Source organism: Strongylocentrotus purpuratus, unplaced genomic scaffold (assembly GCF_000002235.5).
Source record: "Strongylocentrotus purpuratus isolate Spur 01 unplaced genomic scaffold, Spur_5.0 spur5_scaffold_4, whole genome shotgun sequence".
NCBI classification, from domain to species: Eukaryota; Metazoa; Echinodermata; class Echinoidea; order Camarodonta; family Strongylocentrotidae; genus Strongylocentrotus; species Strongylocentrotus purpuratus.
In genome coordinates this window covers 24512189-24656367 of record NW_022145610.1, presented here as the reverse complement: position 1 = coordinate 24656367, position 144179 = coordinate 24512189, and the positions used below count along the sequence as shown (strand labels likewise).

The 144179-nt window shown below is 38.6% G+C and overlaps 8 protein-coding genes and 2 pseudogenes across 9 annotated transcripts; 1 reads left to right on the top strand and 9 right to left on the bottom strand.

The window, feature by feature from the left end:
* Window positions 1-8311: 8311 nt before the first annotated feature.
* Window positions 8312-44837, bottom strand: kap115 (kinesin II-accessory 115 kDa polypeptide). Of its 2 annotated transcripts, none has more exons than XM_030997004.1 (19): window positions 44398-44837; window positions 33040-33171; window positions 31978-32129; window positions 31216-31280; window positions 30092-30233; window positions 28650-28874; window positions 28037-28126; window positions 26961-27139; window positions 26361-26414; window positions 25638-25746; window positions 25071-25171; window positions 23173-23394; window positions 22347-22512; window positions 21726-21851; window positions 20706-20804; window positions 18771-18856; window positions 11169-11364; window positions 9528-9645; window positions 8312-8975 (listed from the first exon to the last, which is right to left on the bottom strand). In XM_030997004.1, the coding sequence occupies exons 1-19, from the start codon at window positions 44499-44501 to the stop codon at window positions 8783-8785; spliced, it is 2559 nt and encodes an 852-aa protein (XP_030852864.1). In that variant the 5' UTR covers window positions 44502-44837; the 3' UTR covers window positions 8312-8782.
* Window positions 44838-51892: 7055 nt separating this feature from the next.
* LOC115929321 (heat shock 70 kDa protein IV-like) lies at window positions 51893-56482 on the bottom strand. Its single transcript, XM_030998058.1, has 2 exons — window positions 56041-56482; window positions 51893-54805 (listed from the first exon to the last, which is right to left on the bottom strand). The coding sequence occupies exons 1-2, from the start codon at window positions 56226-56228 to the stop codon at window positions 53122-53124; spliced, it is 1872 nt and encodes a 623-aa protein (XP_030853918.1). The 5' UTR covers window positions 56229-56482; the 3' UTR covers window positions 51893-53121.
* Window positions 56483-57519: 1037 nt separating this feature from the next.
* Window positions 57520-61585, bottom strand: LOC100894045 (heat shock 70 kDa protein IV-like). Its single transcript, XM_030997255.1, has 2 exons — window positions 61052-61585; window positions 57520-57635 (listed from the first exon to the last, which is right to left on the bottom strand). Exons 1-2 carry the CDS (start codon window positions 61530-61532, stop codon window positions 57520-57522), a joined length of 597 nt encoding a protein of 198 aa, XP_030853115.1. The 5' UTR covers window positions 61533-61585.
* A 5060-nt stretch (window positions 61586-66645) lies between these two features.
* LOC100893955 lies at window positions 66646-67041 on the top strand. Its single transcript, XM_003730481.1, has one exon. It carries the CDS (start codon window positions 66646-66648, stop codon window positions 67039-67041), a length of 396 nt encoding a protein of 131 aa, XP_003730529.1.
* A 4981-nt stretch (window positions 67042-72022) lies between these two features.
* LOC590300 (heat shock 70 kDa protein IV-like) lies at window positions 72023-87691 on the bottom strand. The gene is made up of 2 exons (XM_030997253.1): window positions 87500-87691; window positions 72023-73592 (listed from the first exon to the last, which is right to left on the bottom strand). The coding sequence occupies exons 1-2, from the start codon at window positions 87685-87687 to the stop codon at window positions 72023-72025; spliced, it is 1758 nt and encodes a 585-aa protein (XP_030853113.1). The 5' UTR covers window positions 87688-87691.
* Window positions 87692-92339: 4648 nt separating this feature from the next.
* LOC115929242 (heat shock 70 kDa protein IV-like) lies at window positions 92340-94100 on the bottom strand. Its single transcript, XM_030997857.1, has one exon. It carries the CDS (start codon window positions 94028-94030, stop codon window positions 92426-92428), a length of 1605 nt encoding a protein of 534 aa, XP_030853717.1. The 5' UTR covers window positions 94031-94100; the 3' UTR covers window positions 92340-92425.
* A 13995-nt stretch (window positions 94101-108095) lies between these two features.
* LOC115929090 lies at window positions 108096-109658 on the bottom strand (annotated as a pseudogene).
* Window positions 109659-114592: 4934 nt separating this feature from the next.
* Window positions 114593-121365, bottom strand: LOC592025 (heat shock 70 kDa protein IV-like). The gene is made up of 2 exons (XM_030997486.1): window positions 120734-121365; window positions 114593-116832 (listed from the first exon to the last, which is right to left on the bottom strand). The coding sequence occupies exons 1-2, from the start codon at window positions 120919-120921 to the stop codon at window positions 115149-115151; spliced, it is 1872 nt and encodes a 623-aa protein (XP_030853346.1). The 5' UTR covers window positions 120922-121365; the 3' UTR covers window positions 114593-115148.
* A 1672-nt stretch (window positions 121366-123037) lies between these two features.
* LOC115929150 lies at window positions 123038-124496 on the bottom strand (annotated as a pseudogene).
* A 6256-nt stretch (window positions 124497-130752) lies between these two features.
* LOC115929149 (heat shock 70 kDa protein IV-like) lies at window positions 130753-143865 on the bottom strand. The gene is made up of 2 exons (XM_030997487.1): window positions 143403-143865; window positions 130753-132465 (listed from the first exon to the last, which is right to left on the bottom strand). Exons 1-2 carry the CDS (start codon window positions 143588-143590, stop codon window positions 130785-130787), a joined length of 1869 nt encoding a protein of 622 aa, XP_030853347.1. The 5' UTR covers window positions 143591-143865; the 3' UTR covers window positions 130753-130784.
* Between the last annotated feature and the right edge of the window lie 314 nt (window positions 143866-144179).

Below are 144179 nucleotides of genomic sequence, written 5' to 3'. Positions count from 1 at the left end.
ATACCAGTAACGTTTTCTTCTAGATTAAATGTGTATTTTCACATAGATGATGTGTTGTAATATACGATACCCCCCCCCCACACACACACACACACACACCCACACACACCCACAACAAAAAGGAAGTAGTGATCGCAGTGGGGCAAAGTGTCATCACCAAATGGACAAACTATACGTAACAGTAAACACATAATTATCATTCATTGATCGCAGATATATTATGTATGGAGTAAGTGTAGTGAGAAAGATTTTTGAAATATCAGTCGGATGTCGCGTGAAAATTTGAAGAGTAGTTGTGCTTAATAAGTTTAATTAAAATTAGTTCATTTCTTTTATTGATGAGAAACAAATCTTGAATTATCTGACGAAGCGAAACACATTCAATGTATTGTCAAAAGTCTGGTAGGATTCTGTAGGCGTATCGTGTTTTACGTTCGGGTGTTCCTTTTTTTATGGGGGAGGGGGGGGGGGTAAAGTTAGTGATGGTAATTTGGGCCCCCTCATTACCTTTTCCGACGGGCCTTGCCAATAGCTTGAAAGCGATAAATAAAAGAGAGATTGAAGTCAAATATAATATATTTTGTTTATAATGAAGAACAGTTTTAACACAACCTCTCTCTCTCTCTCTCTCTCTCTCTCTCTCTCTCTCTCTCTCTCTCATCACGACACGTCGATGCTTAGAGTGCTTATAAAATGAATCTCACCTAGCATCCGATAAACTATCAATAGGTAGATAGTCGTTAAGATACAGGTGAACTTATTTCTGATTAAAGCAAATTTTCTAACTTAGAGTTGACTAAGATAAGCTTCTCTAAACGTCTCATGACTGAAAGACAAGTGTGATATCATACAAATCTTTGTTCGAACGACTTTGATCATAATTTTCCATCTTCTCTTTCATCATTTTACGAGCGAAGAGAGAGGATGAGAGAAAGGAAATGATACAATCCCATCAGATCATCTTTAGATTTTAAGATTGTTTGGGAGAGGGGGGCAAGGTTATGTCGTCGATTGTCTATACTAACTAGGCTATCGTCTTCATCGTCATGAAAAGTGTTGGGTATGTGACGAAAGAGTTTTGAAGATTTATCAATTCGCTTCAGGTTGACCCGAAGTAATCCCTTGAAAATGACGAGTCATATTTTTACTCAATTGTGTTCATTCTCGTCTATTATGTTCTCTTGATGTCATGATATGACCATCATATTCCTAAATTCAGTACTGCTATCTACATATCACAAATCGTGTTATTATTGTTATAACATTAATCATTTTAATGATAGTGATAGGAATAATAGATAATAACAAATACAGAAGAATAATGATACTTTGTAATAATCACAGTAAAGAATCACCAAAACCACCAAGAACAATTACAACATCACTCCCACTGACAACACAACATCAATAAAATAATAATAACATTACGATGATAAATACATGGATAGTTATGACAGCAATTAGAAAGAACCCGATGCTTTTATAACAATCATATAAACAAAATGCACAAATCGAATATTGTATATTTCTTTCCAATGAGTTTGAATTTCAGTCTCCACAATTTCTCCAGCTTCCTCGCGTATTGAAAGTCTGTCTATACAGGTATTATTTTGGCCTCCCCATCTGTCTACCCTTAACCAATTCTCTCTCGATTTATTCTAACCAATTATATTTCTCTTCCACCCCTCCTTTTCCCTTTGGAATTGCCTTCTGGTTTCTGTTCATAACCCTTTGCCCCCTTACATCCTCACCGCTTCCTCTGTTACAGCAAACTTGTTTCGAATAACTTTGCTTAACATAGGCGAGACCGTATTGGGAGTTACATCAGAGAGCTTCCATCTATTTTTAAACACACCTGAACGTTTTGCTTTCCGTGGTGTATCCGGTCCTACAATCGAATTTCAACAAATATGATTTATGTCAAGGAGCTGCCAGACTGGAGCCTACGCAGCTACAGTTAGGCTTTAACCATTTTTTACTCAAAATGAAACGCAATTGTATGCTACCATGGTTGTTATAGGGACCACATCTCAATGGATTAGCTCTATTTTGGTTGAGGTGTTAAGGCAACTTGAAAAAGTTGAGATGCGCCGAATTGCGGCTTCTTTCAACTTTATTAATAATGCTGGTGTGTTCATTTTGATCTTCTGGTTTCATGCATCCTTGCAGTGAAAGGGAACATAAGACCTCACCGAAGAAGTGTGTTAGAGAGAGTGAGAGAGAGAGAGAGAGAGAGAGAGAGAGAGAGAGAGAGAGAGAGAGAGTGAGATAACTATGTTCTACAATGGACCATAACTGTGTTTATAATGTATGGAAATTACAACGATCCATTATCATAACGTCTTATATGCAGTGTTATAATAATAATTTGTTTTTTTATGAAAAAAAGGTGGAATACACAGGTCGTTTTAATATTATTCCAATGTGAGTGCCGGCCATCCCATCCCAAATAAATTGAAGCCCCGAGATATAACCTACCCTATGTTCACCCCTTTAAAATAACCACCTTAGCCAAGTTCCTTTAACTAGTCCACTGTGTATTCTCAGATAAGGGGAAGACCCAACCACTGATCCTAATCTCGGGATATTGTATTTTCCGCCCGAAAACTTTTCTCCCTAGAGCCCAAACCACGTTACTTCATTTCTTTATCCAATATACTCCTATGTCCCTAATCCAAAGTGAAAGCTATAGCCGTCAAGAGTGTATGCGGAGGGTTATTAATCATTCCTTATCATATTTGGTATTTTAGTCTTACGTCATTACGGGGAGACGCTTCTTCCCCTGATATCGTCGATTTTTGAAACATTTCCGAATCGGTTTGAACGGAGGAAGAGACAGACTCTCAGGGGAGATAATGTCCGATGAGAATGAAAGGGAGGGGAGAGAGGAAGAGAGACTGGAGCAGTGAAAAGAGAAATAGAGATTGAGTTGGGTGGGAGGAGAAAAAGAATGAGAGAGAGAGAGAGAGAGAGAGAGAGAGAGAGAGAGATGTAATAAGAAGACGTGTACAATGCTTCCATTAATCATTTCTCAAGTATTTTCTTTCAGATCTTGTATTTCTCTTCTATGACTATTAAAAACATATCCAAATTGGTTTTGGAGGAGGAAAATAATGTCGGGAGATATATTATCAGATGAGGAAGAGGGAGATGGCAGTGAAAAGAGAGAAAGAGGTGGGAGGGGATGAGTGAGAGAAAGAGAGAGAGAGAGAGAGAGAGAGAGAGAGAGAGAGAGAGAGATGTAAAACGAAGATGTGTACAATGCTTCCTTTTAATTATCGCTCATTTTTATTTTCTCTCAGAGCTGGTATTTCTAGTCTATGACTATGCAGAGAGACTAGAAACGTATCCAAATTGATTTTGACGCCAGAATCTCGGGAGAGATGATATCGTCGAATTAGTAAGAGGGAGATGGCAGTGGAAATAGAGAAAGGGGTGGGAGGGGGAAGAGAGCGATAGAGAGCAAAAAGAAACAGAGAGGGAGAGAGAGAGAGACAGAGAGAGAGGGGGAAAGAGAGAAAGAGAGAGAGAGAGAGAGAGGGAGAGAGAGAGAGAGAGAGGGAGAGAGAGAGAGAGAGAGAGAGAGAGATATAAAACGAAGACGTGTACTATATGCCTCCCATTAATCATTTCTCATTTTTATTTTCTCTCAGAGCTGGTATTTCTAGTCTATCACTATGAACATAGAGAATAGAAACATACCTAAATTGATTTTGACGGAGGAAAGGGAAAAGATATTGTCAGACGGGGAAAAGGGAGATTGCAGTGAAAAGAGAGAGAGAAAGTGGTGAGAGGGGAAGATGTGGGAGGGGGGGGGGGGGGGGGGAGAGGAAAAGATGAAAGAAAGAAAGGAAGATATAAATAAAGAAAGGAGATAAGCCTATACTCTCCTCCTTCCACAAACTAATAACAGAGAAACTAACTAAAAAATAGAAAAACACGTCGAAGAACTATTACACTAATACGATATCTCTTTGAATGTGTAGCTTGTGAGCAACTTCAATAGAAAATGTGATTGAATCCAATAAACACAACGTATCAAGATACTGTATTGGCTAGTCAATGATGCTTGGATACCAACAACGGGCTAGGACTGTCATTTTTTGTGAAGAAACAAAAGAGGAATAAGAAGAAGAAGAAAAAACCCAAAGGAAAACAGTTGAAAGCGAAACGGAAGTCCCGGTGGGTGGGGTCACTCCCCTGCAAAGAGTGACACGTATGACCGTTACCACCAATGCATATAACCCCCTTTTGCGGTCAATTTCAAGGACATTTTGTGAAATTTAACCCCCTTTTTTACGTCAAAACAAGGACAAAATCGTACTTTGGAATACCCCTATTTATAAGATTGTAAGGACACTTTCGCAAATTTACCCCTATTTTACCATATTTCAAGGACAAGACTCGGCTCCGAGAATTTTTCTTCCCCGTTTTCTCTTTTCCCTTCCCGGTTTTCTCTTTTCCCTTTTCCTGACCCCTATTTATCAATTTCGGGGACACATGTGCCCCCCTATTTTCTTAATTTCGAGGAATGTTTTGTCCGCGGACATTGCTTGAAATTGACCCCTTTTTCCGCGATTTTGGTAACGGTCATGCGGTCCGGAAGTCACATTGAGTGACCCCACCGGGACGGAAGTGCGTAAACTAATAAGACACACAAAATGGTTATTCCTGGGGGTGATTCGACGCGATGAAATGTCAAAATGTTAAGATCCACGTCACAATTTCGATTTCCTTCTGTTTTCCTTCAGATTCAACCCGTCTTGTTTTCTGTGTCAACCTGCCGGGGGATGAGTGTGTTTAGCAGCTAACGAATGAAACATAATTTCGCGTCTGGCTGCTCAATCGACAACGTCAGTTTATATTTCCTAGAGTGGGTTTCATGTGGGTTTTTCCAATTCTTTTTAAATAATGTGTTTTTTCGAACTCGTGAGTGTGAAAAGTTCAGAATGCAACTATCCTTTCGGAAGATTTAAAACTTCTTCGTCGTCATCACGGTTGTCCTCGTCATCATCATAAATATTTCCATTGTCGTTATAAATCATGTCACTGATATTAATCATGGACTTTTGTCATTAATATAATCATCACCATCATGATTCAGATGAATACCATCATCAGCATCATCGCCCTCATCATCATCAATTGTTCTATTGTCAATATTTACTACATGTATTATTGATAAAGATTATGCATTGTGATCATGCAGTATTATAATCAACATCATCATTATATTCATCACCATCATTATCATTAGTATATCATCACCATCATCATGATCATCATCATCATCATGATCATCATCACCATCATCATCATCATCATCATCATCATCATCATCATCATCATCATCATCATCATCATCATCATCATCATCATCACCATTGTAATCATCAGTGTTTCATATGATACTATCAAGGTTATTGACATTTTTAACATCCCCTACCTCAAAACAACATTATTACTTCATTATCATCAAGCACAATACTCTAACTTTCAAGCTTCCAATGACTTCCAGAGCGATCACTGCTTCTCCAACTTACTGATATCATCTTCTATACTATCCATCTCCACAACACAGTAAACATGATGCATACTTCAAAAACTTGGATATATAGGCATGTTAACTTCATATTCTTTACATTTATTGCAACACACAACATTCCACTTGATATAAATATACAAATACACACAAATATGTACATACGTAGTCTCATAAATAGAATATAAAGTACTATAAGTACATAAAATTCATTATGCTTTGAAATCAGCTGAAATCTAAAGTAATTTATACCCATTCTTTGTAGTACTGGGTGCAGCTCTTTTCCTTAAAGCCTATCTGCACTAGTTTGGCCAGGAGGGATTAGACCTCCCTGCATGGTCACTGACAGGTGGTTATCTCATCAAATCAGCTCTCAATAACATAAGAAAAAGGGGGTCGTGGGGGATCAATGGTCACCGATTAGGCATTGTTTGCTATATAGTGGGCGCAAGTAGCTATAAGTAGTGCAGTGGGGCTTTAAGGTATTTTGAAATCCATGCACTTTAATTAAAAAGTTTAAATATGAGTACCATCAAGGTATGAGTAGATGCATACTGGTAATATTTTCTCGAAAACAAATTTTGCATGTTTTTTGTCTTCTTATTCCTGATTTTTCTTGTCAAATTTGCCTCTGCATTAAAACACTTAATGCCACATTACTTGGAATGATCAAAAAGAAATTTACTTGATCTTGCACATGCACGCTACACAGAAACAGGTACATGTCACAACATAAAGATATTGCATGAAAGTTTGGTCCAAACTTTTCACTTATTTTTCGTCACATTTTGAATATGGGGGCATGTGAGGAGTAATTCTTATAAGGGGCCATGGCTACCATGATATTCTTCCCCACTGACAAAGAAATAATGAGCAAGCTCACAATATTCATCATATTTACCAGGACCCAACCTTCTCTTTAAAGAGACACTTTGGGAGCTCACATGACGTGTCACAGAGTTGCCAATTTGTGTTTAATTGATCATAACCACAAAAGTTCATAACTTTCTTATTTTTAAATAATTAAGTTTAATCAGAATTTGCTCAAACTTTTACTCACCTGCTCCTTCACATTTTCTACTTCTATCAAAACCAACTTAATATCAGGGTGACTCCCCCCTTTAAGTCTTTAAGCCCGCAGTAAATACCCACTTCCTATACAGGTGTACCGAGCTTTACTGAACACTCTGACAGGATCTGTCAAGGGGGGTACTCGTTATGTGACGAATTGTCAGAGAGTGCACTACCTAGGAATGCAAGCTCTCACACTATTAATAAGCCCCATTCACACTTGGAACGGTTACCCCCCTCCCCACACCTCCCAAGAAGGAAAAAGCTGTGGCACAAATGACACGACACAAGCATAGTGCAATTCATATTTCTGTGCCTTACAATACACATGTATTGTACATGTACATGTAGCATGGCCATTTTTTCATTTACATGTCAAATACCGGTAATGTTATTTTATTGCGGCCCTTATTTCTAGGTGGTTTACTTAGACACGTGTGAATGAAGCTTTGAAGGTGAGTAGTTAAGTCGGTGTTTAAAAGATCCATGCAGGTGTTAATAGGTTCTGCACCTTTCACTCAAAGGTAGAGAACTCACTCACATTGCCAATTTGAAGATTTTGCATAAGGTCGCACAACACGGATTAAATTATTTTTCTTCGTCACTTTTTGGCAGTAAATCAAGTAATTACATTGCTTGGGATTGGGAAATTAAAGTCCCAAATTTCACCATTGGTATATTTATTAAATTCATTGAATCCAAAGTATATTGAATCCCAAATCAATAATTAATTATATTAATCATAACAATGACACTGGATTCTGATATGGCACTCATATCAGTGACACTCTAGGCACTCCACCAACATTAGGGAATTTTAGATTTGCGTGGACTGATACGTGTGACGTCCATTCAAGGCAGTACATTAAAAGGACGTCGATCGTAGCAATCCACGTTGTCGTTGTGCAAATCTAAAAGTCCCTATTATCCTATGTTCGACCAACATGTAGCCACCACTACAGTACTCAAAGCATCCCAGGAATTACACCTGGCAGATCCTTTTCCCATCACTACACCTGAACAAAGGTAGCTTTATTATTATAAATGAACCAATATTCACACTCTAACTCTCTTTTGAGTAGCCAATCAGAGCTGGTTATTCTTTCCAGCCCTTTGTTTCTTTAGTTTCCATTTATATTGTCCATTTTCAGCTTTCTGTTCATTCTTGTGGTTTACTAATTACTCTGATGAGTGGAAGATGAAAAAGCTTCAGAATGTCTTTATTCACTCCTATTCTTAATTCTCTTATTGGTAGTCAAATGACCGGAACAGAATACCCTGTCCACAGATATGACAGGTATTACTAATAGACTGTGAGGTGGGCTGATCAGTCCCTTTAAGTAATAAGTGCATTACCTGTCAAGCTCACAACTATATGAATCACCACAATCCACGGATAGGGACATAACCACATGTAAATTGCGGGGGAGAATACATTCAATGATAACATAATTGCCTCCCAAACCATTGCCTCTATGAACTCCAGAGATGCCAGTTAGGATTGATCAGAGGGCCTGAAAATCACCTAGAATGAGCTCAGTATTTTGTACACAAAAAAGCCTAAACTATGGTCTGAAAATAACTTGCCAGGGCCTGAATTCTGGCATCCCTGGAATTCTCAATAGACTTTAATCACTGAAGATTAATCTCATTAATATTATAGATTAACGTGGTCTGAAGAAATTACTGTAATTACTGTTTTTATGAGTAAACTGTCCAAATCCTATGATCACAGATTTAGATCACCACAGCAGAGAAGTTCACATCGTCAACAGAAACTTAGCGGCCATGTTGGTACACCCACAGGCAGCCATATTGGTACAACCATTTGCAAACACTTTGGGAGCAGGTGGTCTGTTCTAATTGCTAGGATCACAGGTGTTAATCACTACAACTTGAACGAATACGGTAATATTTGTAGGAGATGTCCAGCCATGTTGGTACACCCAAATGGTAGCCATATTGGTAAATCCATAAGTAGCAGGTAGTTCTGTCCAATTTCAAATATCACAGTAGCTGTTGATCACTGCATCAGATATATTCATATAACTTCTGGACACTGTGCAGCCATGTTGGTACACCCACTAGCAGCCATATTGGTACACCCTTCAGTACCAAGTATCCTGTCCATTTGCTATGTGTCAATGATTAGATAAGAGTCGATATTGATCAGTACGGGTAACCTGGGCCTTGCTGTGCCTGTGAGCCATACTGGTACGTCGGAGTGACAGGACGGCCATACTGGTCTACTGATTCAGCATAGACCTCGATGGGGTTGCCGTATTCATCTAAAGGTTGCCCATCTTCGGTGAGATATGCGACCCTTGACCCGGGCCTGAGGGATTCATACTCTGATTGATACCTGGATGGAAAGAGAAAAATATGTGATATTGAAACATTTTGCTAGATGTAACAAATTTCATTAGCCAGTACTTTTTAACATGGAACAGATTTCTTTACACTTCATGCAGTTGTTAGGCATAAACAGTGCAAAGTAGTAGGTGGGTTTGACATGACAAATGCATTCAATTTTTAAGGTAGACAAAAGTAGGCAAAAAAAAAAACAACACTTAAACACTGTAAACCATATTTATGATGCTAAAGATTTTTTAATACATGTATCTGATCTTTCAAAATGTTAAAATAGATATATACACAATCCAATCCAAAAAGAGAAGATTTTTCAATGACGTTCACTAGTACACACATTTAACCCATTAAATACCACTTGACTCTGGTTTAACGAACAATTTCTATTGAGTGCTGTCTGAGTAATATCTGGCTTAATAGTCAATCTGTTAAGAGTAAACACAAAAGCGAAAAATAATACTTTTTTGATGTGCAATTAACCTAGACACAGATTTGATTCTTTTGTTAAAAATGAAAATAATACAAAATTTCCAAGAAACCTCACCTGTTGCCATACATAGCAGAAGCTGGTCTTCCCAGGTACTCCCCATTCTGTACATTGCCGTATTCATCCACGTACTCAGGTGTCACCTGGCCATCGTACATCTCTCCATCCTCATACCCTGCAGGAGGTAAAATCAATATGATTTGAAAAGGAAATCATGCATCGAAGGATGAGCGGGAAAACAGGTAAACCAAATTTAAATGTCATTTAAATACAGAGAAACATGTATTTCAAGATCACTCAATAGAGACAAGAAAAAAATGGTCTTTTTATAGGCAGGTGGTCTTTCTATACAGGTTGTCACTAAAGCAGGTTTGACTGTACAACAAATAAATATGCCATTAAAACTCACAGTTAATAATCTGTGAGCATTAATTCTGAAATATGCTTTCTTATGAAGCATCATTTCAAACTTTGAAACCCCACATGCAAAAGGTTGGGTGATCCCACTTGGAAAGGAGATTATGAGATGATTGAGATCAGATAATGTCTTTAAATAGTTACGATTAATTCAATTATATATTGCAACTTGGTGCCAACCTCAACCTGTACTATAAAAGAGATATGATTTCGAAAGTTTTAGATCGATTAGATGATTAGGGGTCAATATGAATCAATTGCAGCTTGTTATGAGACATTGCTATCACATGATTCTGATTCCTGGGTGATTTTACAGACTGTAATGTGGTTTCTAGGTCAAATAGCTGTAAGGTAACATTTCTGGAAATCAATTGCAAAAGAACTCGTCTGGTTTTTCAGAGAAAAGATCAGGTCTATCTAGGGTTTCGAATTCAAAGAAGATCTAAAAAGGCAGTTTCTCTCATTAATAACCATCAGGTAGCATCTAAAGCCATTGCAACATCTGATTCCTGGATGATCTCAAAGACCACTGTTTTAAAATGAGGTAATGTCTAGAAATATGTTGCAACACTTACCTAGGATTTCTGATATCTGAAAGACCTTAATGTTTGCATTTCTTGGTTAAAAGACCCTGAGACAGCATTGAAAATCCATAGTAAGAACTTACCCGTTTGTTCATAGAATAGATCTGGTAAATCTATCTAGGATGTCCAATTCCTGAAAGACCTCAAAGTTTGCATTTCTTGGTAAAATGAACCTGAGAGAGCGTCGAAAATCCATTGCAACAACTTACCTGTTTGCCCAAAGAATAGATCAGGGGGGTGTTTCACAAAGATCCTAAGTTGAACTTATCTTTAAGTTGGACTTAAAATTGATGGGAAGCCATTAGCATCCTTGAAAACATTTTGTAATTTTTTTTTTAGAAGGCATAAAATGTTGATTCAAATCATTTATATTTTCTATTATCATGGGAGATTTCATGTTCTTGATGTGGAATTGATGAAAAGTCTAAAATAATCCAATTTTTGCTTTTGAATATATTTCATTTTAAGGCTCCAATGGCTGTCCATACTTTTTAAGTCCAACTTAGTGTTAAGTTCTACTTAGGATCTTTGTGAAACACTCCCCTGGTCTATCTAGGATGTCTGATTCATAGACGATCTCAAAGACAGTTTCTCTGTTTAATAACCATAAGGTAGCATCTAAATCCATTGCAACATATGATTCCTGGATGATCTCAAAGACCACTGTTTTATAATGAGAAAAAAATGCAGCACTTACCTGTTTGTCCATAGAATAGGTCTGGTCTATCAAGGATGTCTGACTCCTGGATGTAGGGACTGTAACTCTCATCTCCGTACATGAGTCCTCCTTCACCATCGTCTATCTGCTGTGACTCCACCATCTCCAGCCATTGGGAGTTGTGCCATCGGAACTTCTCCAGCTTGATCTTCCTGGCCCACTCTTCATCAAATTCCTGCACATAGAACACAAGTCATGCATTAAAATTTAATAGTACTCAAGATATAGGTATGGAAATTGAGGGAGGAAACAGAATAATTTGGATATTTATCTAGAGGTAGGTCCCTCCGAGAGGACCTAAAGCTGTCGGTATTCTGGTTGCTTACTAACAAGCATTTATAGCTTTCTTAGCAGTCAGGTAAAATAACCACCACCACCACTACGTAGAAGACAGAGATAAGCAAGGGGGGGTCTATACAAAAAAAGAGTAAAAGAATAGAGAAAAGAAGGGTGAGAATAAAATTAAAACATGAAAAAGAAACAGTTTAAATGGTCATATGTACTAAAAAGGGAAGATATAAAGCAAAAAGGAGAGGGAGAGAGAGAGAGAGAGAGGGCGGGGGAGAGGGAGAGAGAAAAAAAATAATTGAAAGAAAAACAGAGAAGGGTGATAGGGGAAGTGGATAGTAAAATGAAGGGGAAACCCCTATGACATCATTTCCCCCCCCCCCCCTTGTCACCTTTTCAACTTCTTTAACGTCACACTCCATGTTTGATAACTATGACACAACATGCCATGAAACTGAAACTTCACCAGGAGCAATAAATCAACATCATAGCAAAACCTTTCATCTCCTGATGCCTTGGGAGAGGAAAGGCCTACCTAACACTCCCTCTTAAAGTGAGAAGGCAGTTCTATTTCCTCAATGAAATATGTTGACTTATGAGCTGCAAAGCGCTTCCTCCTGTTCTACAGGATGTATGTAACTCATTAAATAGTCACTTATCTTGCAAGTTAACAATCTAGGTTCTACTTCGCTGATTTCATCTTGCATTCTTATCAGATGAATTGGCTACACTTATGAATATCAACATTTTTTTTTTTTTTTAAACTTAAACAAAAAAATATAAATAATTTAGCCAATGTCTGATATGGTTTAATAAAGTCTTTGATGTAAAGATTTTGCCGATTCAGTAATTTGATACAAGCTTTTCAGTACATTCTTCTTTAAAGAGATCCGGTAACTTTGTCTCCGATTCTGGATTTAGCTCATGCTGCAATGATAATTATAAACCTTTAGGTCAGTCAGGAACCTCATGACTTTTACAAGCCGATCGCCTGTCTAATTATCAAGATATTTATGATTGAAATTACCTATTTTGAAAACCGTTTGCCAAACTGTTTTCATAACACTTCAGTCTATTGCGGAAAACGAGTATGGTAAAACTGTTCACTCAAAGATTTTTACTTTTTTGAGGCACTTCTTGATCATTTTGAAGCAAGATTTTGTTTAGGTCTTCAATATTACACCATATCACAGACACTGATAACACGTAGGGCCATGCATCTCAGATTTAACATTGTTAAACGATGCCTTTAATGAAAGTGAAATGGCTTTATTGAGAAAACCTATATCTCACTTTAAAATTATTGAAAACAATTCACCCTATAATATCAAGCATCATTTAAAAGTCAAATATCTAGGTTATAAACCATTAAACAAAACCAGCCAGTTTGCAGGAATTTTTGTTTTGTTTTGTTTCGAGGGGGGGGGGAGGGTGTCAATGACAGACCAGATAATCTTGCATGCTAGCCAATAATCTTCAAAAAGTAAACGTTAATATCCTCAAATTTTCAAAGAGAAAATTAAATTTGTACCTCGTAACTGGCTGGCCTCATATGGTGAACTGAACTGTGCCGGAAGTGTTAACTTCCATAACAATTTTTAAAGATATTAAATTTACTTTGTACCGAGGTCAATTTATTACGGAGCAATTTCTCAGAGACATCGAATACTGAGCTTTAAACGTGCCGTCTTGGCTACGTCCGTTTCATTTCTGAGTCTGATCCAACTAAGGAAACAGCTTTATTGTGGAAAGGAACCACGGGGGAATAAAACTTCGTTAAATTGGAGGACATTCTCCTTACCAGGGTGGCATGGTCTATATTAAGAGTTGGGAGCTCACATTAAATTTCCTACTTGCCATTATCCATTAACATGCATACATACAGCCATTATTTAAATGGAGTCACAGACAGGGCAATTTTATGAATATCTGTGATTCAGCTCTTCATTTCTTGTGCTTTCTTGTCATTCTCTTTCACCATGATCTTTACAGAATTGTAACTTATCAACTTTATGTGTGTTTTGAGAATTAAAAAGAAAAAGATATACCGGTAGAGATTTAAAAAAAAATTATTACAAATTAAACTGAGGTTTCATCTTTATACATTAAAAAATATATACATATTGTTTGTTTTCTTTGACATTCATTTTTTTTGTTTAAACTGTAATAATAATTAATAAACAATAAAATGATATGTTTAAATTTAATGCTTCATACATCTTTGAGGGCTCTAAGCGCTATACAGATATACTGTCCTAATCATCAGATTCAGTTATGCCTGCACGCAAGGTATGCACATTCTCCACTTCCTGGGGAGCGTTTAAGCCAGGCACTGACTGTATAGGTCGAACTTAACATCAAAGCCTAACAAAATGTGAAGAGTTGAATATCCTACAAGCATAAAAGAAGAAGGCTGAAAAGTTCCGTTCGTTTGGTTTCATTTAACCCCCATTTCCTACCATGACAAGCAACATTTTTCTCTTCTCTCATTTTGTTTTCAATCCTACAAGAAAAAAATTAAGCTCACCAAGTACTAGTACTTAAGTGGGTCTACCTGATCTAATGCAAACCACATGACATTTTAGATGTAGGTATATGTACAGTTATCATTTAGATCTTTCAGGGGGGGAAGAGAAACATGTGACGAGCAGACCTCGCACTGCAACTACTCTTCCACTTCCACTCTTTAAAGTGTATTTTTAGATCGAGTGTTGACTAGTCTGAGATATTAGACTCTGTTTCAAATTTAAAGGTTCTCAAGGATCATTTCTTAGCTGAAAATTATCAAATATAATTAGTTTGAGCATTCTTTTGCGCTTTAAAAATACAAGTCTGTGAAGAGAGGATGCGAATCTGGTTGTGGACAGAGATGTGTGCAAATTTGCAAATGTTTACAACTTTTATCTTGAGATTACATCTGGATAGTAAACAAGTTTTTTGTTAAAGGGAAATCCCCTAAAAGTACCCAGTTCTGAAACTAAAATAGAAACTATTACAAAAATGTCAGATTTCAGACTTGATATGAGATCAGTTGATGTCTGTTTTTTCTTTCTTTCTTTCTTTCTTTCAAATACTGCATTAAATTGTATGTACATAACAAATGGATAAGGGGTGGGGCAAATTATCCCCTGCTGTTACATATATTATTATCTTAATTTTTTTTTGTTGTTGTTGTTCTTTTGTTGCTGTTTTTGCTTTTAAAACTACCCTTCCTGGGGGGTGTTTTACAAAGATCCTAAGTAGAACTTAACACTAAGTTGGACTTAAAACTTATGGACAGCCATTGGAGCCTTAAAATGAAATATATTCAAAAGCAACAATTCAAGTATTTTAGACTTTTTTATAAATTCCACATCAAGAACATGAAATCTCCTTGATGATAAAAAATATGAATGGTTTGAATCAACATTTTATGCCTTTCAAAATAACTTTAACAAAATATTTTCAAAGATGCTAACGGCTTTCCATAATTTTTAAGTCCAACTTAGAGATAAGTTCAACTTAGAATCTTTGTGAAACACCTCCCAGGAGTATTACCAATTAAGATAAAAAGTCCACCTTCTCAACAATCATGTACACCCCTCCCTACCCAGTAGCTTTATGTATAAACATGTAGGTATATTACATGTAGGTATCATAAAGGCACAGCATTTAGTTTAATTACCCAGGTAATTTTAACGGGGTAATTAATTATCTTAGGGTAATCATATCAGGTTGCTATTCCTATTGTTGAAAAGGGAAAACATTCAAGGTACAGGTAGTAAATGAGAAGAAAGTTGTGTATTTTAGACAGGTATATTTAACAGTTTTAGAGAAGTATAGTTTATGCAGAAACTAGTACATTTACAGGTCACTGATTTTTGTTATGAAATAATATCATTAGCATACAAATAGGTCAATACAGTATATCTGATTCAATGGTACAGATGTTGATTACTGCTATATCATTTAAAAAGTAAAAAAGCGTCTACACTGTACATTAATAGCCTAGAGGCATATAGTCAGAGAAAAGTCATGAGGAATACATTTGTGCTGAACACGTGTAATGCATATATATTAGGTACCAAAGGGCCAACTAGGCATGGGAAAACACTGCCAACGCCTCTAATAATATGACATAGCTGTAATTTGCAATTGGGAACCACATGCACACCATGTGGCTGGTCAGACTATCATCATCTCCATACATTTTCTTTTTAAACATCCTCTAACAAAAAAAAAAAAAAAAAAATGCAACCTAAAGAATTCAAGCATATTTCAAGATCTTGTTCACAAGAGTGCAGAGAATCTAGTATCACAACCCATACTCATATTTCACAGCAAGTATTGGAGGCAACGATGAATGTTTTTGTGTGTTGTGAATTAAACAGCTGTGTATACAGCGCATGAGACATAACCAGCAGTGAATGAGGCAAGATCATTAAAAGTGATCGATGAGCCATGAGCTTGTGATTTTGACAGACAATGTTAACATGAAAGTTGCATTTAAAGCTCATTTACACTTTCGGTAAATATAAAAAATAAAAAAATATAGAAATTCAAATTTCTCTCCTTCAAGCTGCTGTTATGATTTTCTTCCCTTTATCTAAAAAAATTATTAAGCTGATAAAATTTGATAAATGATTTACATCCATTAATCATGTCATAAAATACTCTGTAATTTCCTTCACCTTTGCACAATATTTCTACACAGTGAATTTCAAGTAAAGGGTATTTCCATTCAAGGTGGCCCATACAAAATGTTCATTTTATTTATGATACAACCAAAAAGAAAGATTTATTAAATATTAATGAGTGAAGAGTAAGCAATAACATAGGATCTTTATCAGTAAATGTGATGGTCAAATCCTTGGTATTCAACACTAAACATCTAATTTCTCAAAAATGCAAGCAATTTAGAACAAACTATTTGGAGCCTGTGGCCCTGAGTTCTATCCTATTACCAGTAGTATATCCCCAAATCAGAAGATTACAGAAATCTATATTTTGACAGCTTTTAAAAGTTTACGGAAATCAATATTATGACATCTTCCACTTCCTCTGACTCTGTACATCATCTTTAAGCTTATACTCATAACATTATTTTGCACATGTTGCGGTTAGTATGGATAGTACATTGACACACCATACATGTACTTTGGCAGAGTAATGTAACCAAACATTCTACGGATGCCAACAGATTCATTTTGAAAGTGGACGGGTGGTATGTCAGCCACGCAGTAATGTTACTACAGTGGGGAGTCTGAAGCTGAGCAAAACAAATTAGTCTTCATTACACGTTGTCAAGATGGGGGGGGGGGGAGGGGGGGGGATACTTATTTCTTGCAAAACCGGGTGTGGTAAAACAGGGAAATCACCGATACAAATTAGGGATTCAAAATCAGTCATTTATCACATGATTGTATCTTTTGAAAGATATCAGTGACTATTTCTTAAAGCGTATCTGCCACAGTTTACAGGAGGGATTAGACTGCCCTGCAAGGTCACTGGACAGGTGGTTATCTCATCAACTCAGCTCTCAGTTAACATAAGAAAAAGAGGATCATGGGGGACCAATGGTCACCGATTAGTCATGGTTTGTTATATAGAGGGCGCAAGTAGCTACAAGTAGTGCAGTGTGCCTTTAATACGTTGACTTAAAATGCTGACATAATCATAATCTTTAAAATAAAAAAAGAAACTTGGGCAAAGAGTATAGCAACATATTTGTATCTCATTGCAATGAAAATTTCAACTCTAATTCTAACATTCGGCTACTTCTTAAAGTTTGAAACATATACATTGTAGTTACAGGCACCGTTGAAGAATTCTAACTACTCTGCTCATCTCTGAAGAAATCAAGAATACAATAACAATTTTAAAATCAATATTGTCTCTACATCGCCAGGTACCCAAATAGCCAAACTAGCAAGCCCTCAAAATAATGCCAAGACTTGTGCTATTCAGATCATCACACTGCATGACCTTTGACCTTCAAATTTCCAACCCCCAGAAAGCCCCAGAAAGTCAATAGTTTTCATGACTAACACACAGACATGTTGAAGCCAAATGTTTTAAGAGTGTTCTGGAGATATAACGGTCACAAATAATTCACATACTCCCATAAACACCGATCGACACACAAAACCTGGAGATAACAAAACTGTTTTTCATTTATACATGTAGAAGCTCTTTTAAGGACCTTTTCTCACAATAATTGTTCTGCAGATCAAATTTTTGTTGGTATCTTATCAGGGCTCTCTTTAAATTTCTTGCAGCTCCTTATGAGCTTTCCAGAGCCAAGTGACTCAATGTTCCCATGAAAATTTTTCTTCATTAATAACATCCTGCATTACCTTCAAGTTTCATAGATGCTTGAGCTGTTGAATTCAAGAACTTGTTTCTAGGTTGTGCGAACCTACTGGCACACGTTCAAGGTCATTTAGCACGACTTCATACAACGAGAACTCAAGAAGTCATATCAGGGACAAGTAACCCAAATGTTTTTTTATGGCACATAGAATACTGTGGCTGGTGACTAGCAGTGACAACCCCAAAGCCCTAATGCTAAAAACCCATATATTTTCAAAACATTAATGGTCTAAGCAGAATAATGTCTCCAGCATCACAGTGGCACAGGCAGAAAAAAAAAATGGAGGTCAATAAAGTTTGTAATTACTTACTGAAGTAATACCAAGAGTGTTATCACAACCTTCAAGATCTTAGCATTCTTATTAAAAATTACATCTATTAGGTAAGCTAGGACCTAGAACAAGAACTTATTTTTGAAAATAATTGTTTTGTTTCTGTTGTAGTTGTTGTTGCTTGTAAGAATTTTTTTTGTTGGGGTCTTAACGAGACTTCTGCAAGAAATCTAGGTTCTTCCACCAACCAAAGCCTGACATTAGACGATAGCCTGAAAACTGGCAACCCTAACCCCTGGTAGCTGGTGCATACCCCCAATTAGTGGTGCAAGCAGAACAGATGTTAAAAATTAAGTTCAATACACTGAGGACTCACTGATATGATATCCAGGGTGTTATCGCAGACCTTCCTGATCTCAGAGTTCTTATCGTGCATGAGATCTATCACAGGTAAGCTAGGACCTAGATGGAGACCTTTTTTTCCCTTCTAATTTTATTGTTATTGTTGTAGTTTTTGCTTGTGAGAATAAAATTTCTGTCTTTTCCAGATTTCTGCTAGAAATCTAGGTTTTGCCACTAACCAAAGCCTAAAAACTAGCAACCCTAAAACCCAATTAGTGGTGCAAGCAGAAGAAATTTTAAAACTAAGGTCAATAAACTGAGGACTCACCGATATGATATCCAGGGTGTTATCGCAGACCTTCCTGATCTCTGAATTCTTATCGTGCATCAGATCTATCAGGTATGCTGGGGCCTCTGAGAAGATGGAAGCAAGATACAAGTCAAGGAAACTGAAATATGATCTTGATAGGGTTCGAGGAGACAGTGACTCAAGCCCAGGTCACACATGGCGCTGTTAACCGGTGATCCAATAAAGTGAAACCTGTATATAAAGACCGCTCAAGGGAAACATGAAAAGTGGTCTGTATGTACATGTTCCTTTAGTACAGGTATCAAGGAAAAAACATATTCAAGGAAACTGAAATATGATCTTTATAGGGATTGAGGAGACAGTCAAGCCAAGCCCACGTCACACAGTGAACCAGTGATCCAATAAAGTGAAACCTGTATATAAAGACCGCTCACAGGAAACATGAAAAGGACTTTCTAGGCAGAGGACCTTTCAGTACACGTTCCGTTAGTACAGGTTTTAATAGAGAAACCATATTGAAGGGGAATTAAAAAATTTGGTCTTTATAGACAGGTAGTCTATATTTACAAGTTCCTTTCATAGGTTTCAACGAGAAACCATGTTCAAGGGAAATTAAAAATATGTGGTCTTTATAGACAGGTGGTCTTTCTATACAGGTGGTTGCTTAACCAGGTTTGACTGTATATGCTCCAGCATCATTTGCTCAGGGCTTTTTTTAGTTAAAGATAGACTTTAATAGGGTTTGGGTTGTGATTGGGCTTAGGTTTAGAATTAGGGTATGTATGGTCCAGGGTTGACTTTAGGAGCGATGTAAGTGTGAGTAACCGACTGAGGAGCAACTGCTGCCAGTATATGTGTTCTACAACCAAACTGCAAACAGAAAAATATAGTGGCAGAATAAATCCATGTAGGTGAAATTAAATCAATGGTTGGTTGGTTGGAATTTTTTCCATATGAAAAAAATATATATATATACAAGTAGATAATTATATATATGAACAAGTATACAAATAAATAATTAAAAAGACAGCTGGATTGCCAAACATATCATGGCTCTGTTCTTCTTTTTGGAGGTCCAAAAAAGTATGGGTACAAATATTTAAAAGAGTACATGCGTGCGACAAATGCTCCTAGGTGTAGTCACTTCATTTTGGTGTATGCAGAAGGGTGAAGTCTACTATACTCTCAACATTTTATATTAATAATAACAATAACAGTGGGTTTTTGTATAGCGCTCATGTCTGTCAAACTTGACACTCCTGGTGCTCCAAAACTATTATCCCGGCTTTAGCCATTAAGGCGCTCTAGCATTTCAAGGCATTTATTCCTACCAGGTACCCATTTTAATTGCCTAGGTGGAGTGTGACAAATGTAGAGGAATGTCTTGCCAAAGGACATTAGTTCCCCAGCGGGACTTAAACCGCAAACCATGGGGTTCACAGTCCAACGACTTATCCACTAGACCACGACACCTCTATATTGCCGTATAAATTATTTTGAGGCAGTTTTCCCAGGTATTTTGTGAAAGGTGCTTGATAGGGGACTGGGGAGACAGTAAGATCAAAAGCTTGATAGCAAGGTTCCTGAGCCTGAGGTTACATCAGATACCAGGACTTTAAACTGTTTGTCAAATTATAGATCCTAACGCTGATTGGGGTTTTGACATGGCTAGATTTAGGAGCAAGGTTCCTGAACCGGCATTCCCAGGCCTTGATTCAGTTATGTGGATTAAATCAAAAGGTTGACTACTGAGTATGCTCATTTCTTACAGAGACAGCAAGTTCCCCTTAGGTATAGGGTTTTACCTCAAATTAACTAAGTTCACTTATTTCTTGATTACAAACTTAAAAAACTAGACGTGCACTCCAAAATTAACCTGGCTCTAGCTAGGCTATTGATTTATTATCTGACTTTGTTCGTTATTTATTCCTTGGAGAAGTTAGAAAAGGATACGTGTTAGTTTGATGATGACTTCCCTCGTTGCTTCATGGAACACCATCTGATAGAAGACATAGACGATCTGACAAACGATCTCATCATCCTCTTGCTTTGCTGCAGGTGAAAAGAGTAGAACACAATAAAAACATAATAAAACAACAAAGTGATCGTATTTGTGTCAATCCCTGCATTTTACTTCCAACAAATGCATACCTGCCAATACTTGAAAATAAGAATTAAGAATTTTTAGCAGGGATCGCACTGCCTTACCATGGTCATGTATGCAGCGGCAGTGTAACTGACAAGGTATATGCTGTAAATCTGTACAAAAAAATGAATACAAATTTGCTGCTTGATTGTGCAGCCATTCAACGCACGCAATACGCGAACTCTCAAATCGCGGCACATGATAAAACAAGCCTAAGGTAAATTTGGCTTTTAAAAAAATTGATCTTTCAGATTTTGAAAAAAAAGAATATTCAAATTTTTAGGGCCTAAAAATCCAGAAAATCTGAAAATTCTAAATTATTCAGAAGGGTTAGCAGGTATGCAAATGTGGTTCATAAGTTTTCAACCTCCTTGCACTATAGATTCTTAGGTTATACAAATCAATTCTGTTAATTACTACTACCCATATCCATGAGAAATGTTGACAAAGGGGAAAGTTATGTTCACTTTTGAATAAGGAATTGCTAATTAAAAACCCTCAAAGAAATGACAAATTGCCTGACCTATGAGCTTCGACTTGACATCTTAAGTCAAAGAAAAGAGAAGGCCAAATAAAACTCCATGTGAGCATAATGCATGTAGCCAATAACAATTAAATATGCGCTTAGCAACATTACTCTGTATTTTATATCATGAAAATGTACAAGTACTTATTATTACAAAGGATTAAAGCTGAACAAAAAGGGAAATCTTGCTGTGCAACTGGTCCTACTCATGAAAGCATCTTTTTGAGATTTAAAATATGCAATTGTCAGATACCAGAGGATTAGTGGAGAAATTGGATTATCGAATGGCTGACATGCTTACCATTAAGTAGCTCTATGAGAGATTGAATAATGCCAGACTTGGCCAGCATTGCTGCACAAGAGTCATCTGTTGCCACGGTACCCACCAACATCACCACTTCTAGTACTAGATCATCTTCAGCAGCTCCTAGTTAGCAGAGACAAGAGAAAGAGAGAGAGAGAGAGAGAGAGAGAGAGAAGAGAAAATGCTTGCTATGAAGAATAACATCATTGTGGTCCTGTAACCTTAATTGAACAACCAGTAGATTTGGCAGGATCATAATTCATCAAACAGTTAGGTTTCATGTGCATTAAACAAATAAAAATGCAGCCTATGCAGAAAAAAAGAGTTCAAAAGAAAAAGGAAAAAAATCTGAATTTTTCTGGCAAACATTTCATGAAGTATCTGGAAATTCATCTTGACGTAGCCAAACTTTGATACTTCTGCACTACAAGATGAAGTCCTTTTTAACGTCTGTCTGTGAATACGAGATTCCATGAAAATGTGATTAACCATAATAAAAATAATAAGAAAATTAATAAAATTTAATAAAAAGACAATGTTTATTCAGTTTCAATCTTTAAAAGATTTAATCTTTAAAAAATAATTTTAAAAATAAACACAATCATAAATGAATAATACCTGGTTCTAATTTCTCTTTGATCCATGGTACAAGACCAAATTCATTGATGATCATCTCATAGTCTAGGTCTGGGATGGTTAGATTAGCCATGATACCCAAAGCTTCAACCACCAGCTCCTCATCATTAGATTCCTTGATGATACGAGCAACGTCAGAGATGTATTCCTAGAATCACGGTTGGAAAACAGAACGATAAACTCTTTATAGAAAACCTCATTTTATCACATTACAAAATTCTTCAAAAAATTAATGATTGATGATACGTGAGATGTGTATAAATGGTAACACTGAGGAAGTATATTACATTAAAATGAATAAAGATTTGTTTATAAAACAAAGAGCTTGGCTTTAACCAAATCTGCAATATAGCACAAAGGTGGTTCCCTCGTTGGTTAATGTACAGCTTGCATTCCTTCAAGCAGTCCTTACATTCCAGTTGCATCAGGATTTTCCTGTATGAAAATGTCAAATTATCTAAGATTGCTATAGCAGGTTGTTCCAAGAAATTAATATGCCTTGTATCCACAGTTATTTTCAACACTCAAATTTAGATGTCAAATATTATATGGTAATAGTCTGTTTGAGGGCATGCAGTTGAACTATTTATTGGACTTATATTGATGGTAAAAGATGATTTTTTTTTTTCTTTTGGCAATTTAAATGATTTAAATATCAGTTGTATACTGGAGTTGGGAGAGATGAATAGAAGAGCAACGAGCAAGAAAGAGATGAAAATTGAAAGAGACAAATGGAGAGAGGAAGAGAGAGAGAGAGAGAGAGGGAGAGAGATAGACAGACAGAGAAAGAAAGAGAGATATTACTTACAATAAACTGTGCTTTTGATGGCCCATCATGCTGTGATATATTCCTGATCATCTTGAGCAGCAAGGGGTCCCTAAACTTGAGGGCTCTCCTCATGAGTAACCTAAGCCCATTGCCCTCACAGATGAGCTGCGCGTTATGTTTGTTACATGCCAGGTTGATGCCAAGGGCTACGAGCTCGATCTCAAGTCTTTCGGTGGGTGATTCAAGCATCATCTTCATAATCTGTGGAATGAGGGGAGACAGAGAAAGAACAAAGATTATATTCTGGGCTCCATCTTATAAAGAGTTGCGATTGAACCAAATCAATCTCAAGTCCTCCCATCAATCGCAAGTTTGCAGCCTCAAATCTCTTATGTACACGAGTGCGATTGATATCAATCGCAAATAAGTTGTGATTAATATAAACTCTGTATATCAGACAGGACCCTGGTCAAATAAGTGTCCTGGGGGGTGTTTCACAAAGATCCTAAGTTGAACTTATCTCTAAGTTGGACTTAAAAATTATGGAAAGCCATTAGCATCTTTGAAAATATTTTGTAAAAGTTATTTTGAAAGGCATAAAATGTTGATTCAAATCATTCATATTTTCTATCATCAAGGAGATTTCATGTTCTGGATGTGGAATTCATAAAAAGTCTAAAATACTTGAATTTCTGCTTTTGAATATATTTCATTTTAAGACTCCAATGGCTGTCCATAATTTTTAAGTCCAACTTAGAGTTAAGTTCTACTTAGGATCTTTGTGAAACACCCCCCTGGAGTCTCAAAACTCAGTACTTACATGTAGAGTGTACAAATCACCTATAAAAAAAAATTGTTAGTGTAAAGCTAGAATTTATGCATTCCATGGGCTATTAAAAGGATATCAAGGAGTATGATGAAAGTAAAGGATAAAATGAAGCTTTGCACACGGCACCAGAGTCAGACTTGGGTTTTGTGTAGGCCCTATTTTATCCGAGCGTGTACGGGTGCGTTGAGTAGTCTACTCACAAGTTGCTTGTATTTTCAGTGAAAGTGTATCTTAACTTGCAAGATCTCTTAAAGGTAAAGACCAGTATTGGAAACGCCCCAATTTCAAAAAATGAAATGCAAGCTCTTATTACCAATCATGTGAAAGAATATGTTTTGAATAATACATGATGATAAAAATGTTGACGGGAAACCGCCTACTAATTGACATATTTGGTAAATTAGTGTATCTCTCGCCTGTTGAGAGATACAAATGCACGTGTCGCGCACGTGTGTGTAGTCCCATATACATCTTTCTGTGTACAGTGATTCTAACTTTATGAAGACTTGGCCGAATTTCTTATCATTTTGATGATTCCAGAACCTTGCAGTACACACCAATACTTATGTGCTAGATGATCAACCTTTTCTGGTCGATTTCACAATGTTTCTTTCACAATGCAATCACATGACCATAACTGGTCTTTAGCTTTAACAGAAGTAACCTTAGAAGCTCATATTTTGGATATAATATGTCAACATGGAAATATCAACATAAAGAACAAAATATTTTCTTTGTGATTGGTGCACTTCAACCATTTCATAAATGAGAGTAAGCTGACAACTAGATATATTTATTTGTTTGCACATATTCTAATTTGTGTTCATATTTGAAACTTGAAGCTACACAAAGTGCAGTACAGAATATCAAATTAAGCAGAAGCACAAACATTTCTAAAAAAACAAACTTACTACCTGCCAGCAAAATAAAAAAATTAAAAATTGAATAATCAAATCATGTACAAGTAATCTCATTTCATTACCGAGCGGATTAGTGAAACTATATGAGCATCTATACACGGTTCCTGTAAAATGGAGTCTATTGGAGAACGCAAAATGATCCCACTAGAGAGAATGTGATCGAGAAGGAGAATGACTGATTATCCTACCATGGGTATACAGTCTGTATATGTGAACATTGACTTGGCCTTGTCATCTTGGCTTACATGGTACAGCACACATAGAACCACTAATCTATGATTGTCATTGGCTAGGAGAAAACAAAAAAAGATATATATATATATATATATATGAATTAATGTAGTTAAAAGGAATTCTGTGGTAACAAAATCAATAATCCAATACATGAATATCAAACAAGACTGTGAAGAAGAAGTGGACAAATTAATACACATTGTAATGTATTCCAATTTTATAAGTGATTTTGTTATGGCATTCAATATCGCAATGCGTTTAGAAACAAGCCTTTTTCCTCAGGGAAAAATGAAATATAAAAGGAAATTAACTGCACTATTGTATATAACTATAATTATGAACACTGAATGTTTTTTCAAAATTCTCAAACATCGTTTTTTTCCTGATATATAAAGAATATTAGGAAAATAGTTGAAAGACCATGTTGACTAAGATTGCATAAAATGTAGGTCTACAGAAAAAACAAATAATGATGGACTCCACTCATAGATTGCAATGTCACATTTCATACTGGACCTCACCTAGAAGTTCAACAAACTTTGGAAGCATGCCTAGTTTGATCATCTTCCCTCTCAGATCAGTATCAAAGGAAAGGTTGAGCAGTAATCTTAATGTGATGTTCAGAAGATCCTGCAAACAAGAAAAGACATCATGATGTGAAAAAGGGCCTCATTTCAATAGACCAATTTATTTACTAACATATTAATATTTCATATTTATTGATGATTCTTTCCCAGGTACCTAGTGACAAGTTATTCTGTCAACCTGTTATGAATGAATGAGCTACAATACTTGGAATCCAGTCTGCATACAGTATGTGTTGGTATGTTGGGCAAGATTTCAGGTTGTCAAGAACAACCTTTGTCTAAAAAGTATGCAGTCTAAACCAGTCTATTTTGTCTATAAGTGTAACATGTTAATCTCACCTGTGTGATGTATTCTATATCTATTTATATCTCTTTATATTCCCTATTTCACATATTCATGCAAGAAGTATATTTTATCTTTGTTTCTGATTGAAGTATCAACTTGGATCCCTGACAGGTTTTCATCATATCACAAAATATGGTTTTAAAAATAATAGAAAACAAACCATTAAAAAGAATGTAAATATCTGGACGTAGGTCTAAATATTTACATTTACAAAACAAAAGTAAAAAAAGAAATAAGAATTTTAAAATAACCCTTCAGTGCAATCTTAGCATCACTACTGACTGATTGGTATATTTATCATATTTTCTCACCTCATGGTCACAAGGTACCAGCTTTGCCAACCTCTCTATGATCTGTTGTTCAGCCTGCAACATAAAATAGCAAATGTTTCCAATTAGCAAATTATCATAATTTTATTATTCATACAAAAGAGCCTCTAAAACAACCTTCTTAAAATAATTTCAGCTTCCTTGTACATGTTTTGGGATTTGCTTTAACTTTGCAGAGGGGGAAAATAGCTGTTGCACGTTTCCTATGCATATTTCATTGGGTTAACATTTAATTCTGAAGCCATTTAAAATGGGAATATATATATATTCAAGCCTACACCTCATGAGTACCATTCTTAGATATGTGAAATAAATAATGGATTGGCTTCCGTAAAATTAGCAGGGCATATATTCTAGCCCATCTAAAAACAGATTATGGGTCTCAATGCAAACATTTCATTCTTGTTCTCTCCATAGATGCCAAGTTCCTACACAAACCATTGACAATATCAATTTTGTTTTTTACATAGATGCCTAGTTTCTGTGAAAGTTATTACCAATTTAACCTCGTTCTCAAGATAAATGCTGCCTAAAATACCATGGAAACCTAATAGATGCTAATTTTATATAGCAACAATTTACCATTTCGTTCTTGTTCTCTACATAAATGCCAAGTTTCTTGAGGAAAGAGACGACGAGGATGAGAAGCTCAGCGTTGTCTCTCTCCAAAGTCTTGATGAGGAGGCGGATGATGTTCTTATTCTTCATCTTCAGCTCCACTTTGGGGTCCTCCGATAGGTTGAGGAGCAGGTAGAAGGATACTGCACAGATGAAGAGAGCGATAAAATATGAGACATAATTTATAAGATACAGAAGTCAGGTTGCTTCATGGGGAACTTGTGTAAAGGTATAGACCAGTTCTGGTCATGCGATTGCACTGTGAAAGAAACGTTGTGGAATCGATCAGAAAAGGTTGATCATCTAGCATATAATTATCGGTGTGTACTGAAAAGTTCTGGAAACATCTGAAATTTGGCCCAGTCTTGGTAAAGTTACAAGCACTGTACACAGAAAGATGTATATGGGACTATCCAGGCCGAATAGATATGATAATTTACCAAATATATCAATTAGAAGGCGGTTTTTATCATAACATATTAGTCAAAACATATTCTTTTCATTTCATTTTTTGAGAGGGGGGCATTTCGAAAACTGGTCTATACCTTTAAAGTCTGTGAAATATGGTCATGCATCATCCTAGGCAGTGATTTCAAGGCAATTTGGCAAGCTGAAAGCAGTATGCAATGAAATATATATTACCTAGCTGTCTAGGAAAATTTGCTCAGGGATTTTTTTTTCTTCTTAAAAAAACATTAGAACCAGGGTGTTACACATTGGCAAGAATCCAGATATTTAACAAAATAGGGATGACTTTGTTATTTATCCTGTAATTTAAGCAAACATTAATTTTACTCTAAGTCAATAATAGCTGAACTCTGTAGTGCTGTAAAACCATATACTACTAGTAACAGCAACATATGAATAAATTGGTTGTATAGTGTATGAAGTAATTGTACATAACTGAGAACTGCATGAAGCCATAAATTTTTCCTAAATATTAAATTCATGATACTTACATCAAATATTCTCACTCTCAAATATTCTTACTCTCTACTTGTAGTTAATACATAATAATCACAGAGAATAAATCATTTTACCTCTTAGGAGTTGTTCTTGTTTCTTTAGGAGACCATGATATTTCTTGGTGCTCTTTTCAAAGTCTCTTTTACTGGCTGGGTTTTCTTCAGGTGCACATGAAGTCAAGGAATAAAATACATTTTTCAGTTCAAGGACACCATGAATGGTATAGTTTGTATGGAGTGCTTATTTCCACTGTTTCTACATGCATACGGTACTATTTTTGAACATATTATGTGTTTAATTACAGTACAGGTGCATTATATTGGCTGTCTTTCACTAGAACTTTCTCTGAGACATGTAAGAGCTCTTGATTGGGTACCCAATAGCAACAACAAAACATGTTTGAATCTAAAGCAGAAGCCAATGATATAATAATATACAAAACATACCCAAAAGGGAAAAAAATATATTAACTGCGTTATGCCTAATACATTTTCTTTTTTTACTACTGAAGAATCAAAATTACGGAGGAAACTCCGAAAAATATAAAAAGGAGCTGCATGTTTTCTAGTAGGAAGAGGACGCAGCTGTTTCAGGGGAAAAAAGTGCTTATGACAAGACATACATTACATTCATTCTACAGCTGTCTCTGGTAAGGATAATTACTAATTTCATCTTTGTTAAGGATATCAGTCTTCTTCTTTTTGAGAAGTTCCTCGTTCCACGACAGGTGTTTCTTGAGCTCGTGCTCGACCACGCCCATGACGAGGGCGCCAATCTTGAAGTGAGCTACGATGCTGTGGAACTGACTGAAGCTGGAGAAACAGAAGAAGATGTAGACGATGTTGGTGGCCAGCTCGACGCTGTGTTTCCATTCTTCACGCAGGACCCGGGCCAGCGCTCCAAGTACAGTTTCTGCAAACAAAACGATGATGGCAAATTATGATAAAGTGAAACCCGTCTATAAAGACCACCCAAGGGAGACGAGAAAAGGGGTCTTTATGTACAAGTTCCTTTAGAACATGTTTCAAAAGAAACAAAACTGTGGTCTCTGTAGACAGGTGGTTGTTAAAGCAGATTTGACTGTAACACAGTTTCTATGCAGTAATTGAATAACAATTCTCTATGATCATGACAAAGGGTATGAAATGACACCAACAAATCTGGACTGTTTATTGGAGACTATTGATGTTCTATTTCACCAACTTCGTAATTTGACAATTTTAAAAGCTGAACTCACAGAGAATGAATTTCAAAAAGCAATTGGCAACCTTAACAACAATGCTACCTAAAACATGTTTAAATAAATGTAATGACAAACTTCTGTTCATCCCGTTGGCACTCATTAAACATCAGCACACAAATATTTGCATCAATGTTTAATGAACACTTCATGAGTTTACAACATCATTTTGCTGATAATTATCAAGTCTACTAGTGTATGTGAGGAAGCATGTCATACTTTTTGATAACATGTCTCCTCAATTCTGAAATTTTCCTACTTGTTTATTAGAGTGTACATAATATCCATTCATTTACAAATTGGTTAAGATCACATAATATGAGTTCAATGCCATTTCACTTTACACAACAGCCATAGAAATCAACGTCCCAACTAGCACTTCTGATTCTGGATATATTTAAAATTACACTTCACATTATGATTCATGTTTTTTTCAGCATGTCTCTACCATTTAAGGGATCTGGTAACTTTGTCTCAGATTCTAAACCAAAAACCTGGATTTAGCTCAAGCTGCAATGATAATTATATTTAGGTCAGTCAGGAACCCCATGACTTCTACAAGCCGATCGTCTGATTATCAAGATATTAATGATTGGAAATCGAAACCAAATTTTGCGTTTGCCTAACGGTTTTCATAACACTACAGTCTATTGGGGAAAACGAGTATGGTAAACCGGTCACTCAAAGATTTTTACTTTTTTGAGGCACTTCTTGATCATTTTGAAGCGCAATTTGTTTAGAGCTTCAATATTACACCATATCACAGACACTGATAACACGTAGGGCCGTGCATCTCAGATTTAACATTGTTAAACGATGCCTTTAATGTGGAGTATAATTTGAAATATTATGTTTTTTCAACATGTCTCTACCATTAATGACACTTTACCATTTGATTGTAGTTCTTCTAAGTTGTCTGGATTTCTTGCCAGCTGTAGAATAAGAGCTGTTCCTCTGACCTTCTCTGGATTATCTTCATACAGCAGCTCAATGTAATCCTCTATATCATTGATGTTTGCAACCTCGTTCAACTGAAATATGATTTGAGATTGCACTTGAGATGTTAGTGCCTATAGCATTAGCAAACGTCTAAACGCACCAGGGAGGTGTTTCACAAAGATCTTAAGTTGGACTTAAAAATTATGGAGAGCCAATTGTAGCCTTTAAAAAAATATATTCAAAAGTGAAAATTCAAGTATTTTAGAATTTTTATAAATCCTACATCAAGAACATGAAATCTCCTTGATAATAGAAAATATGAATGATTTAAATCAACATTTTGTGCCTTTTAAAATAACTAGTACACAATATTTTTATAAATGCTACGGCTTTCCATAATTGTTAAGTCCAACTTAGAGATAAGTTCAACTTTAAGTGAAACACCCCCCAGAACATACTTGAGAGGTACTTGAGAGGTACCATCTCAAAGGCAGAACTCAACTGTAAAATATTATATAAATATGCATATCAATGGTGTATTTTTTTATCCTCATTTCACTTTTTGATTTATCATCCCATTTTTAATATATGTGGGCAAATCTTTCTGTGGGGATCTTTCTTTGGGAAAATATTTCTGTGAGAATTTGCAAACTGCCACGATTTGTTGTCCTATTAAAACAGTTACAAACTTGACTAGGTACAAAATACCATGCATATTGCATACCAATTTTCTCAGTGGTAATGTGGCATAAGTTGTGCACGAAAACACAATTCCCCTGTAGCTTTCTCTTATTTTCCATTTTTAGGGGGAAATAATATTTCAAAAATGAAACCTAACAAATTTTAGCTGAGAGTAAATATTGTGAAATTACTCCATTTTGATTGCCAATAGCAAGGAAAACAATCTCTCCAAAGTTAGCAGTTTCCTTGCTAGACTTTCTCTCATGGGAGTTGCCATTTTGCTCAAATGAATGGCTAGCAATTGTGTGCAATAACAATTAAATTTCACTGACTTTCTTTAATATACACAGTGGCACATGAAACATTGATAATCTGACTATAGCAGATACCTACCTCCGTCCCTTCGTATGGTGGGGGATCCTTGAGTTTGCCTGTTAGTTCTCCCTTCTTAGCACCAGCTGGAAAATGAAGACACAGATGAAAGAGAAAAGAAAATGTGAGTGGATATTTAGCTTTATCTCTTCATGACAGAGTACAACTTTGTTCATGTATAAAACTACGTGTACAGTCACATCTGTCCATAAAGGCCACCCAAGGGAAACAGAAAAAGTGGCCACTGTAGACAGGTGGTCTTTCTAGACACATTCTACGACACATATTTCTTTCTCAAGGGAGACAAAAGATATGACCACTACAGACAGGTGGCCACTGTATCAACAAGTCCTTTTCAGGACTACACACACTGAAGAAAGATTACCGAGAGTTCTTTTCAGGACTCCCCGATCCTCCCTCTATCTCACATGGTGCAACCGCAAGCCTACTGTACAAGTATCATTCAATGAATATCTAACTCCAGGTGGCAATTATACATTGACAAAAGTCAGAAACTACTTTTTCCAAGCCAAGGACAAATATGAAATAAATAAATAAATAACACAGACAAATGTCCTTCCTTCCCCAGACGATTAAAAGTAGCCAGTGAAAATACAGGTTTTCTGACAACGATGAATCATAAACACATGAGCATTCTCCCTAGCTGTCATGGAAATTCACAGTTTCTGGATCTTGATGGTGTATTATGTTAAAATTGAGCTTTGCAAGAGATGCTAACTTATTTTCAAGGAGTCACAACCCTTTGAGAAAAAAAATAATCACCTTTTTGTGTCGTTTCCTTTCTATTCTGAAGGTAATATAAGAGTTGTTCTACTTCTGGCAGTTTAGATGGGTGGATGAGCTTGCATTTCTCAACGACTTCTCTCGCCAGAGCTGCAATATCTGTGGTGGAGTTCAAACTTCTTAGACGAATACTGCAAGCAAAAGAATGATGATTTAACATGAATGATGATAAACACAACAGCTTTCAATTTTTGTCAATGGGTAGTCAACCTATTTGAAACCTCAAGCCCCTCCTACTACCCATCCTCTCCCACCGGTGCTATAGTTCTCTTTAGAACTATAAGCTCAAGAAAGACTACCAACATTCCTTCTCAGGACTAAATACACTCAAGAAAGATTACCAACAGTCCTTTTCAGGACTCCCCAATTCTCCCCCTCTCACATGGTGCAACCGTAAAGCCTACTGTATGAATGTTGTGATGTAGCTGATCTATCCCTTACCATAAGCTTTCTATCCTTTTGAATGAAAAGTTATTTGATTGTACATCATTAACTTCACAAAGTCATTATTTTTCAGATAAAACAAGCTCGGCTTTACCCATCTCCAATCTCCTGCCAATCCTTTGTTGATAATCATGAACGACTTTTACAAGACAATTTAAACAAGTCATAAGAGAAGTCAATTACCATTGCAATCATTATAATCTATGAACTTCCAACATAATTTTTGCATCAATGCCAAGACACTGCAGTTTTGTTTTCATAATACCAGATTTAACTTCAATAGAAATCAGTTCTTTTAATACGTTTGTGACACTCGTTTTTACATGAGCATAATCATTAAAGTTAATTATTGACGATTGAAATGTAGGGTACATTCCATTTTGTAGAACAGGGCCCGTCTTATAAAGATTTGATATCAATCGCAACTTATTTGTGATTGATAGCAATCGCTACTATATGTACATAAGAGATAGGAGACTGCAAATTTGCCATTGATTGGAGGACTTACGAGTGATTTCGATCTATCATAACTCTTTATAAGACGGGGCCCAGCATGGTTATGATGGTACACATGCAAGCACTGAATCACATACTCACATCTTTTGGCATTCTTTTCTCTCCCCGAGCATGGGGTCTCCCATCTCACCCAAGATGGTTGCCTCCAGCTCATAGTTGACAACAAGGGCCTTCTCGGTAGGGTGAACATCGATGCTCCCTCCTTTCACCTTCCTGCAATGATTAAAGGGAAACAATGAAATGGGCGTGAGAAATACTAAATATTGCTCTTCATGAAATTAATTCTAACGCAGCATTTATTGTATTTCTACTTTGTTCTCTCGACGACAGCATCACACAGTCATTTCCGGCTAGCACTGTTGCTGGATCAAACGGAAACCGAAAGTACCCTCGGACTTCGTCTGCGAGGGGATAACAACCTTAAATCCAGCTCCAAACTTTCTCGTTTTAGAACTCTATCCAAACGTTACAGTTTTCAAAGAATGTAAACCTTGACTGAGTAGACCCTTTCTTATCTTTCTCATTCTCACCTCTTCCCTTTCTTCTCTTTCTCATTCCCACATCTTCCTTTTCTTCTCTTTAGCTTTCTCACCACTTCCCTTTCTTCTCTTTCTCATTCCCACATCTTCTTCTCTTTATCCTTTTTTTTGTGTATAGCTCTTGTGCGTTTGTGATATCTGCTGATAGTTAATGGTCAGTCTTTTTGTATTTCTTCTTCTTATTGTACATACCATATACATGTACATGTGTACATGTACCTAGTAAGTTTTATTCATTTCGCCAGTTAATTTATTATTACGTTTACCTTGTCGGGGGCCTCATGTACTAGCACAAGTTGCTTTTTACATGTCCTGGCCTATTATTTATTCTGTATTTATGATTTGTAATGTGTTTTATGATGCCAAATAAACTGAATCATCATGACATTAAATTTAGAGGAATACAACCCATATTAATTTGTTCCGACTACATGAACATAGACTTTGTCAGAGGCACTATGTCCTTACTCTTTCTCTCTCTGACCCTCTCTCTATATCCCCCTCTCTCGCTCTCTCTCTTTCTCCCTCTCCCCTCCTCCCCTTCTCTCCCCCTCCCTTCTCTCTCTCTCTCTCTCTCTTCCCCCTCTCTCTCTCTCTCTCTTCCCCCTCTCTCTCAATCTCTCTCTCTCTTTTTATATAGTTTATAACTTTTTAGTAGTTCTCTGGGAATTTTGTAGACTCTGTTGATTCCTAGATAATCTGAGTTGACATCTGCTTCCGGATGAGGAAAGAAAGATCATGAGAGTTCAAATAACAGGAAATGACACCCACCTTATATTCCGCCTAAGCCTATTTTGTGAAAATATGGGGAAAGCCCCCAAACGTGATCTGGCAAACAAAGTATACTATATTTGCTGCAGGCCTACTTGTACTAGGCAGATGTCCTGATGGTTTGCAGACACAAAGCCTTGCCAGTCGCTGTGCGTAACAGTGTCTGCACAGTGTGACAAGGCTAAGGGCATACTGCAAAGGGCACATCCCTCCTCTGACACCCCCTGTCCGCACAGACGCGGAATACAGCTTCTGTCCGTCTTTCATTGTGCCCCCCCCCCCCTTTCCAAAATTCCTGGATGCAGGCCCGCATGCATACTCATTCATATTACTAGCCATGCCCATCCGTCCTATGTCTGAACGATTTTTCAATTTTCCCTTTTGGATTATTTTTCACCATCATGGTTGGATAATTGCAAAAATCACAAAAGGACACATTTCAAATTTCAATGCTCACCGATGTTTCTAATTCTATCAAAAGATACAGCCCCAAAAAAATCTAGGCAATATGCCCGGCCCCCCACTCCGTGAACGGAGGGATACCACGCATGTTCCCAAACTCTCCAGCTCGTAGCAAAAGAAAAAGGTCTACCCATATTGACTTTACACCCCGGAATTTTGCTGAAAAGGGGGGTGTTGAAAAAGGCTTGTATAACAAAAGAAAAAGGTAGACCTGTATTGACTTTACACCCCAGACTTTTGCTGAAAGGGGGGGGGGGGGGGGGGGGGGGGTCGCTGGGAACACGCATAGGGTAGCGCGCCCAGTATTCGGTTCATTCCCAGTATATGGTCAGACAGCCGTTTCAACAGCTGTAACAATTAAAAATAGTAATTTACATGTATGAGCCACGAAACTTGCACAAATCAGGCAGCTAAACAACTTTTCTTAACTCTCAAAATTAAATCAGATTTAGGGCTCGAAATTGGTCAGTGTCGCACAACTTTCTGCACTTCTGCGTTCTGTTAGCACATGCGCTAACATGCATAGCCATAAGTAGAAGTCTATTGCGAAACAACTACGTGTGCTGTCACAATGAATTTAGTATGTGTGTGAAGAGCTCTTCCGCGTTCGCTCCATCGCAGCGAATTTGCAAATGATGCACTTGCCGATGTGCAAGAGGTATTTATACAATACCCTTGCCATGCGGTATCGCTCGTCCAGTATTCAGTCAACGCATTGACATTCAGTGCTTTATCGCGCAATTGTATGAAAATAGTGCGCAAATACGCCTCGCTCCTTGGCAACGGAGATACCACGCACAAATCCCATGACCGAATTCTATTCGGCGCGACCAAATTCTGGGCAGAAAAATGCTCCGCCTTCTTTCAGAAGTATTTTGCTTATCATCATTCAATATTTTAAGTGACTATAAAATCCTGTCAGAGCCTTAGAGGAATAAATTTCTTTTCTTTTGATGGGTAGATTGCCAAATAAAAGAGGTAAGAATTAAAGATATTAGAGATTTCCCTGCAATATTCATAGCATTTTGATCAGAATCGACGAAAAAGACGTACACGCAGAGTTATGTTGTTTTGCTAAATTTAGCCAAACAGCTGTATCACTCGATATGCAAGCGTATGCTAAGCGTACGCATGTTATGCGCAACTTGCAGCTTGAGCCACGTTGTCCCCGCGCTATTTGCCATTGACTAGTATGGATAGCCGTTCGCACAATAAAACACTGAAGTGAATAAACGTTAACGTCAATGGCAATATCGCGGAGACAACGTGCACGTTTAGCTGATTAAAAAAATGTGGGAAGGGTATTTTCAAACTGTTGCAGCGAATGATCCCTTGGGGCTAGCGAAAAAAATAGCACCTGAATATTATCCTTACGTCTAGCCCCACTTAAGCCACGGCTCAGGGAAGTGGCAAATTTTGGAGCTAGGATGCAAACAACATTTCAATCGCTGTTTTGACCAAGATATTTTTAGAATTCCGGGGGTGGCCCCCTATGGGGAATATGGAGAAAAACCTGCTCTTTCATATGACACCACATTTATTGAGTTTCATCTTCAGGATAATTAAGGTTTGAATTTCAATTTCTTCATAAAATCATTGACCAATTTTGCAAGCCGTCTTTGCCAAGATGAGCGACAACTTCTGCGACAATGAGTTGTCACTGCTCCGAACCCATCATATCTTTTTAATTGCTGTAAAGTGCCATCACAAGTCAGTTTGTTGCTATTCCATGGGACGCGAAATGTACGATTAGTTTCACTATCATTTTGAGAAAAATATAGACGAGTTCGGTACGTAATTCTCTGGGATGCGAAATGCAAATGTAAAAACGTGATAATACAAATTATACAGAAATTTTAAAAAGCTGAATATAAACATTAAATCACAAATCATTACACTATAACATATAAATAAGAGAGATAAGAATGTTACACACCGTTTTCCATTGTCGATCCAAAGTCTTTTCGTAGGATACCGTCATACCTTTGGGGCCTATGTGCATTATTATTCCCTCTCTACATACTTCTTCAAGATTATATTTTAAATATCAAATCAATTATAGATCTATAACAAGTATTTATGAGCAGGCGCGGATCCAGGGGGGGGGGGCGAGCGTGCCTTGGCCCCCCCCCCCCCCCGCAAAAAAAAAAAAAAAAAAAAAAAAAGGAGAGAGAAGGAAAAGAAGGGAAAGAGGAGAGAAAGGGAAAAAAAGAAGAGGAAGAAGAAAAGAAAAGAGGGAAGAAGGAGATCGGGGGGGGGGGGGAGGACTTGCCTCCCACTTCCCCCCCCCCCCCCAATAAAAAAATAAAATAAAAGAGAAGGAAGGAAAGGGAAAGAAAAAAGATAAAGAGGAGATAAAGGGAAGGCAAAATAGGAAGAAGAAAAGAAAAGAAGGGGGATATCAGTTGCAATTTTCCCGCCAACAAGTTGTGGATCGAGGGGGGGGGGGCAAAAGACCCTAGCATCCCCCCCGTCCCCGCTACAAAAAGAGAGAAGGAAGGAAAGGAAAAGAGGAGAGCTAAAAGGGAACAAAAAGAGGAAGAAAAAAAGAAAAGGGAGAAAAGAAGCGGAGATCAGTTGCGGTTAATCCCGCCAACAATGTGTGGAGCTGGTTGGGGACCAAAATGACCGTGCCCCTCCCCCCCCCCCCCCCCAGCAAACCTAAAAGAGAGATAAGTAAGGGAAGGGAAAGTGAAAGAGGAGAGAAAGGGAAAGGAAAAAAAAGAGAATGAAGAAAGGTAGGGGATATCAGTTGCAATTTTCCCGCCAACAAGGTGTAGATCGGAGGGGGGGGGGGGGGGGGGGGGGGGGGCACTGGCATACTGATGGGGGGGGGGGGGGGTTGGAGAAATAGAATCCAAACGTGGTTTATTTATAATTCCATACGGTGGTTAACAAATAATGCTGAAATGAGATAATTTTCCTCACTTCATGCGTTTGTTGGAAAATGACAAATTCCTAAATTTACAGCCAGGCAAGAAAATGCTTCTTGAGATGCCTACATATCAGGGCCCGCGGAACGGCGGGGATCGGGATCCTCGAGCCCCTCCCCCACACTTTCTTTGAAAAAGTATATTAAAGAGAAATAGAAAGAAAGAGAGCGAGAAAGAAAAAATAGTTAACTGCCAGTGTCACATTATAATGGGGTATCAAAATATGCTCATCTGACCATGATTAAAATTAATGCCTAAAATCCTAAGGGCTCTGCCCCCTGGATTCCACCAAGGGCCCTAAGGCGGGCCCTTAGATGCTCATATGACGGTCATTTAATGCCTAAAACCCCTGATTTCTGGGGGCTCTGCCCCCTGGACCCCATGCCAAATAGTGTCCTGCTAGTGTCACAAATAATAAGGTATCAAAAATGCTCATCTGACCGTAATTAAACGCCTAAAACCCCTGAGCTTCTGGGGGCTCTGCCCCCTGGACCCAACCAAGAGCCCTTAGGCGGGCCCCTCGATACTCATCTGACCGTAATTGAGTGCCTAAAACCCATGAGATTCCGGGGCTCCGCCCCCTGAACCCCAAGCCAATTAGTGACCTGCCATTGTAACAATTAGGTATCAAAATAATGCTCATCTGACCGTAATTAAATGCCTAAACTCCTGAACTTCCGGGGCTCTGCCCCCTGGACCCCGTCTAGGGCGCTAAGGCGGACCCCTGAATGCTAATCTGACCGTAAATTAAAACCTTAAACCTCTGAGCTTCCGGGGCGGACAAGGTATCAACATATGTTCATCTGACAGCAGGCGCGTAGCCAGGGAGGCGGTGGGGTGGTCCCCCAATAAACGCCGGCCAAAAAAGAGAGGAGTGTAAAGGAGAGAACGTAGGAAGAAAAGGGAATAGACAAAGAACATATTTGAAATTCAGACAAGGATTAAGAGTCGAGAATGGTACAACGAATCGTCTTCTTTCTCTAATAAATTAATGAAAAGTCAAAGCTTCCGCACTACGCGCGGGGGAGGGCAGGTGGAACTTAATTCAGACGAGGATAATTTTCGGGAACGGTACAACGAATCGTCTTCTTTCTATAATAATTTAATGAAACGTCGAAGCTTCCGCGCTTCGCGTGGGAGGGGGGAAACTGAATTTAGACAAGGATTAAAAGTCATAACGGTACGACAAATCTTTTTCTTTCTCTAATGATTTAATGAAAAGTAAAAGCTTCCGCGCGGGTGGGGGAAACTAAATTATTTTCGAGAGCGGAAGTTGTCGCTCATCTTGGCAAAGACGGCTTGCAAAATTGGTCAATGATTTTATGAAGAAATTGAAATTCAAACCTTAATTATCCTGAAGATGAAACTCAATAAATGTGGTGTCATATGAGAGAACAACGAATCGTCTTCATTCTCTAAAAATTTAATGAAACGTCGAAGCGGGGGGGAAACTGAATTTAGACAAGGATTAAGAGTCGAGAACGGTACAACGAATCGTCTTCTTTTTTTAATGAGTTAATGAAACGTAAAAGCTTCCGCGCTTTGCGTGGGAGGGGGGAAACTGAATTTAGACAAGGATTAAAAGTCATAACGGTACAACGAATCGTCTTATTTCGCTAATGATTTAATGAAACGTAAAAGCTTTATTCAGACGAGGATTATTTTCGAGAACGGTACAACGAATCGTCTTCTTTCTCTAATGATTTAATGAAACCTACAAGCTTCCGCGCGGGAGGGAGGAGGGGAAAACTGAATTCAGATGAGGATTAAGAGTCGAGAACGGTACAACGAATCGTCTTCTTTCTCTAATGATTTAATGAAACGTAAAAGCTTCCGAGCTTTGCGCGGGAGAGGGGGATAAATTAAGACGATGATTAAGAGTAAAAAACTGTACAACGAATCGTCTTCTTTTTCTAATGATTTAATGAAACGTAAAAACTACTGCGCTTCGCGCAGGAGGGGAAAAACTATTTTCAGACGAGTAGGCACATACGGAAGGGGGGGGGAGGGGGTTAGGGGGTTGACCCTCCCCCCTTCGGTTTTTTATGTGTGTATTTTGGAGCAACCCCCCCCCCCTTTTCTGTGATTTTTTTTTTTTTTTTTAAATTAAAAAAAAAAAAAAAAAAAAAAAAATATGCCAATGGCTGACCTAAAAAAGGTGACCTCACCCCCCCCCCCCCAACGGAACAAAAAGACAATTTTTCAAATTTCGAGACCAAAAAAAAAAAAAGTGTCCTCTTCCCCCCCCCGCTTATTTAGCGGCTGGCTGAGTCGTTACGATTTTTTTCGGACAAAAAAAAAAAGGGGGCCCCCCCCCTAAGAAATTCTGGATCCGCGCCTGTTTATGAGACTCTAGAATAAAAAATGGCTGAGAAAAGGTATTTTGCCTAAAATTCCACGTCACAATAAACAAAAAAGTATTGATAAACTATCACATTACGGTATCCTTCAACTAACTTTTGATTCGACTGTCAAAAAAAAACACTCACCGGTTTTTCTTCAATTTAAGAATCTTTACAGAAATATGCAAATCGTTTGATGATCTACATTTGATAATGACACTATTTATTATTTATTTTAGGAGAATTTATATGTATTAGACCCTATGTATATATTTCTTTTTGAACAATTTTAGCCCCAAAACTTGTTTTGGGTTATTCTTGATCAATCAAATGGATCGTGACAAAGACTATGTTCTTGAGCTGCTAGTATCGCAATATATCGATATCAATTATCATGTCTGTCATGGCTTTGTGAAACGGTTTATCCACTTCATGACATCTCCGTAGGTCGCCGACAAAGATATGACTGTCATGGAGTTGGTTTCGAGAAACGGCCCCCCGCTCTTTCATACGACACCTAACTTAGTGAGTATCACCTTCACGATCACGAGCAGTATTGGTTTGAATCTCAATTTTGGTAACAAAAACATTAACCAATTTTGCATGAGCGCGCAATGCACATGGACTGCATAGGGTGTTTGCAATCTCTATGGAAAGGATTTTAGCACACAAAACCATGTGTTAAGTTTAATCAAAATCAATGAAAATGCGTCAAATTGTACTTTAGTGTTAGTTTGAGTAATTTGCCATTGAGAAACAGAACGTTAGAAAGCCTAGAAAACGGCGTTCCATCTTGACCCGACCCGAAAAGAACTAGATCTAGCCGGTCAGTTCAAGACAGATCATTGACACTCTACCCGGCATTACATTGCAAGGCGAAGGGTTATAAATATCACCCCAGCAGGTCAGGCGTAATGAGATGTCAGTAACCGCACAGCATTTTATTTTTCTGCAGAGCCCTACGTTAGTTGTTTTTTTTCGTAAGAAATCTACATACCTTTTCAAATATCTTGCATCCTCAGCCTGCATTTTCTCTCTTCTTTACCAACAGTCAGTCAGAATTGTTGTCGGGTAGTTTCATAACATATGTTCCGTGAAAACATGTATTTTCTCCATCCACTAGAATTTGATTCAGTTCATTAGGGAATGTACGCTATGCATTATGGGAAATGTTGTGATACAAAAACAATAGTCTGTAATTCAGACAGAGTCGTTAGGTCTACTTTGTCAACTTTTGTATGCGGATTGCTCACATGGATTTATAAAGTGATCAAGAATGACGTCATCAAAAATTGTTTTCAGATTTTCCATATTTGAACTTCATTTTCCGAAAGAGCATAAAAAATAATGTCCAAATGTTGAAAAACAATTGAATATTTATTTGAAATTTTGAATAGGAAATCACTGTTAAAAAGGTGCTATTTTGCTCTGGTTCATTATATTACGAAAATACGAACCAGATCAAAATAACAGTAATTTCCTACTGAAATCTTTTTATTCGGATGGGCATACATATCTCAGCCAATTAATACGTCACATATTCAATGGTTTTTTAATTTTGGACATTATTGTATATGCTCTTTCGGAAAATGAAGTTCAATTTGTGAAATTCTAAAAATAGATGTTTATGATGTCACAGCTTATACCCTTTTATGGTATCAGTCCCGTAAGTAGAATAACACCCCCCCCCCCTCCCACGGTACGACTGCGGCTATGTAACGCCACTGCCGTTGGACACAACTATAATCAAAATAATATACAAGGGGCAGATGAAATAGAATCGTGAGATATAGGCCTATAGTTACAGTTTACTTTATTTTCTGATGTGATGGCATATAGAGGATGTGAGGGGGGGGGGGGGGGCTGCGGATCACAGCATGCTGCTGTCTCATACGTCTATATGCCTGCAAGACAATCACATCAACCTACCCCCCCCCCCTCCCGCCCCCTAACATCCTCTATTCCATATGCATGAATTCCCCTAGCTTTCAACCGTAATAATAATTCCACAGCCTGTGTAGTAGGAGTCCATGCTTCATACAGTATAGCCGTCGCAACATTTTATATTAAATGAATTGCCTTTCTGATGTAGTATTGCTTCGAGGTATGGACATTGATTAGTGGGGCCTGTATATACGTTGATAATCATCTACCGTGATTAAAAGCAATTAATTACATGTCATCTCTTGTATCTTATTGTACTTTATGGGTAATGTATTGTATGTACTCATTAAATAGTGGGTCCAGTCATGACGGGGGGGGGGGGGGGGGGGGGGGGTGGGGGAGGCATTGGTCCATGATTATTTTTCTTCTCACATTCTGTTTATTCTCACTCCAGTCTCTCTCTCTCTCTCTCTCTCTCTCTCTCTCATTCCCCTTTCACTTTTGCTATTCGATTGTGATTGTGCATGGGCACATTTTCTCCCTTATGCACACGTCACTGATAATCAGCTAAAACAAAAAGGAAGAAAAAGAACAAATCAGAAATTCGAGCAATTATTGTGACGATTGTGAGAAGAAAAACCATTTCCCTAGCGCTATTATTGATGAGCACTAAAGTGGCGTGAGGGGAAGCCCTATACTAAACATAATCATAAAATGAAATGTAATGTGGTTGAATTATCTTTAATCTTTGTAGAAACGTAAGTATTATAACATATCTCCAGACCAAAATAATGACGGTCATATTCATTATTAAAACTTAAAAGAAAGAGGGGTTTTCCTTTTTTATTTTCTGTTGTTTTTGTTGTTGTTGTAGTTGTTTTGTCTTTCTTGTTTGCGCCTCTTAAACAGCGCAGAGCAAAATTGGCAACAATCTTGAGGAGACGTATTCTGTATAATGTTGTGCTTCTTGTCCCAGTTATTATGTCGTCGATAACAATTAGAAATGATTTTGCATCTTTAACGCCTCCCCCCCCCCCAAAAAAAAAAGACTGCCTAAAGGTGATTTTGCTCACAATGTGCATCATAGTACTCAGATTATGTCTGCACATGGATTATCATACAACATTCAAAAGCAGCATGCATCCACACAACAGATGCAACAACTATGTACAGCATCTTTGAACCATGCTATGCTCTAAAATATTAACATAACGTTATTCTAACTCAATTAAGACAGGGCGGTATGTTAAAGCATGGACCTACTACGAGTAGTAAATCCATGGTTAAAGTCTCTTCTTGTAGCATCATTTATGGCATCACGACTTGGCGTGCCCTTATATTATATGACTGCGGCCCATAAAACACATGCAATATAATTGAATGTAAAGTATAACATCTTTGAACCATAATTTGATCTCTACCTCTAAAAATAGTGTATTCTAATTCAAGACGAGACTTAAAACCTCCTCTTCATGCATCTATACTCTAATATAACACTCCCCGTCTTGGTTTGCCCTATACCACCGCGGCCCCGTGATGAATTATTCACCGAATTCGTTCACTCAGTACAAGTATTCGAGGGGCCACTGCCTGGGGATCATGGGATGCAATCCATGCAGTGATGATGTGCATACGTAGCAACACATTCGACTCATTGCCTTCAACAACTTGCCGCTACAAACTGTACACGTATACTCTCAAACACTACGTATATACGTGATATATTTTGTAAATAATATATCAACTGCCTTGCCTTCTGATAAACGCTTGGGCTGCTGTATTTTGAAACAGTAAAGGAAATTATGCGATGACGATGAACTACATGTAGCCTGTAGTACCTGTTTTGGTTATTATTTTGATATACACAATAACACTAATTACATTAATGTTTAAGTCAGATTTTACCCCAGTGCACGTTTCAATGAGTGATTTTTTTAGCACAAAGAATTTGTATGAATCAGTAATGCCACAAAATATGCCCCAAACACTATTTCGTTTTAATGTAATGTTTTACTACAAGTTTGATGACCATTTTGATAGACATGATTTTTGCTATCAATATCTTGCCGAATTCTATCGTGGCTTTTTCAATAAAAGTTCAATTTCAACAAAATACCTTAAAAGTTATTTAATGTACGGCAAATTTACCGCAGAAGAAATGTGAATACCCCCTCCAGTGCCGGATAAGCTTTGAATATCAAAACCCCAGTAAACATTTAAAGATATTCCGGAAACTCAAAATTTCTATTTCATGTCCGAATAAACAGATCAATACAGTTTCAGGTAAACAAGTCTATTGAATTATACACATCACAAAGTTAAAATCAAATTATGTATTATCCTTTTGATAATGATAATGTTCTTTTGTAATTCAGCAATTCTCGATGAAGCGATTGACGTTCAATAACGTTTAGCGGCAACAACGCCAAGTGACAAAGTCAATTATCAATAATTGGCTTTTAGTATTTAATTTATTAAGATTATCATCATAATGAGTGATGAATTTACCTGACAGTAAAAATACGTGATCCATCTCTATCCAAATCCTTTCCGGTAATTCCTTCTTCACTGTGCCCACTTTCACTTCTTTCCAGAGACGGTGCGAACGCCATGTAGGAGAAAATTGACAATAATGTTCATTGGCGGTAAAGTGCAACGCAGGTCTGTATCGTCTCCAAGAAGTGCTCTATGTGTAGTCTGCTTCAAATCCCGACGAATCACAGAGTCGCCTGCACAAACAAATCCTCCGAATTTAAAGAATCGTATGACCAACTGGCCAATTGTCACTTCTGATCATTTCAAGCTTATAGTTTGACATTTATAGGCGAGATCGCGTTGTTTATAACACGGGATATAATATGATGTTTTCCGAAAATGATGTGTTCACATTTTATTGGCGCCACGATGCAACACAAATTGTCAGTGTTATATTTTCAGTATTTCAGATTCACTGCTGGCGAACGAAGAGCTAACGTTTAGGCTCAAGTCTTCGTGCAAAATAAGAACATAATTATGAGTCACATAGACATGAAGTGAGGCAGGCAAATTAGAGATGTTCGATTGAGCAACGTCTTCGAAATAAAAGCGCAATGTTTTCAGCATAATGCCTGCATACATCGGTAGCAGATGCATCATGTATCCACCGTTCCATGGAGAAATTAGTCGAACGGTATATATGACAACTTCAATACCCCCCTGGGGCATATGGGGAAAGTCTTAAGTAATTACTCCATATACAGCCATACTTAAAAATGCAAATGGTTTAGTGCGCCGTTTGCATGACCTGGACACAAACCGTCTGATCGTGAGTGCATTATACAAAGGAATCAGGCCAGATTAAATTAATGACAAGTTTCTCGTTCCATTATTGTTCCTTCTTTCAGCCTGCCTTGTTTGTGTTTCTTTTTGTTATTTGATTGATTGATTGATTGATTGATTTTTATTCGACAAGCTTCCAATATACAACAATATACAATGATAACAGATCAAAAATAAGTCAGCTTGAACAGGATAACCCACGAAAGCTCGAGAGCTTATTTCCAGTGGGGTCCCTTACAGACATGTATACAATTAATAAATTAAAATAGTAATATTTACAGACAGATAAGAAAATTAAAAGAACTACTTATTAAAGATAATAATAACAACATTAAACTGATGATAGAAATGATATTAAGTACAAGAAGAAAAAGAAGAAGGAGAAGAAGAAAAAGAGGAGAAGGAAGAAGAGGAAAATAATGATGAATTTGTAGAATTTCTATAACGTACGAAAACATAAGTATATACAACATGAAAAAGTATGAACCGACAGAAGAATAACAATATCAATCATATAACATGTCATTCACTTCTCTTCTCTGACTGTCAAGTATTAGGTATTCCTTTAATTTCCTCTTAAAATGATCATAGTTTCCTATTTCTTTTACACCATTGGGAAGGGAATTCCAATGTTTTATGGCATTGTAATAAAACGAATTTCCAATACTACCTACTCTTTCTGGTAAGTTAAAGTTGAATCGTCTATTTCTTGTATTATAATCATGTACGTCAGTAACAAGATCGAAGTTGGATCGAATATAATGATTCGCCCTAGTATGATATATTTTATGCACGTGATGCAATGCGAGTTGTTTTGATCTTTGGTCGACTTCAAGAAAACCAGCTTTAGAAAGTTCGCTATAGCCAACATGAGTTCTTGGACCAGAACAGTTGATAAATCTCACCATTTTGTTCTGTATAATCTTCAACTTCTTTTGATCTGACTTGTTTATGTTACTGTACCATGCAGGGTTAGCATAGTCAAATAAACATTGAATAAGAGCAAAACAGAGTGTACGTCTTGCTTTTAAATCCATACAACTTTGATATCTGTACAAAAATTTCAGACGAGAATTTGCTTTTTTTACAACTGATTCTACTAAAGATGAAAATGAAATTGCGCTAGCCAACTCAATGCCTAAATACTTCACAGACTCTTTTCTCTTGATTGCTTGATTATTGTGTGTCACTTTGAATTCAAATGACTTTTTAGAACTACTTTTAGAACAAAATAAAATGCTTTCTGTTTTTCCCAAGTGTAAAGAAAGCTTATTATCAGTCATCCAATCGACACACGTAGACAGCTGTTCACTGAGCTTTTCCTCAATATATTTAGGATCAGGATTTGAATAGAGTAGTACGCTGTCATCTGCGTACAATAATAGTTTGAAGTCTTTTATACAAATACACATATCATTTATATAACTTGAAAATAGAATTGGGCCTAAAATACTTCCCTGAGGAACACCGCATGTTATAGGCATTAGTTTGGAACGAATATCATGAATGGCCACTACTTGGTGCCGATTAGATAAGTAGGATCTGAACCAATCTAAACTTGCCTTATCAAAACCCATTAGTTGTAACTTCTTCAATAAGACGCAATGATTAACTGTATCAAAAGCTTTTTGCAGATCAAGGAGCACCATACCAACAAAGCGTCCTTGGGAAGTTTCTCTCCTCAAATAATCAGTCAAATGAATTAGACATGTTTCAGTCGAATAATCATGTCGAAAACCAGATTGAAATTCATAAATTATATCATTTTCTTTGAAGTATCTTTCAATTTGAACACAGACCGATTTTTCTAGAATCTTTGATGCTACGCTTAAAACACTAATAGGTCTATAGTTGCTAACATCAGTTTTATCTTTCTTTTTATAAAGTGGAGTCACTTTTGCTATTTTCATATCTTCTGGAAAAGTACTCGTCAAGATAGATAGGTTCATTAAGTAACTTAGAGGCTTAAATAAAACCTTCGCACCATCTTTTAGAAATTTAGCTGGAATCAAGTCTAACCCAGTACTTTTTGATACATTCAACTTACGTAACTCTTTGAAAACAAATTGTTCACTGATTGGTATAACTCGAAGCTGTTTTCACGTACACCTTTTCTTTCGTAAAAGTCACGAATACAATCATTGTCTGCGCTGAAAAAGTCTTTGGAAGGGGGGAGTTTGTCTACTAATTTGGCAGCCACATTTGTGAAATGAGAATTGAATTCATCAGCGATGGCCATCTTATCATGACATAATTCCCCATCAATTTTAATGACAGATTCTTGTTCTTTTCGCTTCTTATTTTTCAATCCTAAGCTTTTTAGATTCTGCCAAAGTTTTTTTCGAATCTTGTTTATTTTCTTCTATCTTGTTTTGTAAGTAATCGAGTTTAGCCTTTTTCACCTCTCTTTGGACCATATTTCTTAATACTCTGTATCTTTTATAGAGCTTCTCATCTTTTGCTCTTTTCCTCCATTTTTTGTATACTATATTTCTCTCTTGAATTAGGGAAAGAATATCTTTAGTCACCCAAGTTTCTGATCTTTGTTTTATTCTTATCCGTTTCAGTGGCGCTATCATATTCAAATTTGAGATAAAAACATGTTGAAATATTGACCATGCCTCATTTACATCTGTACAGTCAGTTATTCGTGACCAATCAACAACAGATAGTTGAAGATTGAAAGACTCTTCTGTATATTTTTTCATGGATCTGATATCATTAGTCCTGTGATGACCTATAGCCAGTCTAACATTTTTCCGTGTACAGAAAGTAAAATAATGGTCGCTAATACCTAGATCAATGACACCACTTTGACTTATTTTATTTTCTTTGGTACAACCAACATGATCCAATAGAGAAGAACATGTAGGTGTAACGCGTGTTGCCTCTTTAATGAGTTGACTAAACCCATAAAGACTCAACAAGTCAATATATTTTTTAGCCAGTGGCGATTTGCGAAGAAGACAAATATTCATGTCTCCTAAAAGAATTATTTCGTCATCCTTCTTTAATGTATCAAGAATATTGGACAATTTCTCGATAAACAAATTGTTTTTCGGAGGTCGATACAGAACACCAACAACAATTGGTTTTGATCTTGGTATAAGCAAATTTATCCACAGGGATTCCGTATCTCCAGTACTTATAGCATCCATAATATTAAATGCAATATCATTTCTGATATAGAAACATACACCACCTCCAGAGCCAGAGGATCGATCATGGCGTATGATTTTATATCCGTCTATTTCAATTTCTTCATCATTTATGGAATTGTTTAACCATGTTTCAGTGAAAGCAATAATAGACAGCCTTTTTCTTTTAAAAAGAATTCTAAGTTCCGATATCTTGTTTAGAATAGACCTCACATTAAGGTGTAAAAAATGAAGACCTTTAACTTTAAACTTTTCTTCAAATTCTTGATAAAGAGAAGTGTTTTCATCTCTGAGGTTTGGCTGAATTACTCTTGCTATCGCTTGCTTTTCAGGTGTAACGCGCGTTATCTTAAAATAGTTTTCTTTTAGTCTATACTCGTTTTGGCTTTCTTTCTCTAAACAATCGTCGTTAAATAATGAGTCACAAAAAGATGGCAGACAACATGTTAAACAATTCCACTTCTCATCAGGGCATTCATAATATAACCTCCGGTACTCTGAAAAACTGATAGCTTGACAATTAGTGTGAAACCATTTTTTACAATAAGAACACAGAAGGCCGTGTTGATTACATTTGACTGGCTTATCACAGTTCCCACAAGGGAACTTATATTTTCGACCGTCAACTATAATTTTCGGATCATCACTAGATTTTGTCAAACTTTCACTTAATTCAATACCCTTCTTACAAATTGAAGATATTTCGCCCAGTCTTTCATGTCCACCTTGGATGGTCTGAAGGCTGGTTTCAGTCGTGACCTCTGTTTGACTGCACTGAAATCCAAAGATCTCCCAGAAACAGATTCGGCGTAGGACTTTACGGGGCTGCTTTTCTCCTCATCAGAATGAAGACTCTGGTTTTCTCGGTAGATGGCTTGATGCCGCCTTGCTCCAGGTTCACTGCCTGTAACTTGATCGGACGACCGTTGAGTCCAGCCATGGCCTCGTGTTGTCGGTTGGTCAGCACTGTTGATGAGGCGTTTCAGGTTGCCTGCCAAGATTCGTTGACCGGCTCTGTTGAGGTGAACGCCATCACGCCCGAGATGCTGCTCGCTGATATCATTGTTGATGATGAGGCCCCATCTGTTCTCGCTGGCTGCCAACTCCATCAGATAGTTGATCTCATCAACCCGCTTCTTGTCCGCTTCACTCTCCCCTCTACGATGGATGATCGTAGAGACTGAGACGTTAAACCCCTCGGCAGCAACAGACTTGCCGAGGTCTGTGATTTGGTGGCAAACTTCACCAGCACCCTCAGAGATGTTATTGGTGCCAGCGTGGATGATCAGTTCTCCCCCTGGCTTGAGAAATTTTAAATGAAAATAGATTACAATATGAGGGCAACTATAGAAAATTAGAGAATAATACATTCCTTATTGTTTTGAGCCCTTAAAATCCATGTACAAATTAAATACAATCAATAAAAAAATTCTCGAATTTCACCCAGCAGCATGTTGTGTGTTCACGAAAAGTATCGGTTTACCTTACAATATGAAAATCTCAGTTGCCATTAATTTTATCGTGTTCTATTATGTATTGTTCACATATTGTGTATATAATAATCATTATGAACATGTTTTACTTATGACAAGCTGCCAGTTCAAGTTTAGCTCATGACGACCCCTTTTCTCTATGTGGAATTTTATTAGACATAATTATGATGTTAACAAACTATAAATTTGTGATGATGTATATTGAAAATGAATGAACATCAACCAATGATTTATCAAATATCAAATAACATAAGACTCCCTCCTTTCATTTTTTTCGAAAAAATCGAACAAGAAACTAGGAATCAATTTATTTGGCCTTATACTCCATTTCTCTTTTCCCTTTGATTCGAGGCTCTTAAATTATTCATCGAAGTTAACAGGTGAGCTTTGCAAAGGGAAGACAGAAATAACTAGCAAACCTAGTTTCCTTCTCACGTACTTCAAATAACATGCAACCTGTTCCACTTTGCCCAAATAACAGGTCAACATATTGTCCTCGTTTACATTTTGTCAGCTTACGGGTAATAACAAAAACTGATGATATTATTATGCTCTTGCCTTTGCTTTGTAATACCACTTTTGTTCTCGAACTTTATATAGCCAACCATAAAGGCCCGAATTCACAAAGGAGGTTTGTCGACAAACCTTGGTTTTCGTGCGTCATATGACGCGTTTCGACGCGTTTTTACAAACCAGGTTTGGTTTGTAAAAAAGGTTTGTAAAACCAGGTTTGTAAAAAACGCGTCAAAACGCGTCATATGACGTACATAAACCTCGGTTTGTTGACAAACCTCCTTTGTGAATTCGGGCCAAAGTATCTGATTGAGAACGGTATACACGACCAGTTCTTTTTGTATTTTTTTTTCCTTCCCATTCCTGAAGAGATCATCTTCGTTTATATTCCAATAGTATTTTCATAATTATGTATGTAAGCACTATCATCGACTAGATCTTGAGCAAAATCAAATCATGATGTATTTTTTTGTAACAATGATGAAGACGAAGGATGCCGGGGGAGGGGGTTACATGCATGTCACCAATTGAATGGCGATAGTACACACACAAAACAGAAAGAAAGCGAGGGAGAATTTGGGAGAGAGAGAGAAAGAGAAAGAGAATGGGAGGAAAAGATAGAGGCCATTTTGCTCGCCACTCCCTTCCCCCCCCCCCCCTCTCTCTCTCTCTCTCTCTCTCTTCGTTCTCTTTCTCTCTCTCTCTCTTTCGTTCTCTTTCTCTCTCTCTATCTCCGTTTTCTCTCTGTGTCCCTCTCTCACTCAGAACACCTCAACACTCTCACATTCCCGTATTCGCTCTCTTCCTCTCTATCCCTCTCTGTGTCTCTCATTGTCACTTTCTGTTTCTGTATATTGATCTCAGTTGAACACAGGTGACATGCCTCATCGAAAATTCTCATTGCCTCCTCTCTTTCTGTCTCTTTCTTCTTCATTATCTCTCTTGTCACGATCTCTTGTTCATCTTTCTCTATAATACCTATTTCTCTCCCTCTCCCTCTCTCTCTCAATCTGTAGTGGGGGGGGGGGGGGTACTTACATAAATATATTATGACATGCGGAGATGTGCCGCTCTAATGGGTCGCTTTTTCATACACACAAAATCCTAAACATGGGTCCCATTTTTTACAAAAATAACTTTAAACATGGGACTCTTGTTCCACTATTTCCAGTATTTTCCGGGGATTTGAATGGCGAATACCCGAAAATTGTCAAAAATGGGCCTGTATTTCGCAAAAGAACCCTAAAATGGGTACCATTTTCTGCCAAAATGACCCTTTAAAATGGATGGAAAATTGAGCGGCACACCCCCATCCGAACTAAATTTGAGTACAACCCCCCCCCCCCCCCCCGGGCTCCCTCTTCATCTCTCTGGTCTACTCCTTTTGACATCCATAATTATGTAGGAACACTTTCTCTTTCTTTTCCCCTCTTAAAATACCATATATGATAAAGGTCAGATAATTATGTAGGCCTACTGTAAGATGTACAAGTTTTTTCCTGTGCTTATCAAATCAGTAATAAACTTTATTCACTATATCATAATGTATACACATAAACATTTTCTATGAAAAATAATTTTTATACCAAATAAAACTACTAATAGGGTAAAATTTAAAATGAAAGAAAATGTTCATGTATATAAATATTCAATGTTCTGGAATAGGCATAATGCTTTGAACTTATATTGCCCGAACAAATGCTGCTCTTGACGTCCAAAATATTTGCTCGTGGCTTGACCGACATTTTTTCATTTCTTTTCATTTATTTCCACAATAACAGCAAATAAAATTGACAAAGTCATTCCAATTAAAATATTAACAAACGAGAAATGCACATATGGTTCATGCAATGCAGTAAAAGTATACAATAGAGACTAAGAAAATGTTTGCTTGCTGTATTACAGTGGAAACTTAGGAAAGCATAGCTTGTAATTCAGGTTCCCTAACATAAACTATCATAGTACAATGTATCATAAAGTAGAAAATACAAGGAAAAGATGGGGAAAACGGGACGAAACAAAACAAGACAATACAATCATGACAAGACAAGCACAAGAACACAAACACAAGTAAGGGACACTGAAGTTAGCATTCTGCAGCTATCATGCATTAAAAGCATTGCTAAACATTGGTTGCTATAAATCAAATTCCAACGTAAAATATGTACTGTAAACATGAATAGTGGCTTACATTTGAAGCAAATGAGCATAATGTTACATACATTCTTTAAAACTAGCTTTAACTTCAGATTACGTTTAAATGCAACATACTTGGTGAGACTAATCGAGAGAATTCCAAAAGATCGGGCCAGCGTAAATTAAGGTTTTCTGTTTACAAAGAGTTCTTAACATTGGAATATGGTAATAAGAAGATTGTCTCGTTGGGTAATCGTGGAATCTATCATATTTTTTAAAAACAACAAAGTTAATGCATGAGGCAACTTGTTCAGTTTCAGTTGATACACAATACAACCCAGACGCAGATTATATAAATCAAATATTTTTTGAACAATAATGGAATAAAACAATTGATCTGAAAGGGCTAACCTGTTCTTATGACAAATGATTATCATTGCCCTGTTTTGAAGCAACAATAAATAATCCAGTTGATTTTTGGAGGAGTTGCCCCATGCTAATATCCCATAATTTTAAGGTTAAAATTACACTTGGCCCGACATGTAAAAGAAAGTCTATTGCAAAACCATCTCATCAATAGTAGGCCAACCACTGCCTGATTACGATGAGTTGGCTTATTGTCCGGGATGACCTGAGTAAATACCTGCGTGTATTTTAGCCATGATGGGAGAGCATGTCTTCTGCAACTCTTTCAACTTGAACGAGAATTCTTCCTTCTTTGCCAAAGGGTTGCTATCCATCCAAGTAATGACGTCATCAACTGCGTTTGTCACAACTTCCTTGTCGCTGGAGCTAAGCTTGCTCTCTACCGATGCGTCATTGATTGCGGACTTGACGTTGTAGGCATAGCACTCGAGTTGGTTGCCGGCTGCGATGCGTTCCCGGTGAGCATCATCTTCGGCCTTGAATCTCTCGGCATCGTTGATCATACGCTCGATTTCGTCTTTAGATATCCTTCCGCTGTCGTTGGTGATGGTGATCTTTTTGCTACGACCCGTGCTCTTGTCTTCGGCAGTGACGTCCATGATGCCGTTGGCGTCGATGTCGAAAGTGACTTTGATCTTAGGGACGCCCCGAGGTGCAGGAGGGATACCGGAAAGCCGAAACTGGCCAAGTCGATTGTTTTCTTTAGTCAGAGCTCTTTCTCCTTCAAACACTTTGACGGTAATGGCAGACTGGTTGTCAGCAACAGTAACGAAGTTTTCGGTTGCCTTTGTAGGGATTGTTGTGTTCCTCTCAATGAGCTTTGACATCACACCTCCTTTTGTTTGAACGCCAAGAGAGAGAGGAGCCACATCGACTAGAATAACGTCTTTGATTTCTTCGCTTGGGTCATTAGATAGGATGGCAGCTTGGACAGCAGCACCATAGGCAACAGCTTCATCAGGATTGATAGACTTGTTCAGATCCTTGCCGTCGAGGTATTCCTGGAGAAGCTTCTGGACCTTCGGGATTCGTGTTGATCCACCGACAAGTACCACGGTGTCAATCCTGTTCTTGTCGATCTTAGCATCAATGATGGCCCTTTTTACTGGCTGCAGACACTTTGCGAAGAGATCTGAACACAGCTCTTCAAATCGTGCTCTGCTGATACTAGTGGAGAAGTCGATACCTTCGTAGAGTGATTCAACTTGGATGTTTGTTGAAGCACTGCTTGACAGTGTTCTCTTTGCTCGCTCCGCTGCTGTTCGGAGGCGACGGAGCGATCTTGGGTTAGACGTCATGTCTTTCTTATGCTTTCGCTTGAACTCCTCGGCAAGATAATGGACTAGTCTGTCATCGAAGTCTTCTCCTCCGAGATGAGTGTCACCGGCTGTCGAAATTACTTCGAAGATACCATCATCGATGACCAAGATCGAGACATCGAACGTACCACCACCGAGATCAAAGATGAGGACACGTTGCTCCCCCTTCAGCTTCTTATCGAGTCCGTAGGCTAGGGCGGCAGCGGTGGGCTCGTTGATGATTCTGAGGACGTTGAGCCCTGCGATCACACCTGCGTCCTTCGTCGCCTGTCGCTGTTCATCGTTGAAGTAAGCGGGAACAGTGACGACGGCATTAGTGATCTGCTGGCCAAGATAAGCCTCAGCTGTCTCCTTCATCTTGGTCAAGACCATGGAGCTGATTTCTTCTGGTGTCAATGTCTTTTTCTCTCCCATGTACTCTGCCTGTAGCATTGGCTTGCCTCCTTTATTGATGACGGTGAAAGGCCAGTGCTTCATGTCTGATTGCACGTTTTCATCTGTGAATCTCCTCCCAATAAGACGTTTGGCACCAAAGATTGTGTTCTTGGGATTCCTGTAATGATAATAAATAAGGTTTATTGTCTCATGTAAATTGATACATAGCCTAATTACACACAGGTGCGTACGCAGTGGGGGGGGGGGGGGGGGGTGAGTGGGTTGGGGGTTAACCCCCCTTTAGTTTTTTATGTGTGTATTTTTGAGCAAAAACACCCGATTATACCAATGGCTGACCAAAAAAAAGTGACCCCCCCCCCCCCTACGGAGCAAAATGTCAAATGTTCAAATTTCGAGAACAATAAAAAAAAGTGTCCTCTTAACACCCCCACCCCCCCCCCCCCGGCTTATTCAGCGGCCGGCTGAGTCGTTGCGATTTTTTGGAACCCCAAAAAAAAAAATGTCCTCTTACCCCCCCCCCCCCCCCCCCCCCTTCCCCCCTTCCCCCCTTCATCCCTTCCCCCCGCTTATTTAGCGGATGGCTGAGTCGTTGCGAAATTTTCGGCCCGATTTCAAAATGTTAAAGCCCCCCCCCCCCCTTGAAAAAAATTATATGAAATGCACAGAATTTAGAACCAGTCATGAAATGTTGGTGCATGAGACAGTATCTTATTCACAATTTCAGTCATGGAAATATGCAACCGGAAAGAATATATATTCAAACACTGTACAAAGATACTTGATTTATTTTCTAATTCAACGAACGTGAATATCAGAGGCGACATGCAGGTCTGAAGAGAATCAAACTAAACAAATGAGATTTAAATATTAAAATGCAAAATGACGAAAATCTAACAGATTTGTGCTCCTATTCCCTGTTATACACTCCACTGGACACTTTCAAATTAACAACTGCATTACCACCCTTTTTTGTAGATCAACACCTCGTGAGTCGTGAGATTCTTCTTAATAAAATGATGTCGTCCACCCGTCAATGAAATTATATTTTGTTCAGTTATAGTTTTAGATAAACGATTGTTTAAACATAGAAAATGTTAGATGCTGCTTACAATTGTCGGCTTGCATGGTGATGTTGACATGCTTACGGTCGCTCCGTGTGAGAGAAGGAAAGGATAGGGGAGTCCTGAAAAGGATTATCGGTAATCTTTCTATCTTGAAGGTACGGTGTGTGTAGTACTGAAAAGGACTTTTGGTAACCTTTCTTGAGCTTATAGATCTAAAGATGTATAGCGCCGGTTGGAGAGGATGGGCATTAGGAGGGGTTCGACATATCGAACAGATTGACTAACCGTCATCAGGAGTGGGGAATATGAAATGTTATAAAATACTTACGTTGCCACCTGATTGATTGCGGCTTCACCGATCAATCTTTCTGTATCTGTGAAGGCAACACAACTGGGTGTGGTCCGGTTTCCTTGATCGTTAGCAATGATCTCCACCTTCCCATTCTGAAAGACCCCAACACAAGAATAGGTGGTACCCAAATCGATTCCAATCGCTGGTGCTTTTCCTGGTGCCATGTTATTGTTCTTGTCGAAGTTTTTGATGAAAAAAACGTTTCAAAATGTAAAGTTCTCACTGATTAAACCGTCTGCAAATATCTGCGTAACTGTATATCAGCCGAATTCTGGTCTCAATGAACAACTGTAGAAGTAGAACAATCTCGTAGAAGAATTTTGCAGTTGAAATTATAAGCCTCCTTTTCTTTCAGAGAGCCGTGTGAACTGTATGAGAAGTCGATATTCCAATTAGAGTTTTATAAAATGTCAACGAACACCGCGTCTAAAGCAGCTTCTAGTCAGAGAAGCTTCGAGAGTGAACACAATAATACTAGATACAGGCGCGTACGCAGGGGGGGGGGGGGTGTTTGGGGGTTAAACCCCCTCTTTGGTATTTTTATGTGTATAAACACCCCTAAAAAAAACCCAAACCCCCCCTTTGGTTTTTTTTTATATTCCCATGGCTGACCTAAAAAAGGTGACCTTACCCCCCCCCCAACGGAGCAAAATGTCAAATTTTCAAATTTCGAGACCAAAAAAAAAGAAAGTGTCCTCATACCCCCCCCCCCCCTGCTTATTCAGCGGCTGGCTGAGTCGATGCGAAATTTTCGGCCTGATTGAAGAAAACAAAAAGATTAAACCCCCCCCCCCCACCCCCCTTGAAAAAATCCTGCGTATGCGCCTGACTAGATACATAATAAACAACAAGGACTGCGAGGTCATAGAAGGGAAGTTGGAAAAACCCAGCTTGTTCTCGACTAGTATTGTGACATCATAGTAGATTGTACTCTCTTCTCGGAGAATATGCTACGTGCATTGGTGCATCCTAGAAACACGTCACGAGCAAACAGTAATTGACAACAGTCTGTATTGGTGTATTGGGGATTGACAGTATCGTGGGTACGCATTGAGAAGAGAAGAAATCAATCTCTGTATAGGCCTACCACTGTGACAGAAACCCACAGTCAACATGTCATGTATTATCTAGATATTAATTTACTGACTTATTCATTTTTTTAATTAAATCTATGAAATGATGTAGTTTGATTATTAGAAAGAAATAAGAACATGCCTAAGTAAAGAATGGCTGACCAGAATTTCAAATGTGGATAAATTAGTACCTCCCCTAGGCGCGCCGGAATCAGTTTGGGATGGGGGGGGGGGGCAAACATTCCAGGGGGCTCAACTACCAGGGGCAATGGCGTAATGAGCAAAAACGTTTGGAAGAGGGGGGCAGAAGAAAAATCTGCATCACCACCACTCTTACACGCTACATGCAGGCCCCGCGGAACGTTTTTTTAAAAGTGGAGTATTAACGATCAGGTAGAGCGTTGTGGTGGGGGTCCAGGGCTTGAGCCCCGGCAGGGAGTTCAAGGGGCTGTGCCCCTGGAAGCCCTTGGTGGAGTCCAGGGGGCAGAACCCCGAACGCTCGGGGATTTTAGGTATTTAATTACGGTCAGATGAGCATCTAGGGGACCGCCTTAGGGCCCTTGGTGGGGTCCGGGGGGCGGAGCCCTCGTAAGCTCAGGGGTTTTAGGCAATTAATTACGGTCAGATGAGCATATTTTGACACCTTATTTGTGACATTGGCAGGTCACTTATGCAGGCCCTGACATGAAAATGTCAAATTTTGGAATTTCCAATTTTTCCAACAAACAAAATTGAGGAAAAAATACCGGAAATCATGTCATTTCAGCAACATTTGTAATTCACTGGTATCGAATAAGAAATACTCCCTCCCCCCCCCCCCCCATCAGTACGCCAGCGTTCAGGGGCTCATGTCTTCCCACCCTATAACCAAAAAACACACGCTCTTCCATCCTCCCACAATATTTCCACGATATGCGCGTATCGCTATTATAAAAACCTCCATCGATAGATATAGGTGGCATGCAGAATTTTTAGGAAATTTGATTCCTGTTAATTTTTCTTTTCTTTGAATGGAATTTTATATGTGATTTAACTCACATTTTATTATTGTTTTGTTCTTTTGGGTTAAAAATACAAACCATGTTTACCCCTTTACTGCTTTTCTTCTTTTTTTTGGAAGGGGGGGGGGCATTTTGTTGTTGTTGGTTGTAGGGGGGCACTCTGCCCCTCCACTTCCGGCGCCTATGCCCTCCCCACACTCTCTCTCTCTCTCTCTCTCTCTATTTATCTGTAGTCGGGGGGGGGGTACTTACATAAATATATCATGACATGCGGGGATGTGCCGCTCTAATGGGTCGTTTTTCACAAAAATGGGTCCATTTTCCAAAAAAAAATTGGGGGGTTTGCATGGCGAACACCAGAATATAAAAAATGAGCCTGTATTTGGCGAAAAAAAACCTATAATGGGTACCCTTTTCTGCCAAAATGACCGAACCAAACCTAGTCTCCCTCTTCATCTCTCTGGTCCACTCCTTTTGACATCCATAATTATGTAGGAGCTCTTCCTCTTTCTTTTCCCCTTTCAAAATACCATAATTATGATAAAGCTCAGATAATATGTAGGTCTACTGTAAGATGTACAAGTTTTTTCCTTTGTTTATCAAATCAGTGATAAACTTTATTCACTATATCATAATGTATACACATAAACATATTCTATGAATAATAATTTTGATAACAAATGAAACTACTAATATGGTAACCTTTAAAAAGAATGAATATGCTTACGCCAATGTTCTTAAATTTAAGTTCTAAAATATTGCTTTGAACTTTATATTTCCTTAACAAATGCTGCTCGTGACGTCCAAGATTTTTGCTCGTGGCTTGACCGACATTTTTCATTTCATTTATTTCCACAATAACAGCAAGTACAATTTACAAAGTCATTCCAATTAAAATATTAACATACGAGAAATATACATAATTATGGTACATGCAATGCAGTAAAAGTACACAATGAATAGAGACTTAGAAGATGTTTGCTTGCTATATTGCGGAGGAAACTTAGGAAAGCATAGCTTGTAATTTAGATTCCCTAACATAAAATATCATGGTACAATGTATCATAAAGTAGAAAATACAAGGAAAAGATGGGGAAAACGGGACGAAACAAAACAAGACAATACAATCATGACAAGCACAAAAAAGGACACTGAAGTTTGCATTCTGCAGCTACCGTGCACTAAAATCATTGCGCGACATTGGTTGCTATAAACCAAATCCCAAGGCAAAATGTATATTTGATTTGATTTGATTTCTACATTTTTTCCTTATCAAATATAGCTGAATAACAAAGAACATATAAATGTAAGGTATAATACAACATAAACAAACAATAATTTCTTCATGTCAAAATGTATTTTTTACATAAGATATGTACATATAATAACGAAACTTAATATTTCCATAACATATAATCATAAATTTAAAGTATTATCCGAACTATTCTGTTGGAAAAGTGCAGGAGACCGCAAAGTGTTACATTGATTCTTTAAAAGTAGCTTTAACTTCAGATTACGTTTAAATGCAAACAGACTTGGTGAAACTAATCAAGAGAATTCCAAAAGATCGGGCCAGCGTAGCCGATTAAAGTTTTCTTTAGACAAAGAGTTTTTAACATTGGAATATGGTAATAAGAAGATTGTCTCGTTGGGTAATCGTGGAATCTCTTATTTTTTTTAAAACAACAAAGTTAATGCATGAGGCAACTCGTCCAGATTCAGTTGATACACAATAAAACCCAGACGCAGATTATGTAAATCAAATATTTTTAAAGCAATAATGCAATAAAACAATTGATATGAACGGACTAATCTGTTCTTAAGACAAATTATTCTCATTGCCCTGTTTTGTAGCAACAATAATTTATCCAGTTGATTTATGGAGGAGTTGCCCCATGCTAATATCCCATAATTCAAATATTGAAGGATAAGGGTACTATGCAATTTAAGCAATATATTGGAGGGAAATGTCATTTTTTAGTTAATTACTCCAACATTTCTAGACTACCTTGATGAAAGGTACATGTACTCTTTCAATGGGTCGCTATACAAATACATTAAAGGTTTTTAAAAAGTACTAAAATGACTAGTCATCTGAAACTTTTTTTTTTTAAAGTATTGTAACAAAAAGGTCGCCAGTACAAACAGTTGATGTTAAATTATAATATATATAAAATATATTTTTGGAATCTGATTTGTTAAAGGTAAGTTAAAGGTAACTATGTCCCTTTTGCAGCCAACCTCAAATTCTCTAGAACTTTGCAGGAATTATGAATATGTCATGTATGTCCTATCTATGAAATTTTAACGTTAGCAGTGTCCTAATATTCAAATTATGCAAGGAAACCCGTTTACTTGCTAGACTTCACTGTCAGACACTATTGAGTGACTGACTGACTTTTTTCTTCTTTGGTAATAACATACATAAAATGAGCTGGAAAGGGTACATGAGCATTTGCCTACATCAATAACCCACTTCTTGTGATGGCCAAAATTAAACTGAGGGAATCTTTGCGCAGCATAAAACGTATGACCATTCTGTACAATGGTCTGAAAATCAAGACTATTACTTATTGGCTCTATAGCTCCTAAGTCAATTTGACAACTAATAATCGTTATTTTCCAACTTGAAGACATTTTCAAGAGGATACTTTTTTTTTTTTTTTTGGTCTCAAAATTTGAAAATTTGACATTTTGCTCCGTTGGGGGGGGGGTAAGGTCGCCTTTCTTAGGTCAGCCATGGGGGTAATTTTTTTTTTTTTTTTTTTTTTTTTTTTTAATAATTAAAAAAAAAAAAAAAAAAATCCAAAGGGGGGGGGAGGGGGGGGGTTTTAGGGATTTTTTAGGGGGGTTTACACACATAAAAATACCAAAGGGGGGGGGGTTTAACCCCCCAAACACCCCCCTGCATACGCGCCTGGTTGGAGGTAAGCTTGCTCCCTACTGATGCGTCTCTGATTGCGGACTTGACTTTGTAGGCATAGCACTCGAGTTGGTTGCTGGCTGCGATGCGTTCCCGGGGTTCCCGGTGAGCATCATCTTCGGCCTTGAATCTCGCGGCATCGTTGATCATACGCTCGATTTCATCTTTAGATATCCTTCCGCTGTCGTTGGTGATGGTGATCTTTTTGCTACGACCCGTGCTCTTGTCCTCGGCAGTGACGTCCATGATGCCGTTGGCGTCGATGTCGAAAGTGACTTTGATCTTAGGGACGCCCCGAAGTGCAGGAGGGATACCGGAAAACTCAAACTGGCCAAGTAGATTATTTTCTTTAGTCATAGCTCTTTCTCCTTCGAACACTAAGGTAATGGCAGACTGGTTGTCAGCAACAGTAACGAAGTTTTTGGTTGCCTTTGTAGGGATTGTTGTGTTCCTCTCAATGAGCTTTGACATCTTTGACACTTTCTGAAGAGATCTAAACACAGCTCCTCGAAGCGTACTCTGCTGACACTGGTGTAGAAGTCGATACCTTCGTATCCAGACAGACAGTATCATTTTACCTTACAATATGCAAATCTCAGTTGTCATGAATTTTAACGTGTTCGGTACCCCAGACTTTAAAATGTTCCACTTGATACTATCTGAATGCAATACTTCCCTCTCCCTTTCCCTTTCCCTTTCTTACATTCTCTCTCTCTCTCTCTCTCTCTCTCATTTTTATGTTTGGCAACCGCTATTCCATTATCATTGTTAATATATTATTTATATATATTATATGAACATGTTTTTCTTATGACAAGGACGTCAGCTCAAGCTCAGCTTATGACGACCCTTTTTTCTCTATGTGGGATTTAATTAGTCCATAATTATGATGTTAACAAATCATAAATTTGTGATGATGTATATTGAAAATGAATGAACATCAACCAATGATTTATCAAGCAATCAAATATCAAATAATATAAGACCCCCTCCTCTCATTTTTTCGAAAAAAATCGAGCAAGAAACTAGAAATCAAATTATTTGGCCTTATACTCCATTTCTCTCTTCCCTTTGATTCGAGGTACTTAAATTATTCATACAAGTTAACAGGTGAACTTTGCAAAGGGAAGACAGAAATAACTAGCAAACCTAGTTTTCGTCTCACGTACTTCAAATAACATGCTTCCTGTTCCACTTGGGACCAAATAACAGGGCAAATATTTAAGCTGGATATTGTCCTCGTTTACATTTGTCAGAATACAGGTAATTACACAAACTGATGATATTGTTATGCTCTTGCCTTTGCTTTGTAATACCACTTTTGTTCTCGAACTCTATATAGCCAATCATAAAGTATATGAATGAGCACGGTATACACGACCAGATCTTTTTTTTCTCACATTCCTGGAGAGATCATCTTCGTTTATATTCCAATAATATTTTCATAATTATGTATGTAAGCACTATCATCGACTAGATCTTGAACAAAATCAAATCATGATGTATTTTAATGTAACAATGATGAAGACGAAGGATGCCGGGGGGAGGGGGTTACATGCATGTCACCAATTGAATGGCGATAGTACACACACAAAACAGAAAGAGAGCGAGGGAGAATTGGGGAGAGAGAGAGAGAGAGAATGGGAGGAAAAGATAGAGGCCATTCAGTGCATTTGCTCGCCACTCCCCCCCCCCCTCTCTCTCTCTCTTTCTCTCTCTATCTCCGTTTTCTCTCTGTGTCCCTCTCTCACTCAGAACACCTCAACACTCTCACATTCACATTCGCTCTCTTCCTCTCTATCCCTCTCTGTGTCTCTCATTGTCACTCTCTGTTTCTGTATATTGATCTCAGTTGATTTTATTTTATTGTAACAATGATGAAGACGAAGGATGCCGGGGGGAGGGGGTTACATGCATGTCACCAATTGAATGGCGATAGTACACACACAAAACAGAAAGAGAGCGAGGGAGAATTTGGTAAGGGGTTTCGAGGCTTGAGCGGCACACCCCCGTCCAAACCAAATCTGAGTACACCCCCCCCCCCCCCCAGTCTGTACCTCTTCTCCTCTCTGGTTCACTCCTTTTGACATCCATAATTATGTAGGAGCTCGTCCTCTTTCTTTCCCCTTTCAAAATACCATCTATGATAAAGTTCAGATAATATGAACCGTACGATGTACAATGTTTTACCTTTTCTTATCAAATCAGTAATACACGTTATGCACTATATCATAATGTATATACACATACACACATTCTATAAATATTAATTTGATAACAAATAAAACTACTAATCTCTCCTGACGACGGATAGTCAACCTGTTAGAATCTTCGAGCCACTCCTACTACCCATCCTCTCCAACCGGCGCTGTAGTTCTCTTTGGAACTACCGTGTGAGTAAAAAAAAAAAGTTTACACCTAGAAAATTGCTAATTATTTTAAAAATCATGTATGAACAGTGAATTATTATACATCTTTTGAAAGAGCGTTTTATCCCAAATCATATGGTATCATTTTTGTGTGGTATGCTTTCACGCTTGGATGAACAGGAGGCATTGTTCGCGAGAGTGCAAAAATCGACTTGCGCCATAGTGATGCCTACAGTATGTAATATGTTGGGATTAAAGTGAGAGAATGAATTGAATGTATCAAATGAGATGCATTGCATATGCTTTTTGCAGAAGCAAAGTCTCACACACGCGCGCTCGCGCACAAAATGTTCGTTGATATTTGATATTCGATATTTGATATGTGTGACATTATTAATTTTGTTAGGGATGTTATTTGGAGCTGCAATGACCGAATTAATACCCAAACCCAATTGTTTTATTCAAACATCACATAAGCAACTTTGGCGCAAGTCGATTTTTGCACTCTCGCAAACAATGCCTCCTGTTCATCCAAGCGTGAACACATACCACACAAACATGATACTAAATGATTCGGGATAAAACACTTTTTCATAGGGTGTATAATAATTTACTGTTCATAGATGATTTATAACATAATTAACAATTTTCTAGGTGTAAACTTTTTTTGACTCACACTGTATAAGCTCAAGAAAGATTGCCAACAGTCTTTTTCAGGACTACACACACACTCAAGAAAGAAAGATTACCGACAGTTTTTTTTAGGAATCCCCAATCCCTCCCCTCTCTCACAATGTGCAAGTGCAACCGTATAAGTCAAATGTATGAAAAAACTTCTATTATGGTCAACTTTAAAATAAATGTATATGTATATAAACATTGCTTTGAAATAATTTTTCCTTAACAAATGCTGCTCTTGACGTCCCAGATATTTGCTCGAGGCTTGACCGACATTTTTCATTTCATTTCATTTATTTCCACAATAACAACAAAAAAATGTACAAAGCTTTTTGTTTCACAAATTCATTCTAATTAAAATATTAACTGACGAGATATATACGTAATAATAGGGGGGGGGGGTGGGTAAGAGCACTTTTTTTTTTGTCCCGAAATTTGAAAATTTGACCGATCGACATTTCGTCCGTTGGGAGGGGGGGGGGTATAATATCACCTTCATTAGGTCACCCATTATAATTTTTTTTTTAAATTAAAACAAAAACAAATAACTGAGGGGGGGGGGGGGTCCTCCAAAATACACACTCAAACACAAATTTGAGGGGGGTTCGACCCCCCCCCCCTGCGTTCGCGCCTGGTTAGGGTTAAAGTTAGGGTTAGATTTAGCTTCATTGGTAAAGTTTATGGTACCCTACGAACGCGAACGTTTTGTCAATTTTAGTGATGGGGTATTGAGACTGAATATTGATACTGTTCATCATCCTGGCGAGTAGGGGCCCGTTTCATGAAACCAACTCCAGATTCATATCTTTGTCGGTGACCTACGTAGATTTTATTGACTCTTTTAAGTGGATAAACCGTTTCACAAAAACATGACAGACAATCAGACATGGTATCGATATATCGCGATACTATCAGCTAAAGAACATAGTCTTTGTCACGATCCATTAGATTTATCCTGAATAATCCAAAACAAGTTTTTGGGCTAAAATTGTACAAAAATAAATTTATACATATGGTCTACATTCTCCTAAAATAAATAAAAAATAGTGTCATTATCAAATGTAGATTATCAAACGATTTACATATTTTTAGTGAGTGTTTTTTCGACAGTCGAATCAAAAGTGAGTTGAAGGATACCGTAATGTGATAATTTTTCAATACGTACTTTTTGGTTTACTGTAACGAGGAATTTTAGGCAAAAGACCTTTTCTCAGCCAGTTTATATTCTAGGGTTTCGTATATGCTCGTTATCTAATTGAATTTGATATTGAAAATATAATTTGGAAGAAATTAGAGGCAATAATAATGCACATACATAGGCCCCAAAGGTAAGATGGTATCCTAATGAAAGACTATGTATCGACTATGGACAACGGTGTGTAACATTTTTATCTATTTTATTTATAGGTTATAATAAAGATTTATGATTTTATATTCAGCTTTTTAAAATGTCTGTATATTTTGTTATATCACTCTTTTACATTTTCATTTCATCTCCACGTTTCTCTGATCTGAATTCTCTATTACATGTATTTTCTTCATATAAGATTTTTCGTTATTGATGGAGTCGGAAATTTAAATTAACATAAGGCGTAAAAAAAAAAAAAAAAAATGTTGTATTGCCCTTTGCGACCAACCCACGGTCGGCTTATAATTTTTTGTTTAATTTTTTTGTTTTTACTTTTGTTTTTAGAAGAAAAAAAAAAGTTTAATGAATACAAAAATATGTAATAAAAATAAAAGCATTTAAAAACTGAGAAATACCAGCCCAAAGAGGAAGAAAAAAAAATAGAAAAAAAAAAAAAAAAGATTTCCCACAGACCGACCCAAATTTTGGCACCTAAGGGGCAATACAACATCTTTTTTTTAAGGCCTAAAGATGGGGAAGATGAATTGCAGAAAATAAAGAATGACATTATAGGCCTATATAGAAGGCTCTACGCAGATGATTTGGTGCTGATGGCTAAGAGTGATCAAGAACTGATAGCTAGAATGTCTTCATGGCAAGCAGCCCTAGATGGAAAAGGTCTGAAAGTGAATGCTGGAAAGTCCAAGGTCATGGTGTCTTCTGCTGATGCAGGTGAGACAGAGAAAACAGGAAAGTACCCCTGTGGAGTTTGCTATACAGGTGTTGGAGCAAACTCAATCAGATGCACCAAATGCAGGAGCTGGGTCCATCGCAGATGCAGTGGAATATGTGGTAGCCTGCAAGCAGCAAGTAAGACATTCATCTGTAAGAGGTGCTTAGGTACAATCTCACAGAAGTGTACCAGTGACAATGTGACAGGTCTGGATCTCCACGGAACGACGTATGATAACTCATAAGGTGGATAAGTTCTGCTACCTGGGAGACATGTTGGCTGTCAGAGGAGGAGAGTCAGCAGCTGTGACTGCAAGAATCCAAAGTGCTTGGAAAAAGTTTCGTGAACTCTCTCCTTTCCTCACTTCAAGGGCGACCCCGTTAAGAGTGAAAGGGAAAGTGTATGATACCTGCATGTGTTAGAAAATGCATGACGTACGGGAGCGAAACATGGGCAATGAAATCATCTAGTGTACAGCGAATGGAGAAAGCTGAGATGAGGATGGTGAGGTGGATGCGCAGGGTATCACTTCACGAGAGAAAGAAGAACAAAGTCCTCCTTCAATCAATGAGATTGATGGGGGTGGCACAGGTTATGAGGATGAATAGACTTAGATGGTTTGGACATGTGGCAAGAAGAGAGGCAACACACTGGCTCCAGAGGGCTCTAAACTTTCCGGTCACCGGAAGAAGACCTCGCGGGAGACCCAGGAAAACTTGGAGGGAAGCCATCGAAGAGGATGCCAAAACATCGGGTGTCAGTCGTGTGGGTCCCACAGACAGGAAAGCTTGGAAGGCGGCCATTAAGGAAATGAAATGTCCAACCCCACAAAGTGGGACAAATGGACTCTAAACGATGATGATGATGATGATGATGATAGAAGAAAAAGGAATGAAGGGAGAGAAAGAATTAAAGATGTAGAAGAATTTTTTTTTTTAAATGACATTTTTTTCCTTCAATTCAATAATGGTTTATTATGTAATTTCAAAATACATGCATAATAAATTGTCATTTTCCATGAAAAGCAGCAGAAGCTGGATTATTCATGTTTACATGTTGACATAATAAAGTGATAAATCGCATTTTTAAATATTGACAAGTTAAAATGATTGTTAAAAATACATTCAAAATAACATTACACGTTAAGAATGACAAAAGAAAGTTTTATGCTCTCGTTTAGAATGAATACATTGGATTTTAAGACTAAAGACGACTGAGGTGAAGACTAGTACTACTATACTGTGTTTGAAAGTTAACATGTAGTTAAAAAAGCATTTAATTATGGTTAATTAGATTGATCAAATATGGTAAAGGGCTGTTTTTGAAGCGATTGGTTTTGCATTTGAAATTATGATATGTAGGAACCTGACGTAATGATATTCTAATTCCTTTTTTTGAAGGTAGCCGGTTCTGGCATGCTGGGTGAATTGCTAAAGATTTTGCAAATTTTCTACACAGTACTAGTCTTCTTTCCTCAAGTGTACTTAAATTGCATACTTGACATGCATGTGAATATGACATAAAATTAGAGCCTAAAATAATTTTGCAAACCCTCCGTTGTATTCGTTCGAGACTGTTTTTCTGTTCAGATGTAAGACCACTATGAAACACTGGGGCGCAATATTCTAATACTGGTCTTATATAACCTCTGTAGATTAATACTAAATCATTTAAAGGTAAATTAAATTTCTTAAGTTTCCTCAACATATACATTTTTCTATTACATCTTTTCATTAGCTCATCAATATACAAATTCCACTTAAGATCAGACTGGATGATCACTACAAGAATTTTAGCACTATGCCTATTACACAACTCGGTGTTGCTAATAAAGAGAATTTCTGGGTCTGGTGGATTTTTCATGAAACTAACTTGGAGGGTAAAACACTTTGAAGGATTTAGTGACATATTATTCACAATAGACCATTGCACAGAATTAAGTACTGATTGTAATTGTGAGACGTCTGTAGATTTCCGACATTGTATTAACGAGAGGTCGTCGACATATTTAAAATACGGTATAAAAAGTTGCTCACATAAATCGTTAACCATAATTAAAAAGAGAATTGGCCCGAGACGTGTACCTTGGGGAACACCAGCATGATTGATTTCAACATTTGATAAAACACCGTTATATTTTGTATGTTGTTTACCAAATTCTAAAAAACTGGCAATCCAATCTATTATCCAAGGCCTTATATCCATATGAATCATTTTTCTAATAAGAATATTGTGATCTATGCGATCAAAAGCTTTACTAAAATCTGTACAAATAACAGTTGACACAGATTTACTGTTTTCTGCATTTTTATATAGACTATGTAAAAGACCAGCAATATAATGTGTAGTAGACAGACCAGGTCTATTGCCAAATTGGTGAGTGTCAATATGTTTATCAATATCTTCTAATAATCATTTTGCTATAAAGGATTTTGCTACTTTGGACAAATATGAAGTCAATGCAATTGGGCGAAGATTATTAATATGAGGAGGTTGAGATTTTGGAATCGGACATATTTCTGCAGTTTTCCACTGGGTTGGAACTTTTCCTTGTCTAAAAGATTGGTTTAGAATCTTTGTAAATGGTACACTCAATTCACATGCAAATTCCTGTATAATGCGAACTGGTATATCATTACTAACAGATGTTTTTTGCAATTGTATTTTACGTAATTTACAATACGCTTAGGCATAAGATAACATAAGATGAAAGGGGAAACCAACAAAAAATATTACATGATGGAAAATGAAGAGAGAATAAAAGGACAAAAATTAATGAAAACAGAGAAACTATGACAGAGGGCAGAAATATGCTTAAGAAGTTATAGCAGATCAATTCAAGAAATGGAGATAGAAGAATCAAAGATAAAGATATACATAAATAAAGGATGATAGAAGAGGTGAAAGGAAGAAAAAAAATGTGAGGAATGTGACGAGAGGATTAAAGGAAGATTAAAATAATAAATGATACATAGACCCTTCCATTGTTGATAATTTCAAATCTCTTCTTCAATAAATTTCCCCCCTAATAAAGCCGATTTGAAGACACCTTTACAAAAAAAGTTGGCCCGAGTGTTTTCCAGCGCGTGGGGACCCGAGTGTTTAGTATAACCCAATAAACAAAATCACGTGAAAATCACGTCAATATCAAGGTATCGACTTGAGGAGAGTTACGTTCTTCAAACACCGGACATTTACGTAAATGTGTTAATACGTTTATTGCATTAGGTAACTTAAAACACACGTACACTAAATCACGCAATTGTCACTGCAATATCACCATTATGATAACGTGATTATCCCTACCTTGGAGACCATGGTTTGTAAACCTAATACTCCCGTGTTTGTTTGGTTGTGAAATTACATCTTCATACACGAAATTATCGCGTCACAGAAACACGTGAAGCGTTAGTGATAGTTTTAGTCAAAATATTTGCGTGAAATTCACGTGAATATTACGAGGCTGACTTGAGATGAATCATGTTCTTCATTCACGTGAAATTTACGTCGAAGAGGAAGGATGTTACTGTAACCCGCGTTCAACCCAATAATTACGCAAATGTTACACAATAAATGAACCAAAATAATGACGTTCTCATCCCGTTTCTGAACATCGTGTCATGGATCATCCATAATTACGTCCAGGCGCGCCGGAAGCAGTTTGGGATTAGAGGGGGTTGATGGGGGGGGGGGGGGGGTGGGTGCTAACATCCCAGAAAAGAAAGCTAGTTGCAACTGGTCCCGTTGATGAACCATTTAATGCCAACTGGTAACCCTGGAAATTGAAATGGGCTAAATGATCCAGTTGATCCAGGCCAGTTATAATTCAACTGGTCTAGCTGAGCCATTAGAACCATTTGGTAGAACTTCCAACCAGTTGAACAGCAACAATACTTCAATACTGGTACGTCTGTATTTCCAATGTAAGGGCATTGGTAATAAGTAGACTTACATTATTAAAATAAACGAAACAATTTCGTCTACTTGTACTTTATTGAAATTATTTTAGTTCACAGTTAATGTTTCCCTTATTCATGTTTAACTAAATGTAATTTATACGAAGTAGCGAAATGTCCTAATAACTGGTAATTTATATTTGTAGTATTTTCGAAATGAATTGTAAATAACTAAATCATCAGTAATTAAGAAATACGCTGTAAATTCAGATAAATTGTTTAAAAACATAGATCTGCACGCACCCCATATTCAATATGCAAATGAATTGGTGTCAGCTGGGTCAACTCGAAATATGCCAACGCTCAGTCATCAACTGGTGCAACTGGAAATATGCACACTCCAGTTATCAACTGGTGCAATGAAAATATGCCAACAGTCAGTTATCAACTGGTGAACATAGAAATATGCCAACAGTCACGGGATTATCACCACGGAACTTAAATGGTAACTGTGAAACCATCAAGACACCCAAGAATAACTCATTTTCACACATGGAAAACACGGAATACCCAGCTTATATTAATAATCCGTTTGAGTCACGCGATCATCACCGCGGAACTGCTGGCAACTTTGACTACCATTTAAATAGGTGTTTTAAGACACCTAATCATGACTGATTTTTCACACATAAAAGTCACGTATGCCCAGCTTTGATTAATAATCCGTTTGAGTCACGAGATCATCACCGCGGAACTTATGGCAACTTTGACTTCCATTTAAATAGGTGTTTTAAGACACCTAATAATGACTAATTTTTCACACCTAAAAGTCACGTATGCCCTGCTTAGATTAATATTCCGTTTGAGTCACGAGATCATCACCGCGGAACTGCTGGCAACTTTGACTACCATTTAAATAGGTGTTTTAAGACACCTAATAATTACTAATTTTTGCACACCTAAATTTCACGGATTCACAGCTTAGATTAGTAATCAGTTTTAACTACGTGATCATCACCAAGAAAGTTATGGTAACTTTGAAACCATTTAAATAGGTGTTTTAATACACCTAATAATGACTAATTTTTCACACCTAAAAGTCACGTATGCCCTGCTTAGATTAATATTCCGTTTGAGTCACGAGATCATCACCGCGGAACTGCTGGCAACTTTGACTACCATTTAAAAAGGTGTTTTAAAACACATAATAATTACTAATTTTCACACCTACATATCACGTTTTCACAGCTTAGATTAGTAATCAGCTTGAGCCACGTGATCATAACCAAAACATTTATGGTAACTTTGAAACCTTTTAAAGAGGTGTGTAAGACACCTCAGAATTACTAGTTGAATATAACCAGAGATTCACGGACAGAACAATAAGACGATTAGCCGGTGTAAGTAACGTGATTATTACCATCAACTTTGGATAACCTGTGAAACCAATCAATAAAGGTGCTTCCAAGACCAAATAATTACGTATTTATCGCCACCATCGGTTAACTGACAAAAAACTCGTTGCTTGGTCAAGTGGTTATTTGGTCATAAACACTTGATTTACAGAGGTAAGTGGAATCACGTTACTCCAGTCGCGTGATAAACTGGTGGTTTTTAGGTTAGATGAAAACGTGAACAGGAGTACCTTTTTTGTTTAAATGGAGGCACGTGCCGATAACGTTTAAATCTAGTTCAAAAGGCACTATACTTTAAAATCACTTAAAATACACTCTCAAAAGAGGTTACTTTTTAGTGTTCTGTTTATTGGGAAGCCTTTTTTTCTTGTTCGTCAGACAATTGTGTACTATCTCAAGATCATATTTCTTTTATTTTAGCCCCATTACCTTGCCTTCCACTTTTCATACATTTCTCCTCCCTTGCCCCCCCCCCCCCCCCCCCCCCCCCACCTTAATTGCTCGTGATATTAAAGTGGTATTTTATGATTTCCACTCATAAGCGATGAGGTTACGAACATTTTGCACCGGTAGGCCTACGACTACGATGCCTTTCTTGCGAAAGAAGAATTCTTCGATTATGGATGTGGGGTCAAAGGCACGGATCTTGAGTTGATTACTGGCCGCGATGCGTTTACGCTGAGCAACATCTTCGTCCTTAAATAGCTCGGCATCGTTGATCATGCGATCGATGTGGTCTATAGACATCCTTCCGCTGTCGTTGGTGATGGTGATCTTGTTGCTACGACCCGTGCTCTCGTCCTTGGCAGTGACGTTCATGATGCCGTTGGCGTCGATGTCGAAAGATACTTCGATCTTAGGGACGCCCCGAGGTGAAGGAGGGATACCGGATAAATCAAACTGGCCAAGTTGGTTGTTATCTTCGGCCATAGCTCTTTCTCCTTCGCACACTAGGATCTTAACAGCTGGCTGGTTGTCATAGTATGTTGTGAATATCTTGGATACCTTTGTTTGGATTTTTGTGTTTTTCTCAATGAGCTTTGTCACCACACCTCCTGCTGTCTCAATACCAAGAGAAAGAGGAGTCACATGGACTAGAAGAACGTCTTTGATTTCTTCGCTCTGGTCACCAGAGAGGATGGCAGCTTGGACAGCAGCACCATATGCAACAGCTTCATCAGGATTGATAGACTTGTTCAGATCCTTGCCGTTGAGGTATTCCTGGAGAAGTTTCTGGATCTTTGGGATTCGTGTTGATCCACCGACAAGTACCACGGTGTCAATCTTGTTCTTGTCGATTTTAGCATCGCTGATGGCCCTCTCCACTGGCTGCAGACACTTTTTGAAGAGATCTGTACACAGCTCCTCGAATCGTGCTCTGCTGACACTGGTGGAGAAGTCGATACCTTCGTAAAGTGATTCAACTTGGATGTTTGCTGAAGCAGTGCTTGACAGTGATCTCTTTGCTCGCTCTGCTGCTGTTCGGAGGCGACGGAGCGATCTTGGGTTGGACCTCATGTCTTTCCTATGATTTCGCTTGAACTCCTCAGCGAGATAATCGACTAGTCTATCATCGAAGTCTTCTCCTCCGAGATGAGTGTCACCGGCTGTCGACTTCACTTCGAAGATATCATCATCAATGACCAGGATCGAGACATCGAACGTACCACCACCGAGATCGAAGATGAGGACATGTTGCTCCCCCTTCAGCTTCTTATCGAGTCCGTAGGCGAGGGCGGCAGCGGTGGGCTCGTTGATGATTCTGAGGACGTTGAGCCCTGCGATCACACCTGCGTCCTTCGTCGCCTGTCGCTGTGCATCGTTGAAGTAAGCGGGGAAAGTGACGACGGCATCGGTGATCTGCTGGCCAAGATAAGCCTCAGCTGTCTCCTTCATCTTGGTCAAGACCATCGAGCTGATTTCCTCTGGTGCCAATGTCTTATTTTCTCCCATGTACTCTGCCTGTAGCACCGGCTTGCCTCCTTGGTTGATGACGGTGAAAGGCCAGTGCTTCATGTCTGATAGAACGTTGTCATCGGTGAATCTCCTCCCAATAAGACGTTTGGCATCGAAGATTGTGTTCTTGGGATTCCTGTAACGATAATAAATAAGAATAGGTTATTGTCACATATGTCCCTGTTGATACATAGCTTAAAGGTAATACAAAGTTTTGGTATGGGGTCATGAATTTGGTTCAAATGAACATATTGGAAGCATATACTACCCTACAATATTCAGTGATCGTTGTGGCGGTCGAAATCGACTCTAAAGTTATGAAATTGTAAATAAAAAACACTTTATGTTGAATAGCTCCCTTCAAGGTCAAGACATTAATTAAGCTATAAAACAATGTTTATTGACTAAAATTGACTGATTATTTATTCTAGTTCTGAAATTATATACCACAACTACATACTCTGAGATTTTCATGGTCGCACCTACCATTGTACGGCCGTAGGAGCTATTTGAAATTTATCAAAATTTACCGGGAGCACCGGTAAATCTTTATATTCAATTTTTATCGAAAGCAGAAGTGTTTTAGGGGCTAAAATTTCTGGTGTTTTTAATACATCCACAGGGGCATCAAAATATATTAAAATTGTAAAGAATCACTATCCACCCATTTTTCAAAATTTCCCAAAACTTTGTAATACCTTTAAATGGATAGTTGAGTTCTGTTGCAGAGGGCGCTACACAAAATATCTTGTTGTGAGATAATGAAAAACTGAGTGTCAAATTTGAAAGGACATAATATTCAAATGTCAAAATCATCTTTGTTTAATCAAAATCGGTTCAGAGACGGCTGAAATATAACGATTTCTAATACTTGTGTACCACCACAAATATTAGATATTTTGAAAATTAAAAAAAAAAAACGTTGAAAAAAACGAAATAACGCCTTTTACGTCATATTTCAGCCAATGCCGATGTTGGTTTTTTTGTTGGAATGTTCGTGTTGCTTATATCACCCACAATTAGCCGGCTCGTGAATTGTTATTTTTAATTAAATAATTAATTAACGGTCACCGTGTTTTTGAAAGTGGAGCTGAATTGGTATGATCGTATTGGCTAAATTTCACCCATTTTGGGGTCTAAATTTACCTTCATAGCAATTTTAGGATCTAAAAGGGCACTATAAATGTCATAGATAAGAATAAGAGCAATAACCATGCACTTTGGAGGCATTCGCGGTCTGAAAACAGAACTCAACTATCCCTTTAATTACACAAGCATAGGTCGTTGTAAGTACATCAGTGTAAGTAGCAGCGCATGTTTTATTATCCAATCAAATAATAAGTAATTACAGTAATATATTATAAGAACTGCACAGAATTTAAAACTAGTCAGGGAAATATGATACTGGAAAGAATATATATTTATACACTGTACAAAAATACTTGATTAATTTTCTAATTGAACGAACATTACGATTACAGGCGACATGCAGGTCTGGAGAGAATCAAACTAAGCAGATTTGAATTTTGAAATGAAAAATGGAAAAAATCAAACACGTTTTTGCTCCCTGTTCCCTGTTAAACTCTTTACTCGACACTTTCAAATTCCCAACTGCATGGTCACTTTTTTTTTGTAGATTAACACCTCGCGAGTCGTGAGATTCTTGTTTATAAAAAGATGTTTTAATTTGTCCACCCGTCATTGAAATTATATCTTATTCAATAAAAGTTTTAGATAAACAACTGTTTAAACATAGAAAATGTTAGATGCTGCTTACAATTATCGGCTTGCATGGTGATGTTAAAATACATGCTTACGGTCGCTCCATGTGAGAGGGGGAAAGGATAGGGGAGTCCTTAAAAGGATTATCGGTAATCTTTCTTTCTTGAGGGTACGGTGTGTGTAGTACTGAAAAGGACTTTTGGTAACCTTTCTTGAGCTATTTAAAGATGTATAGCGCCGGTTGGAGAGGATGGGCATTAGGAGGGGCTCGACGTTTCGAACAGGTTGACTAACCGTCATCAGGAGTGGGGAATATGAAATGTTATAATATACTTACGTTGCCACCTGATTCATTGCGGCTTCACCGATCAATCTTTCTTTACGGAAACATCACCGTCTGAAAAGCTCAGTGATGTTTTGGCGTGTTTCGGTTGGTAATGCGCATGCGCGGCACTCCGATCCAAAAACCTTCTTCGATCGGCTGTTTTTATGCTGTGGCTGCTGCAGTCCTGTGAAAAATTGTAAGCAGGGGCGGATCTAGGGGGGGGGGAGTGTTTCGGCGGTTTAACCCCCCCCCCCCCCCTTGGTCGGCCAAGTGAGAGAAAAAAATCCTGGATCCGCCACTGGGTCAAACACCCCTTGGCAACAAGCTAGATCCGCCACTGGTTAGCAGAGCCAAGAAGTTACCAGCTAACCGATTAGCTTAATAATATTTAACAGGTGGCGTTTCGGAGTATTCAGTTGCGATGAGCTTGCAGAGCTGACCTAGTTCGACACGGTGCAGGACGGACGTCTAATTGTTGTGCTTCTTCTCTCCGTTCTCGTGCACATTAATAGGCGGTAATGTGAGAATAAATTCGATTGATTTTACAATTTTGAATCAAGATATTAGTCAAGAACAGGACCACAGTTTGGGTGCATGAGGCTCCATCTGGTTCTCAGTCTGAAACTCTTACTTCGTCAGGTGTGAACCAGGTAGAGAAAAAAGACAGGTGGATACCAGTTGAACCAACTGGTACTGGTACCAGTTGATTCCAATTGGTTTAAATATATATTTTGGAATCAACTGGTAACCAATTGATTCCAGTTGGAAGACCAGTTGTCAACTGGTACCAGTTAGGACCAGTTGAAACCACCCGAGTTGTGAACTGGTACCAGTTGATTCCAGTTAAGTGAACTGGTTTTAATATGGAAATTGGTATAGTGGAATCAACTGGTACTGGTACCAGTTGATTCCACTTAGTTAATTGGTTTCAATATGGATTTTGGAATACTGGAATCAACTGGTAACCGATTGGCCAGTTGGAATACCAGTTGAATCCAGTTTACCAATTTCCATATTGGAAAAACGCTAACTGGGAACAGTTGAAAAACCAGTTGATTACCAGTAGCGACCACCAATCAACTGATAATCAATAATCAATATTACTTAGCATCTGGCAACCAACTAAACCATGTTTATTTAGACTCTTGCAATTACCCCATCACATAATCATGCATTTGGGGGGTCTGTCACATTTGAGTTTAAGGTAGTATTTGCGAGATCATACGTAGATACATACAAAGTTATACATGTTTTTACTGGTTATTGATTACATATATCAATGTATCTATTTTTATTTATTTATTTATTTATTTATTTATTTATGCATGTTCACAATTTCACAACATTTTTTTTACGACTAAATTATATGTAAAACATGATCAGACATATATAATATATTTGTCAATGATTGACTAAGAAAATATAAATCACAAAATTAATGTGCGTTGTCACATTTGCTTGACAGATCATGATAATAACGTTTTCTATGAAAACATGCAAATTAATCATGAATATGTATTAGATACATTGAACTGGTTTTTCAACTGGTATTCTGCTGGTTTCAACTGATAAATCAACTGGCAATCATCTACTGGTTTTCAACTGGTAAATCATCTGGCAATTATCTACTGGTTTTCAACTGGTAAATCATCTGGTAATCATCTACTACTTTTCAACTGGTAATCATCTACTGGTTTCCAACTGGATTCAGCTGGTATCAAATGGTCCAGTTTGGCCAAGTGTGCTGCAACTGGAATGAAGTTATGAATTACCAGTTAAGCCCATTGGTTTTAACTGGTATCAACTGGTCTAATAATATACCAGTATACGCCTATAGTTAATGGCTTTCAAATGGAATCAACTGGTTTGTTTTCAGCATGTGTCAGTAAGGTCAATGGGTTTCAACTGGGATATCTTGGTGCATGTGAAGTTTATCAATTGTGTCAACTGGTTTCAACTGGTACCAGTTGAATCCAGTTGCAATCAGTCGAATAAACTGGCACATATTCCAGTTCCATCAACTGGATTCAACTGGTACCAGTTGCTTCCAGTTGATACCAGTTGAAAATCCAACTGGTTTCAACTGTTTTTTCGACCTGGGGAGTAACGCTATTAAAGAGGCCCTTGACTCCTTTAAGCAATATTTTGACTCTTTGGTATAAGCTGGATAAGTCTTGTGAATAATGCATGATTCTTAATTAGAATGCTTGCATACCCTTACAAAAAAATGTTCAATTGTATACCCATGGTATACCATTCGGAAGTACCACTGAAAATACCATACGGATACCATTCACAAACACCATTTAAATACCATTCGGATACCTTTGAGATTATGCTCACAACGTACCATTGGGCACCATTCATCTACCAGTGAAATACCATTCAACCTAATAATAATTTGTTGGACGCTCATTTGCATAATCACCAATGTTAGATGAATGGTACCATTTACACCTTTGAAATTTGAATATGAAATATGCAAATTTTATACCATTAATCTACCATTGGCATATATACCATTTACCATTCTTCAATGGTAGGCACATGGTGTTCGGTGTGCCAATGGTACACAAATGGTGGACAGTGAATGGTATACCAATGGAAAGACCAATGGTGGATGGTAAATGATTTGTCAATGGTAGGCCAATGGTGGGTGGTGAATGGTAGGCCAATGGTGAATGGTATGTGAATGGAATGCCAATGGTGAATGGTAGATCAATGGTAAAACATTTGCATATTTCATATTCAAATTTCAATGGTGTAAATATATACCATATTATTGTACTCTATTTCTCGTATTATTATAATGCTGGTGGAAAGCATATTTCCACATTGTGAACGAATAAAATAAAATCAATCAAATCAATCATTGGTGATTATGCAAATGAGCGTCCAAAAAAATTATTATTAGGTTGAATGGTTATTTCACAGGTAGATGAATGGTGCCCAATGGTACTTTTTTTTGTAAGGGTAAAAGCGTCTTTACAGTTTTTATAATGGAACTGAGAAATAATAAGTCCGCGTTGTCTTATCCGGAGTTCGTGCACTGAAGCTTTTAATGATTTACTTGAGAAGAAATTAGTTGTTGAGTCTGCTATATTGCACCTCATGTTGTTAACCCTCTATCAGTGTCAATCCAGAGCTCTGGTTAAAAGAGGCTGATTCTTGATTTACGATTTGTGAATAATTATTTGTGGAAGAACAAAATTAAATTAGGAAATCGGAATGTAGCACTTACTTATTTTAAAAAGGGAGATTTTATTTTACTTTGACCTAAAGTCAGGTTACCATCATTATGAAATTTTTCACGAGCATACTTGCTTTTTAGGTTACATTTGGGATTTTGGAAGTGGTACTAGATATTTAACGTTTCAAGTTTTGCCCTTCGGTTTGTCTACAGCTCCTTATGTGTTTACTAAATGTCTTAAACCGATCGTCAATTATTGGCGTAGTAAAGGGATATTCATTGTTTTGTATTGGATGGGTGCGTGCTGCTCAGTGCTTCCTTTGATTCTTGTGAGGCTGTAGCTAAGGCAGTGAAATACGACATACTGGAAGCAGGTTTGGTACCTAATGTTGAGAAATCTCAATGGATTCCTGTCCAATCCTTGGATTGGCTTAGTTTAACATGGGACAGCAGTGTGAGTTGTACTAAGATAACTCAAAGGAGAATGAAGGATCTTGAGTTATGTATAGACTCATTTCATGCAGAATTACCACAGGTTACAGCACGAAAAATTGCAGCTCTTGCTGGAAAGATTAATTCTCTGTACCCAGTCGTTGGTACTGCGACTCAGTTAAAGACTAGATTTATGCATCATGATATTATTAGTAGAGATCATTGGGATAAAACATATAATATCCATAGTGATAATGACCTGATCACTGAGTTATTTTTCTGGAAGGAGAATTTATTTATTGTTTCTGCTTATTCTATCCCACATACGATTATATATTCAGACGCCAGTCGGTCAGGCTGTGGAGCCTGGGTTGGTGAGTGTGCTGGTATGAAAATGGTAAGAAATTGGACTGAAGTAGAAGTGTTAAAAAGCTCCACTTGGAGGGAACTCATGTCAGTAAGTTTATCATTACAAGCATTTGTATCTTATTTGCAGAATAAGACTGTGAAGGTATTCACAGATAACAAAGGTGTGGTTTCGATTGTGGCGAAGGGTAGAATGATTGCAGAGTTGCATGAAATGAGTTTGAGCATTTTAAATTTGTGTAGAGAAAATCATATAAGTTTACAAGTTCAGTGGGTTCCCAGAGAGGAGAACGGTAGTGCAGATGCACTTAGTCGTATCATTGATTTAGATGACTGGGGATTTTCTGTTGAAATTTTTAAGTTCATGTATAAATTATGGGGGCCTCATATCGTTGATAGGTTTGCAGATGATGTTAACTCCAAACTCGTCAAATTTAATTACAAATATTGGTGTCCTTATTTGGCTCAAGTTGCGTTCTCCTGTGATTGGGCAGGTGAGAATAACTGGTTGGTTCCCCCCATTGAATGTATTGGACAAGTTTTGAAACACATTAAAGTGTGCTTTGCTGTGCTGGTTGTCCCATATTGGCCTTCAGCTCCTTTTTGGCCCCTCTTGTTTTCGGAACATAGTGACTTTCGTTTCTTAGTAACAGATTCGGTGGATTTGATAATCCTGACGGGGTTTTTGTGCAAGGCAGAAACAAGAATTCTATTTTTTGAACGACAAAATTCCAAAGCCCAGTGTTATGTTTACGCCTTAATGATGTTTGAGCGAGAAATGGGTGTTGCAATTTTATTACATTGTTACCAGCAGCATGGCTGGAGGAAGGCTACTTGGCTCTTGAAGTATGATGTTCCATCTTTGCTGTAGAGCATTAGTATGATGGTGACGGATGTCTTTATGATTATGAGAGGATTGCATGATCGGTCCTGCTCGGTATGCATAGTGCTATTGATGTCAACTATGTATTGGTTTATACGGTATGGTCTATTATGTACACATCAGTTTTTTTGAATGATAAGATAGATATAATTTATTTATATATTCCCCAGAATTTCGCCACAGGAAGGGTATGAAATAACATTGAACAGGATCTTGACAGCATCGAAAGCTGATAGCACGAATTATAAATATAAGAGAGCCTTGTTAGCATGGGATGAGTGGTGTAAGCAAAATAAGGTAAATTCAGTTATCGCAGAGACAGAAGATATCAGTAAATATCCTATTCATTATTTTTAAGTGGGGCTCCTTATTCCAGGATGGAGTCGGCATTTTATCCTATTAAGTGGCATTATGACTGTAACCCTAATGTAAATGTTAAGTCCAGACGACTATATAAGTTAAGAGATGGACAGTTGTCATACACTAGATCTTTGGAATTGTTGCGGGATGCTCTAACATCAGTGGGTCTGAACCCCACAAGTTTTGACATGCAAAGTCTTCGAAGCGGCGGAGCTACAGCAGCCGCGAATTTTGGTGTTCCCGATAGACTGTTTAAAGATAAAGACCAGTTATGGTCATGCGATTGCATTGTGAAAGAAACGTTGTGGAATCGATCAGAAAAGGTTGATCATCTAGCATATAAGTATTGATGTGTAGTGCAAGGTTCTGGAATCATCAAAATGATAAGAAATTTGGCTCAGTCTTCGTAAAGTTAAAAGCACTGTACACAGAAACATGATTGTATATGGGACTGCCCAATAAACAAATTCACGTAAAAATCACGTCAATATCAAGGTATCGACTTGAACAGATTTACGTTCTTCAAACATTTGACATTTACGTGGTTGTGTTAACACGTTTTTTGCACTAGGTCACTTATAAAACACGTACACTAAATCACGCAATTGTAACTGAAATATCACCATTATAATAACGTGATTACCCCTACCTTGGAGACCATGGTTTGTAAACTCAATACTCCCGTTTTTGTTTGGTTATGAAATTACATCTTCATAAACGAAATTATCACATTCTTTAGAAGTTTTAGAATCGCGTCACAGAAACACGTGATGCGTTAGTGATAGTTTTAGTCAAAATATCTGCGTGAAATTCACGTGAATATTAAGAGGCTGACTTGAGATGAATCATGTTCTTTATTCACGTGAAATTTACCAAAATAATGACGTTCTCATCCCGTTTCTGAACATCGTGTTTTGGATCCTCCATAATCACGTCCAGGCGCGCCGGAAGCAGTTTGGGATTAGAGGGGATGGGGGGGGGGGGGTGTATACATCCCAGAAGAAAAAGCTAGTTGCAACTGGTCCAGTTGATGAACCAGTTAATGCCAACTGGAAACCCTGGAAATTGAAATGGGCTTAATGATCCAGTTGATCCTGGCCAGTTAGAATTCAACTGGTCTAGCTGAGCCAGTAGAACCATTTGGTAAAAGTTCCAACCAGTTGAATGGCAACAACACTTCAATACTGGTACGTCTGTATTTTCAATGTAAAGGCATTGGTAATAAGTAGACTTAAATAATGTAATTAATCCATTTTTTTCATATACTTGTATTTTATTGAAATTATTTTAGTTCATAGTTAATGTTTCCCTTATTCATGTTTAATTAAATGTAATTTATACGAAGTAGCGAAATGTCTTAATAACTGGTAATTTATATTTGTAGTATTTTCGAAATGAATTGCATATAACTAAATCATCAGTAATTAAGAAATATGCTCTAAATTCAGATAATTGTTTAAAAAACAGATCTGCACACACCCCATATTCAATATGCAAATTAATTGGTGTCAACTGGTTCAACTGGAAATATGCCAAAAGTCATTTATCAACTGGTGCAACTGGGAATATGCACACAGACCAGTTATCAGCTGGTGCAATGAAAATATGCCAACAGTCAGTTATCAACTGGTGCAAATGGAAATATGCCAACAGTCACGGGATTATCACCACGGTAACTGTGAAACCATCAATACACCCCAGAATAACTCATTTTTCACACCTAAAAAATCACAGATTCACACCTAAGATTAATAATCAGTTTTAGCCACGTGATCATCACCAAGAAAGTTATGGTAACTTTGAAACCATTTAAAAAGTTGTTTTAAGACACCTAATAATTACTAATTTTTCACACCTAAAAATCGCGGATGCCCAGCTTAGATTAATACTCCGCTTGAGTCACGAGATCATCACCGCAGAACTTATAACAACTTTGACTACCATTTAAATAGGTGTTTTAAGACACCTAATAATTACTTATTTTTCACACCTAAATATCACGGATTCACAGCTTAGATAAGTAATCAGTTTTAGCCACGTGATCATCACCAAGAAAGTTATGGTAACTTTAAAACCATTTAAAAAGTTTTTTTAAGACACCTAAGAATTACAAATTGTTCACACCTAAAAATCACGGATGCCCAGCTTAGATTAATAATCCGTTTGAGTCACGAGATCATCACCGCGGAACTTATGGCAACTTTGACTACCATTTAGGTGTTTTAAGACACCTAATAATTACTAATTTTTCACACCTAAATATCACGGATTCACAGCTAAAATTAGTAATCAGCTTGAGCCACGTGATCATAACCAAGAAAGTTATATTAACTTTGAAACCATTTAAAGAGGTGTGTAAGACACCTCAGAATTACTAATTTAATATAACCAGAGATTTACGGACAGAACAATAAGACGATTAGCCGGTGTAAAGGTGTACTCATTGCATACGTGTTTCATACGCTCTATCCATCGAGCATCCGTCCACTGTGATTTCATCCGCGCAAAAAGTTTTGAGCTGCACAAAACTTTTAGAACGGATGAACTTCCGCCGTGTACGATGTAAATCCGCGACAAATACGAGCAACAAAGGTTCTGGCCCGAATTCACAAATCATCCGTTAAAGATGAAGTTGAGTTCTGGTCATGTGATTGCATTGTGAAAGAAACGGTGTGGAACCGACCAGAAAAGATTGATCATCTAGCATAGAAGAATTTGTGTGTATTGCAAGGTTCTGGAATCATCAAAATGATAAGAAATTTGGCCAAGTCTTGGTAAAGTTACAAACACTTGCACAGAAAGATGTATATGGGACTACACGAACACGTGGCGTAAAAAGCCGGCCCCCCCCCCCCCCGATTTTTACGATGTTACATGCATATTTAGAATATGAAGGCATTTGAAGACCCATGCTTTTCAGGGAACATGTTTTAACTGATTTTCTTCCACACTTGCATAATAAGAATGAGTAATGCTCACAAATTATTTTTCACCTCTTCCCAGAACTCAACCTTCTCTTTAAACGTCCGCTGTATCCTCTCTGCATCCTCTGGGCATCCTCGCAACTCATATCCGCTGCAGCTGAAAACGGAAAGATGGAGGAAAGAAAATACGTCTATACAACTGCACACACAGCCACGCAAAGGAGAGTGTGCGGACCAGTCCATTAGCCAATATAGGAAGATTAAGCTCAGTGTCCAGAGGGATAACACATAGATGTAATGTGTGCACTGAAGATGCATTGGGTAGAGTTGGGAATTTTCTCCATAAAACAGATCCATGAGTCATGACACTGATTCAATGAATCTCACTCAGTCACAGCGCATTGCCAGCCAGTGCAATGCAGATACACAAACGTAACAATGGCAACGAAACCCCCAGTGTATTGGTGCGGGCTCAGTCCGAGTCATGGCGTGATATGACGTCATAACTCTCTATGCTAATGAGCTCGGAGTGTCGCCAAATGAGATTGGATGGAAAAGATTAATCTTCTTACTTTGTCAAGGTTTCCGACGAATTTTCTAGACCAATCAGCTTGATTTTGATATATGACAGAGAAGGATAAATTCCGCATTGGAAAGTGAAAACGCTGTATGCGTAGGGTATTCCGTTGCTGGGATACAGAGTCTCAAACACGGGGTTATCGATTATGTTTCCTGCTTCGAATTGTGCAAGTACGTGCATTGCTATGGAAGGGTTGGTGTCAAAATTCACTTGAAATTCTTTCTTTCGAGGACTTTTCCGACGCAAATACCTAAAATTATTTTCTCATATTCTGGAAAATCATCATCATCAAAAAATATAGACAATAGAATACCGTTCGCGCCAGCCTTGTATTTTGCAGCATTGCAAAGTTACACCAATATCTTTGACAAAAGAACGGTTTTTTGAAGCCTGTGCCCATTGGTTATAATACATCCGCGCGAGCATGCGTTCGAGACTCGCCAAAAGACACCACTTTTCCATATGCCGGAGCCTGACCGCGATGTTTCAATGATGTTACCAAGGCAACTACACTTTACCGGCAAAAATGCCAACGCCAAGTCTGAAACATTCCAAACCGAAGTGTGATCTTTTGGCGTGTTTTGGCGTGTTTTGGCGTGTATAAACGCTCGCAGTTGTAACATCGCGATGTTAGGTCACGTGACTTTAGGAGCGGGGCTGAATGTCGTCCTTGAAGAAAATGATAGAACGATAAATACAAAGAATAACATAAGAGAAGGTGATAGAATGATAAAAACAAAGAATAACATAAGAGAAGGTGGTAGAAAGAAAAAAACAAAGAATAATAGAAACAAAGAATAACATAAAAGAAGGTAAAAGAAGGAAGAAACCAAGAATAACATATGGAAAGACAGAAAGAAAAAATGATAAAAAATAGACAAAAATGGAAAGATAGAAGAGAAGATGAAAGATGGAAAAACAAGTAATAACATATATAAGGAATGGTATGAAAAAGATGATAGAACGAAAGAAACAAAACGTTCACTGGACTGGTGAAATCAGAAATTGATGGGGTTCAAATTTTCCCGAAGACACCAAATTTCCCTATGGCGCTTTATAATTTTTATAAGCCATTTTGGCGCCCAATATGGACCCCCCAGGAAATGAAGGAGGGGTCTGAAAATTTGAACCCCATCATTATTGGGACCCTTTTGAAGCCAAAACAGCAACAACAAAAATAAACTTTGGCAAGAAAATCCTACAGGATTACATACCATACCGCACTATGTAATCGATATATCGCGATACCATCAGCTAAAGAACATAATCTTTGTCACGATCCATTAGATTTATCCTGAATAACCAAAAACAAGTTTCGGGGCTAAAATTGTTAAAAAAGAAAGATATATATAAACATTCTCCTAAAATAGATAACAAATAGTGTCATTATCAAACGTAGATCATCAAACGATTTGCAGATTTTTGTAAAGAATGATGTTTAAATTGAAGAAAAATCCAGTGAGTGTTTTTTGTCGACAGTCGAATCAAATGTTAGTTGAAGGATACCGTAATGTGATAGTTTATCAATACGTACTGTATTGTTTACTGTGACGAGGAATTTTAGGCAAAATACCTTTTCTCAGCCAGTTTATATTCGAGGGTCTCGTAAACACTCGCTATCTAATTGATCTGATATTGAAAATGTAATTTCGAAGAAGTCATTGGAGAGGAAATAATAATGCACATAGGCCCAAAAGGTATAATGGTATCCTATCGAAAGACTATGAATCGACTATGGAGAACAGTGTGTAACATTTTTTGTCTAATTTATTGATATGTTATCATTTTTGTAATTTAATTTAGATCAGTGGAAGGAAAATAATTTAAACTGATTTAATGTTCATATTCAGCTTTTTCAAATTTCTGTATATTTTGTATTATCACTCTTTTACATTTTCATTTCATCTCCACCTTTTTCTAATTTGACATTATCGTATCGCGTATATACACACATGCTCTCTCGATCTCTCTCTCTTTCGCTCACTTTATTCTCTATTTTTCCTTCCCACTATCAGGATTAGGATGGCCCGTTTCTGTTATTAGTAAAAACATGTATGAACAAAATCTGCATTATATAGGTTTTTGAAAATATAGAGGAATCATTGGGAAAAAAAAATCATCATCCTTAAGCCTACAAGGCATAACACGTACGTGTAGGGCTAATTCGGTTCCAACGCCCCCCCCCCCCTCCCCTCCCTCAAATGAATAAAAACAGATAGCTAATGAAATGTGACCGATTGATTGATTGATTTTTATTCGCCAAGCTTCCAACATACAACAATATACAAGAAATAACAGATCAAAAAATAAGTCAGCTTGAACAGGATAACCAACGAAAAATCGAGAGCTTATTTCATATCCAGTGGGGTCCCCGACATATACATGTACAAAATTAATCAGTTAAGATATAGATATAGTAATATTTACAGACAGATAAGAAAAAGAAAGAAAAAGTTATTAAAGATAATAATGATAATAGTAATTACAACATTAAACTGATGATAGAAATGATAATAAGTACAAGAAGGAAAATAAGAAGGAGGAGAAGAAAAAGAGGGGGAGGTGAATATGATGATGAATATGTTGAATGTCTATAACGTACAAAAGCATAAAGTATCATGATACACATGCGCGCAAACCGGCAGAAGAAGAAAACAAATCTGTATTCAGGCTATCATTGGGAATAAAATGACCGACAAGTGAATAGCATGAGCCTCGTGGTAGATCAATGATAGATCAATGCTAATTAAGGGATTAATGCTTTATACAGAAATGAGAATGAGCATCCCAGAGAAATACGTACCGAACTCGTCTATATTTTTTTCAAAATGATATTGAAACTAATTGTACATTTCGCGGCCCATGGAATAGCAACAAACTGACTTGTGGTCGCGCTTTACAGCAATCAAAACAGATATGACGGGTTCGGAGGAGTGACAACTCGCTTGTCGCGGAAGTTGTCGCTCATCTTGGCAAAGACGGCTTTGTGAAACACTTAGCTAACAAGTTGTGCGACAGTGTCGAGATGTCGTTGATCTTGTAGTTATGACGGTTTCGAGAAACGGCCCCGTGATCGAAGAAGGTTTTGCATCGGAGTGCCGCGCATGCGCATTACCAACTGAAACACGCCAACAAATCACTGAGCTTTTCAGTCGATCATGCAAATGTAAACGGGTGCGCGAAACATCGCTATTTTTTTAGAAATGAGGTATTATTTTGACAGTATAAATGCGCCTAAAGAAAATGCAATAATATACTTACATTGCCGCCTGGTTCTTGGCTGCATCACCGATCAGTCTTTCTGTATCTGTGAAGGCAACATAACTGGGTGTGGTCCGGTTTCCTTGATCGTTAGCAATGATCTCCACCTTTCCATTCTGAAAGACTCCAACACAAGAAAAGGTGGTACCCAAGTCAATTCCAATCGCTGGTGCTTTTCCCGGTGCCATTTTCTTGTTCCTGTAGAAGATTTTTTGAATGAAAAAACCGTTTCAATATGTAAGTTCTCACTGATTAAACCGTCTGCAAATATCTGCGTAATCTGTTTAACAATAATATCAGCAGGAATTCTGGTCTCAAAGTGTTTTAAACAGATGTAGAAATAACAATGTAGAAGAATTTTGCAGTTGAGAATATCAGCCTTCTTTCCTTTCAGAGAGTCGTGCATGTGAATTATGAGAAGTCGATATTCCAATTGGAGTTTTTATAAAAAATAGCACCAAACACCGCGTCTATAGAGTAGCCTATCCGATAGGCGTCGTCTAGAACAGCTTCCAGTCAGAAAAGCTTCGAGAGTGAACACAATAATACCAAGGAGGATATCTCTTTGATAATACTAGATACACAATAAACAACGAGGACTGCGAGGTCAAAAAATGGAAGTGGGGAATACGCGGCGACACGAATATATTGTGACATCATAGTAGATTGTGCTCTCTTCTCGGAGAATATGCTACGTGCATTGATGCATCCTAGAAACACGTCACAAGCAAACAGTAAATGACAACAGTCTGTATTGGTGTATTGGTGGATTGACAGTATCGTGGGTACGCATTGACAAGAGAAGAAATCAATACCACTGTGACAGAAACCCACAGTCAACATGTCATGTATTATCTAGATATTTACTGACTTATTCATTTTTCTAAATAAATGTATTCATTAATTTCTGCAAAATGATGTCGTTTGTTTATTAGAAAGAAATAAGAACAGGCCTAAGTAAATGGCTGACCAGAATTTGAAATGTAGATAAATTAGTAACCTCCCCCAGGCGCGCCGGAAGCAGTTTGGGATGGGGGTGGGGGGCAAACATTCCAGGGGGCTCACCTTCCAGGGGCAATGGTGTAATGAGCAAAAACGTTTGGAAGGGGGGGGGGGCAGATGAAAAATCGGCATCACCACCACTCTATACACGCTACATGCAGGCCCGGCGGAACGTTTTTTAAAAATAGAGTATTAACGATCAGGTAGAGCGTAAGTTGGAGTGGGGGTCCAGGGCTTGAGCCCCGGCAGGGAGTTCAAGGGGCTGAGCCCCTGGAAGCCCTTGGTGGATTCCAGGGGGCAGAACCCCCGAACGCTAGGGGATTTTAGGTATTTAATTACGGTCAGATGAGCATCTAGGGGACCGCCTTAGGGCCCTTGGTGGGGTCCGGGGGCAGAGCCCCCGTAAGCTCCGGAGTTTTAGGCATTTAATTACGGTCAGATGAAGATATTTTGACAGCACATTTGTGACATTGGCAGGTCACTTATGCAGGCCCTGGCATGAAAATGTCAAATTTTGGAATTTCCAATTTTTCCAACAAACAAAATTGAGAAAAATACCGGAAATCATGTCATTTCAGCAACATTTGTAAATCACTGGTATCGAATAAGAAATACCCCCCCCCCATCAGTACGCCAGCGTTCAGGGGCTCATGTCTTCTCACCCTATAACCAAAAAAAAAACACGCTCTCCCATCCTCCCACAATATTTCCACGATATGCGCGTATCGCTATTATAAAAACCTCCATCGATAAATATAGGTGGCATGCAGAATGTTTAGGAAATTTGATCCCTGTTAATTTTTATTTTCTTTGAATGGAATTTTATATGTGATTTAATTCACGTTTTATTACTGTTTTGTTCTTTTGGGTTAAAAATACAAACCATGTTTACTTTACAGCTTTTCTTTTTTTTTTTGGAGGGGGGGGGGGGCGTTTTTTTTTTTGGTTGCAGGGGGCACTCTGCCCCTCCACTTCCGGCGCCTATGCCCTCCCCCCCCCCCCACTCTCTCTCTCTCTCTCTCTCTCTCTCTCTTTCTCTCTCTCTATTTATCTGTAGTCGGGGGGGGGGGTACTTACATAAATATATCATGACATGCGGGGATGTGCCGCTCTAATGGGTCGTTTTTCACAAAAATGGGTCCATTTTCCCAAAAAAAATTGGGGGTTTGCATGGCGAACACCAGAAAATAAAAAATGAGCCTGTATTTCGCGATAAAAAGCCTATAATGGGTACCCTTTTCTGCCAAAATGACCCTTAAAAATGGAAGAACAAATTGAGCGGTAAAGCTCCATCCGAACCAAACCTAGTCTCCCTCTTCATCTCTCTGGTCCACTCCTTTTGACATCCATGATTATGTAGGAGCTCTTCCTCTTTCTTTTCCCCTTTCAAAATACTATATATGATAAACCTCAGATAATATGTAGGTCTACTGTAAGATGTACAAGTTTTTTCCTTTGTTTATCAAATCAGTAATAAACTTTATTCACTATATCATAATGTAAACACATAAACATTTTCTATGAATAATAATTTTGATAACAAATGAAACTACTAATATGGTAAACTTTAAAAAGAATGAATATGCTTATGTCAAAGTTCTTAAATTTAAGTTCTAAAATATTGCTTTGAACTTTATATTTCCTTAACAAATGTTGCTCGTGACGTCCAAGATTTTTGCTCGTGGCTTGACCGACATTTTTCATTTCATTTATTTCCACAATAACAGCAAGTACAATTTACAAAGTCATTCCAATTAAAATATTAACATACGAGAAATATACATAATTATGGTACATGCAATGCAGTAAAAGTACACAATGAATAGAGACTTAGAAGATGTTTGCTTGCTATATTGCGAAGGAAACTTAGGAAAGCATAGCTTGTAATTTAGATTCCCTAACATAAAATATCATGGTACAATGTATCATAAAGTAGAAAATACAAGGAAAAGATGGGGAAAACGGGACGAAACAAAACAAGACAATACAATCATGACAAGCACAAGAAAAGGACACTGAAGTTTGCATTCTGCAGCTACCGTGCACTAAAATCATTGCGCGACATTGGTTGCTATAAACCAAATCCCAAGGCAAAATGTATATTTGATTTGATTTGATTTCTACATTTTTTCCTTATGAAATATAGCTGAATAACAAAGAACATATAAATGTAAGGTATAATACAACATAAACAAACAATAATTTCTTCATGTCAAAATGTATTTTTTACATAAGATATGTACATATAATAACGAAACTTAATATTTCCATAACATATAATCATAAATTTAAAGTATTATCCGAACTATTCTGTTGGAAAAGTGCAGGAGACCGCAAAGTGTTACATTGATTCTTTAAAAGTAGCTTTAACTTCAGATTACGTTTAAATGCAAACAGACTTGGTGAAACTAATCAAGAGAATTCCAAAAGATCGGGCCAGCGTAGCCGATTAAAGTTTTCTTTAGACAAAGAGTTTTTAACATTGGAATATGGTAATAAGAAGATTGTCTCGTTGGGTAATCGTGGAATCTCTCATATTTTTTAAAAACAACAAAGTTAATGCATGGGGCAACTCGTCCAGATTCAGTTGATACACAATACAACCCAGACGCAGATTATGTAAATCAAATATTTTTAAAGCAATAATGCAATAAAACAATTGATATGAACGGACTAATCTGTTCTTATGACAAATTATTCTCATTGCCCTGTTTTGTAGCAACAATAATTTATCCAGTTGATTTATGGAGGAGTTGCCCCATGCTAATATCCCATAATTCAAATATTGAAGGATAAGGGTACTATGCAAATTAAGCAATATATTGGAGGGAAAATCATTTTTAGTTTATTACTCCAAAATTTCTAGACTACCTTGATGAAAGGTACATGTACTCTTTCAATGGGTCGCTATACAAATACATTAAAGGTTTTTAAAAAGTACTAAAATGACTAGTCATCTGAAACTTTTTTTTTTAAAAGCATTGTAACAAAAAGGTCGCCAGTACAAACAGTTGATGTTAAATTATAATGTATATAAAATATATTTTTGGAATCTGATTTGTTAAAGGTAAGTTAAAGGTAACTATGTCCCTTTTGCAGCCAACCTCAAATCTCTAGAACTTTGCAGGAATTATGAATATGTCATGTATGTCCTATCTATGAAATTTAAACGTTAGCAGTGTCCTAATATTCAAATTATGCAAGGAAACCCGTTTACTTGCTAGACTTCACTGTCAGACACTATTGAGTGACTGACTGACTGACTTTTTTCTTCTTTGGTAATAACATACATAAAATGAGCTGGAAAGGGTACATGAGCATTTGCCTACATCAATAACCCACTTCTTGTGATGGCCAAAATTAAACTGAGGGAATCTTTGCGCAGCATAAAACGTATGACCATTCTGTACAATGGTCTGAAAATCAAGACTATTACTTATTGGCTCTATAGCTCCTACGTCAATTTGACAACTAATAATCGTTATTTTTCAACTTGAAGACATTTTCAAGCCCCACCTTTTTTAGGGAAGTTCTAAATTAGTATTATCTTTCAAATGCCGTTGGAATTTAACCTTTTCATTTTTATGGCCTGCAAATGGGACATAGTACCTTTAAGGGAGGCGCGATAGCTCAGTCGGTAGAGCAGCGGTCTCGTAATCCGGTGACCTGGGTTCGAAACCAAGACGATGCGCTAGTGCCCTTTGGTAAGGCATTAATCCTCAATACCAGGTCCCTTGGAGAGGACCTAAAGCCGTCGGCCGTCTAGTTGCTTACTTACAAGCATTAGGGGCTTTTAGATTTGCACGAAGACAATGTGGATTGCTACATGTACGGTCGACGTCCTTTTAATGCACTGCCTTGAATGGACGTCACACGTATCAGTCCACGCAAATCTAAAAGTCCCTATTTATGCTTTCTTAGCAGTCAGGTAAAATAACCTGAGCTACTACCTGCGTGTATTTTAGCCATGATGGGAGAGCATGTCTTCTGCAACTCATTCAACTTGAACGACAGTTCTTCCTTCTTTGCCAAAGAGTTGTCATCCATCCAAGTAATGACGACATCAACTGCTTTTGTAACGACTTCCTTGTCGTTGGAGCTAAGCTTGCTCCCTACTGATGCGTCTCTGATTGCGGACTTGACTTTGTAGGCATAGCACTCGAGTTGGTTGCTGGCTGCGATGCGTTCCCGGTGAGCATCATCTTCGGCCTTGAATCTCGCGGCATCGTTGATCATACGCTCGATTTCGTCTTTCGATATCCTTCCGCTGTCGTTGGTGATGGTGATCTTTTTGCTACGACCCGTGCTCCTGTCCTCGGCAGTGACGTCCATGATGCCGTTGGCGTCGATGTCGAAAGTGACTTTGATCTTAGGGACGCCCCGAGGTGCAGGAGGGATACCGGAAAACTCAAACTGGCCAAGTCGATTATTGTCTTTGGTCAAAGCTCTTTCTCCTTCGAACACTATGATATCCATGGCAGACTGGTTGTCATCAACAGTAACGAAGTTTTTGGTTGCCTTTGTAGGGATTGTTGTGTTCCTATCAATGAGCTTTGACATCACACCTCCTATTTTTTCAATGCCAAGAGAGAGAGGAGCCACATCGACTAGAATAACGTCTTTGATTTCTTCGCTTGGGTCATTTGATAGGATGGCAGCTTGGACAGCAGCACCATAGGCAACAGCTTCATCAGGATTGATAGACTTGTTGAGATCCTTGCCGTTGAGGTATTCCTGGAGAAGCTTCTGAATCTTCGGGATCCGTGTTGATCCACCTACAATTACCACGGTGTCAATCTTATTCTTGTCGATTTTAGCATCACTGATGGCCCTCTCCACTGGCTGCAGACACTTTTTGAAGAGATCTGAACACATCTCCTCGAATCGTGCTCTGCTGACACTTGTTGAGAAGTCGATACCTTCGTAGAGTGAGTCAACTTCGATGTTTGCTGTAGTACTGCTTGACAGTGTTCTCTTTGCTCGCTCCGCTGCTGTTCGGAGGCGACGGAGCGACTTTGGGTTGGACCTCATGTCTTTCTTATGCTTTCGCTTGAACTCCTCAGCAAGATGATGGACTAGTCTATCATCGAAGTCTTCTCCTCCGAGATGAGTGTCACCGGCTGTCGACTTCACTTCGAAGATATCATCATCAATGACCAGGATTGAGACATCGAACGTACCACCACCGAGATCGAAGATGAGGACATGTTGCTCCCCCTTCAGCTTCTTATCGAGTCCGTAGGCGAGGGCGGCAGCGGTGGGCTCGTTGATGATTCTGAGGACGTTGAGGCCAGCGATCACACCTGCGTCCTTCGTTGCCTGTCGCTGTGCATCGTTGAAGTAAGCTGGAACAGTGACGACGGCATCAGTGATCTTCTGACCAAGATAAGCCTCAGCTGTCTCCTTCATCTTGGTCAAAACCATCGAGCTAATTTCTTCTGGAGCCAATGTCTTCCGTTCTCCCATGTACTCTGCCTGCAGCACCGGCTTGCCTCCTTGGTTAATGACGGTGAAAGGCCAGTGCTTCATGTCTGATTGCACGTTGTCATCTGTGAATCTCCTCCCAATAAGACGTTTGGCACCAAAGATTGTGTTCTTATGATTCCTGTAACGATAATAAGTTTGTCGTGAGATTCTTGTTTATAAAAAGACGTTTTAATTTGTCCACCCGTCATTGAAATTATATCTTTCTAAATAATAGTTTTAGATAAACAATTGTTTAAACATAGAAAATGTTAGATGCTGCTTACAATAAATTGGCTTGCATAATAATCGGCTTGCATGCTGACATACATGCTTACGGTCGCTCCATATGAGAGAGGGAAAGGATAAGGGAGTCCTGAAAAGGATTGTCGGTAATCTTTCTTTCTTGAGGCCGCATGGGTGTCGATCCCGGGAGGAGGGGGATGATATCCCCCCCCCCCAATATTTCAGGTGGGGGGGGGGGTGGCCTGTATAATCATCCCCCCAATAATTCACCATCAAAAAAACAAAATGAAGAGAAAAATTAATGATGAGAGCCCGATGAGAGTTAATGGTTAGTACTCGCAAGATGGCATGTCTTGTCTCATCTTATTATGTCAGTTTCCCGTCCTTTGTGTCCCGTTCTGTCATTCTTTTCCTTTTTGTATTTTTTGATTATTTAGATACTTTAAAATGGTTTATGAAAATATGTTATTATACTATATCTACTTTATTGTGATGATTAAGACACTCTAAAATGATTTATGAAAATAATGTTCATATTATATTTATTCTTGGGAACCTACAATAACAAGCTATGCTTTCCAGTTGGTTCCTGTTTCATTTTTATAATTTTGCGTATCTGGTATCATAAGTATATCTGGGTGTAGAAGTAGATAATGGAAGTTTGTTGTTTGGTAGTTGGAACGTAAGTTTTATATCATGTTTTTAAGAAACAGACAGTTTGCATGAGATCAGGAGTAGAAATTTTCTGTCATTTTGAGAACTAAATTTTGCATCATTGATGTTCTGTTTCATTGAATTGAGTTTCCCGCAGAGAGGATTCAGTTGTGGCATGATAACATTCAGGTGCATATAAGACGGAGCGGATGCATGCCCCGACCTTATCAGGACATTATTACCCTCCGAAGAGAGTCAAAATGAAGAACCAAACAGGCGCGTAGACAGGGGGGCAGTGCAGTCGCCCCCACTACTAAAACGCCGGCCAAATAGAAGAAAAAAATGTGAACTTGATTCAAACAAGGATTAAGAGTAGAGAACGGTACAACGAATCGTCTTATTTCTCTTATAATTTAATGAAACGTCAAAAGAAACTGAATTTAGACAAGGATTAAGAGTCGAGAACGGTACAACGAATCATCTTCTTCTAATAATTTATGAAACGTCAAAGCTTCCGCGCTTCGTGCGGGAGGGGGGAAACTGAATTTGGACAAGGATTGAGAGTCGAGAAAGGTACAACGAATCGTCTTCTATCTTTAATAATTTAATGAAACGTCAGAGCTTCCGCGCTATGCGCGGAGGAAGGTGAACTTGATTCAAACAAGGATTAAGAGTAGAGAACGGTACAACGAATCGTTTTCTTTCTCTTATAATTTAATGAAACTTCAAAGCTTCCGCGCTTTACGCGGGAGGGGGAAAACTGAATTCAGACAAGGATTAAGAGTCGAGAACGGTACAACGAATCGTCTTTCTCTAATAATTTAATGAAACGCCAAAGTGAACTCCCCCCTCCCAGCACCCACCCCCTAGGGGTAAGTGAATCGCACGCTTCGCGTGCTCACTACCGCCCCCTAAAATGAAATCCTGGCTACGCGCTTGGAACCAAAAGCAATATGTTTTTCATTTACTAATGATAACTAAGTTTTGGGAGATATCCTTACACAGAATATTGGAATGGGTTTTTCACGATGAATGTTGTTTGGAGACATCAATATTCATAAAATGTATGTGTCTATCACCAGGAAATACAGAATTTCCTGTCTACATGAACCTTTCCTGGTTGCTTATTAATGCATCTTTCCCACTGGTAACATGGTAACAAGTTGATATCCCTCACCATTGGATTATTTTTTGGTAATGTCTATATATATATTTTTTAATAGATGACATCAGTCTGGTAGGCCTACGCTGCAGGCAAGAGTCAGGACTAACATTTAGGATGTTATTAATTTTATTACCACTCTTATATTCTGTGAAATGTTATCTTTATTGAGGGTGACTTGAAAAAGTTAATAACTCGGAAGGGAAGGGGTGCAACCTGCCACACGCTTCTACCTCTTGGTTGCTTTGATCTATTGCCGAAAATATTTTGGCCACTATCATCCCCCCAACCACGGATACAAATCGACACCCATGCTTGAGGGTACGATATGTGTGTTCCTGAGAAGGACTTTTGGTAACCTTTCCTGAGCTTATAGATCTACATATTGCTCCGGTTGTCTCATTTTCGCTCGCTGGACCATTATTGCCAGCACAAACGTAGCTAGTTCGCCGTCACTACCAAACTAGAATGTTCCACTATGTTGGAGGGTGTATATGCCATTAGGTATGATGTGTGAACCGGGTGTGCGGAAATAGTGTGTTGGGGAGGGGAAGTAAGAGTGTTCATGTGTGTGGTAATTGTATGTGTGTCAACAATTAAAGACTGATACATGACAGATGGCTAATCATAAATCTACAATAACGAGTAAACTGTGTACATCACAGTCCACAGATAAATGTGCCTTGAACGTATAGCAGACGGCAATCGGTGGATCAGACGACACTTGATAGTGATTTTGTATGTGAGATTGCTTTGCTAAATATAAAATACAAAAACCAATTCCATATCTTTAAACTATCATTAATAGTTAGTAAAATAAACCTACCAAACTACATAATACAATGAAATACTTGACTGAAGGTAGGGGAGTTTGATGTGGTGCACAATTGCACCCCTCTGTAAATAATCGAATAGTCCATGGCGTTCATGAATATTCATGTTTTTGCTTACCTCGGCTAAATGGAAACATTACGGTGGGAGGGGGGGGGGTTGGCTGAAATAGACATAATGAACAAATCAGAAATGATCTATGATAATTCATGCTTGTTATCCTTCGCGTGCTTGACCTATAATCTTACAATCGCGTGCAAATTGAGTCTAAAGTTCGACTTGTTGCACATGTGTTATATGGGCTGTCAGAGTAAAATGGGAAATTTGTTCTTATTTTATTTGTTTTCCTATTTTCAAGGTCATCTAGACATTAGAGGGCGTTAGTGATAGATAATATTTCGCTTGTCTGAATATATGCAAATTAGGGTGTGGTGCCGAGAATGCTTAAAGGTGTGTACGTGTGGACTTAAAACAGGGCAGTTGACTAGAAGACGAGGTTGTAGCTGGACGTGTGAGAGGGCTTGAACATGTACCCTTATGTGTGTTGTGGAAGTTGCTACCAGAGCCTTGATTTTGTATTCGGCGCAAGCAGTCCTTTTCCTCAGGCGACACCGGTACGAGAGGTATCCTCCATGTAGCCCAGAACCTCGATTTTCCTGCCATTGGCACCATTTTGTCAACATAACTGTAAGTAGCTTTCTTTACATAACCTATGTGTGATAATGAGATTCAGATAATTTACATGTTTACAGTGTGCAAGAAGCACCACGTTAGAGCAAATTAGCTCGTATGTGTATCAAAAGTAATTATTCACGAACACGTGACGAAAGAGCCGTTCATGAACTATCGTTCTCCTGAGCGTCGTTCGATAGGGGTAATTATATACGTTTATTGATATAGATGCTTTAACGCTTCATGCATACATTTTGAAATTATATGTAAAAGAACATTGTATTTTGTGTTAATGAATTAACGCAGTACAACCTAGTAGTAATGATGAGAAACAAGTTATTATTGAAATTATTGTGCTAGCAATGACTTAATTTCTCTAACGAATTTTTATTGACATAACGGAATTCTTATAATGATTGATTAAGTTTGTGGGTCATCATCCTTCCGACACAAGTCTCCAGGGATCTATTCCTCGTAGAAACCATGTCGGTTTTGGATCTTCTGATATAGCAATTAAATCTATTTTTGCCCGGGTCAGTTAGATTGGTGACCCTAGTTAATAATGAAATGAAAGTGTAGTGGAATGTTGGTTTTGTTATAACCGGATAAAGAAAGTCTGGTGAAATAACCTTTATTATTTCATCGTTTGCTTTATTCGAAAATGAGTTTAGAAATAAGTGTTGAAACCGTAGAAATTAAATATCATGTATTTTGAAGGATATATTGATAATTTCATTTATAGCCGTAAGAGCGGACAAGAACGTTCTTCACTACTAACTAGTAGCACGCTGAGCGTCGTCGAACAAGCATCCAAGCATCGAATCGTCGAACAAGCATCGAATCGTCGAATTAGCATCCGAGAATCGCCGAGTCAGTATCCGGGATCTTGAAGCACGTGACCGATTGCCGTAACAAGCGATTACGGGACATCAACCTTCACGAGTCTTCAAGCATCGAATCGTCGTAGGAACCATGTCGGTATTTGATCTTTTGATATAGCAAATACCAAGCAGAAGGCTTTCGCCTTATTTCGGACAATTGTCTTAATTTCGGACACTTTAAAAACTGGGAAGTTAACTTGTACGAATTACACTCGTGGGTATTGGAATAATTAAATGACTGTACGTATTTGTAATATTTGTGTAACAGCAGATTTATATGAATTGGGAAATTAACTTTAGACGGGATTACACTTTTGGGTATTGGAGTAATTAAATGACCTTACGTATATGTAATATTTCTGTAACAGCAGATGTCTATGAATTTAGATGTTGGTGTAGTTGTCAAATAAAAGTCTGTAAAACTCATTTATGAGAGTCGTTGTGGCTATTTTGTATATCTTGACAATAATTGGCGACCTTGCCAGGACTGGCGGAAAAAAAATTAAAATTGTTAGGATTACAATAGGGTTGTTATTATAGCTGGGATTTCTAATATTTGAACGACTATAGGATATTTCTGGAACTTGCATTTAATATTTATAGTGTGCATATGTTTCTGTATAATATTTTCTTTGTATGTTACCTACTGTATTACAGGTTAGAGGTAATCAACTGGAGGTACATGCAGGATACCTGGTGACTGGTGCACGTTCGCCTTCCACATCGTCGCTCTCCACGCGCTGCTAAATTGTTTCTGGCTCTGGTGGTAAGTTCTCATGTGAATGACTGTGAGTGTTTGACATGGATGTTGAAAAGTTAGTAACGATTGGGGAATCTTTGGGACTCACAGGTTTAGAATTAAGGGATTTCTTAAAGGTAGAACAGGACAGAGAGAGGGATAAGAGAGCAGAAGAGCGTGAGCGATTGAAGGAGGAAAAAGAATTGGCAGAAATTAGGTTGAAAATAGAAAGTGTAAAGCTTGAGCAACGAGGTAACCAGGATAGTAATAACAGTACTCATAATATTCGTCCCCCTAAACTTCCCTCATTTGTTTGTGGTAAAGACAAATTAGATGTTTACTTACTTAGATTTGAACGTTATGCGGTTGCGCAAAAGTGGCCGTCAAATGTTTGGGCTGTAAATTTAAGTGCTCTGTTAACGGGAAAAGCCTTGGACACTTACTCCCGGTTGAGTGAAGACGATGCTCAAGATTATAATGTAGTGAAGACAGCGATATTGCAGCGGTACTCGCTTACTAGTGACGGTTTCAGAAAGAAATTTCGGAGTTCGAAACCTGATTCGGGTGAGACAGCCGAGCAATTTATCATTAGGCTCAGGAGTTATGTTGATAAATGGATTGAGATGTCGGGACGCCAGAAGACGTTCACCGATGTAGTGGAGCTGTTCCTTATAGAGCAGTTTTACACTACCTGCTCGAAAGATATGGAGACTTTCATAAAGGAACGAAAGCCGAAGGGACTCAAGGAGGTCATAGAGATTGCCGACTGCTTTGTAGAAGCAAGATCGGGATGGCAGGGTGGGACTGGTAAGTCACACACCATTAAACCCACTTCTCCTCCTCTGCAAGCAGGCTCGAAACCAGCAGGCTCGAAACCATCAGACAGGTCGCAAAGCCGTCCTGGTGGTTGTTTTATCTGTGGGAAACTAGGGCATCAGGCAAAGCATTGCACGCAACGGAAGAGGAAAGAGGTTGCAGCTGCGGGAGCTGAGATTCAGAGTGAATCGGACAAGACGTCGAGCATGCCGAAGCAACCTCAGAGACAGGTCCATGACAGAGATACAGATTCACTCCCGGAGTCGACTGGTCGGGATAAAAGAAGGGTGAATCGTCATGAGTCGGAAATGTACGATGTTAATGCATGTGTGGTAATAGTGTCTTGTTTCTCATGTACAGATGTAGAAGGAGAAGTCACTGGGATACAATCGGAGTTGGCATTGCCGATAGTTAGTGTTGCGGGTGGAGCTAAACCCCTCCAGCTTATGCCAGTCAAAGAAGGGATCATCAACGGCACGCGTGTCAAAGTCTTGAGGGATAGCGGATGTTCCACAACCTTTGTGAAAATGGGACTTATCAAGCCAGACCAATTTGCTGGGGAAGAAAGGAGGTGCCTCATGATAGATCGTACTATGAGGACGTTCCCCGTTGCTAAGGTAACGCTTGACTCACCCTTCTTCATTGGTGAGGTGGAAGCATTGTGTGTGGATAATCCTATCTATGATGTAGTTCTTGGGAATATTCCAGGTGTTCGAGAACCGAAGGATCCGGACGAAGACTGGAATGGTGATACATGTCTAGCTGTAGAGACAAGAAATCAGCGGAAGAAAGAAAGCAAACCTATCCAAAAGTTGAAGGTACCAAAGCAGACTGACGTTGCTACCGCTGAAGAATTCCGAAAAGAGCAAGCTAATGACGCAACGTTGGGGCGTATACGAGAGCAAGCCGAATCGGGAGTAGTCAAGACAACTAGAAATGGGAACCGGTCACTCTTTCGAAGAAAACAAGGATTGTTATATCGCGAGTTCCAATCCGCATCAGGTGATGTCACCCATCAGCTAGTTGTTCCTTGTAAATTCAGAGGACAGATTCTGCGGCTTGCACATGAGTGTCTATTGGGTGGGCACCTAGGATCACATAAAACCGCAGAAAGAATCTTACAGAATTTCTTCTGGGGTGGTGTAAGAGCGGACACATCTCGATTTTGTAGGTCGTGTGATGTGTGCCAGCGCTCAGTGTACAAGGGTACGGTAAGGAAAATACCATTGGGGGTTACTCCCTTAATTGATGAGCCATTTCACCGTGTGGCTGTTGACATTGTTGGCCCTATCGCTCCTATGACGTCACGAGGTTGTCGGTATATACTGACGCTCATGGACTACGCGACAAGGTATCCTGAAGCTGTTCCACTTAAGAACATAGATACAGTGTCCGTAGCGGAAGCTCTTTTCAGCATCTTCACTAGAGTTGGATTTCCCCGTGAGATGTTAACCGACCGTGGGACACAGTTCGTGTCAGATGTGATGCAAGAAGTGAATAGGTTAATGTCAGTACGCCACCTTACTACAACTCCCTATCATCCGGCCTGTAATGGTCTCGTTGAGAAGTTTAACGGGACGCTTAAACAGATGCTTAAGAAGATGGCGGAGGAGAGACCCACTGACTGGGATCGATATATAGATGCACTCCTCTTCGCATATCGCGAAGCACCTCACGACAGCACAGGATTCTCTCCATTCGAACTTCTCTATGGACGAGAGGTGAGGGGCCCCTTGATGATCCTGCGGGAACTTTGGGCAAATGATGAAAGCACGGATGCTGAGACAAAAACCACATACCAGTATGTGATGGATCTGCGTGAGAAGTTGGAAAATACAGTCCAGCTGGTGAAAGAGCAACTGACGAAATCGCAGTCTGCGTATCGAGCGCAGTACAACAAGAAAGCCAAGGCTAGGTCTTTCAAGGTTGGAGATGAGGTGTTACTACTACTTCCTACAGACAGGAATAAGTTACTGATGCACTGGAAAGGCCCTTTCAAGGTAGTAGGTAGAGTTGGTAAACTCGACTACAGAGTTGACCTTGGGTCAAGGATAACTACTTTCCATGCGAATCTTCTCAAGGCTTATTATCGTCGAGACGATAATAATTCAGATGCTGGAATAAAATATCCAGCAGTAGCAGGTGTATCTGTCATTGAAGAAATTGACGAGGTCAATGATGACGAAGATGCACAGACGACAACCAAGATGAGGGTAAACGAGCAACTCATCGAAGTCCCCAGCCTGAGACAGACTCAGACAGTTTCTGATGTCTGCATTGGAGACACACTTTCTGAGGAGCAGAATAATCAGCTGAGGCGACTTATCGGTAATTATTCGGACGTTTTTACAGATGTTCCTAGCGTGACCAGTTTGGGTCACCACGACATCAAGTTGACAGATCCTCGACCGGTAAAGTCCAAGCCCTATCCTCTTCCTCACGCTCTCCGACAGGTGGTTGGTGACGAAGTCAAAGAGATGCTCGAGCTTGGGGTGATTGAGCCATCATCATCCCCATATGCCTCTCCGGTGGTTTTGGTCAAAAAGCCGGACGGGTCTAACCGATTCTGCTGTGATTACCGTAAGCTGAATATGAACACAGTATCAGACGCAGAGCCCATACCTGACCAAGAGGAAATCTTCACTGCGTTAGCGAAGGATCACTACTTCAGCAAACTGGATCTCACTAAAGGATACTGGCAAATTCCCCTTACTGAGAATGCCAAACCCCGTACAGCCTTTATCACCCCTAATGGCCTTTTCCAATTCAAGACAATGCCATTTGGTTTGATTAATGCCCCGGCCACCTTTAGTAGAGTTATGCGAACTTTACTTCGTGATCTTGATGGAGTTCATAACTTCATTGATGATATCTTGGTACACACAGTTTCTTGGGAGAAACATCTTGAGGTTCTGAGAGAACTCCTAAGTCGCTTACGCACAGCCAATATGAAGGCAAAGCCGAGCAAGTGTAGTCTTGCTCAAGAGTCTCTAGATTTCTTGGGACATAGGGTTGGTGGTGGAAAGCTCCAACCGATGACGAATAAGATTCAGGCGGTACAAGAAGCACCAAGGCCCGAAACGAAACGACAGCTGAGGTCATTTCTCGGCCTAGCGAGTTACTATCGGAAGTTCGTACCTTGTTTCGCAGAAATAGCCGTACCCCTGACGAATCTGACAAAGAAAGGCAAATCAAACACCGTAGAGTGGGGAGAGACTGAAGAGAGAGCTTTTCGATGTCTCAAGAGCAAGATCTCAAATGCTCCAATCTTGCATCTGCCTGATGTCGACCGCCCATTCATACTTCGAACTGACGCCTCCGAGACTGGTATAGGTGCAGTCTTATTACAGGAGTTCGACGATGAAAAGTTTCCGGTGGCGTTTGCAAGTAGAAAGTTGTTGGATCGAGAAACGAGATACTCTACCATCGAGCGAGAGTGTCTTGCTGTAGTCTGGGCAGTACAAAAATTCGAAGCCTATCTCTACGGTAGGGAATTCGTACTCGAGGTTGACCACGAACCTCTTCGCGCTCTTCGTCGAGGGAAGCTCGCGAACGGACGTGTGCTCAGATGGGCGCTTGCCTTACAGTCTTACAGATATCGCGTACAAGCGATAAAGGGTAAAGAAAACGTAGGAGCAGATTATATGAGTCGTATTTGCTGAATATAAAGGGAATGTAGAAGTACACATTTTGTGTTGGTTAATGTTAGAGTCCCAAAATATTTTCTGAAAAAGGGGGTAAATTGTCAGAGTAAAATGGGAAATTTGTTCTTATTTTATTTGTTTTCCTATTTTCAAGGTCATCTAGACATTAGAGGGCGTTAGTGATAGATAATATTTCGCTTGTCTGAATATATGCAAATTAGGGTGTGGTGCCGAGAATGCTTAAAGGTGTGTACGTGTGGACTTAAAACAGGGCAGTTGACTAGAAGACGAGGTTGTAGCTGGACGTGTGAGAGGGCTTGAACATGTACCCTTATGTGTGTTGTGGAAGTTGCTACCAGAGCCTTGATTTTGTATTCGGCGCAAGCAGTCCTTTTCCTCAGGCGACACCGGTACGAGAGGTATCCTCCATGTAGCCCAGAACCTCGATTTTCCTGCCATTGGCACCATTTTGTCAACATAACTGTAAGTAGCTTTCTTTACATAACCTATGTGTGATAATGAGATTCAGATAATTTACATGTTTACAGTGTGCAAGAAGCACCACGTTAGAGCAAATTAGCTCGTATGTGTATCAAAAGTAATTATTCACGAACACGTGACGAAAGAGCCGTTCATGAACTATCGTTCTCCTGAGCGTCGTTCGATAGGGGTAATTATATACGTTTATTGATATAGATGCTTTAACGCTTCATGCATACATTTTGAAATTATATGTAAAAGAACATTGTATTTTGTGTTAATGAATTAACGCAGTACAACCTAGTAGTAATGATGAGAAACAAGTTATTATTGAAATTATTGTGCTAGCAATGACTTAATTTCTCTAACGAATTTTTATTGACATAACGGAATTCTTATAATGATTGATTAAGTTTGTGGGTCATCATCCTTCCGACACAAGTCTCCAGGGATCTATTCCTCGTAGAAACCATGTCGGTTTTGGATCTTCTGATATAGCAATTAAATCTATTTTTGCCCGGGTCAGTTAGATTGGTGACCCTAGTTAATAATGAAATGAAAGTGTAGTGGAATGTTGGTTTTGTTATAACCGGATAAAGAAAGTCTGGTGAAATAACCTTTATTATTTCATCGTTTGCTTTATTCGAAAATGAGTTTAGAAATAAGTGTTGAAACCGTAGAAATTAAATATCATGTATTTTGAAGGATATATTGATAATTTCATTTATAGCCGTAAGAGCGGACAAGAACGTTCTTCACTACTAACTATAGCACGCTGAGCGTCGTCGAACAAGCATCCAAGCATCGAATCGTCGAACAAGCATCGAATCGTCGAATTAGCATCCGAGAATCGCCGAGTCAGTATCCGGGATCTTGAAGCACGTGACCGATTGCCGTAACAAGCGATTACGGGACATCAACCTTCACGAGTCTTCAAGCATCGAATCGTCGTAGGAACCATGTCGGTATTTGATCTTTTGATATAGCAAATACCAAGCAGAAGGCTTTCGCCTTATTTCGGACAATTGTCTTAATTTCGGACACTTTAAAAACTGGGAAGTTAACTTGTACGAATTACACTCGTGGGTATTGGAATAATTAAATGACTGTACGTATTTGTAATATTTGTGTAACAGCAGATTTATATGAATTGGGAAATTAACTTTAGACGGGATTACACTTTTGGGTATTGGAGTAATTAAATGACCTTACGTATATGTAATATTTCTGTAACAGCAGATGTCTATGAATTTAGATGTTGGTGTAGTTGTCAAATAAAAGTCTGTAAAACTCATTTATGAGAGTCGTTGTGGCTATTTTGTATATCTTGACATGGGCAATGGCGAGCTTGCGACCTATTTTGATCAACTTACGGTGGGTGAACTTTCAAAAGTCAATGGGACATGAGGGTTCCAATGAAATAGCTAGTGATAACATACGTCGGGGTGGATGTGCTTTTCGTTTCAACCAAAAAAAAAATGAATTTTTAACGATTTTGGGGGGTAAAAGTCCATAGGCTAAGGTACATGATAGGCTGCTGGACTCTGCCGATAGGGGGCGTTGTCAAATGAAACTAAACGGAGCTATATTAAGATGTATAGCGCCGGTTGAAGAGAATGGACATTAGGAGGGGCTCGACGTTTCGAACAGGTTGACTAACCGTCATCAGGAGTGGGGAATAGGAAATGTTATAATATACTTACGTTGCCACCTGATTCATCGCGGCATCACCGATCAATCTTTCTGTATCTGTGAAGGCAACACAACTCGGTGTGGTCCGGTTTCCTTGATCGTTAGCAATGATCTCCACCTTCCCATTCTGAAAGACCCCAACGCAAGAATAGGTGGTACCCAAATCAATTCCAATCGCTGGTGCTTTTTGTGGTGCCATGTTATTGTTCTTGTAGAAGTATTTGATGAAAAAACCGTTTCAAAATGTAAAGTTCTCACTGATTACACCGTCTGCAAATATCTGCGTATCTGTTTAACAACTATCAGCAGGAATTCTGGTCTCAAAGTGTTCAAACAGCTGTAGAAATAGAACAAATATCGTAGAAGAATTTTGCAGTTGAAAATATCAGCCTCCTTTTCTCTCAGAGAGTCACCAAACACCGCGTCTAGAGCAGCTTCTAGTCAGAGAAGCTTCGAGAATGAACACAATTCATTAGATAGAAAAATAATAAACAACAAGGACTGCGATTGCAAAGAAGGGAAGTGGGGAAAACCCAGCTTGTTCTCGAACGTCCGCGGTGACACGACTAGTATTGTGACGTTATAGTAGACTGTGCTCTCTTCTCGCCATATATTATGCGACGTGCATACTACTAAAAACACGTCACAAGCAAACATTAATAGATAACAGTCTGTACGTTGTATGGTGGACAAGAAAAGGAATCAATCTCTACCACTGTGACAGAAGCCCACAGGGAACATGTCATGTATTATCTAGGTACTTATTCTACTGACTTATTCATTTTTATAAATAAATCAATTCATTAATTTCTGCAAAATTATGTAGTTAGAAAGAAATAAGAACAGGCCTATTGAAGTAAAGAATGGCTGACTAGAATTTCAAATGTGAATAAATTACTTGTCTATACCCCCTCCCTATCTCTCTCCCCCTCTCTCTTTCCGCTTTCTCTCTCTTTCTCATGCAGAACACCTCAACACTCTCACATTCCCCTATTCGCTCTCTTCCTCTCTATCCCTCTCTGTGTCTCTCATTGTCACTTTCTGTTTCAGTATATTGATCTCAGTTGAACACAAGTGACATGTGCCACATCAAAAAAAATTCTCACCTCCTCTCTATCTGTCTCTCTTGTCTCTCTCTCTCTCTCCTTCCTCGTCTCTCTATTTCTCACCTTTCTATCTCTCTATCTCAACTCTTCTTCATTATCTCTCTTATCACAATCTCTTTTCCATCTGTCTTTATACCTCTCTTCTCTCCCTCTCCTCCTCCGTCTCCCCTCCCCCTCTTTATCTTCCTCCCCCCCTCTCTCTCTCTCTCTCTCCCTCTCTCTGTCTGCAGTCTCTCTGTGAAGTCTCCCTCTTCTCCTAACTGTTCCACTCCTTTTGACATCCATACTTATATAGATACTCTTCTATTTCTTTCCCTTTCCAAAAATACCATCTAATAAACCAGATAATACGATGTACAAGTTTTTTCCTTTTCTTATCAAATAAGTAATATACTTTATTCACTTAAGCATAATACACATAATTTTTAAAATAAATAATAAGTTGATAACAAATAAAAATACTAATATGGTAAGCTTTAAAATAAATTTAATTCCTGAACAAACACCATTTGGTACGACCCAGTTATTAATTGCTCGTGACTTGACCGAAATAGAGCAAAATAGATTACATACACTCCACTATGGCGTCGCTATACAAATACAAAAAAAGGTGCAAAACATACTAAATGACTAGTCATCTGGAATATTATTTGAACAAAATAAAGAGGTTTTTTTTAAGCATTATGACGAGAAATTCGCCAGTACAAGCAGTTGATGTGAAATTTAATTTACATTTATGAGCTACATAACTCTTATAACATAATTTAAAGCATACATTTGGGATCTGATTTGTCAAATTTAACTCGTTAACATCACACTTGACCCGACGTGTAAATGGAAATCCATTGTAAATATTTCCATTTTTCATCGCTTTTATATAGCGCTTTACATTGACAATGTCTCTAAGTGCTTAAAAAATATATATTATTATCCCGTTCATCAGATTCAGGCTTGTCCGAAAACAATTTAAGCACAATCTCTGCTCCCTTGGGAGTGTTCCAGTCAGGCGACATTTAATAGACGCTCAAAATGCTGAGCAAACTACATTAACGTTTGCATCCTACTTGATGCCCATTAACACATGGGCGGAGAGTGGCAAAAGTAGATTATCGACTTGCCAAAGGACGTTAGTGCCGGGCTGAGATTTGACCCCGTACCTTGTATTCTGCGGTCGGGTGACTTATCCACTAGACCACAACACCTATGATGACGATTGCTGGAATTTAATCCACCTCATCAACAGTAGGCCCACCACTGCCTGATGACGATGAGTTGGCCTGTGGTCCAGGGTGATCCGAGTTGCTACCTGCGTGTAATTTAGCCATTATGGGAGAGCATGTCTTCTGCAACTCTTCTAACTTGAACGAGAATTCTTCCTTGTTTGCCAAAGAGTTGTTATCCATCCAAGTAACGACGTCATCAACTGCTTTTGTCACAACTTCCTTGTCGCTGGAGCTAAGCTTGTTCTCTACCGATATTGATTGCAGACTTGACGTTGAAGGCATAGCTCTCGAGTTGGTTCCTGGCCGTGATGCGTTCCCGCTGAGCATCATCTTCGGCCTTGAATCTCTCGGCATCGTTGATCATCCGATCAATGTCTTCTTTAGATATCCTTCCGCTGTCGTTGGTGATGGTGATCTTGTTGCTACGACCCGTGCTCTCGTCCTTGGCAGTGACGTTCATGATGCCGTTGGCGTCGATGTCGAAAGAGACTGCAATCTTAGGGACGCCCCGAGGTGCAGAAGGTATACAAGATAACTCAAACTGGCCAAGTCGATTATTGTCTTTGGTCATAGCTCTTTCTCCTTCGAGTACTTGGATGGTGACGGCTGGCTGGTTGTCAGAGTAGGTTGTGAATGTCTGGGTTGCCTTTGTTGGGATTCTTGTGTTCCTCTCAATGAGCTTTGTCATCACACCTCCTGCTGTCTCAATTCCAAGAGAGAGAGGAGCCACATCGACTAGAAGAACATCTTTGATTTTTTTTCGATCTGGTCGCCAGAGAGGATAGTAGCTTGGACAGCAGCACCATAGGCAACAACTTCATCAGGATTGATAGACTTGTTCAGATCCTTGCCGTTGAGGTATTCCTGGAGAAGTTTCTGGATCTTTGGGATTCGTGTTGATCCACCGACAAGTACCACGGTGTCAATCTTGTTCTTGTCGATCTTAGCATCAATGATGGCCCTCTCTACTGGCTGCAAACAATTTCTGAAGAGATCTGAACACAGCTCCTCGAATCGTGCTCTGCTGACACTGGTGTAGAAGTCGAAGCCTTCGTATAGTGAGTCAACTTCGATGTTTGCTGAAGCACTGCTTGACAGTGTTCTTTTTGCTCGCTCCGCTGCTGTGCGGAGGCGACGAAGCGATCTTGGGTTGGACCTCATGTCTTTCTTATGCTTTCGCTTGAACTCCTCAGCAAGATGATGGACTAGTCTGTTATCAAAGTCTTCTCCTCCGAGATGAGTGTCACCGGCTGTCGACTTCACTTCGAAGATATCATCACCAATGACCAGGATCGAGACATCGAACGTACCACCACCGAGATCGAAGATGAGGACATGTTGCTCCCCCTTCAGCTTCTTATCGAGTCCGTAGGCGAGGGCGGCAGCGGTGGGCTCGTTGATGATTCTGATGACGTTGAGGCCAGCGATCACACCTGCGTCCTTCGTCGCCTGTCGCTGTTCATCGTTGAAGTAAGGGGGAACAGTGACGACGGCATCCGTGATCTTGAAGGCAACTAGACAGTTAGAGAATAAAATACATTTCCACATTGTTTTGAGCCCTTGAAATGCATGTCCAAATTTAATACAATCAATACAATTTTTCTCGAATTTCACCCAGAAGCATTTGTATGTCCACGAAAAGTATCGTTTTACCTTACAATATGAAAATCTCAGTTGCCATAAATTTGATCGTGTTCGGTATTCCAGACTTTACATTTTCCATTGGCACTTAATACTATCTAAATGCAACTCTTCCCTCTCCCTACCCTTTCTCTCTCTCTCTCTCTCTCTCTCTTCCGCTTTCATGCTTATGTTCCGCTATTCCACTATGCATTGTTCACATATTTTTTTTGGGTTAACATGTTTTGCTTATAACAAGGACGTGAGTCCAAGCTTAGCTCGTGGCGACCCCTTTTCTCTATGTGTGATTTTATTAGACCATAATTATGATGTTAACAAATCATAAATTTATGATGATATATATTGAAAAAATCGAACAAGAAACTAGGAATCAATTTATTTGGCCTAATACTCCATTTCTCTCTTCCCTTTGATTCAAGGTTTTTCTTTTTTGCAATACGATATTCAAGATCTTTATTATAGTCTATGTAAGTTCTGAAATCCTGAAAATTGAGTATTTTACTTTGAAATTTGCATAAATAAATGTAGTATTTAAGCATAAGAAATAAATACGTCAAAAACATATCCTTTTCATAGCCAAACATTCTTTCAAATATTGAAAAATTCATTACTTTATTAATCTTCTGATTAATAGTTTTAATGGTATCATCCCAAATGGATTTTACAGTCTGACATTCGATGAAAATATGTAGGTAAGTCTCGGGTTCATTATCGCAAAATGAACAATTAAGAGAATTCTTTCGTTTAATTTTGAACAAAAAGTTATTTAATGCTATGGCTTTATGAAATAGTTTGAAATAAAATGAACGAATGCGAGTGCTTATAGAACATTTGAAATTATCAATATGAATCTTGTCCCAATCAACAGGGTTAGGGTCAGAAAGTTCTTTCCAGAATGTTAATTTCTTTTCGGGAACATGTGGCTCTAGTATGACATTATAAGCATATTTGGGAACCTTCCTAGCTTGCACAAGTGTATTGGCAAAGGCATCAAAGATTACATCATGATTAAGATCTGATGAGAACAACCAATCAGAAGGAACATTTTTCCTAAGAAAATTGTATTTCCTCCTATCCCTAGGATTAATATCGTAATCAAGTATCAATTTTTCAAAAAGTTTGCTACCAGGGTGAGGAGGATTAAGGAAATCAGTTATAAAAATAATACCTTTATCAATCCAACCCTGATACAAAAAATAATTTTTGGATTTTGAGCTAATATTCTTATTAAACCAAATACATTGACAAGATCCAATTGAACAAAAAGCCATATCAAATTCAGCTTTCACAAAGTTTTCTCTAAAAATGTACCACGTTCGAAGGGAATCAGCTAATTGACTCGAGTATAATTTGTTCAAAATTTGGTCCGGGGCATGAGCCTTCCATAAAATGTTCTTTTCTTTATTGAACTTTACTAAAACAGAAAGCTCAATGGATTTCCATAAGCTTATATAATTATCGTCTAGTAGCATCTTCACCCAAGACATTTTCTGAGCAATAGTATATGAATAGGGGTCAATCATTTTTAAACCACATAACGAAAAATCATTACACATGAATTGTCTTTTGACCCTATCATTGCCTCCATTCCATATGAACTTATAAAAAATTGTATTCAATGTTTTAAAAAAAGATTTTGGTATCTTAATACAAAACACAGAGAACATATATAAAAGTTGAGGCAACAATACGGTCTTTACGACACAGATCTTCCCAACTAGGGATAAATTTCTAGCGCGCCAACAATTCAGAGCATTTTCAATTGACTTAAGTTTTGTCTTATAATTAAGGTCAAACAAACGGTTGGTATTCAAAGAAAAGTGTATTCCCAATGTCTTAAACTATTCTTTATTCCATTTTAAACCCGTTTCAGATAATGGTTGTTGTAGAGATCCCCACTTGGAGCCAATCCATATAGCCTCTGATTTATTTAAATTAAGTGTACAACCAGAACAACCAGAAAATTTACCAATGGTATCAAATAATGAATTAAGAGAGAGAGGAGACCCATCAATAAAACATGTAGAGTCATCTGCTAGCAGGGAGATTTTCAGATCATTACCTTCTATTGGAATACTTTTAATATTGGTATTTTGACGAACGGCAAGTGCCATAGTTTCAATGACTAATAGAAATAAATATGGGGATATTGGGCACCCTTGAAAAATACCCCTTTCCATATTGAATTGTTTAGTGAGATTTCCATAATTAGTGACATAACTTCCCCTATCCGAATAAAAAGTGTGAATACAGTCAATAAACTTACTACCAAAATTGATTTTTTTTTAACACATAAAACAAAAAGCACCAGGAATGTCATTTGATTCAGTGTATTCGATTATATCAATAATCAAGCGGATATTGGTTCTAATATTCCGTCCCTTTAAAAACCCAGACTGGTCAGTGTGAATTAAGTTTGAGAGACACTTTTTAAGGCGGTTGGCAAAGGTTTTTGCTAAAATTTTATAATCAACAGTCAACAAAGATATGGGTCTGAAATTTTTTTAATACAAGTTATCTTTATCTTTTTGGGGGATCAAAGTAATAATACCGTTCCTCTGGGAAAAAGACATTAATCTATGTTGTATTGAAAAATTAAAAGAATCAATTAACATCATTCCAAAAAACAACATAAAATTCCACATGTAGGCCATCAAGACCTGGTGATTTATTGTGTTTCATTGAAGTAATCGTTTCCAGGAGTTCCTGTTTGGAAATAGGAGTTTCTAAAAAGCCTTTATCAGCATCATCCAATTGGGGGATATCAATATGATCCAAAAATGTGTTAATGTCTTTTTGATTGTTGTCTCTATTTTGTGATTTATACACATTTTGGTAAAATACATGGATTTCCTCCAACAACTTTGTTTAATCTACAACAAAATCATCGTTATCATTCTTAATTCTAAAAATACTTTTCTTTTCCCCTATTCTTTTTTCCATATTACAAAAATATCTTGAACTCTTTTCTCCTTCTGCCCAACGAATTCGGGAACGTATAATCAGACCCTGAGTTTCTTGGTCCAAAATTGTGTTCAAACTACTGTTAATTTGTCCCGTTCCAAAATAAGTTGATCATTATTATTATCAAAACTCAATTTGAAATTAACTTCTTCTATCTCGTTTATAAGATTGTCTTTACTAGCTTTTCTTTCTATCTTTTTTTTCGGGCACAATATTGTATACAAAAGCCGGTGACTGTACATTTTAAGGAATCCCATAAAGTGTTTGGGTTAAATTGGGTATTAGAATGAATGCGTTTAAAATCTATTGTCTCACGTACTTCAAATAACATGCTACCTGTTCCACTTGGGACCAAATAACAGGGGAAATATTTAAGCTAAATATTGTCCTCGTTTACATTATTTTGTCAGATGAAAGGTAATTACACAAACTGATGATATTATTATGCTCTTGCATTTGCTTTGTAATACCACTTTTGTTCTCAAACTCTATAGCGAACCATAAAGTACAAGAGTGAGTACGGTATACACGACCGCATCTTTTTTTTATGATCATCTTCGTTTATATTCCAATATTATTTTTATAATCATGTCTGTAAGGACTATCGTCGACTAGATGCATTTTTCGTAACAATGCTGAAGACGAAGGATGACGGGGGGGGGGGGGTTACATGCATGTCACCAATTGAATGGCGATAGTACACACACAAAACAGAAAGAGAGCGAGGGAGAGAGCGAGGCACGTGCCCCCCAATTTTTTTTCCAAGATCGGTTTGAACTTTTTTAGACCCCTTTTTTTTTTTACCTCGATCGATTACATGTATGTGCCCCCCAAACATCAAACTCTGGCTACGTGCCTGATCTACGATAAAGTTCAGATAATAGTTTTTTCCTTTGTTTATCAAATCAGTAATAAACTTTATTCACTATATCATAATGTATAATTTTGATAACAAATGAAACTACTAATATAGTAAAATTTAGAAATGAATGAATATGCTTATGTATATAATTATTCAATGTTCTTAATTTAAGTTCTAGAATATTGCTTTGAACTTATATTTCCTTAACACATGCTGCTCGTGACGTCTAAGATTTTTGCTCGTGGCTTGACCGACATTTTTCATTTCATTTATTTCCAAAATAACAGCAAATAAAATTCATTCCAATTAAAATATTAACATACGAGAAATATACATAACTATGGTACATGCAATACAGTAAAAGTAAACAATAGAGACTAAGAAAATGTTTGCTTGCTATATTACGGTGGAAACTTAGGAAAGCATAGCTTGTAATTTAGGTTCTCTAACATAAAATATCATAGTACAATGTATCATAAAGTAGAAAATACAAGGAAAAGATGGGGAAAATGGGACGAAACAAAACAAGACAATATAATCATGACAAGACAAGCAAAAGAACACAAGCACAAGAAAGGGACACTGAAGTTTGCATTCTGCAGCTATCATGGACTATCATTGAGCGACATTGGTTGCTATAAATCAAAGCCCAAGGGAAAATGTAAATGAATAATGGCTTGCATTTGAAGCAAATGAGCATAATGTTACATAGATTCTTTAAAACTAGCTTTAACTTCAGATTACGTTTAAATGCAACATACTTGGTGAGACTAATCAAGAGAATTCCAAAAGATCGGGCCAGCGTAAATTCTGCTTACAAAGAGTTCTTAACATTGGAATATGGTAATAAGAAGATTGTCTCGTTGGGTAATCGTGGAATCTCTCATATTTTTTAAAAACAACAAAGTTAATGCATGAGGCAACTCGTCCAGATTCAGTTGATACACAATATAATCCAGACGCAAATTATGTAAATCAAATATGTTTAAAGCAATGATGCAATAAAACAATTGATCTGAACGGACTAATCTGTTCTTATAACAAATTATTCTCATTGCCCTGTTTTGTAGCAACAATAATTTATCCAGTTGATTTTTGGAGGAGTTGCCCCATGCTAATGTCCCATAATTCAAATATTGAAGGATAAGGGTAGTAACTATGCAAATTAAGCAATATATTGGAGGGAAATATCATTTTTTAGTTAATTACTCCAACATTTCTAGAGCAACCTAGATGAAAGGTAGATGTATTCTGCCATGGGATCGCTATACAATTACATTAAAGGAGAAAAAGTACTAAAATGACTAGTCATCTAGAACATTAATTGAATAAATTGATTAAAGATAAACAGTTATTTTTCTAAAGCATATTTAACAAAAATTTCGTCAGTTCAAACAGTTGATCTTAAATTAAAATATAATATAAAATATATTTTTGGATCTGATTTGTCAAAGTTAAGGTTAAAATTACACTTGGCCCGACATGTAAAAGGAATTCCATGATGATGGCTGTCATTTAATCCATCTCATCACAATAGTGGGCCCACCACTGCCTGATTACGATGAGTTGGCTTATTGTCCGGAATGACCTGAGTTACTGCCTGCGTGTAACTTAGCCATGATGGGAGAGCATGTCTTCTGCAACTCTTTCAACTTCAACGACAATTCTTCCTTCTTTGCCAAAGAGTTGTTATCCATCCAAGTGATGACGTCATCAAATGCTTTTATTACGAATTCCTTGTCGCTGGAGCTGACCTGGCGCTCTACCGATGCGTCATTGATTGCGGACTTGACGTTGTAGGCAAAGCTCTCGAGTTGGTCCCTGACCGCGATGCGTTCTCGCTGAGCATCATCTTCGGCCTTGAATCTCTCGGCATCGTTGATCATGCGCTCGATTTCGTCTTTAGATATCCTTCCTCTGTCGTTGGTGATGGTGATCTTGTTGCTACGGCCCGTGCTCTCGTCCTTGGCAGTGACGTGCATGATGCCGTTGGCGTCGATGTCGAAAGTGACTTCGATCTCAGGGACGCCCCGAGGTGCAAGAGGAATACCGGAAAACTCAAACTGGCCAAGTCGATTGTTTTCTTTGGTCATTACTCTTTCTCCTTCGAACACTATGATATCTATGACAGACTGGTTGTCAGCAGTAGTAGTGAAGGCATCGGCTGCCTTTGTAGGGATGTTTGTGTTCCTTTCAATGAGCTTTGACATCACACCTCCTGTTACTTCAATGCCAAGAGAGAGAGGGGTCACATCGACTAGAAGAACATCTCTGATTTCTTCGCTCTGGTCGCCAGAGAGGATGGCAGCTTGGACAGCAGCACCATAGGCAACAGCTTCATCAGGATTGATAGACTTGTTGAGATCCTTGCCGTTGAGGAATTCCTGGAGGAGCTTCTGGATCTTCGGGATCCGTGTTGATCCACCTACAATTACCACGGTGTCAATCTTGTTCTTGTCGATGTTAGCATCACTGATGGCCCTCTCCACTGGCTGCAGACACTTTTTGAATATATCTGAACACAGCTCTTCGAATCGTGCTCTGCTGACACTTGTTGAGAAGTCGATACCTTCGTAGAGTGAGTCAACTTGGATGTTTGCTGTAGTACTGCCTGACAGTGTTCTCTTTGCTCGCTCTGCTGCTGTTCGGAGGCGACGAAGCGATCTTGAGTTGGACCTCATGTCTTTCTTATGCTTTCGCTTGAACTCCTCAGCAAGATGATGGACTAGTCTATCATCGAAGTCTTCTCCTCCGAGATGAGTGTCACCGGCTGTCGACTTCACTTCGAAGATATCATCACCAATGACCAGGATCGAGACATCGAACGTACCACCACCGAGATCGAAGATGAGGACATGTTGCTCCCCCTTCAGCTTCTTATCGAGTCCGTAGGCGAGGGCGGCAGCGGTGGGCTCGTTGATGATTCTGATGACGTTGAGGCCAGCGATCACACCTGCGTCCTTCGTCGCCTGTCGCTGTGCATCGTTGAAGTAAGCTGGAACAGTGACGACGGCATCAGTGATCTTCTGACCAAGATAAGCCTCAGCTGTCTCCTTCATCTTGGTCAAAACCATTGAGCTGATTTCTTCTGGTGTCAATGTCTTCTTCTCTCCCATGTACTCTGCCTGTAGCATTGGCTTGCCTCCTTTATTGATGACGGTGAAAGGCCAGTGCTTCATGTCTGATTGCACGTTTTCATCTGTGAATCTCCTCCCAATAAGACGTTTGGCACCAAAGATTGTGTTCTTATGATTCCTGTAACGATAATAAGTTTGTCGTGAGATTCTTGTTTATAAAAAGATGTTTTAATTTGTTCACCCGTCATTAAATTTTATCTTTTTAAATAATAGTTTTAGATAAACAATTGTTTAAACATAGAAAATGTTAGATGCTCCTTACAATAAATCGGCTTGCATAATAATCGGCTTGCATGTTGACATACATGCTTACCGTCGCTCCATATGAGAGAGGGAAAGGATAGGGGAGTCCTGAAAAGGATTGTCGGTAATCTTTCTTTCTTGAGGCCGCATGGGTGTCGATCCCGGGAGGAGGGGGATATATCCCCCCCCCCCCAATATTTCAGGTGGGGGGGGGGGGTGGCCTGTATAATCAACCCCCCCCCCAATAATTCACCATCAAAAAAACAAAATGAAGAGAAAAATTAATGATGAGAGCCCGATGAGAGTTAATGGTTAGTACTCGCAAGATGGCATGTCTTGTCTCATCTTATTATGTCAGTTTCCCGTCCTTTGTGTCCCGTTTTGTCATTCTTTTCCTTTTTTGTATTTTTTGATTATTTGATACTTTAAAATGGTTTATGAAAATATTTTATTATACTATATCTACTTTATTGTGATGATTAAGACACTCTAAAATGATTCATGAAAATAATGTTCATATTATATTTATTCTTGGGAACCTACAATAACAAGCTATGCTTTCCAGTAGGTTCCTGTTTCATTTCATAATTTTGCGTATCTGGTATCATAAGTATATCTGGGTGTAGAAGTAGATAATGGAAGTTTGTTGTTTGGTAGTTGGAACGTAAGTTTTATATTATGTTTTTAAGAAACAGACAGTTTGCATGAGATCAGGAGTAGAATTTTTCTGTCATTTTGAGAACTAAATTTTGCATCATTGATGTTCTGTTTCATTGAATTGAGTTTCCCGCAGAAAGGATTCAGTTGTGGCATGATAACATTCAGGTGCATATAAGACGGAGCGGATGCATGCCCCGACCGTATCAGGACATTATTACCCTCCGAAGAGAGTCAAAATGAAGAACCAAACAGGCGCGTAGACAGGGGGGGGGGGCAGTGGGGGCAGTCGCCCCCACTACTAAAACGCCGGCCAAAAAGAAGAAAAAATGTGAACTTGATTCAAACAAGGATTAAGAGTAGAGAACGGTACAACGAATCGTCTTATTTCTCTTATAATTTAATGAAACGTCAAAAGAAACTGAATTTAGACAAGGATTAAGAGTCGAGAACGGTACAACGAATCGTTTTCTTTCTCTTATAATTTAATGAAACGTCAAAGCTTCTGCCCTTCGCGCGGGAGGGGGAAACTGAATTCAGACAAGGATTTAGAGTCGAGAACGGTACAACGAATTGTTTTCTTTCTCTTATAATTTAATGAAACGTCAAAGCTTCCGCGGTATGCGCGGAGGAAGGGTAACTGAATTCAGACAAGGATTAAAGCTATGGTCACAAATCAGAGCAGCGACCGACCGATCAGTAGCCTGCTCGGTCGCTGCTGTAATTAGGCATCGCCCAGCGATTAGGTCGGTGCCCGGGCGGCGACCGCCCAGCCACCGAGCGTATTTTGGGCGGCGAGTGAAAAGTGAGCAGGCGCCGCCCAAATTTTAACTCCGCGCTAAAACTTCAGCGGCGACCGAGCGATGCCCTAAAAACGAGCGGTGCCTGGGCGGCCTCCGCTCGGTGGCCGGCCAGCCGCCGGGCAGAATTGGTTAAAAACTCGCCGCTCGGCCGCCGAGCAGGCTACTTTTGGGTAATGTGACTATAGCATAAGAGTAGACAACGGTACAACAAATCGTCTTCCAATGACCGGGGTAATAGTATATTTTGTAAAGCGCTTAGAGACATTTGTATTAAGCGCTATATAAAAATTAAATATTATTATTATTATTCTTTCTCTTATAATTTAATGAAACGTCAAAAGAAACTGAATTTAGACAAGGATTAAGAGTCGAGGACGGTACAACGAATCGTCTTCTTCTAATAATTTATGAAACGTCAAAGCTTCCGCGCTTCGTGCGGGAGTGGGAAAACTGAATTCAGACAAGGATTGAGAGTCGAGAATGGTACAACGAATCGTCTTCTATCTTTAATAATTTAATGAAACGTCAGAGCTTCCGCGCTATGCGCGGAGGAAGGTGAACTTGATTCAAACAAGGATTAAGAGTCGAGAACGGTACAACGAATCGTCTTCTTTCTCTAATAATTTAATGAAACGCCAAAGTGAACTCCCCCCTCCCTGCACCCACCCCCCTAGGGGTAAGTGAATCGCACGCTTCGCGTGCTCACTACCGCCCCCTAAAATGAAATCCGGGCTACGCGCTTGGAACCAAAAGCAATATGTTTTTCATTTACTAATGAGAACTATGTTTTGGGAGATATCCTTACACAGAATATTGGAATGGGTTTTTCACGATGAATGTTGTTTGGAGACATCAATATTCATAAAATGTATGTGTCTATCACCAGGAAATAAAGAGTTTCCTGTCTACATGAACCTTTCCTGGTTGCTTATTAATGCATTTTCCCACTGGTAACATAATACTTTCACATCTTGATATCTCTCACCATTGGATTATTTTTTGGTAATGTCTATATATATATTTTTTTAATATATGACATCAGTCTGGTAGGCCTACGCTGCAGGCAAGAGTCAGGACTAACATTTAGGATGTTATTAATTTTATTACCACTCTTATATTCTCTGAAATGTTATCTTTATTGAGGGTGAATTGAAAAAGTTAATAACTCGGAAGGGAAGGGGTGCAACCTGCCACACGCTTCTACCTCTTGGTTGCTTTGATCTATTGCCGAAAATATTTTGGCCACTATCATCCCCCCCAACCACGGATACAAATCGACACCCATGCTTGAGGGTACGATGTGTGTGTTCCTGAGAAGGACTTTTGGTAACCTTTCCTGAGCTTATAGATCTACATATTGCTCCGGTTGTCTCATTTTCGCTCGCTGTACCATTAATTGCCAGCACAAACGTAGCTAGTTCGCCGTCACTACCAAACTAGAATGTTCCACTATGTTGGAGGGTGTATATGCCATTGGGTATGATGTGTGAACCGGTGTGTGCGGAAATGGTGTGTTGGGGAGGGGAAGTGAGAGTGTTCATGTGTGGGGTAATTGTATGTGTGTCAACAATTAAAGACTGATACATGACAGATGGCTAATCATAAATCTACAATGACGAGTAAACTGTGTACATCACAGTCCACAGATAAATGTGCCTTGAACATATAGCAGACGGCAATCGGCGGATCAGACGACACTTGATAGTGATTTTGTATGTGAGATTGCTTTGCTAAATATAAAATACAAGAACCTATTCCATATCTTTAAACTATCATTAACAGTTATTAAAATAAACCTACCAAACTACATAATACAATAAAATACTTGACTGAAAATAGGGGAGTTTGATGTGGTGCACAATTGCACCCCTCTGTAAATAATCGAATAGTCCATGGCGTTCATGAATATTCATGTTTTTGCTTACCTCGGCAAAATGCTTGCTTATACTAAATGGAAACATTACGGTGGGGGGTTGGCTGAAATAGCCATAATGAACAAATCAGAAATGATCTATGATAATTCATGCTTGTTATCCTTCGCGTGCTTGACCTATAATCTTACAATCGCGTGCAAATTGAGTCTAAAGTTCGACTTTTTGCACATGTGTTATATAGGCAATGGCGAGCTTGTGACCTATTTTGATCAACTTACGGTGGGTGAACTTTCAAAAGTCAATGGGACATGAGGGTTCCAATGAAATAGCTAGTGATAACATACGTCGGGGTGGATGTGCTTTTTGTTTTAAAAAAAAGAAGAAGATTTTTTTAACGATTTTGGGGGGTAAAAGTCCATAGGCTAAGGTATAATATACTTACGTTGCCAATTGATTCATTGCGGCATCACCGATCAATCTTTCTGTATCTGTGAAGGCAACACAACTCGGTGTGGTCCGGTTTCCTTGATCGTTAGCAATGATCTCCACCTTCCCATTCTGAAAGACCCCAACACAAGAATAGGTGGTACCCAAATCGATTCCAATCGCTGGTGCTTTTCCTGGTGCCATGTTATTGTTCTTGTAGAAGTATTTGATGAAAAAACCGTTTCAAAATGTAAAGTTCTCACTAATTAAACCGTCTGCAAATATCTGCGTATCTGTTTAACAACTATCTGCAGGAATTCTGGTCTCAAAGTGTTTAAACAGCTGTAGAAATAGAACAAATATCGTAGAAGAATTTTTCAGTTGAAAATATCAGCCTTCTTTTCTCTCAGAGAGTCACCAAACACCGCGTCTAGAGCAGCTTCCAGTCAGAGAAGCTTCGAGAATGAACACAATTCATTAGATAGGAAAATAATAAACAACAAGGACTGCGATTGCAAAGAAGGGAAGTGGGGAAAACCCAGCTTGTTCTCGAACGTCCGCGGTGACACGACTAGTATTGTGACGTTATAGTAGACTGTGCTCTCTTCTCGCCATATATTATGCGACGTGCATAATACTAAAAATACGTCACAAGCAAACAGTAATAGAAAGTCTGTACGTTGTATGGTGGACAAGAAAAGAAATCAATCTCTACCACTGTGACAGAAGCCCACAGGGAACATGTCATTTATTATCTAGGTAGTTATTCTACTGACTTATTCATTTTTCTAAATAAATCGATTCATTAATTTCTGCAAAATTATGTAGTTATTAGAAAGAAATAAGAACAGGCCCAAGTAAAGAATGGCTGACTAGAATTTCAAATATGAATAAAATACTTGTCTATACCCCCTCCCTATCTCTCTCGCGCGCTCTCTCTCTCTCTCTCTTTCTCATCCAGAACACCTAACACTATCTCACATTCCCCTATTTGCTCTCTTTCTCTGTATCCCTCTCTGTGTCTCTCATTGTCACTTTCTGTTTCAGTATATTGATCTCAGTTGAACACAAGTGACATGTGCCACATCAAAAAAAATTCTCACCTCCTCTCTATCTGTCTCTCTTGTCTCTCTCTCTCTCTCTCCTTCCTCGTCTCTCTATTTCTCACCTTTCTATCTCTCTATCTCAACTCTTCTTCATTATCTCTCTTATCACAATCTCTTTTCCATCTGTCTTTATACCTCTCTTCTCTCCCTCTCCTCCTCCGTCTCCCCTCCCCCTCTTTATCTTCCTCCCCCTCTCTCTCTCTCTCTCTCTCTCTCTCCCTCTCTCTGTCTGCAGTCTCTCTGTGAAGTCTCCCTCTTCTCCTAACTGTTCCACTCCTTTTGACATCCATACTTATATAGATACTCTTCTATTTCTTTCCCTTTCCAAAAATACCATCTAATAAACCAGATAATACGATGTACAAGTTTTTTCCTTTCCTTATCAAATAAGTAATATACTTTATTCACTTAAGCATAATACACATAATTTTTTTAAATAAATAATAAGTTGATAACAAATAAAAATACTAATATGGTAAGCTTTAAAATAAATTTAATTCCTGAACAAACACCATTTGGTACGACCCAGTTATTAATTGCTCGTGACTTGACCGAAATAGAGCAAAATAGATTACATACACTCCACTATGGCGTCGCTATACAAATACAAAAAAAGGTGCAAAACATACTAAATGACTAGTCATCTGGAATATTATTTGAACAAAATAAAGAGGTTTTTTTTAAGCATTATGACGAGAAATTCGCCAGTACAAGCAGTTGATGTGAAATTTAATTTACATTTATGAGCTACATAACTCTTATAACATAATTTAAAGCATACATTGGGGATCTGATTTGTCAAATTTAACTCGTTAACATCACACTTGACCCGACGTGTAAATGGAAATCCATTGTAAATATTTCCATTTTTCATCGCTTTTATATAGCGCTTTACATTGACAATGTCTCTAAGTGCTTAAAAAATATATATTATTATCCCGTTCATCAGATTCAGGCTTGTCCGAAAACAATTTAAGCACAATCTCTGCTCCCTTGGGAGTGTTCCAGTCAGGCGACATTTAATAGACGCTCAAAATGCTGAGCAAACTACATTAACGTTTGCATCCTACTTGATGCCCATTAACGCATGGGCGGAGAGTGGCAAAAGTAGATTATCGACTTGCCAAAGGACGTTAGTGCCGGGCTGAGATTTGACCCCGTACCTTGTATTCTGCGGGCGGGTGACTTATCCACTAGACCACAACACCTATGATGACGATTGCTGGAATTTAATCCACCTCATCAACAGTAGGCCCACCACTGCCTGATGACGATGAGTTGGCCTGTGGTCCAGGGTGATCCGAGTTGCTACCTGCGTGTAATTTAGCCATTATGGGAGAGCATGTCTTCTGCAACTCTTCTAACTTGAACGAGAATTCTTCCTTGTTTACCAAAGAATTGTTATCCATCCAAGTAACGACGTCATCAACTGCTTTTGTCACAACTTCCTTGTCGCTGGAGCTAAGCTTGTTCTCTACCGATATTGATTGCAGACTTGACGTTGAAGGCATAGCTCTCGAGTTGGTTCCTGGCCGTGATGCGTTCCCGCTGAGCATCATCTTCGGCCTTGAATCTCTCGGCATCGTTGATCATCCGATCAATGTCTTCTTTAGATATCCTTCCGCTGTCGTTGGTGATGGTGATCTTGTTGCTACGACCCGTGCTCTCGTCCTTGGCAGTGACGTTCATGATGCCGTTGGCGTCGATGTCGAAAGAGACTTTGATCGTAGGGACGCCCCGAGGTGCAGAAGGTATACAAGATAACTCAAACTGGCCAAGTCGATTATTGTCTTTGGTCATAGCTCTTTCTCCTTCGAGTACATCACACCTCCTTTTGTTTGAACGCCAAGAGAGAGAGGAGCCACATCGACGAGAAGAACATCTTTGATTTTTTCGATCTGGTCGCCAGAGAGGATAGCAGCTTGGACAGCAGCACCATAGGCAACAACTTCATCAGGATTGATAGACTTGTTCAGATCCTTGCCGTTGAGGTATTCCTGGAGAAGTTTCTGGATCTTTGGGATTCGTGTTGATCCACCGACAAGTACCACGGTGTCAATCTTGTTCTTGTCGATCTTAGCATCAATGATGGCCCTCTCTACTGGCTGCAAACACTTTCTGAAGAGATCTGAACACAGCTCCTCAAATCGTGCTCTGCTGACACTGGTGTAGAAGTCGAAGCCTTCGCATAGTGAGTCAACTTCGATGTTTGCTGAAGCACTGCTTGACAGTGTTCTTTTTGCTCGCTCCGCTGCTGTGCGGAGGCGACGAAGCGATCTTGGGCTGGACCTCATGTCTTTCTTATGCTTTCGCTTGAACTCCTCAGCAAGATAATCGACTAGTCTATCATCGAAGTCTTCTCCTCCGAGATGAGTGTCACCGGCTGTCGATTTCACTTCGAAGATATCATCATCAATGACCAGGATCGAGATCGGAGATGAGGACATATTGCTCCTCCTTCAGCTTCTTATCGAGTCCGTAGGCGAGGGCGGCAGCGGTGGGCTCGTTGATGATTCTGAGGACGTTGAGGCCAGCGATCGCACCTGCGTCCTTCGTCGCCTGTCGCTGTTCATCGTTGAAGTAAGCGGGAACAGTGACGACGGCATCCGTGATCTTGAGGGCAACTAGACAGTTAGAGAATAAAATGCACTTCCACATTGTTTTGAGCCCTTGAAATGCATGTCCAAATTTAATACAATCAATACAATTTTTCTCGAATTTCACCCAGAAGCATTTGTATGTCCACGAAAAGTATCGTTTTACCTTACAATATGAAAATCTCAGTTGCCATAAATTTGATCGTGTTCGGTATTCCAGACTTTACATTTTCCATTGGCACTTAATACTATCTAAATGCAACTCTTCCCTCTCCATACCCTCTCTCTCTCTCTCTCTCTCTCTTCCGCTTTCATGCTTATGTTCCGCTATTCCACTATGCATTGTTCACATATTTTTGGGGGGTTAACATGTTTTGCTTATAACAAGGACGTGAGTCCAAGCTTAGCTCGTGGCGACCCCTTTTCTCTATGTGTGATTTTATTAGACCATAATTATGATGTTAACAAATCATAAATTTATGATGATATATATTGAAAAAATCGAACAAGAAACTAGGAATCAATTTATTTGGCCTAATACTCCATTTCTCTCTTCCCTTTGATTCAAGGTTCTCAAATTATTCATCGAAGTTAACAGGTGAACTTTGCAAATGGAAGACAAAAATAACTAGCCAACCTATTGTCTCACGTACTTTAAAAAAAAAATTATGTGTTTTATTAAACAATAAAAAAAACAATCACAATATTTACAAATTATTATAAAAACATTACAAAAAAGCAGTAAAACGCAGATCAAAACCTCACGAAAAGTAAATTTACAACATTTACAACATTATAAAACAGGATTATAAGACAAACTTCCATTTTTTAAAGTGCAAGGGCAGTTTGTTTTTCTTTTTTGCAATACGATATTCAAGATCTTTATTATAGTCTATGTAAGTTCTGAAATCCTGAAAATTGAGTATTTTACTTTGAAATTTGCATAAATAAATGTAGTATTTAAGCATAAGAAATAAATACGTCAAAAACATATCCTTTTCATAGCCAAACATTCTTTCAAATATTGAAAAATTCATTACTTTATTAATCTTCTGATTAATAGTTTAATGGTATCATCCCAAATGGATTTTACAGTCTGACATTCGATGAAAATATGTAGGTAAGTCTCGGGTTCATTATCGCAAAATGAACAATTAAGAGAATTCTTTCGTTTAATTTTGAACAAAAAGTTATTTAATGCTATGGCTTTATGAAATAGTTTGAAATAAAATGAACGAATGCGAGTGCTTATAGAACATTTGAAATTATCAATATGAATCTTGTCCCAATCAACAGGGTTAGGGTCAGAAAGTTCTTTCCAGAATGTTAATTTCTTTTCGGGAACATGTGGCTCTAGTATGACATTATAAGCATATTTGGGAACCTTCCTAGCTTGCACAAGTGTATTGACAAAGGCATCAAAGATTACATCATGATTAAGATCTGATGAGAACAACCAATCAGAAGGAACATTTTTCATAAGAAAATTGTATTTCCTCCTATCCCTAGGATTAATATCGTAATCAAGTATCAATTCTTCAAAAAGTTTGCTACCAGGTTGAGGAGGATTAAGCAAATCAGTTATAAAAATAATACCTTTATCAATCCAACCCTGATACAAAAAATAATTTTTGGATTTTGAGCTAATATTCTTATTAAACCAAATACATTGACAAGATCCAATTGAACAAAAAGCCATATCAAATTCAGCTTTCACAAAGTTTTCTCTAAAAATGTACCACGTTCGAAGGGAATCAGCTAATTGACTCGAGTATAATTTGTTCAAAATTTGGTCCGGGGCATGAGCCTTCCATAAAATGTTCTTTTCTTTATTGAACTTTACTAAAACAGAAAGCTCAATGGATTTCCATAAGCTTATATAATTATCGTCTAGTAGCATCTTCACCCAAGACATTTTCTGAGCAATAGTATATGAATAGGGGTCAATCATTTTTAAACCACATAACGAAAAATCATTACACATGAATTGTCTTTTGACCCTATCATTGCCTCCATTCCATATGAACTTATAAAAAATTGTATTCAATGTTTTAAAAAAAGATTTTGGTATCTTAATACATAACACAGAGAACATATATAAAAGTTGAGGCAACAATACGGTCTTTACGACACAGATCTTCCCAACTAGGGATAAATTTCTAGCGCGCCAACAATTCAGAGCATTTTCAATTGACTTAAGTTTTGTCTTATAATTAAGGTCAAACAAACGGTTGGTATTCAAAGAAAAGTGTATTCCCAATGTCTTAAACTATTCTTTATTCCATTTTAAACCCGTTTCAGATAATGGTTGTTGTAGAGATCCCCACTTGGAGCCAATCCATATAGCCTCTGATTTATTTAAATTAAGTTTACAACCAGAACAACCAGAAAATTTACCAATGGTATCAAATAATGAATTAAGAGAGAGAGGAGACCCATCAATAAAACATGTAGAGTCATCTGCTAGCAGGGAGATTTTCAGATCATTACCTTCTATTGGAATACTTTTAATATTGGTATTTTGACGAACGGCAAGTGCCATAGTTTCAATGACTAATAGAAATAAATATGGGGATATTGGGCACCCTTGAAAAATACCCCTTTCCATATTGAATTGTTTAGTGAGATTTCCATAATTAGTGACATAACTTCTCCTATCCGAATAAAAAGTGTGAATACAGTCAATAAACTTACTACCAAAATTGAATTTTTTTAACACATAAAACAAAAAGCACCAGGAATTTCATTTGATTCAGTGTATTCGATTATATCAATAATCAAGCGGATATTGGTTCTAATATTCCGTCCCTTTAAAAACCCAGACTGGTCAGTGTGAATTAAGTTTGAGAGACACTTTTTAAGGCGGTTGGCAAAGGTTTTTGCTAAAATTTTATAATCAACAGTCAACAAAGATATGGGTCTGAAATTTTTTAAATACAAGTTATTTTTATCTTTTTGGGGGATCAAAGTAATAATACCGTTCCTCTGGGAAAAAGACATTAATCTATGTTGTATTGAAAAATTAAAAGAATCAAATAACATCATTCCAAAAAACAACATAAAATTCCACATGTAGGCCATCAAGACCTGGTGATTTATTGTGTTTCATTGAAGTAATCGTTTCCAGGAGTTCCTGTTTGGAAATAGGAGTTTCTAAAAAGCCTTTATCAGCATCATCCAATTGGGGGATATCAATATGATCCAAAAATGTGTTAATGTCTTTTTGATTGTTGTCTCTATTTTGTTATTTATACACATTTTGGTAAAATACATGGATTTCCTCCAACAACTTTGTTTAATCTACAACAAAATCATCGTTATCATTCTTAATTCTAAAAATACTTTTCTTTTCCCCTATTCTTTTTTCCATATTACAAAAATATCTTGAACTCTTTTCTCCTTCTGCCCAACGAATTCGGGAACGTATAATCAGACCCTGAGTTTCTTGGTCCAAAATTGTGTTCAAACTACTGTTAATTTGTCCCGTTCCACAATAAGTTGATCATTATTATTATCAAAACTCAATTTGAAATTAACTTCTTCTATCTCGTTTATAAGATTGTCTTTACTAGCTTTTCTTTCTATCTTTTTTTTCGGGCACAATATTGTATACAAAAGCCGGTGATTGTACATTTTAAGGAATCCCATAAAGTGTTTGGGTTAAATTGGGTATTAGAATGAATGCGTTTAAAATCTATTGTCTCACGTACTTCAAATAACATGCTACCTGTTCCACTTGGGACCAAATAACAGGGCAAATATTTAAGCTAAATATTGTCCTCGTTTACATTATTTTGTCAGATGAAAGGTAATTACACAAACTGATGATATTATTATGCTCTTGCATTTGCTTTGTAATACCACTTTTGTTCTCAAACTCTATAGCGAACCATAAAGTACAAGAGTGAGTACGGTATACACGACCGCATCTTTTTTTTATGATCATCTTCGTTTATATTCCAATATTATTTTTTATAATCATGTCTGTAAGGACTATCATCGACTAGATGCATTTTTCGTAACAATGATGAAGACGAAGGATGACGGGGGGGGGGGTTACATGCATGTCACCAATTGAATGGCGATAGTACACACACAAAACAGAAAGAGAGCGAGGGAGAGAGCGAGGCACGTGCCCCCCAATTTTTTTTCCAAGATCGGTTTGAACTTTTTTAGACCCCTTTTTTTTTACCTCGATCGATTACATGTATGTGCCCCCCAAACATCAAACTCTGGCTACGTGCCTGATCTACGATAAAGTTCAGATAATAGTTTTTTCCTTTGTTTATCAAATCAGTAATAAACTTTATTCACTATAGAATATTGCTTTGAACTTATATTTCCTTAACAAATGCTGCTCGTGACGTCTAAGATTTTTGCTCGTGGCTTGACCGACATTTTTCATTTCATTTATTTCCAAAATAACAGCAAATAAAATTTACAAATTCATTCCAATTCAAATATTAACATACGAGAAATATACATAACTATGGTACATGCAATACAGTAAAAGTAAACAATAGAGACTAAGAAAATGTTTGCTGGCTATATTACGGTGGAAACTTAGGAAAGCATAGCTTGTAATTTAGGTTCTCTAACATAAAATATCATAGTACAAATCATAAAGTAGAAAATACAAGGAAAAGATGGGGAAAACGGGACGAAACAAAACAAGACAATATAATCATGATAAGACAAGCAAAACAACACAAGCACAAGAAAGGGACACTGAAGTTTGCATTCTGCAGCTATCATGGAATAAAAGCATTGCTCAACATTGGTTGCTATAAACTAAATCCCAAGGGAAAATGTATATGAATAATGGCTTGCATTTGAAGCAAATTAGCATAATGTTGCATTGATTCTTTAAAACTAGCTTTAACTTCAGATTACGTTTAAATGCAAACAGATTTGATGAGACTAATCGAGAAAAAAATTAAAAGATCGGGCCAGTGTAAATTAAGGTTTTCTGTTTACAAAGAGTTCTTAACATTGGAATATGGTAATAAGAAGATTGTCTCGTTGGGTAGTCGAGGAATCTCTCGGGTTTTTTTAACAACAAAGTTAATGCATTAACTCGTCCAGATTCAGTTGATACACAATACAACCCAGACGCAGATTATGTAAATCAAATATTTTTAAAGCAATAATGCAATAAAACAATTGATCTGAACGGACTAATCTGTTCTTATGACAAATTATTCTCATTGCCCTGTTTTGTAGCAACAATCATTTATCCAGTTGATTTATGGAGGAGTTGCCCCATGCTAATATCCCATAATTCAAATATTGAAGGATAAGGGTACTATGCAAATTAAGCAATATATTGGAGGGAAATATCATTTTTAGTTAATTACTCCAACATTTCTAGACTACCTTGATGAAAGGTACATGTACTCTTTCAATGGGTCGCTATACAAATACATTAAAGGTTTTAAACAAGTACTAAAATGACTAGTCATCTGAAACTTTTATTTTTTAAGCATTTTTGGAATCTGATTTGTTAAAGGTAAGTTAAAGGTAACTATGTCCCTTTTGCAGCCAACCTCAAATTCTCTAGAACTTTGCAGGAATTATGAATATGTCATGTATGTCCTATCTGTGAAATTTAAACGTTAGCAGTGTCATAATATTCAAATTATGCAAGGAAACCCGTTTACTTGCTAGACTTCACTGTCAGACACTATTGAGTGACTGACTGACTTTTTTCTTCTTTGGTAATAACATACATAAAAATGAGCTGTAAAGGGTACATGAGCATCTGCCTACATCAATAACCCACTTCTTGTGATGGCCAAAATTAAACTGAGGGAATCTTTGCGCAGCATAGAACGTATGACCATTCTGTACAATGGTCTGAAAATCAAGACTATTACTTATTGGCTCTATAGCTCCTAAGTCGATTTGACAACTAATAGTCGGTATTTTCCAACTTGAAGACATTTTCAAGCCCCACCTTTTTTAGGGAAGTTCTAAATTAGTATTATCTTTCAAATGCCGTTGGAATTTAACCTTTTCATTTTTATAGCCTGCAAATGGGACATAGTACCTTTAAGGGAGGCGCGATAGCCCAGTCGGTAGAGCAGCAGTCTCGTAATCCGGTGACCCGGGTTCGAAACCAAGACGATGCGCTAGTGCCCTTTGGTAAGGCATTAATCCTCACTACCAGGTCCCTTGGAGAGGACCTAAAGCCGTCGGCCGTCTAGTTGCTTACTAACAAGCATTAGGGACTTTTAGATTTGCACGAAGACAATGTGGATTGCTACATGTACGGTCGACGTCCTTTTAATGCACTGCCTTGAATGGACGTCACACGTATTAGTCCACGCAAACCTAAAAGTCCCTATTAATGCTTTCTTAGCAGTCAGGTAAAATAACCTGAGTTACTACCTGCGTGTATTTTAGCCATGATGGGAGAGCATGTCTTCTGCAACTCATTCAACTTGAACGACAGTTCTTCCTTCTTTGCCAAAGGGTTGCTATCCATCCAAGTAATGACGTTATCTACTGTTTTTTTAAAGACTTCCTTGTCGCTGGAGCTAAGCTTGCTCCCTACTGATGCGTCTCTGATTGCGGACTTGACGTTGTAGGCATAGCACTCGAGTTGGTTGCTAGCTGCGATGCGTTCCCGCTGAGCATCATCTTCGGCCTTGAATCTTTCGGCGTCGCTGATCATGCGATCGATTTCGTCTGTAGATATCCTTCCTCTGTCGTTGGTGATGGTGATCTTGTTGCTACGACCCGTGCTCTCATCCTTGGCAGTGACGTCCATAATGCCGTTGGCGTCGATGTCGAAAGAGACCTCGATCTTAGGGACGCCCCGAGGTGCAGGTGGGATACCGGAAAAACGAAACTGGCCAAGTCGATTGTTTTCTTTAGTCATAGCTCTTTCTCCTTCAAACACTTTGATGGTAACGGCAAGCTGGTTGTCCGCATCAGTAGTGAAGGTCTCGGCAGCCTTTGTAGGGATGTTTGTGTTCCTCTCAATGAGCTTTGACATCACACCTCCTTTTACTTCAATGCCAAGAGAGAGAGGGGTCACATCGATTAGAATAACGTCTCTGATTTCTTCGCTTGGGTCATTTGATAGAATGGCAGCTTGGACAGCAGCCCCATAGGCAACAGCTTCATCAGGATTGATAGACTTGTTGAGATCCTTGCCGTTGAGGTATTCCTGGAGAAACTTCTGGATCTTCGGGATCCGTGTTGATCCACCTACAATTACCACGGTGTCAATCTTGTTCTTGTCGATTTTAGCATCGATGATGGCCCTCTCCACTGGCTGCAGACACTTTTTGAAGAGATCTGTACACAGCTCCTCGAATCGTGCTCTGCTGACACTGGTGGAGAAGTCGATACCTTCGTAGAGTGATTCAACTTGGATGTTTGCTGAAGCAGTGCTTGACAGTGATCTCTTTGCTCGCTCTGCTGCTGTTTGGAGGCGACGGAGCGATCTTGGGCTGGACCTCATGTCTTTCCTATGCTTTCGCTTGAACTCCTCAGCGAGATAATCGACTAGTCTATCATCGAAGTCTTCTCCTCCGAGATGAGTGTCACCGGCTGTCGACTTCACTTCGAAGATATCATCATCAATGACCAGGATCGAGACATCGAACGTACCACCACCGAGATCGAAGATGAGGACATGTTGCTCCCCCTTCAGCTTCTTATCGAGTCCGTAGGCGAGGGCGGCAGCGGTGGGCTCGTTGATGATTCTGAGGACGTTGAGGCCAGCGATCACACCTGCGTCCTTCGTCGCCTGTCGCTGTGCATCGTTGAAGTAAGCGGGAACAGTGACGACGGCATCAGTGATTTGCTGGCCAAGATAAGCCTCAGCTGTCTCCTTCATCTTGGTCAAGACCATTGAGCTGATTTCCTCTGGAGCCAATGTCTTCTGTTCTCCCATGTACTCTGCCTGTAGCATTGGCTTGCCTCCTTTATTGATGACGGTGAAAGGCCAGTGCTTCATGTCTGATTGCACGTTGTCATCTGTGAATGACCTCCCAATAAGACGTTTTGCATCAAAGATTGTGTTCTTGGGATTCCTGTAACGATAATAAATAAGAATAGCTTATTGTCACATTGAATTGATAAATAGCTTAATTACACGAGCATAGGCCGCTGTAAGTACATGTACTAATCAGTGTAAGTAGCAGCGCATGTTTTATTATCCAGTCAAATAATAAGTAATTACAGTTATATATTATAAGAAATGCACAGAATTTAGAACCAGTCATGAAATGTTGGTGATAAGAGAGTATCATTACAATTTCAAGCGAATATTGAAATGCAAAATGACGAAAATCTAACATATGTTTGCTCCCTGTTCCATGTTAAACTGAATTGAATTGAATAAGGGAGTTTACAGATAGCACATGGTACAAATGACCCCAAATATCCACAGACCTTTTACACATGGAGAAGTCCCACTTTGAGCATATTAGAATAATAACTGCCAAAGTCCTAGATGTGCTTCATGAATACCTTTTGTTTGCCCTCTTGAAAAGAATACTTCCACCTTAGCGGCGGATCCAGGAATTTCTTACCGGGGGGCGCAAAATCTCATGGGGTGAAATATATGAAAAACGATGGAGCGAGGCGTCAGCGACGAGGGAGCGGAGCGACCAAGCGGGTGTGGGTCTGGGAGGGGTTCAGAACCCCCTCCCTGAGTAGGAAGCATTTGCAATTTTAGAACCACATTAGGAGCATTTTCAGGCACTTCCTGGAGTAATATGACGTAAAATTGCTTTTTCCTACCCCCTCAAAGAGTAGGAATCCAGGGGCGGATGATGGGATCTGGCTTTTTGCTAAGGGGGGGGGGGGGGGGTTGACACAATGACGACACGGAGCATCGTCCACGAGCCGCGAAGCGACGAGGCGATTTTTTTTTTTGTTGCTTTTTTGAACCCCCGTAAGTGATGTTTTCCTGGCATCTATATACTAACACAATGGAGACCATAAAAAAAGCAGTGCATGATAACGTTTTTTTAAATCAAGTAACAGTTTAAGGGGGTTCGACCCAATGACGATGCGGAGCATCGTCCAAGAGCCGCGTAGCGGCGAGGCGATTTTTTTTTTTTTTTTTTTTTTTTGGGGGGGGGGGGATGGCTATTTTGAGCCCCGGTGGGTGATGTTTTCCTGGCATCTACTAACACAATGGAGACCATAAAAAGCAGTGCACGATAACGTCTTTTAAAATCAATTAACAGTTTAAGGGGGGTTTGACCCGATGAAGATGCGGATACTGTGTGGGTCTGCACACATGATGGCGTTTTTCTATTCACATCACATTTTCACTTGGCAGCCCAAGGGGGGGGGGGTTAAACCCCCTAACCCCTCCCCCATCCCCTCACAGATCCGCCACTGGGATCTTTTGCAAACTGGAAGCAATAAGCATTACATGTAGGCGATGTAAAAAAAAGTGCTTGCGAAACGGACAGAAACTTCGCGGCTACAGGGATGACAGAAAATAATATGACAATGAAACCAGCAACCGTGGCAGGATTAATGGCGGGGACAATCTGCATGCTGAAAGAGCACTTAGAATAGGTATATCGGAAAATTAATTCAAGACTAAGTTATAAGTTATAAGTTAGAAGTTATGAAGGAGATAAAATCTTTGGTATTAGTCATGTTCGACTTAAAATTGCATGCCCCCCCTGCCCCTTACCCGGTAAAAAAAAAACACCTTCTTATAATATCATCCCCCTTTCTTTCTTTTCCCTTCTCATTATTCTCCTTTTCCCCCTTTTCTCTCCTCCGTCTTTCCGCCTTTCTTCTTTTTCCGCCTTTTCTCTCCTCTCTCTTTCCCTTTCCCTTCCTTTTTCTCCTCTCCCCTTTTCTTTCCTCCCTCTTTTCTTCTTCTTTCTCTCTTCTCTTTTTTTCTTTTTCCTCTCCTTTTTCTTTCCCCCTCCTTTTTCTCCTTTACTTTTTTTTGGCCGGGGGGGGGACACGTGCCCCCTGTGCCCCTGGATCCGCCACTGCACCTGCGAATCATAGAATGTACCGTTGGTGCATAGATGAATAATGTTACATAACTTTCATGAGCGCATTATCCAGTATTCATCTCGGTGGGTTTACCTTTTTGGTACAAATGACCTTTACCATGCGCAGATTGTATCTGTAAACTCCCTTATTGAATTGAACTTTATTTCATTCATCGTAAAAACATCATAACAAACATATAAAATACAAAACATAGCGTACAAGTTAAAGAGAAACATTTACAATACAATACAACAAATATATATATGAATGTGGAGAGCCAGAGCCAGAGGCTTTATTGGTGCTGCCACCAAAACAGTAATAAAGTATAATGCAGTATTATATTGTTGTTTGAGAAGGTGATTAAAAAATTTTAAATAAAAAATAAAATAAAAAACTCTCCACTGCACACTTTCAAATTACTGCATGGTCACTATTTTGGGGAGATTAAAGATACTACTGTATGTCCCTTTTTGCAGCCAATATCAAATTCTGTAGAACTTTGCAGGAATTATGAATATGTCATGTATGTTATATAGTGAGATTTGAACGTTAGCAGTGTCCTAATATTCAAATTATGGAAGGAAACCTGTTTACTTGTTAGACTTCACTATCAGACTCTATTGAGTGACTGACTGGCTTTTCTTATTCTTTGGTAATATATAACATACATAAAATGAGCTGTAAAGGGTACATGAGCAAAATTAAACTGATTGAATCTTTGCGCAGCATAAAACGTACGACCATTCGGTACAATGGTCTAAAAATCAGACTATTACTTACTGTCTCTGTAGCTCTTAAGTCGATTCGACAACTAATAGCCTTTATTTTCACACTTAAAGACATTTCCAAGCCCCCCCCCCCTTTTTTTTGGGGGGGGGTGGAGTTCTAAATTAGTATTATCTTTCAAATGCCGTTGGAATTTAACCTTTTCATTTTTTGGCCTGAAAATGGGACATAGTACCTGTAACACCTAATAAGATTCCTGTTCATAAAAAGATGTTTTAATTCGTCCACCCGTCATTGAAATTATATATTTTTCAATTATAGTTTCAGATAAACAATTATTGTTTAAACATAGAAAATGATAGGTGCTGCTTTTTAGTATCGGCTTGCATGGTGATGTTGATATACGGGCTTACGGTCGCACCATGTGAGAGAGGGGAAGGATAGGGGAGTCCTGGAAAGGACGGTCGGTCTTTCTTTCTTGAGGGCAGGCGCGGATCCAGGATTTCTTAGGGGGGGGGGGCCAAATTTGAAATTATGCGAGCCAAATATTGGTACGTAATGGTGACCAGCAGCGACGTAATGCAGGGGGATGTAGGGAGGGGCGAGTTTCCCCCCTCCCTCCTCTGCAAAGCGCGGAAGCTATATATGACGTTTCATTAAAGTATTAGAGAAAGAAGACAATTCGTTGTACCGTTCTCGACTCTTAATCCTTCTCTTAATTCAGCCCTCCCCCCTCCGCGCAGCGCGGAAGCTTTGACGTTTCATTTAACTATTATTGAAAGAAGACGATTCGTTATAGCGTTCTCGAAAATTATCCTCGTTTGAATGGAATTTTCCCCTCCCGCGCGAAGCGCGGAAACTTTTACGTTTCATTAAATCATTGACGAAAGAAAACGATTCGTTGTACCGTTCTCGACTCTTAATCCTTGTCTTAATTCAGCCCCCCCCTCCCCCCTCCCCGTCTCGCGCGAAGCGCGGAAGCTTTTACGTTTCATTAAATCATTGGAGAAAGAAAACGATTCGTTGTATCGTTCTCGACTCTTAATCCTTGTCTTAATTCAGCCCCCCTCCGCGAAGCGCGGAAGCTTTGACGTTTCATTAAATTATTAGAGATAAAAGACGATTCGTTGTACCGTTCTCTATACTCTTAATCCTTGTCTTAATTCAGTCCCCCCCCCCCCCTGCGCGAATCGCGCGGACGCTTTGACGGTTCATTAAATTATTAGAGATAGAAGACGATTCGTTGTACCGTTCTCTATACTCTTAATTCTTGTCTGAATTTCAAAGATGTTTTTTGTCTGCTCCTTTTTCTCCCTACGTCCTCTTCGTTTCCTCTCCTCTCTATTTTTTTCTATCCCCCCCCCCCCTGGCTACGCGCCTGCGGTCAGATAAACAAATTTTGATACCTTGTCCGACCCGAGAAGCTCAGGGGTTTTAGGCATTTCATTACGGTCAGATGAACATATTTTTATACCTTATTTGTGACACTGGCAGGACACTAATTGGCGTGAGGTCCAGCGGGCGAAGCCCCCAGAAAACAGGGGTTTTAGGAATTACATTTCCGTCAGATTAGCATCCAGGGGAGTCTAGGGCCCTAGGCGGGGTGCAAGGGACCGAACCCTGGAAGCTCAGGGGATTTTAGGCGTTTAATTTCGGTCAGATGAGCAGCTAGTTAACTATTCTTTCTTTCTTGCTCTCTTTATTTCTATTTCTCTTTACTATACCTTTTCAAAAAAAAAGTGGAGGGGGGGGGGGGCTCGAGGCTTGCGATTCTAGCCGATCCCGGCCCTAACTTTTCTCAAGAATCATATTTCTTGCCTGGCTGTAAATTTAGGAGTTTGTCATTTTCCAACAAACGCATACAAAAGTATAATTTACTAAAAAACTGAGGAAAAATCTCGGAAAGAATTCAGCATTATTTGAAAGCCACCGTTATGGAATTAGAAATAAACCACGTTTGAATTTGAATTCCCCCAAGCCCCCCCCCCCCCACTTTCAGTACGCCAGTGCCCCCTTTTCTTCTTTCTCTTTTTTCTTCTTTCCCTTTCTCTCCTTCTTAAGGTTTGCCGAGGGGGGGGGGGGGGTGGGGGGCAAGGGCCTTTCGGTCCACACCCCGATCCACACGTTGTTGGCGGGATTAACCGGAACTGATCTCCCGTTCTTTTCACCCTTTTCTTTTCTTCTTCCTCTTTTTTGTTCTCTTTTAGCTCTCCTCTTTCACTTTTTCTTCTTTCTCTCTTTGGGGCGGGGGGAGGTAAGGGCCTTTTGCCCCTCCTCGATCCACCGGCGGGAAAATTGCAAATGATATCCCCTTTCTTTTCTTTTCTTCTTTTTCCTTCCCTTTATCTCCTCTTACCTTTTCCCTTTCCTTCCTTCTCTCTTTTTTTTATTGGAGGGGGGGGGTGCAACAGCCTGGGAGGAAAGGCCCTTTCGCCCCCCCCCCCCGATCTCCTTCTTCACCCGTTTCGTTTCTTCTCCCTCTTCTTTCTTCTGGCTCTACACCTCTTACAAAAACAAAATGCAAAAATATCCAAAAAGAGAGGACTGCAATGGGGAACTTTGATTTAAGCTACGCGACCATTATTCTCTCAATTCCTTTCACATTGTATCTCATAACCATGAGAATTGCCAAGCTATTGTATACGTTATTTCGTTACACGAACACACACAAACACACGCACACACACACACACACGCACGCACACACACACACATACACACACACACACAAAATCATAACCTGCACGAGTCTACAAGGTGTGAGAAAACTCTGATTCAGGAAAGAATGCAAGGGTGAAAGTAAAAGCGAAAAAAAGTGGACACTCTCACATGGCTTCCATGGATGCCGTCTTTGTATGGTGGCCCTGAAGGGACATCGCGAATAGACTAAATCGTGAAAAATATGCGATAAAATTCACGATATCGTCAATTTTATCGCATATTTTTCACGAAGAAATTCACGAAATTGACGATATCGTGAACTTTATCGTAAACTTTTCACGATAAAATTGACGATATCGTGAATTTTATCGTGAAAAGTTCACGATATAAAGTTCACGATATCGTCAATTTTATCGTGTACTCTATCGTGTACTCTATCGTGTACTCTCCTGACGGGCGCTTCGTAAACAAAACCAGCCCTAGCTGGGGGAGACAGAGAGAAGGAAAAAAGGGAAAGGGAAAGAGAAGATAAAAGGAAAGAAAGAATAATAAGAAGAAAAGAGGGAAACGGGGGGGGCGAAGGGCTCTTGCCTCCTCCTCACTCCCCCCCCCCCCCCGCCAAAAAATAAATAAGGAGAGAGAGAAGGGAAAGGGAAAGGGAAAGAAAATATAAAAGGAAAGAAAGAAGAGGAAGAAGGAAAGAGGGAAACGGGGGAAGGGCGAAAGGCTCTTACCTCCCCCCCCCCCCCCCCCGCCAAAAAAATAAATAAGAGAGAGAGAGAGAGAAGGGAAAGGGAATGAGAATAAAAAAGGAAAGGAAGAAGAATAAGAAGAAAAGAGGGGCTCTTGCCTCCTCCCCCCTCCCGCGCCAACAAATAAATAGGAGAGAGAGAGAGATAGAGAGAGAAGGGAAAGGGAAAGGGAAAGAAAATATAAAAGGAAAGAAAGAAGAAGAAGACGGAAAGAGGGAAACGGGGGAAGGGCGAAAGGCTCTTACCTCCCCCTCCCCCCTCCCGCCATAAAGGGAAAGAGAAGGGAGAGGGAAAGAAAATATAAAAGGAAAGAAAGAAGAGGAAAAAGAATAAGAAAAGAGGGAAACAGGGGCGAAGGGCTCTTGCCTCCTTTCTTTTCTTTCTTTTCCTTTCTTTCCTATTCTCCCTCTTTTTCGTTTTTCTCTTTCTTTCTTCTCTTTCCCTTTCCTTCTCTCTCTCTCTCTTATTTATTTTTTGGCGGGGGGCGGGGGGACGAGGCAAAAGCCCTTTGCCCCCGTTTCCCTCTTTTCTTCTTCTTCCTCTTCTTTCTTTCCTTTTATCTTCTCTTTCCCTTTCCCTTTTTTCCTTCTCTCTGTCTCCCCCAGCTAGGGCTGGTTTTGTTTACGAAGCGCCCGTCAGGAGAGTACACGATAGAGTACACGATAGAGTACACGATAAAATTGACGATATCGTGAACTTTATATCGTGAACTTTTCACGATAAAATTCACGATATCGTCAATTTCATCGTGAAAAGTTTACGATAAAGTTCACGATATCGTCAATTTCGTGAATTTCTTCGTGAAAAATATGCGATAAAATTGACGATATCGTGAATTTTATCGCATATTTTTCACGATTTAGTCTATTCGCAATGTCCCTTCAGGGCCACCATATCTTTGTTCTCTTTTTGCCTTCTTCTTACTCCTTGACCGTTCGCGCATATTTTTTTTTTATACATAACTGTTTAGCCATATATAGTTCATGTGCAAGCACGTATACCCAGGGAAGAGAAGGTTATGGAAAAGGGAAAACAAAAAAATACATAAGGAGAGTGCAGAGGATAATGGAGAAAGAAAGACAAAGAAATACATAAGAAATACATAACGGAAGGGCTTTTAGGCACCAAATTACGCATCTAGGGACCCGCCTTAGGCCCCTTGGTTGAGTCTAGAGGGCAGAGCCCCCGAAAGCTCAAGGACTTTAGGCATTTAATTACGGCCAGATGAGCAAACAGGGCCCGCCTTAGGGCCCTTGGTGGGTTCCAGGGGGTAGAGCCCCCGGGAGCTCATGGAAAAATACTGCCATTTTAGCAATACTTGTAAATCACTGGTATCAAATTAAAAATAACCCATGTTTAAATTGTATTGGGGGGGGTTACTGCCCCCCCCCCCATCAGTAAGCCAGGGAAAGAGGCGGAGGTGACGGAAGGGACTACCCCCATAAAGCTGTATGATAAGTCTTATATGTAAACCCCTCACAGGTTTTTGAAGTTTTGTTGTGTTATAAAATTACATTCTTTAGCAAAACTACAGCATAAAAACAAGCAATATACTTTTTTCACGCTTCACTTTTACTTTGCCGATATCTAGTGTGCAGTCCGAAGGGTTGTAAATATTTACTAGGTACATTTTAGTTTGACTGAGCAGGAAGGGACTTCTTAAAAGAGCAAGCTGAATATTCATTTTTGGAACACTGATCTATTTCTATAACTTTTAATCTTGTTAACATACTGTGTAATTTGTACATACGTGATACCAACAGAATACATATTTTCTTCAATATTTACTTGTATATTTTTAGGAAATTATGCGAAGGAGCGTAGCGACCGAGCGAGAAGATTTTAGCATTTCTAATAGTCTAAACGCTGTACTCTTGGGCCCACCAGAGCCTTAAAGCGTGTTGCAGTCTTTAGTCAGTATTTGCTATACATTTTGTTGGTGTGCAATTTTTCAAATTATCCATGGGGACGATCCCCCTCAGAAAATTGAAGGAAAACGTGTACCCCGTCAGTATTTTGTGTTTTGCTCAAAAAACTATCCACAAAAAAGGACTATGTATGCCCCTTTTGTGAAGCGACCTATCAATATTAATGTTCACATATCAGTCCCTTTTTGGATTGCCCTCCTCCCGCCCCCCCCCCAAGAAAAAATATTATCACATTGTTACATGTGTGCACAATATATATTGATGTGTCAACCTTACGAAAGTGGTGTTTTCATAATGATTATTGACCCCCTTTAAATTTATATTTATATGGAAGACTTAAGAAGACAACTGTTTACAGTCCAACTAAGGGTGTAGAGCATATCGTGTAGACTAAAATGTGCAATGTTGTTCAATTCCTGAATTCTTTGTTTAAAAAACTTGCTTGCTGTCAATAGTGTATACATTTTTTATACGTTTCAAATGTCTAGTCCGGTTAAAAATAGCACGTAATGATTTCATTATTTGACACGTACTTCACATTGATTTATCTTATCGATAAGCGAAACGATTTGCTTTAGTATCATATAATAAATATAACAGTAATGACAAGTATGGTTTTCCTGAAAATTGCATCATACAATGTATATTAATCGTTATGGAAAATGTTGTATAATATACAACAATGGTCATTAACATTTTCCAGACCATTTATTTAATTACGTTTAATATTGAAGCTGTTGCCCTTTGTATATACATGAACATGAAATAATAAGTAGCCTTGAAAGTGTCGCAATAAATCATGTGTGAGTGAGCTTGAAGTTTAATGGTGTAGGTTTGTTTGAAACTGTATAGCCTTTACTCTGTTTTTAATGAGATATATCTCCAATCAAATCAAATCAAACAGAGCGATGTTATCGTACAACTAAACAATATCAATCTTCTGTTCTAATAAATAGGCCTGGGAAACTTGAAAATTGCATTACAATGTGAATTCATTGTCAGTGAAAATGTAATACAATACACAACAATGGGCAAAAATTGTTTCCAGACCAATGATTTAAGTAAAAAGAACTTACATTTTATATTGAAACTGTTGCCGTTGTATATACATCAGGCGCGGATCCAGGATTTCTTAGGGGGGGGGGGGGGGGGGATTTGAAATTATGCGAGCCAAATATTGGTTCGTAATGGTGACCAGCAGTGACGTAATTGGGGGTGGGTGGGTGCAGGGAGGGGCGAGTTTCCCCCTCCCTCCTCCGCGAAACGCGGAACTTTGACATTTCAATAAATTATTAGAGAAAGAAGACGATTTGCAGGCGCGGATCTACGGGGGGGGGGGTTTAGGGGGTTTAAACCCCCCCCCCCCCCCCCCCTTGGGCGGCCCCCCCCAAAAAAAAAAAAAAAAAAAAAAGGGAAAAAAAAGAAAAAAAGAAAGAAAAAAGAACGCACGCTGAAGAGAAACCCTTTCAAGTGCAAATATTGTGAGAAAATCTTCAACTCATCTGGTAACTTAACCAAACACATGATAACTCTGGATATAACTGTGTATTAAACTGTTACTTGATTTAAAAAGACGTCATCATGCACTGCTTTTTATGGTCTCCATTGTGTTAATAGATGCCAGGAAAACATCACTTACGGGGTTCAAATAAACACCCCAAAAAAAATCGGCTCGCCGCTTCGCGGCTCGTGGACGATGCTCCGCGTCGTCATTATTTTTGTCAAACCCCCCCCCTTAGCAAAAAGCTAGATCCGCCCCTGATTTGTTGTACCGTTCCCAAAAAATAATCCTCGTCTGAATTGAGTTTTCCCCCTCCCGCGCTAAGCGGAAGCTTACGTTTCATTAAATCATTAGAGAAAGAAGACGATTTGTTGTGTCATTATCCTCTTTTTTCCTTTCTTGTATCTCCTCTTTTCCTTTTTTTCTTTCCCTTTCCTTCCTTCTCTTTTATTTTTTGATTGGGGAGGGGGTGCAACAGCCTGGGAGGCAAGTCCTTTTGCCCCCCCCCCCCGATCTACTTCTTCCCTCTTTTCTTTTCTTCTTCCTCTTCTTTTTTCCCTTTCTCTCCTCTTTCCCTTTCCCTTCTTTCCTTCTCTCTCTCTCTCCTTTTTTTTTTTTTTTTTTTTTGCGGGGGGGGGGGGGGGCCAAGGCCCGCTCGGCCCCCTGGATCCGCGCCTGCTTGAGGGTACGGTGTGTGTAGTACCGAAAAGGACTTTTGGTAATCTTTCTCGAGCTTATAATTCTAAAGATGTATAGCGCCGGTTGGAGAGGATGGGCAGTAGGAGGGGCTCGACGTTGCGAACAGGTTGACTATCCGTCGTCAGGAGTGGGGAATAGTAAACAAATATACCATGCACTGAGAGGCTCTTGTTGAAATTATAGATCGAGGTGGCAGGAATAGCACTATTTTCCGTGGGGCGTAGCCCCGAAGAAAATAGTGCTTTTTCTGTCGCCGAGGAATCCATAATTTCACTAGTGGCTTGAAATAGTGCACGACATATTTCGTCGCTGTTTTCACGAAGTGACGGTAGTGAAAAATAATTGCATTCACTTTGCGTTACGATTGTCCTCACTACCGTCACTTCGTGAAAACAAGGACGATTTGTTTTATATTTTTCAAACTAACCTCATATATTAAATATCAATACTAATGTTTACTGTCACTGAAGTTGTATATAGTGCAGGTGCTCTGCCTGGTGAGAGCAGCGCAGACGGACATATTACCGCGACCGCGCCCGATAGCACATAGATCTTGATCGATCGCATATGTATGACGTCATCCATGGTCTAGTGCACTATACCATGGATGACGTCACGGTTACATCATAGCAATGTTATGTTGGGGTCACGTGATGCTCTGTTAAACAATCACTGGACAGGATTTCATATTGATCAAAAATGTTCAAAAAATGGTATAATAAACTTACATTGCCACCTGATTCATTGCAGCTTCACCGATCAATCTTTCTGTATCTGTGAAGGCAACACAACTAGGTGTGATCCGGTTACCCTGATCGTTAGCTATGATCTCCACCTTCCCATTCTGAAAGACCCCAACACAAGAATAGGTGGTACCCAAATCAATTCCAATCGCTGGTGCTTTTCCTGGTGCCATGTTATTGTGCTTGTCGAAGTATTTGATGAAAAACCGTTTCAAAATGTAAAGTTCTCACTGATTAAACCGTCTGCAAATTACTGCGTATATGTTTATATCACCAGGAATTCTGGTCTCAATGAACAGCTGTAGAAATAGAACAATATCGTAGACGAATTTTGCAGTTGAAATTATAAGCCTAATTCGTTTCCTTCAGAGAGTCGTGTGAACTATATGAGAAGTCGATATTCTAATTTGAGTTTGTGAAACGTGGCACCAAACACCGCGTCTATAGAGCAGCTTCCAACTTCAGAGAAGCTTCGAGAGTGAACACAATAATACTAGATACATAATAAACAACTATAGGACTGCGAAGTGGGAAAAACCCAGCTTGTTCTCGAACGTCGGGCCGCGGCGACACGACAAGTATTGTGACGTCGTAGTAGACTGTGCTCTCTTCTCGGCAAATATGCGACGTGCATTGGTTCATTGGTTGATACTAAACACACGTCACAAGCAAACAGTAATTGATAACGGTCTGTAAGTTGTATATACGTTGTATTTACGTTGTCTGTACGTTGTATATTGACAGTATCGTGGGTAGACATTG

Excerpts from the sequence above, each read along its gene's own strand:
- LOC115929242 (XM_030997857.1), bottom strand. The coding sequence starts at position 94,030 with ATGAAGCACTGGCCTTTCACCGTCATTAACCAAGGAGGCAAGCCGGTG.
- LOC100894045 (XM_030997255.1), bottom strand. The coding sequence starts at position 61,532 with ATGTCAAAGCTCATTGAGAGGAACACAACAATCCCTACAAAGGCAACC. Across the intron at positions 57,636-61,051 it reads GCTTACCTCCAACCAGGCGC|CGTTCGGGGTTCTGCCCCCT; the intron begins GTATGCAGGGGG and ends AAAATCCCCGAG.
- LOC115929321 (XM_030998058.1), bottom strand. The coding sequence starts at position 56,228 with ATGGCACCAGGAAAAGCACCAGCGATTGGAATCGATTTGGGTACCACC. Across the intron at positions 54,806-56,040 it reads GCAATCAATCAGGTGGCAAC|GAATCCCAAGAACACAATCT; the intron begins GTAAGTATTTTA and ends TTATCATTACAG.
- LOC590300 (XM_030997253.1), bottom strand. The coding sequence starts at position 87,687 with ATGGCACCGGGAAAAGCACCAGCGATTGGAATTGACTTGGGTACCACC. Across the intron at positions 73,593-87,499 it reads GCCAAGAACCAGGCGGCAAT|GAATCCCAAGAACACAATCT; the intron begins GTAAGTATATTA and ends TTATCGTTACAG.
- LOC115929149 (XM_030997487.1), bottom strand. The coding sequence starts at position 143,590 with ATGGCACCAGGAAAAGCACCAGCGATTGGAATTGATTTGGGTACCACC. Across the intron at positions 132,466-143,402 it reads GCAATGAATCAGGTGGCAAT|GAATCCCAAGAACACAATCT; the intron begins GTAAGTTTATTA and ends TTATCGTTACAG.
- LOC100893955 (XM_003730481.1), top strand. The coding sequence starts at position 66,646 with ATGAAATCATCTAGTGTACAGCGAATGGAGAAAGCTGAGATGAGGATG.
- LOC592025 (XM_030997486.1), bottom strand. The coding sequence starts at position 120,921 with ATGGCACCAGGAAAAGCACCAGCGATTGGAATCGATTTGGGTACCACC. Across the intron at positions 116,833-120,733 it reads GCAATGAATCAATTGGCAAC|GAATCATAAGAACACAATCT; the intron begins GTAAGTATATTA and ends TTATCGTTACAG.
- kap115 (XM_030997004.1), bottom strand. The coding sequence starts at position 44,501 with ATGGCGTTCGCACCGTCTCTGGAAAGAAGTGAAAGTGGGCACAGTGAA. Across the intron at positions 25,172-25,637 it reads AAAGTTTGTTGAACTTCTAG|CCAATGACAATCATAGATTA; the intron begins GTGAGGTCCAGT and ends GTTTTCTCCTAG. Across the intron at positions 23,395-25,070 it reads ATACAGACTGTATACCCATG|ATTATGAAGATGATGCTTGA; the intron begins GTAGGATAATCA and ends CTCATTCCACAG.